Source organism: Candoia aspera, chromosome 2 (assembly GCF_035149785.1).
Source record: "Candoia aspera isolate rCanAsp1 chromosome 2, rCanAsp1.hap2, whole genome shotgun sequence".
NCBI lineage: Eukaryota > Metazoa > Chordata > Lepidosauria > Squamata > Boidae > Candoia > Candoia aspera.
In genome coordinates, this window is record NC_086154.1 from 7,774,400 (window position 1) to 7,877,260 (window position 102,861).

The window sequence follows — 102,861 nt, forward strand, 5'->3', positions numbered from 1 at the left end:
AAAATACACTTCTATTGTTTGGTTGACATCCCTGAAAGGACGAGTTTTTGCACATCAAAAAAATGGCTTTCGCTCAAAGGAAAAGCATGGTTGCCTAAACTTCGAAAGGTGGCATGGATGCCATGCTAAAATGCTAATATCACATTTATTAAAATGCTAATAATAAAGCCTAGGAAAAGAAAAAGAAAAAGTTAGAGAGCCAGTTTGGGCTAGCAGTTAAGGCTCCAGGCTAGAAACCAGGAGACCGTTCTAGTCCCACCTTAGGCATGAACGCAGCTGGGTGACTTTGGGCCAGTCACTCTCTCTCTTGGCCCACAACGTCGGGCTTGGGCGACAAGCCGGTCGGTTAATTCCTGTCGCAACCTATGAATCAACATTCAGTTGCTCAGAAAAAAGCAGACCCTTCACTTGCATGAAAAACTGTAGGAAGAAAAAATAATAATAATAATAAAGCCTAAAGTACTACGTAACAGGGTGTCATGTTCATCGTTGCAATGTTCAATGTACATCGTAACGTTTCGCATGCCATGGTGCTGACGCGCGTTCCGGTTGGGAGGGAGCTGCTGGGAGACCTTGTACCAGGCTTTCTCTCTCTCTTCATTGGGATGGAATGTGTTTGGGTTATCGTTTGTGTTCAAGGTCCTTTTTGCCCATTGATTAGCAGAACTCATTAGGAGCATCTGGGATGGGGAATTTGAAACACTTGAACAAAGGGGGAGGGATCACATTCGCACCGAGGGTTTTTAGTTTGTATTTGGCGCGCTTTTGCTCATTCTCAGCTTTCTTTGTGATTGCTTACTATTCTTAAATAAATCAGATATTACCAAGCTCCCGCTTGAGAGTCTGTGTTTTAGGATAGGCAACCGTTACACAGGGGAAGAGCCAGATCTTCACAGCTTAGCACACAAGTTAAGAGGGTCGTGTGTGCACAGCTCTGAAGGACCCAGAAGTTGATCTCGGCATTAGAAGGGGACGAGGCTAGAGTAGAATCCTGGGACTTTGTCAGTTGCCCACACTGGAAGGTCTGCGGCCTGTATTAGATTGGTTTGAAACCGGAGAGAAATAAACAGGAAGGGGGCACGTACTGCAGCTTAACCTAAGTAAGTTCAAAACCCTAAAACTAGAGGAAAAAGAAATAAATTCTCATGATTAACTGAACAAATATCTGCAGATATAAGCAGCCTCCGCTGAGTCAAACTTGACTCTGTGGGCTTCACGGACACAGCCGTGCTGTTTTCTTGAGAATACAGATTTGCTTTACCATTGTTTTTCTCAGATTTTTTTTTCCCAAGTTCCCAGTCTAATCTACTGTTTTGAGATCTCCTTGCTTGGCTTTTTCAAGATTAGCCAAAGTCAGCTAAATGGTGCCACCTGCTGGTCATCAACATGAGAGAGAAGTTGAAAAATGAGAAAATATATGATGGATTATCAAAAACCTGCTGTGTTCACTCCCAAAATGAGAAGTGCAGCTGCCAATATATAGTTCCAATTCTTAAGAATATGGGGAAAAATCATATTAACTTTAGTTAATTAACTGAACTTGAATTAAACCAAATTAGGTTTTGTCTCAGCCTTGCTCAGCACAGGGCAGCTGACTTGCAACACAAAGGCCGAAAGCGCCTTATAGACTGAAAAAGATTTACAATAGATAAATAAATAAAGGCACCCAAGTTTAGTAGTATCTTGTTTTGTTCTAAAAAAAGGAAACAGAGCCCAGAGTCCCCCGTATGAGGGAGATGGGCGGTGATGAAAATATGATAAACAAACCAAAGTGGAAGAGGAGCACTGCCTTCCTAGCCACACTTACGGCTTTTCTGAACCCATCTGGTGACCGCAAAGCTAGACTACTTGGGTCACTGGGTCAAATCCAGCCTCAGGGCTTCTCTTAGGACGTTGATTGAGCTTTTCCTCGGTTTCCAAAATGCAGCAGACTGACAGGAAAAAAACATCCAGAGCTGCGTTGTGGTTCACAGAAGAAAGTATCTCCTGTGAAATCAGCATGGCCTTAACTTCTAAGATCAAGAAGGCTACCTCTTGACCTTAGTTGCTTGTGGACTTCTGCCGGGCCAGGCCTTGCCTTCCCTGAACTCCCCAAATATTCAGCCTGCCAAATGTTTCTGTCTTTTGGCATTTCACAAGGGAGGGGATTCTGGTTGTCCTCAACAGTTCTGCCTTCTTTCCTGTCCCAGTGTCGTCTTCTTATCTCCAGGGAGAAGAACCAGTTTTGATGCCCCCTTCTTCCTGGCTTCTTGCTGGTTCCCATGGAACTTCCACGATGGTCATTGCTAAACAGGTAAGGGGAGGAAGCCCCAAAGTCTGAACTGAAACTTGGGGATCAGGTGGGAGGTCCAACTCCTGGGTGTCTGTGCTCAGAGAAAGGATATGAATGCAGACAAGGAGGCTCAGGCAAACCTCCATTTCCTTCATTTCTGGGTGTCCTCAGAAATGAAGTCCCCAGCAAGTGCAGCAACCAAAGGCCTCTGAGGGGGGCACCCATGGCTGAGGGGGAACCAGAATATAGGTCTCCCCATTCCTAGTCCACCTTCCCCATCACCCCACCCTGGCTCTGGGGCTGAGAGGGATGGACTGGCCCAGCATTCCCCAGGGACCTTCCGTGGGGTGGGGGTGGGGACAGGAACCTGGGTCGTCCTGCTTTGTCCAACACTTTCCATTACAGCTCCCTGGCTCTTGGACTGAAGGAGTAGTTCTCGCTGTGGAAACAAACCTGGTTTTATATTTGTATCATGTGTATTTGGTTTGACTTGATCGCACAAGCTGTCTTGGCTGGACCTTGCTAAGAAACACGGCCTACAGACACCAACCTGAGTTCTGGATTCTCCCTTTTGAATCGTAGGCCCAGGACCAAGAGAGTCTGGCAAAGACCAGGAAGACCATCTCTGCAGGACCGGGGTGGGGTGGGGATCAATGGAGCTGTTTTATCCAGAAACAGGCAGCTTGAGGAAGGGGGAGACCAATCCTCCCCAGCTCATTCAAGGCCTGCACGATGGGACGGTCACTGCTGGGATTCACACTCTGCCCTTCACCATCACTTATTGGGGGACCATCACTTACCAAGACGTGTGAAAAAGACCACCATGACTTATTCATCAAATTATACTTAAAGCAAACCATGGTTTACCACATTTCTCTTCCATCTTGGACAAATGTTAATGAATAAAAGGGGGGGGGCTCCTGAACCGAGTGAGCTTTGCCTGCCTGTCTGTGAGGAATTGCTGGAGGGATCAAAGTAGGAGAGACCATTCCCATGAAAAGGGGGCTTCATTCCATCTCCTCTGCTCAGGGGGGCTTTTTGCGGTTTCCAGGACAGCCCCTGGGACTCCCCAGCCTGCCTCTGAGCTTCTTTCCTGGGGGGGCGGAAGAGGGGGGGGATATTCAGCCAGCGCCGTGGCCGATGGGAAACCCTCCAGCCCAGGATGGAGGATCTGCCCTCTGGGGCTCCCCGATACACAAGTTGTGCAGGTGGGGAATTGGGGGCTGCCTCTGAGGACCTTCCAGGCAAACTGCTCTTGGCTGGGAAGCCTTTAGCTGCTGTCACCCAGCTGGCCTACCTTAGGGGGTTGTTGTGAGAGGAATGGAGTGAGAATATTTTGACCCCTGCCCTGTAGGGGTGGAACTCAACCAAGGCCTGTTGGTTTGCAGAAACATAGGTCTGGTTCTCCCCAGCAACCACAGCATCAGAGGAGATGCCTAAATAAACATTATCTTATATCCTTTAAGGACATGAACATGTTCAGTAGACACCTTGCACCTTGCCAAACTTGGATTATGCGCAGGTGCCTGTGTTTCTGTGTCCATGCGTGCGTGCGTGCAAGGGTCAGCCAACCATGTCTTTCTGCTGGAGGGGAGTCAATGCTCAGGGGCCCACTTTGCAGCTGGGGCTCCTTCCCCCATGCAAACGTCCCACACAGAAGGGAGGCTAACTGTCCCCCCAAAACGGAGGACCATCAGCCTTGGGCAGGGAGGACCTGGCTCAAAGCTGAGCCTCTCCAGATAGACCAGCCCTCCCCACACCGGTGCCCTCCAGATGGGTTGGACTGAATATCCAATCATCCCCAGCCAGCAGGGCCCTTGCCTAGGATAATGGGAGTTGACTGCTGGAGAGAAAAGCTGTGGAAATTTATTTCGTGCTCAAGCTGGAAACGCTGGGCCTCTTTGGGAAGCAGCCTGGAGAGGCCGGGGAGGGGGAGCATGTCTGCCGAAGGCCAGTTTCCAGAGGCTCACCCAGCAATTGGAAAGTCCTCTCTAACGACCTGGGGCTTCTTCATCCGTAGAAAAACAGACTCATGAAAGGGAGGCAGAACCTCACTCCTCTTCCCCACAGGCCCAGCCAATTTTGCACTCTGTACATGCTCGGTGGGAGGCTGACAGCAGAAGAGAGCAGACCGTTCAAGCCCTGAAAAGACCCTCGCATCTTACTCATACTTTGCTCATCATAGGAAGTGTAGGGAATTAGCGTATTTTGTCCCCCCCCCCCACCTTTTCCTCCTCCGGGAAAGGCCCGTCTCCGCCTTCAAGCCGCCGCAAGGGCCGCTGAGCGTTTCTGGCCAGGGCGAAACTTCGCTCGGGGTTTCGGCCCTTCCGCTCCTCCCCGGCTGGGAGGGGCTGCGCGGAGTCGGAAAGGGACGCCCCCTCCGGCCCCTGGCCTGCCCCCTCCCCCCTCCCCCCTCCCCCGGATGACCCCCCCCCCGCTCTTCCGAGCCCGCAGTTCCGCCCCTCCCCCAAGACGCGGCATCCCCCGAGGGGTTTTCCCGAAGGGCGACGCCCAGGGAGCTTTCGCTTGCCTTTTCCCGCCTCCCCGGTAGGTTGCGCCTGGCCGTCTGCCCAGCAACCATAGAGAGCATCGGAATCCTTTTTTTCTATTGGTTAAGCTTGGCCAATCGCGGCTCGCCCTGGATTGTTGCGGTGTGGATCACGCGGAGCGCCCCGTTACTTCCCCGGAACTGGAGGAGGTCTGGCGCAGGTGAAGGTCTGCGGACAGGATGGCTCTGCGCCCTGCGCCCCCGTTGCTTCTGGGGCTGCTGGCGGTCGCCCTGCTGGAGAGCGGCTTCGGTGAGTCCCGTCGGGGGTTCCGGCCCCTTTTTCTGCCGGTGGGAATCCGTCCGGGGAATCTCTCTCTCTGTTCTTCTTGCCCCAAAAGATTCCCCCAGAAATAGCATCCCGATTCGGTCCTCTTTCTAGTCCGCTCCCCCTCCCGCTCCTTCCAGAACAGGCCCCAAAGCGTGGGTGGGGCCCTGCTGCCGCTCCCCCCCCCGCCACGGAGGGCCACTCTGGGAACCGGACAAGGGTCCCCCCTCCAGATGTCAGCCAAGTCTACCTGAGCGCCCAAGCGCGCTTCTTTCCGTCCCTCGAAGTGGGGGTTGTCTTAAGGCAGCGTCTCCCGTGACCAGGTCAGGTCCACAAAGCTCCTGGCTGCCTTCGCACGACCGCTCAGCTTGGGTCGTATGACCTCCCTTCGGCGGTGGCTTTGCTGCTCTTTCTGGCTTCTGGTGCTGTGAGGACCCGGCCCGTCTCTCGAATCGGTTCCGTGTATTGGCAAACGCGGAGGCTGGTGCGCTTGAGCGATCGGGTTAAGGTTGCCGTGTGAATGCAGCAGGCTGAGGCAACGGAGAAGCGCTCCTTGAATCGTCTTCATAAAGAACCTTAATCTTGATTTTCACCTTGTCCTCGATTCTCCCACCCCCGTCCCAAACCCCCATATCCCGCATCCCGGAAATGCTGCTTCACTGGGAAAGTTCTTAAAAATTCAGGGAGATATTCAGAGATACCTCTGGCTTGAAAACAGCCCCTGTCCTTCATACTGATCAGGGGTTGACCACAGAAAATGTTTTTGACATTTTGTGTTATGTCATAAAATGTTGTAATAAATGTGCCAAATTTAATTCCCACGGGAGTTATGGGTCCCGGATTTTGGACGCATAAATAAAACCTCTTGAGTTTTACAGTCATTTGGGAGGTTAAAGGTTTAACAAAGCGGTCAGTGTTGAAGGACTGGAATGTGATGGCTTTTCCTTGGAGAACAGTTGCAAGTGGAGATCACCTTCTGTATTTAGCCTGATTTTATTCTTCTTTTGAACTGCTGTGTGTCAAGAGAAGGTTCTCTCAAGGCATTGCAGCGCCTGATTGGCAATTCCAGGGGATTCTTTTACAGGTTCTGTCCAGGAGTTCTACCCCAGGAAACGTGGTCTGCAAAGCGAAATCCGTCGAACTTAACTCGAATGTCTGAAACCTTGAGCCGTAAGAGGAGGCAGCAACACCGGCCGCACTTTTTCCCTGCTTTGGTTTTTATCTTTTTCTGGACTGTCTGCAGTTATACCCGATTATGGTCCATAGCTGGGAAAATGCTCACATTCCATGAATGTTTCTTAGGCCTAATTTTAAAAGACCAGGCTAAAACCGAAATGCTCGGGAATGCCTGGACGCTTGGCACTAGACGCGAGCGGGCGGGATATGCAACGAGTGAGAACAGTCAGTCAGAGAGAGGGGCAAAGCAGGAGTGGATCGCTGAGAGCTCATGAGGGTTTTGCCCCCTTAGTCCCTCGCTGAACCCGTTCGAGACCCCAGTCCCACTGGGGAAAAGACCCAGAATCCGTAGCTCTGTATCTCGAGCCTGTGCAGGATTGCATCTTGTGCCCCGTTTCTGGAAAAGGAAGTTTCGCTTGCAGTCCTGCCTGCTCTTGCCACCTCGCCCCTGAGTACGGCAGCTTGCTCTCCTTGGGCCTGGTGCCGAGCGACCAAGAGTTCCCGGGCGTTTGTGGACTCAGCTTGGTCTAGGATGCTCAGTTTCCAGACACCTCAGCCATCCATAGACACACAGAGATAAATCACATTTACGCAGCATTCAAAAGAGACAAAAAGAAAGCTAAGAAGGAAGCAGAAAGACCAGAAGGCATCTCTCCAGCAGCCAACGCCCAGAGAAGCAGGGGTTAACACCAGAGAAACAGTCAAGCGGAAAACCAGCAAGGAAGCACCAAGGGGACAAACAGTCAAACAGACAAATCAAGCAGAAAACAACACCCCGGTCAAGGAAGTCCCAAAGAGAACCCCCCACCACCAACACGGGCAGGGCAAGCTGCGGCCTAGAAACAGGGAGCAAACCCCACCCTCACCAGCACTGATGATTTGGGCAGTGAAACGTCTGCAAGCAAACAGCCAAGCTCAGAGAGCACCGAGGACTCCGGAGCTGAACCCTGAGCTGCACATGTTCTCTTTGGAGCGGCTGGAAAAAGTTTGGAGGTCCCCAGTGATGGCTGTGACTCTCCACCACCCCTGCTTTCTTTCTTTATTTGTTTAATGGATTTGTTAAGGCTGCCCAACTCCAAAAAGACTCTGGGTGACTTACAACCTATCAGACATATGAAGTTTGAAAAACGCAGCTGAAACAGTGTGACTGCCTGGAGTAAACCAGCCTTCCCCAACATCCAAAATACTTTGTTTCTGATATTTGCCTAATTATTTTTGGTGTCTCCTGGTTGGTGTGTTTAAGTTGTGACTTGTACTGGTTTTTATAGTAGTTTTTATGACTTGCTCTTGAGTAAAGCAAGGTAAGATTTTGATGATGGTGATGGTGGTGATGATGATTAGTTGTCCCCTCCTGCAAGAAGGATAGGAAAAGCTGGGGTTAAGACGTGATTTGATTTAAAGCTCAGTTCTGATGGATTAAACCAGCTTGAATATTTCAAGTGGCTCGTTTACTGTCTGTGACAACTAATGTCGGCAGGATCAAGGATCACCAAACAAAAGCTGTCATACTTTTGTCATGTTATGTGAGCCGACTCCCTCGAAAAGACCATTATGCTGGGACTGGTCGGTGGTAAAAGAAGAAGGGGCCGCCCCAGGACTCACTGGCTTGACACCATTCCAGGGACACTGGAATGACTTTGATGGAACTAAAGGACGCTGTAAGAGATAGGAAGGCATGGAGAGCATCGATCCACAAAGTGACTGGGAGTTGGACAGGACTGAATGGACAACCATACTTCATCGTCCTATTTCCTTTTTCTCGTGGTATAATTCTGTGCTGCTCTTTGGCCGTAACAAAGTTTGTATCCAAACAGATCCAAACAAATAATTCATAAAGTGATGGATTTCAGTGGAAGGGATGCAGATTCTGCTTGGATGTTTCAGCAAGAGCTGTTGGACAAGGGAACCCCTTGGCCAGAGTTGGGGCCACCCTTCCCTGGAGAGGCTCAAACGGAGGCCGGGGCCATCGTGGGGGGAAGAGAGAGGCTTTCATTGGGCTCCCGCGCTAAACGGGTTAGACTAGATGACCTCCGTGGCTCTCTTCAACACGCAGAGGCTATGCTTCTGCATGTCGAGGGTGATTTGCAAAGTGCGGGATTAGCATGGAAGGAGGTGTCATGACCCCGTTGCAAGGCACAAAGAGCCTCACAACGTGGATCATGATCATTAAGGAAAAGGAGAAGGAGATAATTAAAACCGTGCTTAAACCAAGCACCCAAAGCACCCACACCCATGGACTCATATACAGCTGAAAAGAAGGGCTTCAGATAAGCAGTGATAAGCCGCACCTGGTGCCCTGGAGGACACACCGGAACCAAGAGGACAAGGAAAGACTCCGGGAAAACGCCCACGCAGCCATCAAGGAGCCCATCTAGAGGGATTGGGGACAATGAAGGGTGGAGGAGCACGGGACCCCGCAAGAGGGTATAAACAGGGCGCCTCACCACCGCAACCCCGTTCCCGTTTTTCGTTCTGTCAGCCACCATTCCAATAAAGCGGAAATCCTTAATACCTATTAAGTGAGTCCGTGCCTTATTGCGAAGCGAGACTGACCTTGACAGGAGGGCAGCTTCCTGAACATGCCCTGGAAAGTGAACCAAGGGTTTTAGGTCCAGAGCAGCCTTTCTCAACTTTTTGACCCTGGAGGAACCCTCGAAATAGGCCTCGGGGAACCCCTGCACATTCAGGCTCAAATATAGGCCAGAACTTTAAAAATTATTATATCCATTTCATGGGTAGGCCTGTATATATGCATCAACAGCATTCTTAAACTAAAAATAAAGAAGGAAACTTACTTCTTTAATGTGAAGCTGCCCAAAACTGAAATAATTTTTTAAATAATTCATGATCTCCCAGGGAACTCCCAGTGACCTCATGGAACCCTGGTTGAGAAGCCCTGATCTGGAGTCCACCTGGTGCCTTGCAAGAATCTGGGAATGACAGTTTCAGTGCCTGGATTGCATTGCTGAAAGGAAGGAATCTTGGGACAATCAGCAGTGAGATTTTCTGTGGAATGAGGGTGGGCCCCATTCAGTCCTGGGGTCAAAGCCAGTCCCTGCTCAGGGGCCTCAGCTCCGGGCCTGGAAGGGGAACCTCCCAGCAGGCGGGAGCCGAGCAGGAAGATCCCCGGGGGCTGCAGGCTCCATTCCCGCCCCCTTCACCCCCCCTTGACTGCCTCATCTCCCTGGCAAGCAGTCTGGGTTTGCCCCCCACCCGAGGGTCCCACGGCCTCTGGCCTCACCCAGGTGCCTCCTTCCCCACTTTCCTCCCCCATTTTATAAAATCTCCCCTCAAATCTGCACCTATTAACAATCCATTTTGGGTTTTTTCAGTGAATGGAAAGTTGGGGTGACCAGGTGGGGTTTCCTGCTGTTCTTGAGCTTCTGGGGGTGGGACCCCCCTCCTTTCTGTGGGGCGAAGGCGGCTTCTGTGGGGCAGAGTCTCCCCAATCCCGGAGAGGGTGGGGGGAGGCCTCGCTGGAAGGGGGGAGGGAACCATTGGGGGGCAGATGGGGTTTGGGGGTGCTGCTCTCCCTCTGGCCCAGCCTCCCCTCCCCTTCCGCTCTCACCCCCCCAACCTCTCTGCCCCCCAACCCTTCAGGGCCTCCAGAAGCCACCACTTTGCCTCTCGGTCGCTCCCTCTTTCCCCCTTGGCCTTCTGCTCCTCTTCCATCCTCTCTCCCGCCTTTCCCCTTCTTCCTCTGCCCCCCGAGGTCTCCCTGGGATGTCTTCCTCCTCCTCCTTCCTCCCCAGACCTTCAAATTGGGGCCTGCGGTGCCCCATTGGATCCCTCAGCTGAAGCCCCCTAACTCTGCCCCTCTGTTTCCCTCCCAGGCTCCTCCTCGCACTCCGTCAAGTATTTGTTCACCTCCATGTCGGACCCCAGTCAGGGGCTGCCCCACTTTCTTGGTCTGGCGTTCGTGGACGGTCAAGTCTTCATTTCCTACGACAGGAACAAGAGGAAGGCGCAGCCTCGAGTCTCCTGGGTGGAGCAGGTGGGGAAGGAGGACCCCCAGTACTGGGACACTCAGACCCAGATAGCGCGTGGTGTTCAGGAGGATTTCAGGGGAAACCTGGAGAAACTGAGGCGTCGCTACAACCAGAGCGAGGGTGAGTGATGGGTCGGGGGGCTCCTCCTACCCCACATTCCCCCCCCAGGAGCAGTGGGGAGAAAGGGAGTCCTTCGCAAGGGACAGGACGCTTCCACACTTTTTAAAAAGGCTCTTTTAAAAATATATTTTTTAAAACTTAAGATAATTTTATTAAGGAGCGTGTGGCGTAAAGCGGTAGGCGGCAGTATTGCGACCGAAACTCTCCCCGCGACCCGAGTTCGATCCCAGCGGAATCTGGATTCTCTCTTGGGTAGCCGGCTCAGGTCGACTCAGCCTTTCATCCTTCCTTCCTTCCGAGGTGGGTAAAATGAGCACCCGGCTTGCTGGGGAAGGTGACGACTGGGGAAGAACGCCTCGCTATAGTCTGCCAAGAAAACGCCACGTCCCCACAAAGGGCCAGACATTACTCTTTTATCTTTTGTGTTTTATCTTTGCCCCATAACAAAAGTTCTCTGTGCAGATTACAGTTACTGAAAACATTTTAAAAGTAAATATATATATACTATATAGCCCAGGAGTGATATAAAATGCGATAAAGAACAGACCAAATCTCCTCTCTGCCCCCCCCCCACAATTCTCTCCCAGGAGAGACAGAGGGCCTGGCCTTGATGGTTCTCCTTCTGGGGGGGAGGAAGGGAATGGCAGGTCCCCCCCCCCACATCCACAGAAGGCAGGTGGGTCCCAAGAAGGTCTTGGTGGAAGCTGGTTGTCTGTCTCCTTCTGTCTGTCTCCCCCCCCCCAGAGAAAAGAGGGACCAAGTGTGGATTCAGGATCCCCCCCGGCTCCCCCCATCCCAGGAGAAGCGTTTCTGGCACCCCCTTTCTGCAGGGGCGAGGGGGGCCCAAAGGCCAGGACCCTCTTCTCTGCCTCCGGTTGGAAGAATTGGGCAGGGAGGCCAAGTGGGGCTGAGGTTCATGAATGGGGTGCAGGACCCCTCCCGGCATCCGTCCCATCTTGTGAGGAGGACAGAAAGGAAAGAAACCCCCATTTGGGGCCTTCCTGAGCTGGTCGGAGCTGCCGGGGCTCCCCAGCCTTGGTCCATCAGGGTTGGACTCCTGCACTCCCCTCTCGGTGGGGCTGCCCTTAAGGGGGGAAGCCCTTCCTCAGCAGCCCCCCCTTCTGCCATCTTTGGGGGCACAAGATTCCCTTTAAAGGAACCTTATTTAAGTGAGGGTCTCCCCAGATCCCTTCTAGGTCCCCTCCCAGCCTCTGAGGGGAACAGAGCTCCACCTGGTGGAGAAAGGAGGAAGGAGCCCAGCCAGGTGATGGGAAGCCCAGAAGATTTGGGGCGCCATCTGAGTCTGTCCAAGTGGAGGACAGAAGGGCCTAAGCAAGGCCCTGCTGGATCAGACCCCAGGCTCAGCCGGCTGCTCTCCCAGTGGCCCACCACCATCACCAGTGGATGCACACTGTGTCGACCCCCTGATTGAACTGTTTACCGTTAGTCCACAATCCCCTCATTTGAGACAGCCAGCTCTGATCCCACTCGCTTATAGGAGCAGGTAGGATTTTTGGCCCCGGGGGCATCCCATCGGCCAACCTCTACAGTTTGGATGCCCACCCCCCGCGTGTGCAGAGAACCTCGGGGGCTCTTCGCAGTCCCTTGGTGTTTCTACCACTCTGGACCATTTAGTGTCCTCAGCAAATTCCACTCGTCATGCCCGATTCCAGATCCTTTAGAAATCTATTAAAAAGAACCGGTCCTAGGACAAAACCCTGGGAAACCCACAAGAGGAGCTGCGCTTTTATTCCTTGGCTGCTACGCTTACTGAGAAGTCTTTGATAAGGGACTTTATCGAAGACTTTTTGAAAGCAGCAGTAGACGATGTCTACTGGCCAGTCTTATCCTCATGGTTATTACCACCCTCAAAAACTCTAGTAGATTCGTTAGAAAAGGACCTTCCGTTAGTGGCGCCATGTTGGGTATCCTTGAGCAAGGCCTGTGTCTCCAGATGTTTAGCAATTCTGTCTTTAATAGCAGTGCCCACTATCTTCCCTGGAACAGATGTTAAGCGCACAGGATGCTTAATGTTCTGGAATGTTCTGTTGTCACCCTGAGCCCTTCTTTAACATCGGAGTTACGTTGGCTACCTTCCGTCCTTAACTATGGAGGCTGAGTGTACAGACGGGTTGCATATTTTAATGAGAAAGTCCCCAATCTCAGCTCTGAGCTCCTTCCCAACCCTTGGGTGATACCACCGGGGCCTGGTGGTCTGCTGAGGCTCAGCGTGTCAGTGAGGCCGAGCGCTTCTTCTCTGGCTCAGCTCGTCTGATTCCCTTCCTGAGAACGGGAGGAAAGGCTCAGGGATTGCCCCAGTTTTCCTCCTGGGAAGGAGAAAAGAAGACCCAGCCGAAGGAGAGATGCAGACGGTGGAGATACAGAAATTCAAAGGGGGACCTGCAGTAGAAGCCTAGGGAGAAAAGTTGAGTGAGCCCCCTGGGGGGCTTTCGGCCAGTCCCACCCTCTCAGCCCAGCCTATTTTCCCTTCGATTGGTACCAATCAATTTGAACTTCCAAATCCCTTTAAAACGTCAAGAACGCTTTGGATGCGCAAATGAAATTGGGCCGCTCGCTACTGTTCCTAAGGAAAATATTTCTTTGTGGCCATTCAAGTCTTCATTACCACATTGCACTAACCCATGGTTTGTTTCTGGTTAGCACAAGTGGGAACCCTGGACGCTGTTCCTTTAGGTCTAGGAGGGTCCCCCTTTTGGGGGGCAATGGAGGGAGGGGCAGAGGCTGGGGACCCCTTACCATCCCCCCTTCCTTTGCGGAGCAGAGGAACTGGGGAAGGGCCCTCAGTTGGCTTCTCTCTGGGGAAAAGGAGGTTGTGGGAACTGGACCCTATAAAATTCTTTTGGGGGGGAACGAGACCCCCCCCTCCTGGGTGTGTATGAATGCGAAACTCTCAGTGGGGGTCTGATCAGGGGACCCCCAGGCAGATGTGGGGCTTTTCCTGAGGAAGAAGCTTCTGAGGAGCCTCTGTTGGGCTTGTCATGGGGGTGGGGGGTCCCCTCTGCCCCTTGCCCCCCTTCCGGCCATTTGTCCCCCCATTGAGCCTCCAGATGGAGGACTTTGGGCTCTGCGGATCCAGGGCAAAGATGGCGCTGCTTGTTCCGCCTTTTGCCCAGAGGGAGACTTTGGGGAGGGAGGACATGGAGGGAGACGTGGGGGGCAGCCGGTCTGGAGACCCTCACAGTGTGATTTGGGGGCAGGGAGGGGGGTGTCTGTCTCTCCTGAGGACTCCTCAAACCATCTTCCTGTCCCTCTTTCAGGCCATCACACAGTGCAAATGATGGTTGGCTGTGAGCTCAGAGGAGACGGGAGCAAAGGAGGGTTTTGGAAGTATGGCTACGACGGGAGGACCTTCATGACCTTTGACAAGGAGACCCTCACCTGGGTGGCTCCCGACCCCCAGGCCCAGATGAGCCAGAGGAAATGGGACGCTATTCCAGGATATAATCAGCAAAAGAAGGCCTACCTGGAGGAAATCTGCATTGAGGGGCTGGGGAAGTACCTGTCCTACGGGAAGGAGACGCTGCTGAGGACAGGTGAGCCTCTGGTCCCAGGCCAACTCTCCTCCTCCCTGGCCGGTTTCTTGCACGCATTCGGCCCCCTTTGGGTCCCTGGTCCTCAAGGGAGGGAATCCCCCTCCTCCCCTCCCAGCAGCTCTCCAGGACGCCGGAAGAAGCTCTCTTTGGTTCCCCTTGCCAGGCAGCCCTTAAAGGGGGCAGGAAACACCACCTCTGCCCCCCAAGCCGCAGGTGGGGCAGGCCAGAATCCAGGGCCTGGTGGGGTCTGTGTGGATCAGGCAGCAGAAGCACTTCGGGGTGTCCTGTGCATAGCCCATGATGAGGCCACAGGGCCCCTTGGGGCTCTTCAGCAAAACCCCCTTTAGCCAAAGAGTGGCCACGTGTGACTCATGGCCTTGATTCCCTCCCAGCCACTCTCCTTCCCTCCACATCCCACAGGGGGCTCCCTCCCTCCCTGGCCACTGGCAGTGCACCTCCCACCCCCACCACTAGGGGGCACCTCTTCCGCCAGTGATAGGACATCATCAGTGCCCACACTTGGGCAAAAAAGACCAAGGGTGAGGGGTGTTTATTTCCCAAGGGGGAAAAAAATCCAAGGATTCTGTGGCTCTTTCTCTTAAACCTCAAATGTGTCCTTTAACTCTGACTTAGTGACTCCCCCCCTCAAAACAACCCCCTCCCCATCTTTAGGAACAGTCCTTCCCCCCACAGGGCTTCCAGGTCACATTAGAATATTCTTCCCCTTTTTTTTCCTGTGAGTTTGTTGTTATTTTCCCCTCAAGACCACCCCTCCCCCTGCAGCTCCACCCCTTCTCTGGGCTCCTTGATTCCTCCGGGATCCACTGGGTGAGATCAGGCTCCATGGGGGAATCCCCCCACCATCGCCAGCAACCCCTCCCTGCCCTAGGAGTGCTGGCTCTCTCCTCCGTTGCATCCCCTCTCTCTGCCTGCTTTCAAGAGACAGAATAGTTTTTCTGTGCGGATTCCAAAATTTTGGTTGTGTCTCTTGGAAAGAGGCCTGGAGCAGCCTAAGATCTGGGGGAGCGGAAGAGGGCCCAAAAGGGAGGGAGAAACCTCTGTGTTGTTTCTCTGAAAGGGGACTTAGAAGACCAGCTCCAGAATCCCTCCCCCGAAGGGAACAGCCCAAGATCCGTCACAGTTCAAAGCAGTTCCTGTGGAATTTCCTTGGACCCTCAATTTGCTGCCGGAGGTTTTTCAGACTGAGTCCCTGGAAGGGCTCAAAATCAGGAGTCCTTGTGGCTGAGCATTTCCAGATTTGGAGCATGTCCTAAAACTCTCGGAGGCGCTGCGGGTGTGGAGTGTTAAATCCCTGCATTACAACTAAGTAGTGGGAGCTTTCCTGCCCGTCAGATTTCTCCTCCACCTTCCAGGCTCAGGAGGGGCTCGGAGTTAATTCCGGCCGTGCCGTTTCTGCAGAGACCCCGGTGGTGACGGTGAGCAGCAGGACGGAGGCCGACGATGGGATGGAGACGCACGTCTGCCGAGTCCACGGCTTCTACCCCAAGGAGATCGACGCCTCCTGGAGGAGGGACGGGGAGGTCTGGCTGCAGGACACCCTCCGTGGCTCTGTGGCCCCCAACGCGGACGGGACCTTCCACTACTGGCTCAGCATCCGGATCGATCCCAAGGAGAGAGGCCGCTATCGGTGCCACGTGGAGCATGACGGCCTGCAGGAGCCTGTGGACGTGTCCGTGAAGGGTGAGAGGCGGCAGGGAGGGAAAGGCTTGGCTCTTTTTCAGGCTGGAGGATTGTGGGAGAGAAGTGTGACCCCAGCTGTGTCCAGATGTGAGCTCACTTGAGCTCTAATCAATTGTTTTTTCCCTTTTTTGAGGTTTGTGGACCTGCAGGGAATGGGCCAGAGAACTGGCTTCTGCTTATTTAAAGGAAGCAACAGAATCCCATCAGAATAGTTGGCCAATCCTGATGAAATGGACTTAGATCCTCTCTTAGCCTCCGTCCCTCCCCTGTTTGCAGCCTCCAGCAGAGGAGCAGCAGAAACAGATTTTCTTTTATTTAGAAGTCCTAAAATTTTGTTTTTGTTGTTGTTGATCAGAATGAAATAGAAAACAGATAGATCAAGTGATCTCTAAAAGAAGATAGGGTCATCTGGATGTTTCGTGGGATTAAATTTTTGTGGCAAATTAGGCCTTTTGTCTAGTGAGAGCTCCCTCTGGAGGCAGCCCAAAGCTGCTTCATCTTCATTAAATGAGGTCGGATGGCCCAGCAATTAAGGGGATCCACAGCTGGCTTGAAAATGTTCCTCAAGGTGTGCCCAGTGATGGTTCCTCATCAGGTTGAAGATGTCAAATGGGGTGCCAGAAGAATCAGCCCTGCGTCCTCTGTTCTTCAACGTTCCCTTTAATGCCTTGGAGGAATAGGTAGAACCAATAGTTCTCAAATTCCCAGGGATCTAAAGCTGGCTGAGTGAGCTCATATCCTCAAAGAAAGAAGTCAAATTCAGAATGGACTGCGGGTAACAGAATGAAATTGAAGAGAGACTAGAAAGAAAAGAGTGTCCAGGAAGGATGGGAAACCTCAAATGAGATCCTGTGATGGGAGGTGTCTGTGAAGGGGGAGGCAATGTGATGGACTTCAGTGGCACTGCTGGTTCTCAGGAAGGAGGGGGCACATTCCGAGGAGGGGAGCAGGATAGGAGAAAACATGATCCAGAGCTAGAATGTGGGAAGCCTTTATTTCTTTGTTTACGTTTTAAATTAATGTTATTTATGTCTCCAATTTGTACTACTGCCCATCTCCCCCCTAATAATTTGGAAGTTGTAGTTGAGTCAAAATAGTCCCGCCCTAGAGCCTTCCCAGGTTATTTCCCCTCAGGTTAGGTAGGGTAGCTTTAGTCTGGCAAGACTGATGTCAGGCCCAGCCCACGAACAACAGAGGATCAATCCAACCAAACTTCAGTTCTTTATTTGCTCACACAGTTAGGGCAGAACCTTGCCAGACTAAAGCTACCCTACCTAACCTGAGGGGAAATGGCCTGGGAAGGCTCTAGGGCGGGGCTGTTCTGAACCTCTTGGTCTTCCCACGTTCCAGCTCTGGACTGTGTTTTCTCCTATCCTGCTGCCCTCCTTGGAATGCGCCCCCTCCTTCCTGAGAGCCAGCAGTGCTGCTGAAGTCCATCACTTACACGTATTAAAGGCACAATCCCGTCTGTCTGAATACCTTAATGGAATACTTTAAGCAGATGGTTAGATTATTTGGCCTCTTAGGTTCCTTCCTTCCAGCTGTATGATTCTACAGGTAGTCCCTGCTTAACAACCATTCTTTTAGTGATGGTTCAGACTTACAACAGTGCTTGAAAAATTGACTTATGACTGGTCCTCACACTTATGAATGTCAGTGTCCCCACGGTCAGATGGTCACAATTTGGCCACTGCAAAAAAGTCATAAAATTGGGTCGGATTCGCTTAATGACTGCTTCGCTTAGCAACCTAAATTCAATTCCAACTGTGGTCATTAAGCGAGGACTACCTGTAAGTGCAATGTTCTTTACGTAGGAAACAAGAATCAAAGGTGCAAGTATTGGGTGGGGGATACTTGGCTTGCTAAAAAGATTTTGTGATCGGGATTGATTGGAGACTGAATATGAGCCAGGAGCATAAAGTCCCTTCAAAGAAGGCATGTGGAATTTTAGGCTACATCAAACAGACTGTAACTTCCAAAGGATGAGGGTGATTTTCTCACTGTCTTCTGCTAGGATCAGAGCCCGCCTCAAGGACAACGCCCACTTCTGGGCAACACCCGTTAATACAGATTCAGAGCAACTGGAAAAGGTTCCCAGGAGAGCAGCAAGGCTGATCGGGGACTAGAACCCGAATCCTCTGTAGGGGGATAGAAGGAGCTCCGCGTGACTAGCCTTGAGCAACGGGTGCTGGTGGTGGTGGGGTTTGTGACAGCATCTTTCGAATAAGCAGAGGGCTGCCACCTAGAAGACAGGCAAGGTCTGTCGCCCTCGTTCCTGAATGCAGGGCGTGGATTTGAATGACAGGGAGGCCTTCCCTGGGGTCCTCCCCCTAACCCCGGGGTGGGTGAGAGACAAGAGGATTCCCACCTCCTGGGCTGCCTTCCTGGCACTTAAAAGCTCCAGATGCCAAGACTGGAACCGTTTCTGTTCAGCCACTTCCTGGCCAGTCGACAGAGTGCAGAAGCGAGGATTCATGTGATGATTCCGGATGTTAAATCCTAACCTTAGAAATCCTCAATACAATCCATTTAGGATGTACTGTAGAAGAATTCTTTATCAGGAATAAGTAACTTGGGGAAAGAAAGAACATGAAACCTAGGCAAAGCCCTGAATGAGGCTTTCCCAGCTCCACCTTTGAATTAAACATTTTCCCCTCCCTCTGATGAGATCATCTCACAGATTATCTTTTCCACTCGTCCTCACGCCCCTCCCAACCAGCTCACCTTCCCAGACACAGCACAGGCAGGACTTCTCCCCCTGCCTCTGCTGGGGTGTTGCCCCTCCGCCTCCTGCACAGACTCACTGGTGCTGCCTCGTGTCTTGCCTGCCACCCTCTCTCTCAAGCCCTATATACAAATCCACGGCAGGGCTTCGTAGTTCGGTGAACCCTGACCATTCCTTTCTTTTCCTCCGGGGAACAGAGCAGTCTTACGAGAGATGAGCCAAATGAGACTGTCTCTTTAAAAAAAAGACACATGATATAAACCCTTTTGCTTTAAATAATAAAATGCAAAGATTCAAGCTTAAGAAAAAAAGCTAGCATGCAGAGCTGCCCAATTCTGCTCAAATTCATGACATAATGGGGCAGCTGATAAAAAGAACAAAAACGTTTTTAAGGTTTCACTAATTTTGTTTATATTATTGTGTTGTTGAATTTATTTTTGTTAACCTGATGAGAGTCACAAGGTTGCAAACAGCTGCTTTTGAGCTGAAGAGCTAAAGGTGAATGTCGGCTGCCTTCGTGCTGGGCTGGTGGGAGACCAAGGCAGAGTCACGAGGACACGTCCGCTAACCGTGGTTAGCAGGGTGTCTTCAATTCGAGGGACGTGAGGATGAGCCCTGAGTCTTCTTAACTTGGGCGATTCCCAGTAGTCCCTTGGCTGCGTTAGGTCTCTCCCTGACTTGGAACGATGGTTTGGGGTTCTCCTTCAATCCTCTGCTCTTTCTCCCAATTCAGTTCCGGAATCCAACCTGGGGCTCATCATCATCGGCTGCGTTGTGGCTGCTCTTCTCCTGGTGTCTGCGATTGCTTTGATCCTGGTATTTCTCAGTAAGTGTCCCACCTTTGCTGGGTGGCTGTGAAGGGAGAGGGGGAGACTCCTCCCCAGTCCCCCCCTTTGGGGAGCTTCTTCTGGGCTCCCTTTTCCCTGTTTTCCCAGCCCTCTTTGGGAGCATCCGAAATCTCGGCCTCTTGCTGGGACTCCAGTCTCGACTCAGCTGAGTCTGCGGTTTGGACAGTCCTGCCTTCTTCTGGCTGGGAAGAGGCATCGCGGTTCCGTCCCTTTCAAAAGCTTTGGTCAAAAAGCAGCAGAGAAGGATTTCAGTGAAAATCCTCCTCCTCTCCCAGCTGTTGCTGCTGCTTTCCCCATTTCCCTCCATCCCTCCCAGAGGCAGCAGGTCTCTCTTGGGGCAAGTCAGGGGATACATTTGCATTTTGAAGCTCTTTCTGTGTCTGTTCAAAGTAGTTGCCAGGAGAGGTTGTGACTAAACAACTGTGAAAACATCTCCTGGGGCTTTTCCTCCTGCAGAGGGAGAGGTTGGATGATCTCTGGTGGATTATTCTTAGCTTTGACTGAGCTTTTTCCTTGCAGAGATACGTCAAGATGGCTACAAGGGAGCATCAAGTTAGTGATTTGTCCTCTTTCCCTCTTATCTCCAAGTCAGAGCGGGAATCAGAGGCAGCCTCAGTTGAGGGGTTTGTGTGTCTTTGTGTCTAAACACAAAAGCAGCTCATGAAGCTGCAGAGTTGTGCTACCTTCTTCTTCCCCCCAAGAACCAAGCTGGGGGAGGTGGGTCCCCTTTAATTCCAGCCAGGCTGTTCTTGGGAGTGGAGACCCCAAGGAGGAACATCTGGGACACGGAAGGCTCAGGAAGGTGAGAAGACCCGGCTGGGCGGAAGGTCCATCTGACTGAGAAGCTCTTCTGTTTTCTATGTATGCGGAAAGGAAAGGCTTGGCCATAATCTGGTCAGGAAGCTCCGTAAAAAGTAGTGAACCCAGAAGGAATTGAGGAGAAAAGGAGCCTTGGCAGGTGCCAGCTGGGTCTCCTCTTGGTCTGCCACCACAAGGCTCACCAAGTATGAACTGGTGGGAAAAAGGAGCTTTGGAGCCATCTGTGTCCTCCCCCCAGCAGCACCCTGTGGCTGTAGAATGGCTGAAGTATTGCTCTATTGAAAGGAGATATATAAATGTTAAGAATTCTTTCCTATGTCTCTTAGATAAAGCAGTGTGGTTGAAACTCTTGTCATTGTGTGCCTGTGTGTGTGTGTGTGTGTGTGTGTGTGTGTGTGTGTGTCAGAAAGGGGCTGAGTTTCTACAGCTCTTCCTGTCCAGCCAAGAGACTGACCTCCTTCCTCCTTTTCTCTCTTTTCCAGCAAGTGACAAAGGATCCGACAGTTCAGGCCGGGGTAAGCCGGAGGGAGCCGCTCTGCCTCTTAGCAAGAGTGCTGGGGGGGGTGAAAAGAGGGAGAGCCCCCCCAGGTGTGAAAGGGCCCCCTAATACCCGCTCCCTGTGTTCCCTCTGGGTCTGGTTCTGGGGAAACGAGGATTTATTTGGATAGAATTGGAACAAGGATAGATAAATCTACTGAGATTTAAATCAATATTGTTGCCCTTTCTGTGGACACTTTTTCGCCGAGTGTAATATCTTAAACGTGGGTGGGAGAATTACGTTGTTTCTCCTGTTTATTAGATGGCAAGTTGTTCTTGCACAATTAAAATTATTTTACATCGTTCTATGAACAGAAAGTGTGGGATTGGAAAAGTGGTTTCTCATTAAAGAGGGGCTTAAGGGAAACTACTGATTTTTTTGCCTTTGTCCCAAGGAGTTATCCAAGTCTCCTTTTTCCTCCCATTTTAATAATTTTGTTCTCCCTTTTTCCTTGTTCCTCCTTTTACTCTGTACAAAATCAGGTTCCCTTTTTCCCCACTTCCTCTCTCTTCCTTGATTTCTAACAGTTGTTAGAAGGAATTCTTACCAGGGTTTGTCTGGGGCTGGGCATGAAAAGATGCAGGCAGTTGCTGGAACAGAGGTTGAACGTTTATTTCCCAAGAGCATGTACAGAGTGCAGAGTATGCTGGTTGGAAGGTGGCCACACCTGTATTTTGCCCACAAGCCCTTTATATAGGAGAGCCTGGCTGCTGCTATGCAAAGGTGTTCCTGCCCCCTAGGAACTTGAGGAAAGTGCAGTTTACCCGATTTCGGAGAGGGGGCGCTCTGTGGTTTGGCCCCCTGCTCTCGGTGCTTCCTGTCCCGATGTCTGGGTTCCCTGCGGCTTTGTCTACTAGCTTGGAATGTTCTCCTTGGAGGGAATCTTTTGTGGTTGGATTATGGAGATCTGTTGGGCTGGGGAAGAAGGTCTCCCGGAATGGGCTCTGCTGAAATCTGTGAATGAGCAGCCTTTTGTGTCCCAAGGTTTCTGATTGAATCGGAAGGGAATCCTTTGTCTAAACAGTTGGGCTTCCTTTTACATATTAATATCTGGCATCGCCTTTTTGCATCAAACGCTTTCTATTTTGTAACCTTTAACCCTTTATCTTGCTCAAGGAGAAGGCAGTATTGCAGGGAGACAGTGTTCTGGGGGAAGACAACATGGAGGGCAGGGGGAGGTCTTAATTCCTTCCAACACAGTTACAAAATTCACTTTCCTCCCACTGCTTTGTTCCTGCAGAGGAGAACGGGAAACTCCCTGTTGGATTTCCAGCCTCACATTCAGGCAGGGGAGGCAGCCCAGAGCCTGCGTGGCAGAGCCTGGCCCCCCTTGGAGCAAAGAGCCCCCAGCTCTGGGGTGGGAAATCGGGAAAGCGCCAGAAGCGCCCTGAGCCCCAGTGGTTAGAGCCTGTTCTGGCAGCACAGCCTGGTCTCCTCCGAGGGTCCCTGAAGCTGCGGAGGCTGAAGAGAGAGAGGCCTCCTCCTCAGAGGACCAGGACAGGGGAGGGACTCACTCTTTGTCTTTCTCTCCAATGCAGGGAGCAAGGAGGCCATTTAGCAGCACCCTCGCAGGTGAGTGGCCCCGGTGGGGGCTGGATTGGGGGGAAGGGGGGGGCTTTCAGGTCAAGGGACCCATCGATGGTGAAGATCCTTTGGGGAACCCCTCTTCTCTCTCCGGCTCATCTGCAGCATTGAAGGAGGAGTTTGTGGGAGGGGCTCTGGGGCGTGGCCTGCCTGTCCCCCTCCTCCCAGGGTTCCTTCTGCTGGGGGAGGCTGGGCTGCTTCCACTTTCCCTCCCTGACTTTAAAGGAAATGGTGGGTGACAGCAGCTGGGAACGCTCCCTGTTGCTGGGGAGGAAGGGACCCTGTCCTCCCCCTCGTCTCCCGGAAGGGCCCCCCCCCACAGCAGGAGGCGGTGCTGGCCATGCTGCAGGGCCCAGACCGGGGCCCCTCCCTTGATCTGATTGTCTTGCATGCACAAGGCTCAGAGACCTGCAGAGATCAGAGGGTCCCCAGTGCAAGGGGGAGGGGAGGGGAGGGGAGGGAGGGAGCAGCAGAGGACTTCCTGAATGTCCTCCACTCATGGATGGAGAGGAGACGCCTCTCCTTTCCCTGTGTCCGTCTGGGAATCCAACCCTCCGGATGCTGAAGGAAGACCTGGGCTCTCTGGAGGCCGTGAAACCTGTTGCACTCGGCTCTTAGGGCAAAATAATTGGACTAAAATTGGATTTTGTGTATTTGAGGGGGGGCATCTATACTGTTTATAATTTGTGAAGGGGGTTCCCCCCGCCCGCCTCCAGCAGCCATTCACAGCCCTGCCCACCCCCTCCTGTAACTTAGACAATCCCACCCCGCAGATTCCATCTCCCTCTCCCTCTCTTGAGGCAGCTGATTCTGCTCCTTCCCTTGAGGATCAGCACTTTTGCTCCAGCCTGGACTCTGGGCTTCCTCATCTTGGCTTCCTCTCAAACTGACCCTCCTGTTTTTTCCTCCCTCCTTGTACAGTAGCAGAACTTTGGGGCTGCCGATTCCCACCCTAAGGAGAGAGGAAGGAAGAGCGACCGACCTTCTTCCGAATTACGCTGTTCTCTCAGGAGGACCTCTTCAGGCCCTCCCAGCCGGCTGTAACTAGGAAGTATTTTGGGTGTTTCATGATTGCCCTGATGCAGATTTTTGTCTGGGATGATCAAGGTTTTTTCATCTGAAGGAGGAATTCTAGGGCCTCCCCTGAAAAGGAAATGTAGTTGATTCATCTGGAGAAGGAAAGAAGGCCTTGCTCTTATATGTAGAATAAAGGCCTTGCAAGAAAAACCATCTTGGACAGGACCATCTCTCCACTGATGGGAAGGGAAAATGCCTCTTTCAGCTGCTCATTCAGAAGTGCGCTTTGAACGCTTGGTATATGTCATCAGGGAAATTGTCCTGAATGTATAAAGGTACTTCAAATTTATGTTGGAAATGTGAACAACAGGAAGGGACATTGTTATCCTGTTTGGGGGACATGTAAAAAAGCTAGAAAGTTTTGGTTACAAATACATATATTAATTCAGAGGACCTTAAAAACTTAGATACAATTGAAATGGAGTCTTTTCTTTTGGGATTGATGGACAAACAGCTGGGAAAAAGTCATGGTTCTTCGTATTTATATGTGATAACTGCAGCAAGATTATTATAGGCACAATGGTGGAAAGATTTGGCACTACCCACAACGGAGGAATGGTTGGTGAAGATGATGGAATTTTCAGAGATGGCTAAACTGGCTTCCTTGGTTAGAGAAAAGACAGTATCTGTCATGAGTACTGATGGTGAGCAGGAGGAGGCCTCTATCCAGGGGGGAAAACGCATGCGTAGTACGGAGGAGTTAAGAGGCGATTCAAAGAGACACAGAACAGACCCGCCTCGACTTTTGGGGTTTACCCGTCTGGGTTTTCTCACGCTTCTTCAGTTTGTTAGGATTTTCTGTCTAATGTAGCAGTAATAAACACTAGAGACCTATTCCTCATCTCTGCGTGATTCCTGACTGTTAGGGCAGTATCTACGTTTATGGCTGACTGGAAACTCTTACAGACTTTTTGCTTGAAACAGAAAAAATGAACTTACGATTTGTGGTTTTGATGATTAGGAAAAATTGATAATAGAAAAAGAGAGAGTTTCTTTTTGTAACCATAGAGTAAGAGGTAATTTTGCATTCGTACCTAGAATGGGTGTAAAGAAAATCGAAAGCTGCTACTGTCTATTTTCATTTTTTCTTTTTGCACTTTTGTCTTTTTCTTTGTTTTCTCCCTTTCCTTTCTTACCTTTATATTATATGTTAGTTTTTATCTTCTTTTCAAAATTCTTAATAAAAATTATATGGAAAAAAAGTGTGTGTTGAGATTTTTTCCATAAAAAATAGTTAACTTTTAAAAAATTAATCTGTTGCCCAATTAATTGGATTATATATTTGATTATCCAAAAGTTTAACAAATAATCAGTATACCAACTGGAAATCATACACTGTTCTAGGCTAATTTAGAAAACTGGAACATGAGAGCAGCGGTGCAGCCAGGCTGCTTCCCTCCTAACCACTGCCGTTTCCTAGATTTTGGGGGGATGATTTTGATTCATCAGATTAATTGTTCAGCTTTGCACGGTCAAGAAAGCAAATACATCTCTTTGAAATTGCAGTTTCCTGTAGAATATTGTTAATAAGCATTCAAGTATTTCTTGCCCTCTTTGAATAACCCTGGTGGCTCAGTCATTTGAGATTCTGCTTTATGTAGCGTTTCTTTACCGCGCATATTGTAAGGTTGCCAGAATTGTTTGCTGAAAATAAATGGTTTTGTTTTCCTCTCTCCTCAGTTACTGCCTGTTTGGGGAGGTTGGAAATGGGGGGGATTTTACCCACTCTGTTGATCAGAGACCCCGATTCCACTTTGAGGGGTGGGAAGTGGGGGAACCGAGGTGAACTTGGAAGGGGCGAGAACTGGGGTGGCTCCCGTCTGCTCCGTTGACAGACCCTTTGCTCCTGTGTCCAGAAGTTTCTCTCGCACCAGCAGTTGATCTTCTGCAAAATGGCCGTCTGGTTTTGGCTTGGTGGCTGCAGCAACCAAGGGTGCGTTTCCTCAGATCCAACTCTGCCTCGGGCGGTGACCAAGTGACGGGTCTTTGAGCCTCATCAACCGGCATGGTGGGGAATGGAGTTCACTGGCCGGCCACCGCCATCCTGGTCACCTTGCAAAAGGGCAGATTCCCAGGCTCTCCTGTTTCTGTGGGATCCCATTCTGCTCTTCAAGTGCCCCATATGACACTGTGGCCCCAAAGCAGGGAGACCCTTGATTTATGGGGACGACTCCCCCATTTTACAGTGGATGCTTTGGGGGCAAGGAGGAGTGAAAAGGCTGGGGCCTTTCATCCCCATTCCCTTTGAGCTTCCCAGATGCCCTCAAGAGCTGGCCATCTTTGAGAGCCTAAAAAGCAGACCTCAAGGCATTTTGTGAGGATTCAATAGTATTTGAGCCTCTTCTACTGATTCAAAACTTTTAGAATATTTATTTATTTATTAAACATGCAGTATATGACCGCCCAGCTCACCTAAGCCACTTTCAGCAGCCAACACAATAAAAACATCAAGAACAGGAGACAATACGTGCAATACCCAAAAGAAAAATGGGTACCAAGGATAAACCAGTCAGCCACAAATCCATGCAGCTCATGGGCTTAGCTGCCTCCTGACCCGCATGTCTGAAAGGAAAGCCAGATCTTTACGAAAGACCAGCAGGGTTCAGTCTAATCTAACTTCAAATGGGAGAATGCTCCAGGGGGCAGAGTGGGCAAACCCAGGGGGGCCCACCGCTGCCCACCGCTGCATTCCGGCCCAGTTGTAACTTCAGGGTGGTCTTCAAGGGCAGCCCCATGTAAAGCCCATCACAGTCACCCGAACGGCCTTTGGAGAGCTTTCAAGAAGACAGCCTCAGCTTCCGAAGGGAGCCTCGTGGAGGGGGAGAGGCTGGGCCCGAAAAGGAGTCAGCAAAGGCAGCCAGGCGCTTCTGCTTCTCCCGCGGCGGCGGGGGGAAAAGGTGGGAGGTCGGTGCGGGGAAGTGTGAGAGGAGGGAGCTGGGTGAACGAACGCGGGCAGGGGAGGCTGGAGCTTGCTATGGAGGCCTCGCATGGCTGGGCGGGGGAGGCTGGAGCTGGCTGGGGCGGTGGCAGTTTCATCCCGTGCTGGGCTCGGAGGCTTCTTGGACCCCAGAGCTGCGTGGTTCTGGGTCTGCTTGCCGCCCCCAAGGCAGGGTGCAGGGCTTCCGAAAGCGGGGTGGGGGGAGATGGGCGGGTGGGGGGAGTTGAAGGCAGTGTTGGGGGCTGGGGGGGCCAAGTCCGGAGAGGCTTGGATGGGGTGGGCGCTCAAGTTAATGACCAGTAAAATTCACTTCAGGACAGCAAGGGGGATTGCCGGGATTGCCATCACTAAGCGAGGGCATCTCGCTTTACGCCCGCATTGCTTAGCGATGGAACTTCAGGGCCGAATTACCACCGTTAAATGAGGACTGCCTGGACAGCCTCCTTCCCACCTTTCAGGTAGGCAGTATCACTGTCCTTTCTGCCTTTCCCGTGCCGTACTTAATCCTTTCGTGAAATGGCAGTCGTCTTTATTTCGATGGTTCAGGCCTCCACTGGGAGTTGTGGAGTTGCAATTCGCCCTCCTAAATATATCAGCATCTCTTGAGATTTATGCCGATGCCACAGTAAATGCAATTGGTGGGCTACAAGCAGAAGATGCTTCGATTTCACAAATAGCTCCGTCCTGGGCTGGAGGGTTTCCCATCAGCCGCGGCCCTGGATCTCCCCCCCCCCTCTTCCGCCCCCCCAGGAAAGAAGCTCAGAGGCAGGCTGGGGAGCCCCGGGGGCCTTGCACAGCCCTCTCCTTTCCTCCAACTTCACGCTGGGAGCAACCGCCCAAGAATGAGAGAGAGAGAGAATCTCTGGCAGGGATGCTTCGTCTCAGCTTGCTCGCTTGAGGTCGGTTGAAATGAATCTCATGGAAGGATGGAAAGACTATTTCAACATTTCCCAACTCTCTGTGTGTTTGGAGGACGGCAGTTCCTGAGTTAATCTGCCCCAAGTGCTCAGACTGCTCCTTTCTTTTGGGAAATCGTTAAGTTTCATTGCCTCAAACCAGGGGAATGGGTGGGCTCTTTTTTTTTGTTGTTTATTCGTTTAGTCGCTTCCGACTCTTCGTGACTTCATGGACCAGCCCACGCCAGAGCTTCCTGTCGGTCGTCAACACCCCCAGCTCCCCCAGGGACGAGTCCGTCACCTCTAGAAAATCATCCATCCACCTTGCCCTTGGTCGGCCCCTCTTCCTTTTGCCTTCCACTCTCCCTAGCGTCAGCATCTTCTCCAGGCTATCCTGTCTTCTCATTATGTGGCCAAAGTATTTCAGTTTTGCCTTTAATATCATTCCCTCAAGTGAGCAGTCTGGCTTTATTTCCTGGAGGATGGACTGGTTTGATCTTCTTGCAGTCCAAGGCACTCTCAGAATTTTCCTCCAACACCACAGTTCAAAAGCATCCATCTTCCTTCGCTCAGCCTTTCTTATGGTCCAGCTCTCGCAGCCATATGTTACTACAGGGAACACCATTGCTTTAACTATGCGGGCCTTTGTTGTCAGTGTGATGTCTCTGCTCTTCACTATTTTATCGAGATTTGTCATTGCTCTTCTTCCAAGGATTAAGCGTCTTCTGATTTCCTGACTGCAGTCAGCATCTGCAGTAATCTTTGCACCTAGGAATACAAAGTCTTTCACTGCTTCTACATTTTCTCCCTCTATTTGCCAGTTATCAATCAAGCTGGTTGCCATAATCTTGGTTTTTTTGAGGTTTAGCTGCAAACCAGCTTTTGCACTTTCTTCTTTCACCTTCATCATAAGGCTCCTCAGTTCCTCTTCACTTTCAGCCATCAAAGTGGTATCATCTGCATATCTGAGATTGTTAATGTTTCTTCCAGAGATTTTAACTCCAGCCTTGGATTCCTCAAGGCCAGCTTGTCGCATGATGTGTTCTGCATACAAGTTGAATAGGTAGGGTGAGAGTATACAGCCCTGCCATACTCCTTTCCCAATCTTAAACCAGTCTGTTGTTCCGTGGTCTGTTCTTACTGTTGCTACTTGGTCGTTATACAGATTCTTCAGGAGGCATACAAGATGACTTGGTATCCCCATACCACTAAGAACTTGCCACAATTTGTTATGGTCCACACAGTCAAAGGCTTTAGAATAGTCAATAAAACAGAAATAGATGTTTTTCTGAAACTCCCTGGCTTTTTCCATTATCCAGCGGATATTGGCAATTTGGTCTCTAGTTCCTCTGCCTTTTCTAAACCCAGCTTGTACATCTGGCAATTCTCGCTCCATGAATTGCTGAAGTCTACCTTGCAGGATCTTGAGCATTACCTTACTGGCATGTGAAATGAGTGCCACTGTTCGATAGTTTGAACATTCTTTAGTGTTTCCCTTTTTTGGTATGGGGATATAAGTTGATTTTTTCCAGTCTGATGGCCATTCTTGTGTTTTCCAAATTTGCTGGCATATAGCCTGCATTACCTTGACAGCATCATCTTGCAAGATTTTGAACAGTTCAGCTGGGATGCCGTCGTCTCCTGTTGCCTTGTTATTAGCAATGCTTCTTAAGGCCCATTCAACCTCACTCTTCAGGGTGTCTGCCTCTAGCTCACTGACCACACCGTCAAAGCTATCCCCGATATTGTTATCCTTCCTATACAGGTCTTCTGTATATTCTTGCCACCTTTTCTTGATCTCTTCTTCTTCTGTTAGGTCCTTGCCATCTTTGTTTTTGATCATACCCATTTTTGCCTGGAATTTACCTCCAATGTTTCTAATTTTCTGGAAGAGGTCTCTTGTCCTTCCTATTCTATTGTCTTCTTCCACTTCCGCGCATTGCTTGTTTAAAAATAATTCCTTATCTCTTCTGGCTAACCTCTGGAATTTTGCATTTAATTGGGCATATCTCCCCCTATCACTGTTGCCTTTTGCTTTCCTTCTTTCTTGGGCTACTTCTAGTGTCTCAGCAGACAGCCATTTTGCCTTCTTGGTTTTCTCTTTCTTTGGGATGTATTTTGTTGCCGCCTCCTGAACAATGCTGCCAACTTCTGTCCAGACAGCAAGGGGGATTGCCGGGATTGCCATCACTAAGCGAGGGCATCTCGCTTTACGCCCGCATTGCTTAGCGATGGAACTTCAGGGCCGAATTACCACCGTTAAATGAGGACTGCCTGGACAGCCTCCTTCCCATCTTTCAGGTAGGCAGTATCACTGTCCTTTCTGCCTTTCCCGTGCCGTACTTAATCCTTTCGTGAAATGGCAGTCGTCTTTATTTCGATGGTTCAGGCCTCCACTGGGAGTTGTGGAGTTGCAATTCGCCCTCCTAAATATATCAGCATCTCTTGAGATTTATGCCGATGCCACAGTAAATGCAATTGGTGGGCTACAAGCAGAAGATGCTTCGATTTCACAAATAGCTCTCCAAAATCCTATGGCTCTGGATTTATTACGAGCTAGTCAAGGAGGAATCGGTGCTCCAGCTGTTGTACAGCAGGTCCCCGGTTTAAGATAGTCCTGGTTTACAAACAACAACTAGTTAAAAACACTGCCGTAAAGACTACTATATTAAAAATTTGAGGTAAGTGCAATGTTTAGGGTTGAATACACAAGACTACTTTGTGTATTATTACGTTGAAGCTGTTTTAGAGTATTTGGAAGTGTTTCTTAAGTGTTTTATATGCACCTCCATCTTGGATTGTATTTTTATCGAAGAATATTGTTTTTATTGTATTCTAATGATTATTTATCCTTGTTTTTATTGTAAACCACCCAGCGTTGCTCTCTGACTGAGATGGTAAAGTACATACTGTATATTAAGACAAACATTTGACTAACTGATGCTAAATAGCTGTTGTTGTTGTTTATTCATTTAGTCGCTTCCGACTCTTCGTGACTTCATGGAGCAGCCCACACCAGAACTTCCTGTTGGTCAACACCCCCAGCTCCCCCAGGGACGAGTCCATCCCCTCTAGAATAAAGTAAATAGCTAGAATAAATAGCTGACTTACATACAAATTCAACTTAGGGACAAACTTAGGAACGGAACTCGTTCTTAAACTGGGGACCTTCTGGACTTATGTTGACCACAACAAAGTAAAGTTCTCCTTGAAGTTCAGGTCATTCTACAACAGTCTGCCAACTTTTATGCCATTGCACAGACGGACACTTCCTTCCCTTCCTTCCCTAATCTCTGGCTGTCTCTCACTTCTTGAAACCTCTCTTTGTGTCTATCATTTTTACTACCTGTTTTGTGTTATTACTTTGTGGTTGCTTTTGTTGCTTAAACTGCTTATATCCTGCCTACAACATTTTGTTGTCCCATTGTTCTCCCACACCGTGGCTTACTGCTGCGGAAATAACAGCCATTAGGGCTCAACTAGGCCGCAAGTAGGAAGGGGAACAAGCCCACTAACGGGCCCTTAGTGATTCTGTCTCTCTCAGGCTCAAAGGGGAGCGGGGAGTGTTGGGTTACAACAAGGAAAGGACACATGTCTCACGTAGTGACGCTGGTTCCCGTCAGTATCTGGTTCCTGATGAGGCAAATGAATGTACTATATAGGAAAGGAAGACATATAACTTGTAGGAAAACGCATGAATAGGAAAGGTAAAGTGCCCATTTGTGTTTTGCTGTGGATGATGAGATTTCTGCTTAACCACAAATACAGAAATTTGCCATAATTTTGAGATAAGGGAACATCTGAGCAGGATGCGGAAAACAGATGTCCATGATGGCAGGAACAGGATAGGAAAAGGGCAGATGTTCATGCTGATGGAACAAGGGTTGTAGTAATGGGCTGACACATTCTGATTGGCTAAATTTTGGCTGAAAGACCTATAAAAGGATGGAGAAAACTAATCCCTAGTGTGGCCAGCCACTCAAAGAAATCTGACCACTTTGGGGGAATAAACATATTTTAACTCTCCGCTTATCATCAGGCTATCTCTATTAAATTCCCGGCTCGGGAACAAACAGAGAAAAGGAAGGAGTTTCATCCGTCTGACACAACCATTTCATGGGATTTATTAACTGCACTAATCAAGACCTACCTCTACTGTGTGACTTCCATCCAAACACAGATTTGATAGAACTAAAGCGATCACACAGGAACTTTATTTTACAAAATAAAGAGCAGGAGGCCAAGCTGCTGTGACCATTATGAAAATATTTAATAAAAGAGCAGGTTCCATAAAAACTTCTCACATGCTAAATTTAAACAAAGGAAAAGTTGGGGTATTTGTGCGTTTACCGAACAAGAGAGTTGCTTGAAACAGGATTTTGCACCTTCCACAGTGGAGTTTCCGGGTCCACATTACTATAAACACCACAAGGATTATGTCCTGTTGGGAAATAAAACCTCCCCTCCCAAATGGCTGCAATTCAACGACTCTTGACTGGCCGAGAGCTTCTAGACAGGCCACCTTCTCCTTTCCAGTCACACTCTTTCCACAGGGGGGCGCTGTTGTCCACCTCCCTGGTCAACTGTGCCATCAGCAAGCCGAAAAGCAACCCGAGAGTGATCTGGCCACAGCAACAGCCTGACGACAATGTCCTCCTGAACCAGTTCAGGTTGCAGCTGCCCCGAGTCGAAAACCAGAGCTCACGTGTGACTCCTGGCACCCATTGGGCTACAATGACTTGGGTCAAGCCCACGGGAGCAACACAATCCTGAGGCATCCTGGACTTCATCTCAGCCAGGCAGCAAATGGGAAACCCCCAGACCCAGCAGCCTCGGGTTCTCTGTTGCCAGCCCAACAGTGGAATCCAGCAGCTCAGGCAAGGATGATGCTGGGCAGCGGGGAGGATGGTACACAGCAGCAACCCCAACTGCTCCCCGCAGCCCAGCTTCAACCAGGGGGCCTCACATCTGGTGATCTCCACAGCAGAGCCTTGGGAAGCCCCCCAGGACTCCTGGACGACAACCTGAAACCCTGGTGGGCCCATTTCCAAGAGGGCAACACCGTTCTCGGGGCCCATCCAGATCTCAGGAACACAAGCCCGGTCAGCCACCTCGTGTCCAGCCTCATTGTGGGCAAGGGCAGATTTCTTGCAGACCAACCTGCAGGAAGCAGCAACAGTCAACAGTCCAGAGCCCCTGAGGATCCAATCGATCTAGAGGGATGGACATCAGGATCGCTCTCAACCCCATCCGAGATCCCACCATATGTCCCCCTACCCATCACGGTTCCAGGCTTCCTGCCTCCCCACTCTCAACCCAGATCCTCCCCAGCCCTCCTTCCCTCTTCCCAGGCCAAGACATCCATTCACACACACCTCCTAAACATCCACCGCAATCACACTCCTGAACACCTCACAGCCAAACCCTGTAAAAGAAAACCAAACTTTATGAAGGAAGGATCCTTTGTTGATGGATGCTGGTGCATCTTCTTCTGCCTAAAACCTTCTGCTTCTCCTGAAGATCTGGCTTCTAATACGTCTGTCCAAGCTGTGGGAGTTGGAGTTAAACAGCTTCTTATTGCTTCTCGGAGGCAGTTAGAGTTCCTTATGGGATTTAATTATCCTAATAAACTTTGGAACTTTCCATACTTTTATATAGGAAATGTGTGAACTGAGGCCTTCAGGATGAAGGTGGGTCACCTCCCCTCAGTTGAGTAAGGAGCCATGATCCTTTTTTATTTTATTTTTTTCCTTCAAAAGAGTAACATCCAGGGCTATTCCTCTGGCATAAACAGAATTCAGCCTGTCTGTCTGTCTGTGGCCTCTCTGCTGACTCCTTCACACTTGCAGGACCCTGAAACCACCCGATTCTGCATCTGCAGGAACATAGAATTGCCACTAGGGGGCACCATAGACAAAAGCAAAATGTCCCACTCAAGCCTGGAAAAGGGGGGATTTTTCCCTTTGGCATTTTAAATGCATTTTCTGCCTCTCCAGATCGGGCACCTTCAAGGCCTCCTGCAGGGTGGCCCAGCTCCTGCTGGACCCACCTCCGGCAGCAATCTGCCTTGGGGCATTGCAGGGGCTGAGGAAAAGGCAGTCCTGCCAGCCCTGGGGTTGGGCCTTGGAGGAATCTTCTCTTGAGAATTGCCTCCGTTGGCCCTGCCTAGATGGGCTCTTTGTAGTGAGAATCATGCAGACCATGGTCTCCCTGGGACCCTCTGTGGGTGCAAAAGCAGCAGCAGCAGGACAGGGAAAAGTATTGGTGCTTTTGACCTTCAGGATGGGAGAAGACTTGAGGATACCGTGGACAGCCAAGCAGACAGACCAGGGGATCGTCGACCAAAACAACCCCGAGTTCTTGCTGGAGGCACAAAGGAGCAGCTTGAATGATCCTCCTTTGGACACCCACCTGATTCAAAGAAAGCCCTCGAGAGAAATCCAGAATGCCGGAAAAGGTGGAAGGAAAGAGAAGGGGACAACCGGCAGCAAGGGGGATGGGCTCGATTCCAGCAGTGAAGGCACCCCTGAGGGACCTGAAAGGCCAGCGTGGGGACAGGCCATCCTGGGTAAAGTCTGTGCAGTCACTGAGGGTCAAAATTGAGCTGACTGCACCTAATCAGTCCATTAATTGATCAATCCATCAATGTCCTAACTGCATTCCCATTCAGTTGAACTGAGTGAGCTTTGCCTGCCTGCCTGTCTGTGAGGAATCGCTGGAGGGGTCAAAGAAGGAGAGAACATTCCCCTGAAAAGGGGGCTCCACTTCATCTCCTCTGCTCAGGGGGGCCTTTTGCGGTTTCCAGGGCAGGGAAGCTAAAGAGCAAGGGGGGGTGGGCCCTCTGGATTTGCAATAATAATAATAATAATAATAATAATAATAATAATAATAATAATAATAATAATATTTCTATGCCGCCTGACTCACAGCAACTCAGATGGCAGAAAAGAGGTGGGAGAGTGAATATCCTAGCAGAGTGTTTCTCAGTGGGGGATTCTGGGAGTTGAAGTCCACACATCTTAAAGTTGCCAAGGTTGAGAAACGGTACGTGAGACAAACAGGCTGAAAATAACACAGCAATTTCTTTTCTGCTCTCACACAAACACATTTCACAGTTCCCACTGCTTGGAGTTGCCTGCCAGGGAGACATTTTGAACTGAGGTAGTTTTTCTCAGCCATCGACAACCCGGAGCCCTCCAGACGTGCTAGACTTCAATTCCCATCATCCCCTACCACCAGGACCCCTAGCCAAGACCCCCCGTGCCTGGAGGCTGCTCTCTGGAGCCAATTGGCCTGCTGTGAAAATGCAAACAAACAAATCTTTATTACGGTCAGAGACCAGCATAAGGAGGGTGGAGTACAGTTAGTTAAAGGCATATTAAAATCTAGTATAAGAAGCTAAAACACAGAAATACGTTAAGATCTGTTATAAAAAGCAAAAACACAGAAATAGAAAATACATTAAAATCTCATATAAAAAGCTAAACTACAAAAGCCTAGAGGAAAAGCAGAAAGTAAAAGGAAAGAAAAAAAATCTAGAGGGAGGGGTAGGAGCATTAGATGAGTGTGGGGGAGCATAAAGGTTAGTATATCTGTAAATAAAGTACACTACTAAATTAAAATTAAATGCTAGTTTGTGGCACCGGTCACCATCTGGCGAATTTTAAGTGCTGCTCCGCAGAACCTGGCAACACCGTATGTTGTAACAGGCTTGGTGTCTGGCAGCAACAGAGAGGCATAAAATCATCCTGAGTGCCCGGGGTATTTATACAAGAACGGGAAGATGAGGCTGGTTTGAATGTCTCTATAAAACAGGCCCTGGAGGAGCACCTGCTCTGTGGTCTCTGTGTGACCAGAGTCACAGGGGCCTCGTCTCTCTGGGGAAGGGGGGTCTTCCTGTATCAGCTCAAGGACAGCTGAGGGGAGGGCGTGACGTCATGGCAGAGCGAAGGCCTCCGATGGCTGGGTAGGTACCTCGAGTTCAGTGTGTCACAGGGAAGGCAGGATACCTGCTGGATTCACTGGCAATAAGGGTTGGGGACCTGGCTAAATCCAAGTGGGGCTCTGGGTCTGCTACACGCTGTTCAGTAAGTGCCTTGGCCTGATCCTCTCCCCTGCTGAGTAGCAGGTCTGGAGCGAAGCCCAGGGATGAGGTTTTAGTGGCCACAGCTTGCTTCCACGTGGACTGAAAGTCGTCCCTCATAGTGAAGGGGGCAAGGCCAGGGGGGAAAAGGGAGAATCTGAGCCCAGAGTTGAGCACGACCACCCACACCCCGGCCCCCGCTTTCATGAGGCCTGTCTCTGGTCTCAGGACGGCATAAGAGACACATTTTGGGGCTTGAAGGGCCGATCTTAGACATTTGGATTGCACAGGTTCCAGTGGTGCCAAAGTGGAGAAGGGGCCAAGCCGGGCCCCACACAGGAGTTGTGCTATTGGCTTGGCTCCCAATAGTTTGAGTGCTGCAGGTAGATAGTGGCCCCCTCTTGACCTGAGGAATTTAAGAATGGCAGAGGAGCGCCTTTGTGCAGTTTCAGCAACGGGGCCCCCAGGGGCCTCTCTACTGCTGGCAGAACGGAGGACCACTCCCAGGGGTTTGAAACAGGAGCCTGCTCAATTCTGTGGCCGTCCATGCTCCAGGAGGGGCTCTTGGGCCTTTTGGCAAAGGCCCCGAGTTCAGTTTTCTGATCACTGAGTTCTGGCTGCCCTTCCTCGCAATGCTCTGTTAGGGCTCTGAGCGCTTTTTTAAGGCCCACAGGTGTTCCTGAAAGTATCGCCGCATCGTCTGCATACAGCAGGACAGAGATGTGTCTTCCGGCAAGACTCGGGACTTGAAAGTTCGCGTTGCGGAGATGGCCCACCCTGGAGTCGATCTGGAAACTGAATAGGAGGGGGGCCGGGAGGCAGCCTTGCTCGATGCCCTTCTTGGTTCCGGTGGCACTGGGGAGATGGCCCTGGGGTTACATCTTGCTTTGAGCAGGTCCCTTCACGGAGCACACGTGTTAAATGAAGGAAGGGTCGGTGGATCGAGGAGGCCTCCGGTCTTTCCCTCGGCTCAGCTCGGGCTACGGAGTCAAAAGCTGCTTTGCGGTCTGTGAAGGCGGCATGAAGGGAGGTTCTGTTGCGGGAGGAGGTGTGGGGGTACCGGGCACTGACTGAGGGTGGATCGGCCTTCCCTAAAGCCGGCTTGCTCCTCTGCAAGCATCTTTCCTTGTTCCAACCAGACCTGGAATTTCCTTTCTAGAGGTCTTGCACAGAGTTTGCTGATTGTGTTGCGTCGGTTGCAAAGGAAGCCGCTACGAGGGCGGAGAAGGAAAGCGGGTGCGGTCACCTGGGAGCGAGACGCCCTTTCCGGGAAATCGGGCGCGGTGAAAGACGCGGCTTCGCCCTCGGGGGGCAGCAGGGGGCGCTGCGGGACAATCCCGTTGGGGGGCGGGGCGGCGTCGGGGGTCCCCGCCAAAAGCTCCTGCGAGCCGCCCCGCCTTTCTCCGGGCAAGAGCGGAGGCTGCGGCGGCCTTTGGGCGGTTTGGAGCCTCGCCAAGAAACAGACTGCCCCCCCCCCCCGCCCTTGGACGTCCGTCTGACGAGGGGCGCCCGGAAGCGTCGGGGCCGGAGTTTCCCGGTTGTCCGGGCCTTCCCCGCCGGGATCCGCGAGATCTCCCGTTTGTTCCGAGGGAAGCCCCAGGCCGATCCGGGTGCTTCTGGCCGCGGGTGAGCGGGAAGCGGACGGCCTCGGTGAGACGGAGCGAGACCGGGGGATTCGTCCGGGAGGAGCCATTGCTTCTGGGGGGCGAGGGGAGAAACCCCCCTCCTGGCCTCGGAGCCCCCCCAGTTCGGAGCAGCAGCAGGAAAAGCTCTCCGGCCTCAGGGAAAGGGGGGAGAAAAGGCCTCCTGAAAGAGGAGGGGCCGAAAGGAGGCCCCGCCCCGCTCGATCCAGCCTGAGCCCGGAAACGCTCCAGGCCAGCCTTCCCGCCCGGAGCCTCCCCGCGAAGCTCCCCCGTGTCTTTAGGTCCCCCCTTTGCTCTCCGTTGCTTGCTCTGGGGAGGCTGGCCGGGGGCCGCTGCCGCCAGTCCCGAACTCCCCCCTCTCTGCACCGGAGGCTTCCTCGGAACCGCGTCTGGTGCAATAAAACTCCAGGCAGCGAATGAAGAGAAGGGTGTTTTGTTTCTTTCCTGCCTCAACCCAAATCAGGGTTGGTCAGGAGGGTTGGGACTGCGGCTCCCAGAATTCCCAGTCAGCGCAGCCAAGCCAGGCCTCCTGGGGATTCTGGGAGTTGTAGTGCCAACAGGGCTGGAAGCTGCCATTGCTGAAAGCTAACTGAGATGGTAAAATCTTCAACTGGGAGGTGGGGAGGAAAAAGAAGGCAGCCCGTTTAGGTGTGTCTAAAAAGAGCCCACCCATTCCCCTGGTTTGAGGCAAGGAAACTTACAATTTCCCAAAAGAAAGGATCAGTTTAAGCACTTTGGGCAGATTAACTCAGGAACTGCCGTCCTCCAAACACACTGAGAGTTGGGAAATGTTGAAATAGTCTTTCCATCCTTCCATGAGATTCATTTCAACCGACCTCAAGCGAGCAAGCTGAGACGAAGCATCCCTGCCAGAGATTCTCTCTCTCTCTCATTCTTGGGCGGTTGCTCCCAGTGTGAAGTTGGAGGAAAGGAGAGGGCTGTGCAAGGCCCCCGGGGCTCCCCAGCCTGCCTCTGAGCTTCTTTCCTGGGGGGGCGGAAGAGAGGGGGGGAGATCCAGCCAGGGCCGCGGCTGATGGGAAACCCTCCAGCCCAGGACGGAGGATCTGCCCTCTGGGGCTCCCCAATACACAACAGTTGTGCAGGTCCTGAATTGGGGGCTGCCTCTGAGGAACTTCCAGGCAAGCTGCTCTTGGCTGTTTTGTCCCCGGGAAGCCTTTAGCCGCTGTCACCCACCTGGCCCACCTTGGAGGGTTGTTGTTATTAAAGAGACTTATATGGCCACCCAACTTACTGACAGTGACTCCAGGCAGCCTACAAAAATATAACCCCAAATACAAAACCCACCATATCCCCCCCCCCAGCAGCAGCAATACACTCAGAAGGACCACTTGAGGGGCTCCGCATCAACCCAGGATCCCCAGGCCCGGTGGCAAAATCGTGTCTTCAGGGCCTCAGGAAGAGTATGAAGGTGGGGGCCAATCTTATCCCTGCAGGGAATGATGTTCCAAGGGATGGAGCCACCACGGAGGAGGCCCTTCTTCCCAGTCCCCCTAAATACACTTCCTTTATTGAGGGGACCCACAAGTCATCGACTGCTGGAGAGAAAGGCTGGGAAACTGATCTTGGGCTCAAGCTGGACACTCCAGGCATCCTTGGGAAGGAGCCTGGGGAGGCCGGGGGGGTGGGGTTGGGGGGAGTCTGGATGGAGTGAGAGCCTCCACAGATGAGGCAGCTTCATGGGGGGGTCATGCCTGGAGAAAGAGGCCCCCAACGCTGGGGCAGGGCAGGGCAGGCGCTCCAATCTCCACAGGCAGCTCCTTTCCACCTCCTGGTGCAGGAAGCAGCCCGGTGTTTCCTCTGCCAGGGATTCTCCAGGCCCATGGAGGCCGGTTCACATGGCAGATTCAACCCAGCCAGCAATACGGCTGGGTGGCGCCTTTGCACAACATTCTCACACCAGGTTAGCTGCAGCCTTGGTGAATTTTCCCTTCTGTGACCCAAAGTGTTTTGTGTGTGAATCCCCGTTTGCACCAGGTGTCCGTGAGGTTCTTCATCCGTATAAATACAGACCAGTGGAAGGGAGGCAGAACCTCACTCCTCTTCCCCACAGGCCCAGCCTTATTTGCACTCTGTACATGCTCGGTGGGAGGCTGACAGCAGAAGAGAGCAGGAGATGGTTCAAGCCCTGAAAAGACCCTCGCATCTTACTCATACTTTGCTCATCACAGGAAGTGTAACAGCAGCAGCAACAATTCTTTATCAGCTAAATGCGGCAATCATAATTACAATTATCAAAACCGGAAGAGGGTTTTATTGTTTTAGTCCAGCGATTCCCCAGAATAACCACCGAAGGAGGGAGCGGCCATCTTAGTTTATTGCGGGAAAACCGAAGCGCTTTGAAGCTTCGCGAAGCCTCGTATCTTCGCTGGAGAATAACAAGGAATAGGGAATTAGCGCACTTCCCCCCCCCCGACCTTTTCCCCCTCCGGGAAAGGCCCGTCTCCGCCTTCAAGGCGCCGCAAGGGCCGCTGAGCGTTTCTGGCCAGGGCGAAACTTCGCTCGGGGTTTCGGCCCTTCCGCTCCTCCCCGGCTGGGGGGGGCTGCGCGGAGTCGGAGAGGGACGCCCCCCCCCGGCCCCTGGCCTGCCCCCTCCCCCCCGCTTTTCCGAGCCCCGCAATTCCGCCCCTCCCCCAATACTCGGAATTCCCGGAGGGGGTTTTCCCGAACGGAGAGAACTTTCGCTTTCCTTTTCCAACCTCTCCGGCAGGTTGCGCCTGGCCGTCTGCCTAGCAACCACAGACGGCATCAGAATCCTTTTTTCCTACTGGTTAAGCTTGGCCAATCGCGGCTCGCCCTGGATTGTTGCGGTGTGGATCACGCGGAGCGCCTCATTACTTCCCTGGAACTGGAGGAGGGAAGGGCGCAGGTGGAGGTCTGTGGACAGGATGGCTCTGCGCCCTGCGCCCCCGTTGCTTCTGGGGCTGGTGGCGGTCGCCCTGCTGGAGAGCGTCTTCGGTGAGTCCCTTCGGGGGCGTCGGGGGTTCCGGCCCCTTTTTCTGCCGGTGGGAATCCGTCCAGGGAATCTCTCTCTCTCTTCTTCTCGCCCCAAAAGATTGTCCCCAGAAATAGCATCCCGATTCGGTCCTCTTTCTAGTCCGCTCCCTCTCCCCCTCCTTTCAGAACAGGCCCCAAAGCGTGGGTGGGGCCCTGCTGCCGCTCTCCCCCCGCCACGGAGGGCCACTCCGGGAACCGGACAAGGGTCCCCCCTCCAGATGTCAGCCAAGTCTACCTGGGCGCCCCCAAGCGCGCTTCTTTCCGTCCCTCGAAGTGGGGGTTGTCTTAAGGCAGCGTCTCCCGTGACCAGGTCAGGTCCACAAAGCTCCTGGCTGCCTTCGCACGACCGCTCAGCTTGGGTCGTATGAGCTCCCTTCGGCGGTGGCTTCGTTGCTCTTTCTGGCGTCTGGTGCTGTGAGGACCCGGCCCGTCTCTCGGGTCGGTTCCGTGTATTGGCAAACGCGGAGGCTGGTGCGCTTGAGCGATCGGGCTAAGGTTGCCGTGTGAATGCAGCAGGGTGAGAGGCTGCAGAGAAGCGCTCCTTGAATCGTCTTCATAAAGAACCGTAGTAGGCAGCTGCGAGGCGACACGAGCAGGCGGAGTGAGAAACAATTAGTCAATGAGAGGGGCAAAGCAGGAGTGGATTGCTGAGAGCTTTTGAGGGTTTTGCCCCCCTTAGTCCCTCACTGAACCCGTTCGAGACCCCAGTCCCACTGGGGAAAAGATCCAGAATCCGTAGCTCTGTGAGCCTTTGCAGGATTGCATCTTGTGCCCCGTTTCTGGAAAAGGAAGTTTCGCTTGCAGTCCTGCCTGCTCTTGCCACCTCGCCACTGAGTACGGCAGCTTGCTCTCCTTGGGCCTGGTGCCGAGCGACCAGGAGTTCCCGGGCGTTTGTGGACTCAGCTTGGTCTAGGATGCTGACAGTTTCCAGACACCTCAGCCATCCATAGACACACAGAGATAAATCACATTTACGCAGCATTCAAAAGAGAGAAAAAGAAAGCTAAGAAGGAAGCAGAAAGACCAGAGGCATCTCTCCAGCAGCCGACGCCCAGAGAAGCAGGGGTTAACACCAGAGAAACAGTCAAGTGGAAAACCATCAAGGAAGCACCAAGCGGACAAACAGTCAAACAGACAAATCAAGCAGAAAACAACACCCCGGTCAAGGAAGTCCCAAAGAGAACCCCCCCCCACCAACACGGGCAGGGCAAGCTCCGGTGTAGAAACAGGGAGCAAACCCCACATTCACCAGCACTGATGGTGTTACCTACTTGGGCTATGAAACGTCTGCAAGCAAACAGCCAAGCTCAGAGAGCACCGAGGACGGACGCCACAGTCCAACCCTGAGCTGCAGATATTCTTCTTGGAGCGGTTGGAAAAAGTTTGGAGGTCCCCAGTGATGGCTGTGACCCTCCCTCACCCCTGTTTTGTTTCTTTATTTGTTTAATGGATTTGTTAAGGCTGCCCAGCTCCAAAAAGACTCTGGGTGACTTACAACCTATCCGATATATGAAGTTTGAAAAACGCAGCTGAAACAGTGCGACTGCCTGGAGTTAACCAGCCTTCCCCAACATCTGAAATACTTTGTTTCTGATATTTGCCTGATTATTTTTGGTGTCTCCTGGTTGGTGTGTTTAAGTTGTGACTTGTACTGGTTTTTATAGTAGTTTTTATGACTTGCTCTTGAATAAAGCAAGATCAGATTTCGATGTTGCGGAGGAGGAGGAGAATTAGTTGTCCCCTCCTGCAAGAAGGACACAAAAAACAGGTTGAGATGGAAGAACAGAAAGTTGGAAATTTCTTGGGGAATTTGTGTTGGAAATACGCAGCCTGATAGAGCTTCACCTGGTTCTCCTCTCAGGCTGATTTCAGACGTTCTCAATGCTCAACCCCACAAGGGAAAGGAGTGTGTTCTGGGCCATGTGCAGATCCCCGCCCCCCTTCTCTCCTTCTGTTAGAGAAAAACTCTGATCCTTTTGGATTCTGAGAACTCCGCAGAGCAGGCAGTGGATCCGGGGCTCCATCTCCCCCACAGCTCTGATGAGCCCCTGGAACTGTGGGGAGGAGCAGGAAGGAGGACCCCAAGGGCTTGGCTTTGCGAGGGTGAAGGGGTGGGAAACAGCCCAGGAGGGAATGTGATTTAGGACTTTGGTATTTATTTCTCTGTGCTGGGAAGGTCCTGCCTTTTCCTGTGCAGACCCAGGTTATGCACAAATCAGTGCTGTCAATGATCTTGAAAATCTCTGGTGCACTGGAAGAATTTCTGATCTGAAGAGCCTCCACAAGGGATTGTTTTTCCAATGGCAGTAGATGAGCACCAACGGGTGGCCTTGCGGATTTTCCAGTTTCACCAATTTCCCAGCAGCACCTTATTTTCCTTTGATTCTTTTAACAGCTTACAAGCTGTTGTTTTCCTGGTCATTGGGCAGCCCTGGAGTCTTATCTTTTCCATGCTTGTATTTTGACATTTAAAACAAAAAGTGATTTTACGTGGTCTTTTTTGATAGTTGTCACTTAAAGTTGACAGTGTTCACGTCTTGTGAATTTGGTCTGTCTGCCAAGGAAGGGCTGAAAACTCTTTGGTGCTCCAGGGTCAGGAGTTTGCAGGATAGAAATTGAAATCATTTTCCGTGCTTATCTTTGATTCACCAGAAGGGCTCCACAGGTTACGGGACCCTCCACAGGCAGACCGAGTTTAGGGGGAGGACGCCTGGTGAGCCACCCCCCGCAAAGATTGGTGGTGGCAGCAGGAACTCTGCTATTAATCTGCATTTCAGATTAATAAAATTAGTTACTCAGAAGACATCTAGAAGCATTATTCCCGTAGATTAAGAACTTTTTAGTTACCATCTATGCCCTGGAATGTATTACTTCTTTGAGAACATTGTTTTATTGTGTTTTAAATTAGTATTTATGTTTGTTTTATTGTAAACTGGCCAGAGTTGCTCTTTGAGTGAGAGTTGGTGGTGACTGAATTTGAAATATAAATCAATCAATCTCCCAAGCTTCCTCAGTGGGTGGGGCCAGGGTGGGTACATCCCATGGGTTCCTGGGGGTGAGGGGGAATTCTGGGAGTTGAAGTCCACACTGAAGTCCAAGTGGCTGAGTTTGAGAAACGCTGATCTAGGCCTTTACACTGATCGTCACTGATCACGTGGAGAGTTGGATAGCCCAGGTCACCGTCCTCCGAAGCTGGCCGAGGGGCATTTCTGCCTTTCTTTGCGATCCCCTCTGGGATCCCCACTGGCCTTCAGAGGACATCGCGAACCCAGGCTCGATATTGCAGACTCTCAGCTGGAGATGAATTAGTCAGACAACAAAATCATGGTGTTTGCCAGAAGGCCTAAAAACTGTTCCTGGCACATGAATATAGCTTGCCTTGTATGATTTTCATGCTTTGAATAGCTTGGGGGGTATTTCATGCCTCATGTAGTTGAAGGGCAGACCCAGCTACATTGTCTGGACTGCCCAAAAAGGTTCAGCCGCCATCTTGTGATTCTACTGAATGGGGGTCGGGGGGAGGTTGCCTTCCAGCAGGTCTGAAATTCTTCCCAGCCAGGTCTTTGGCCCGGCCCCCTTCTGGGACTCAGCTTAAAATGAAGGCACAGGTGGAAAAAATAGTGCTTAATGCTTGTTTGCTAACCAGGCAATATTAGACGCACGTGGTTAAGTTTCAAGAGGATGTGGGTTGAACAGGTGACTGACAGCGGGTAGAAGGCTTGTTGTACTCGGACTGGTTTCAAGGGATTCAGAAACCACAGAACGACCGTTAGGAGACCATAAAGCCAGCTGGGTGGTTTTGGGTTAGTGTCTGCCTCTCAGCCTTGGAAAGAAGGCAATGGCAAACCACTTTCAAAAATGTTGCCAAGAAAACCGCTAGGACTCGTCCAGACTGTCATCAGGAATCGTTCCAGTCTTGGAAAGTCCTGTTTTGTGTGATTCAAGCGGGAAATTAAAAACAAAAATCTGATTCAAGTGTTTTGCTTAAAGAATAAAACAAAACTCAGTTCTAGTTCAGTTCCTTTTCTGGCCTTATGGCTGTACTAAAGTTATTTGATTTAAAGCTCAGTTCTGATGGATTAAAGCAGCTTGAATATTTCAAGTGGCTCTTTTACTGTCTGTGACAACTAATGTCGGCAGGATCAAGGATCACTTAGTCAGCTCCTTTCTGTTGCTGTCTTAGCCTGTGACGCTTTTTGAAGCCTCGTAATTTAGCATGGCTGAGAAACTGCAGAGGTTGTTGGAGGGGCATCTCCTGAATTTGAGCTATCAGATAATGGGAGGCCACATTCTCAGAGTGGGATGCTAGAAAAGGGGGGCTGATCACTTCCCTTGGAATGACCTGGGTTCATCATGTTCGTCTTCAACAAGTTTTAAGACCAGCTGACCCAGCTGTAACCTAAAGGCTAATTGACATAGTAAAACGCACAACCCTAAGGTGCGGGTCTTAGAAAATATAGAACATGCTAAGGGATATTATGGGGTAGCGTGTAGAGTTACTGCACAAGTGCTAAAAGAATTAGCCCATAAAGAAACATTGTTGTTTTTATTTCCTTGTTAGAAAATGTATAAAAGAGAAGTCAGGTGTGTTGTTCGGGGCTCTTCCATTTGGGCAGGAGACCTCTCTTGTTGCTGTGCACAGAAAAAAAGAGAACAAAGGAGCTTCCCACCTCGGTGTGGTTTACTGGGTGCCAAGTCATGGGCCTTCTTGGCCAACAGGACCGTTGTCCCACTTGGTCTCTTTGGGGCATGTCCAGTCCTGATTCCTCCCGGCAATGTTTCAGGCGCCTCGTTGTGTTTCTCTGTGCCGTGAATTGGGGGCGATGGAAGTCAAGGCCAGATTCTGGTTCTTCATTTTTACCTCTCAGCTGAAGCCACTTTTCCTGTGGGGAGAGGCCTTGCCCCCTGTTTCTGTCGGATCATTCTAAGTCTTTTGGGACGAGCTGTCTTGAAAACAAACCCCAGATCCATTGTTTTGTTGCACAAGAGGTACTCGGTAGGGGCTATGATCAGGCAACATGGCTTGTCAAGCAGTGCCTTATGGGTGCGGAGCACCAAACTGATCTAGGCCAAGCCTGTAGAATGCCAGTGGGTCAGGGCATCAGTGCCCCCCAAATCCTGCCTCTCCCCGTACCCCATTGGTCTGTTTGGGGCACAGCAGAGCTCTCCCCCTGGCCAAGCGGGTGCTCTTCCTTCGGGGCTGCCCCAGGGGAGGTTCAGAAAAGGCCCCCCAGAAGGACTGTGCCCCTGGGGGGGAGGGGGAAGCGGCTCCCTTATCAGCGTTACAGCCACGTGCAAAGCGCCTTCATCCCACCCTTGCTGGGAGACTTCCCAGGAGTTTTTCACATCTCCCCTGTTGCCTGATGGAAGCGCTGCTGTAACCGGGATAATTTAATATTAGCTTTAGATTTATCTATTTCTGCTAAGGTTTGGTTTGCCTATTATCTATTTTTATGGACCTGATTCTCCTGCCGTACTGGTTTTTGTAATTCTTGTGGTAGACCTGATTCTGTGATGATGGTGTTTGTATGTTGCCGTTCTTTATCGTATTATTTCCTTCTTTTCATGGTATAATTCTGTGCTGATCTTTGGCCCTAACAAAGTTTCCTTTGAGCTGGGTTAGAAAAATCCAAACAAATAATTCATAAAATGGTGGATTTCAGTGAAAGGGATGCAGATTCTGCTTGGATGTTTCAGCAAGAGCTGTTGGACAAGGGAACCCCTTGGCCAGAGTTGGGGCCCCCCTTCCCTGGGGGGCTCAAGCGGAGGCCAGAGCCATCGTGGGGGGAAGAGAGTGGCTTTCATTTGGGCTCCTGCACCGAGCGGGTTAGACTAGATGACCTCCGTGGCTCTCTTCAACACGCGGAGGCTATGCTTCTGCGCGTCGAGGGTGATTTGCAAAGTGCTGCTGAAGAAAAGTACAGGATTAGCATGGAAGGAGGACAACTTCCTGAACATGCTCTGGAAAGTGAACCAAAGGTTTTAGATCCAGAGCAGCCTTTCTCAACTTTTTGACCCTGGAGGAACCCTCGAAATATTTTTCAGGTCTCGGGGAACCCCTGCACATTCAGGTTTATGGTCATTTCATGGGTAGGCCTGTATATATGCATCAACAGCATTCTTAAACTAATAATAAAGAAGGAAACTTACCTCTTTAATGTGAAGTTGCCCGAAAGTGAAATAATTTTTTTAATAAATCGTGATCTCCCAGGGAACTCCCAGTGACCTCAGGGAACCCTGGTTGAGAAGCCCTGATCTGGAGTCCACCTGGTGCCTTGCAAGAACCTGGGAATGGCAGTTTCAGTGCCGGGATTGCATTGCTGAAAGGAAGGAATCTTGGGACAATCAGCAGTGAGATTTTCTGTGGAATGAGGGTGGGCCCCATTCAGTCCTGGGGTCAAAGCCAGTCCCTGCTCAGGGGCCTCAGCTCCGGGCCTGGAGGGGGAAACTCCCAGTGGGGGGGCCAAGCAGGAAGATCCCCGGGGGCTGCAGGCTCCATTCCTGCCCCCTTCGCCCCCCCTTGACTGCCCCCATCTCCCTGGCCAGCAATCTGGGTTTGCCACCACCACCCCAAGGGTCCCATGGCCTCTGGCTTCACCTGGGTGCCTCCTCCCCCGCTTTCCTCCTCTATTCTATAAAAACTCCCCTCAAATCTGCAGCTATTATCAATCCATTTTGGCCCTCCACGAGGTGAGAATTTTTTTTTTCCGTGAACAGGAAGTTGGAGTGACCAGGTGGGGTTTCCTGGTGTTCTTCAGCTTCTGGGGGTGGGACCCCCCTCCTTTCTGTGGGGCGACGGCGGCTTCTCTGGGGCAGAGTCTCCCCAATCCCGGAGAGGGTGCAGGGAGGCCTCGCTGGGAGGGGGGAGGGAACCGTTGGGGGGACAGATGGGGTTTGGGGTCCTGCTCTCCCTCTGGCCCAGCCTCCCCTCCCCTCCCACTCTCACCCCCCACCCCCTCTGCCCCCCAACCCTTCAGGCCCTCCAGAAGCTGCTTCTTTGCCTCTTGGACACTCCCTCTTCCCCCCCTCGGCCTCCGGTTCCATCCTCTCCTCCGCCTTTCCCCTTCTCCCTCTGCCCCAAGGTCTCCCTGGGGTGTCTTCCTCCTCCTCCTTCCTCCCCAGACCCTCAAATTGGGGCCTGCTGTGCCCCATCGGATCGGGGTCCCTCCGTTGAAGCCCCCCAGAGTAACTCTGCCCCTCTGTTCCCCTCCCAGGCGGCTCCTCGCACTCCCTGAAGTATTTCTTCACCTCCATGTCGGACCCCAGTCAGGAGCTGCCCCAATTTCTCGGTCTGGGGTTCGTGGACGGTCAAGTCTTCATTTCCTACGACAGCAACAGCAGGACGTGGCAGCCTCGAGTCTCCTGGGTGGAGAAGGTGGGGAAGGAGGACCCCCAGTACTGGGACAGAGAGACCCAGAAAGTGCGTGGCCGTGAGGAGGCGTTCAAAGTTGGCCTGGAGACTCTGAGGATTCTCTACAACCAGAGCGAGGGTGAGTGATGGGTTGGGGGGCTCCTCCTGCCCCACCTTCCCCACCAGGAGCAGGAGGGGGAGAGGGGGATCCTTCCAAGGGGGCAGGCCGCTTCCACGCTTTTTAAAAAAGCTCTTTTAAAAATATTTTTAGTGCTTTAAAAAATCAAGATAAGTTTATCCTTGCCCCATAACTGAAGTTCTCTGTGCAGAGTACAGTCATCAAAAACACTTTTAAAGTAAAAACTATATATTATATAGCCCAGGAGTGATATAAAATGTGGTAAAGAACAGACCAAAATCTCCTCTCTGCCCCCCCCCCGACTCTCCCCCAGGAAAGACGGAGGGCCTGGCCTCGATGGCCCTCCTGCTGGGGGGGAGGAAGGGAATAGCAGGTCCCCCACATCCACAGAAGGCAGGTGGGTCCCAAGAAGGTCCGGGTGGAAGCTGGTCCTTGTCCTTCTGTCTGTCTCCCCCCCCCCAGAGAAAAGAGGGACCAAGTGCAGATTCAGGATCCCCCCAGGCTCCCCCCATCCCAGGAGAAGCATTTCTGGCACCCCCTTTCCAGAGGGGCGAGGGGGGCCCAACGGCCAGCAGCCTCTTCTCTGCCTCCGGCTGGAAGAATTGGGCAGGGATGCCAAGTGGGGCTGGGGTTCATGAAAGGGGCTCAGGACCCTTCCCGGCATCCGTCCCATCTTGTGAGGAGGACAGAAAGGGAAGAAACCCCCATTTGGGGCCTTCCTGAGCCGGTCGGAGCTGCCGGGGCTCCCCAGCCTCGGTCCATCAGGGCTGGACTCCTGCACTCCCCTCTCGGTGGGGCTGCCCTTGAGGGGGGAAGCCCTTCCTCAGCAGCCCCCCCTTCCGCCACCTTTGGGGGCACAAGATTTACTTTAAAGGAACTTTATTAGGGGAGGGCTGCAAGCAAGTGTGTGCGTATGTGTAAAACTCTACACTGCTTTTTGCTGAGATAAACATCTACAAGCATAAGTCATTTTCCCTTCTTTCATCACAAGGATGTGCCGCCCCACTTCTTCTCCCACTTCTTCTGCCCAGAGCTTTGCTAGTTGTGCCCCTGCCCCCCCAGGGTCTCCCCACATCCCTCCCAGGGCCCCTCCCAGCCCTTCAGAGGAGCAGAGCGGGACAGAGCAGCCGGAGCTCCCCCTGGTGGAGGAAAGAGGAAGGAGCCTAGCCAGGGTGGGGGGAAGCCCAGAAGACTCGGGGCGCTGTCTGAGTCTGTCCAAGTGGAGGAGAGAAGAAGACAAGCGGTGCCCTGCTGGGTCAGACCCCTGGCCCATCTCGTCCAGCCGGCTGCTCTCCCAGTGGCCCACCACCCACACACTGTGTCGACCCCCTCACTGAACGGTTCACCACCAGTGCACCGTCTCTTCCTCCTTTGTCACAGCCAGCTCTGATCCCTCTCGCTTATAGGAGCAGTTGGGATTTTTGGCCCCGGGGGCATCCCATCGGCCGACCTCTACAGTTTGGATGCCCACCCCCCGCGTGTGCAGAGAACCTCGGGGGCTCTTCGCAGTCCCTTGGTGTTTCTACCACTCTGGACCATTTAGCGTCCTCAGCAAATTCCACTAGTCATGCCTGATTCCAGATCCTTTAGAAACATATTAAAGAGAACTGGTCCTAGGACAAAACTCTGGGAAAACCACAAGAGGACCTGCCCTTTTATTCCTTGGCTGCTACGCTTCCTGAGAAGTCTTTGATAAGGGACTTTATCAAAGACTTTTGAAAATCTGAGTAGATGATGTCTACAGCTCGGCCTTACCCACCTCTTTGTTACCACCCTCAAAAACTCTAGTAACTTTATTAGACAGGACCTTCCGTTAGTGGCGCCATGTTGGGTGTCAGTGAGCAAGGCCTGGGTCTCAGATGTTCGGTAATTCTATCTTTAACAGCAGTTTCCACTGTTTCCCCCTGAGCAGATGTTAAGTACACAGGATGTTTAGTGTTCTGGATCTCACCCTGAGCCCTTCTTTAACATCGGAGTTACGTTGGCTACCTTCCGTCCTTAACTATGGAGGCTGAGCATAGAGACAGGTTGCATATTTTAATGAGAAAGTCCCCAATCTCAGTTCTGAGCTCCCTCCCAACCTTTGGGTGATATCATTAGCAAATTCTTGGGGTTAGCCCAAGTGGGAACCCTAACCCTTTTCCTTTTGGGCCAGGAGGGTCCCCCTTTTGGGGGGGGTGGAGGGAAGGGCAGAGGCTGGGGACCTCTTGCTATCCCCCCTTCTTTTGGGGAGCAGAGAAACTGGGGAAGGGCCCTCAGTTGCCTTCCCTCTGGGGAAAAGGAGGTTGTGGGAACTGGACCCTCTAAAATTCTTCTGGGGGGGGAATGAGACCCCCCTCCTGGGTGTGTGTGAATGCAAAATTCTCAGTGGGGATCTGATCAGGGGACCCCCAGGTAGATGTGGGGGAGGAGGAGAGGGGCTTTTCCTGAGGAAGAAGCTTCTGAGGAGCCTCTCTTGGGGGGGGGCTTGTTGTAGGGGTTGGGGGTCCCCTCTGCCCCTCGCCCCCCTTCTGGCCATTTGTCTTTGCGTTGACCCTCCAGACGGAGGATTTTGGGCTCTGCAGATCCAAGGCAAAGATGGCGCTGCTTGTTCCGCCTTTTGCACAGAGGGAGACTTTGGGGAGGGAGGAGATGGAGGGAGACGTGGGAGGGTCCCAGGTGGGGGGCAGTCGGTCTGGAGACGCTCACAGTGTGATTTGGGGGCAGGAGGGGGGCCTGAAGGCCTCAACCAGAGGAACCTGAGGAGCTTCATGAGGGAAAAACGGATTTCGTTTTCCAGCCTCCTTTATCCCTTTTCTCACTGCCTCCCTCCTGCATCAAAGTCCCTGCAGGGAGGGCGTCTCTGTCTCTCCTGAGGACTCCCAAAAGCATCTTGCTGTCCCTCTTTAGGCCTTCACACAGTGCAGAGAATGTGCGGCTGTGAGCTCAGAGGAGACGGGAGCAAAGGAGGGTTTATACAGGAAAGCTACGATGGGAGGACCTTGCTCACCTTTGACAAGGAGACCCTCACCTGGGTGGCAACCGACCCCCAGGCCCAGGTCACCAAGAGGAAATGGGACTCTGATCAAGGATGGAATCAGAGAAGGAAGGCCTACCTGGAGGAAATCTGCGTTGAGCGGCTGGAGAAGTACCTGTCCTACTGGAGGGAGACGCTGCTGAGGACAGGTGAGCCTCTGGGCCCAGGCCAACTCTCCTCCTTCCTGGCCGGTTTCTTGCACGCGTTCGGCCCCCTTTGGGTCCCTGGTCTGCAGGGGAGGGAATTCCCCTCCTCCCCTCCCAGCAGCTCTGCAGGACGCGGGAAGAAGCCCTGCATTGGTTCCCCTTGCCAGGCAGCCCTTAAAGGGGGCAGGAAGCACAGCCTCTGCCCCCAAAGCCACAGGCGGGGCAGACCAGAATCCAGGGCCTGGCGGGGTCTGTGTGGATCAGGCAGCAGAAGCACTTTGGGGTATCCTTTGCACAGCCCACGATGAGGCAACAGGGCCGCTTGGGGTCCTTCAGTGAAACCCCCTTTAGCCAAAACTTGGCCAAGTGTGACCTGATTCCCTCCCAGCCACTCTCCTTCCCTCCCCATCCCACAGGGGGCTCCCTCCCTCCCTGGCCCCTGCTGGTGCACCTCCCACCCACCCCCACCAGGGGGCATCTCTTCCACCAGTGATAGGACATCATCAGTGCCCCCACTTGGGCAAAAAAGACCAAGGGTGGGGGGTGTTTATTTCCCAGGGGAAAAAAATCTAAGGATTCTGAGGTTCTTTCTCTTAAACCTCAAACACGTCCCTTAACTCTGACTTAGTGACTCCCCCACTGAAAACAATACATTCCCCACCCCTCCCGCCACAGGGCTTCTAGCTCACATTATAATGTTCTCCCCCCATTTTTTTCTTGTGGGTTCATTATTATTTTCCCTTCAAGACCACCCCTCCCCCTGCGGCTCCACCCCTTCCCCCCAGGCTCCTTGATCCCTCCAGGATCTGCTCAGTGAGATCAGGCTCCATAGGGGAATCACATTGGCAGCAGCCCCTCCCTGCCCTGGGTCTCTCCTCCATTGCATCACCTCTCTCTGCCTGCCTTTGAGAGGCAGAATCGCTTTTCCAAATTCACCCGTGTGGGATTGCACAAGCCCTGAGCCCTTGCTGTGATTCTGGCTCTCCCCCTCTTGAAATTTGGGTTGTGCCCCTTGGAAAGAGGCCTGGAGCAGCCCAAGATTTGCAGGAGCAGAAGAGGACCCAAAAGGGAGGGAGAAACCTCTGTGTTGTTTCTCTGACAGGGGACTTAGAAGAGCAGCCCCAGTATCCCTCCCTTGAACGGAACTGCCCAAGATCTGTCAGAGTTCAAAGCAGTTCCTGTGGAATTTCCTTGGACCCTCAATTTGCTGCCGGAGGTTTTTCAGACTGAGTCCCTGGAAGGGCTCAAAATCAGGAGTCCTTGTGGCTGAGCATTTCCAGATTTGGAGCATGTCCTAAAACTCTCGGAGGCGCTGCGGGTGTGGAGTGTTAAATCCCTGCGTTACAACTAAGTAGTGGGAGCTTTCCTGCCCGTCAGGTTTCTCCTCCACCTTTCAGGCTCTGGAGGGGCTCGGAGTTAATTCCGGCCGTGCCGTTTCTGCAGAGACCCCGGTGGTGACGGTGAGCAGCAGGACGGAGGCCGACGATGGGATGGAGACGCACGTCTGCCGCGTGGATGGCTTCTACCCCAAGGAGATCGACGCCTCCTGGAGGAGGGACGGGGAGGTCTGGCTGCAGGACACCCTCCGTGGGTCTGTGGCCCCCAACGCGGACGGGACCTTCCACTACTGGCTCAGCGTCCGGATCGATCCCAAGGAGAGAGGCCGCTATCGGTGCCACGTGGAGCACGATGGCCTGCAGGAGCCTGTGGACGTGGCCGTGAAGGGTGAGAGGCGGCAGGGAGAGAAAGGCTTGGCTCTTTTTCAGGCTGGAGGATTGTGGGAGAGAAGTGTGACCCCAGCTGTGTCCAGATGTGAGCTCACTTGAGCTCTAATCCATTGTTTTTTCCCTTTTTTGAGGTTTGTGGACCTGCAGGGAATGGGCCAGAGAACTGGCTTTGGGTTATTTAAAGGAAGCAGAATCCCATCAGAAGAGTTGGCCGATCCTGATGAAACACACTTAGATCCTCTCTTAGCCTCCGTTTCTCCCCTGTTTGCTGCCTCCAGCAGAGGAGCAGCAGAAACAGATTTTCTTTTGTTTAGAAATCCTACAATTCAAAAATTGGGAGGTGTCTGGTAGCTCCTTTTCTGAATACCAGATTTTATTAACATTGGTGAACTGCAGCTCACTTCAGGGAATGCGTAGAGTGGCTGGACTGAGGCATCGGCAGGCAGGAAAGGGGCCGCCAGTCTGATTTTCTGCCATCAGAGACTAACACGGCTTTCCTCCTGTAGAGAAGGAAATGTCCCTGTGTCGCTGCTCTAAGAAAGAAGTGCAGACATTATTTATGATCAGGGATCTGTTGGAATTCCTGAGGCTCAGCATGAAGCCCTGTGTCAAACAACTCTGCGTATCCTCATAACTTCCACTGACATTTTTACACCGCACTTTTACAACTGCAGAACACCAATCTTCTATTGATGGTAGCATCCCAATGATACAGTCACAAAATGTTCAGATTTTCTTTTTACGCTGATATCCCAGGCACAGGAGAATACTACTTTAGTTTTTTTACCAAGTATGAAATCACAGGCACCATGGCTGCTATTCATGAGTTTTCTGGAGGAGAAATGTAAAGTTCTCCTCCTCGAACCTGCCCCCCGAAGCATCCTCCAAATCTCTTTCAGCCATTTGCGGGACCCTCCAGAAGTTGGGTATCACCATATTCTGTTTTTTCATCCTGAAATTCTGGAAGCACAAAATAACATTTCTTGCCATTTCTGGACTGGCAACAACTCCCCACCCCTCCCAGAACTAGGGGGAGGGGGTGAGACAGACACCCCACATACACTCCCCCCCCACATGCTACAGTGAACCTTCCAGATCACCAGAATCTTTTATTTTTTGTTGTTGTTGATCAGAATGAAATAGAAAACAGATAGATCAAGTGATCTCTAAAAGAAGATAGGGTCATCTGGATGCTGCGTGGGATTAAATTTTTGTGGCAAATTAGGCCTTTTGTCTAGTGAAAGCTCCCTCCGGAGGCAGCCCAAAGCTGCTTCATCTTCATTAAATGAGGTCGGATGGCCCAGCAATTAAGGGGATCCTCAGTTGGCTTGAAAATGTTCCTCAAGGTGTGCCCAGTGATGGTTCCTCATCAGGTTGAAGATGTCAAATGGGGTGCCAGAAGAATCAGCCCTTCCTCCTCTATTCTTCAACATTCCCTTTAATGCCTTGGAGGAATAGGTAGAACAAATAGTTACCAAATTTCCAGAGATCTAAAGCTGGCTCAGTGAGCTCATATCCTCAAAGAAAGAAGTCCAACTCAGAATGGACTGAGGGTAACAGAATGAAATTGAAGAGAGACTAGAGAGAAAAGAGTGTCCAGAAAGGATGGGCAACCTCAAATGAGATCCTGTGATGGGAGGTGTCTGTGAAGGGGGAGGCGATGTGATGGACTTCAGCGGCACTGCTGGTTCTCAGGAAGGAGGGGGCACATTCCGAGGGGGGGAGCAGGATAGGAGAAAACACGAACCAGAGCTAGAATGTGGGAAGCCTTTATTTATTTATTTACGTTTTAAATTAATAAATGTTATTTATGTCTCCAATTTGTACTACTGCCCATCTCCCCCCTAATAATTTGGAAGTTGTAGTTGAGTCAAAATAGTCCTGCACTAGAGCCTTCCCAGGTTATTTCCCCTCAGGTTAGGTAGGGTAGCTTTAGTCTGGCAAGACTGATGTCAGGCCCAGCCCACGAACGACAGAGGATCAATCCAACCGAACTTCAGTTCTTTATTTGCTCACACAGTTAGGGCAGAACCTTGCCAGACTAAAGCTACCCTACCTAACCTGAGGGGAAATGGCCTGGGAAGGCTCTAGGGCAGGGCTGTTCTGAACCTCTTAGTCTTCCCACGTTCCAGCTCTGGACTGTTTTCTCCTATCCTGCTCCCCTCCTCGGAATGCGCCCCCTCCTTCCTGAGAGCCAGCAGTGCTGCTGAAGTCCATCACATATACGTATTAAAGGCACAATCCCGTCTGTCTGAATACCTTAATGGAATACTTTAAGCAGATGGTTAGATTATTTGGCCTCTTAGGTTCCTTCCTTCCAGCTGTATGATTCTACAGGTAGTCCCTGCTTAACAACCATTCTTTTAGTGATGGTTCAGACTTACAACAGTGCTTGAAAAATTGACTTATGACTGGTCCTCACACTTATGAATGTCAGTGTCCCCACGGTCAGATGGTCACAATTTGGCCACTGCAAAAAAGTCATAAAATTGGGTCAGATTCGCTTAATGACTGCTTTGCTTAGCAACCTAAATTCAATTCCAACTGTGGTCATTAAGCGAGGACTACCTGTAAGTGCAATGTTCTTTACTTAGGAAACAAGAATCAAAGGTGCAAGTATTGGGTGGGGGATACTTGGCTTGCTAAAAAGATTTTGTAATCGGGATTGATTGGAGACTGAATATGAGCCAGGAGCATAAAGTCCCTTCAAAGAAGGCATCTGTGATTTTAGGCTACATCAAACAGACTGTAACTTCCAAAGGATGAGGGTGATTTTCTCACTGTCTTCTGCTAGGATCAGAGCCCGCCTCAAGGACAACGTCCACTTCTGGGCAACAACCGTTAATGCAGGTTCAGAGCAACTGGAAAAGGTTCCCAGGAGAGCAGCAAGGCTGACCGGGGACTAGAACCCGAATCCTCTGTAGGGGGATAGAAGGAGCTCCCCATGACTAGCCTTGAGCAACGAGTGCTGGTGGTGGTGGGGTTTGTGACAGCATCTTTCGAATAAGCAGAGGGCTGCCACCTAGAAGACAGGCAAGGTCTGTCGCCCTCGTTCCTGAATGCAGGGCGTGGATTTGAATGACAGGGAGGCCTTCCCTGGGGTGCTCCCCCTAACCCCGGGGTGGGTGTGGGACAAGAGGATTCCCACCTCCTGGGCTGCCTTCCTGGCACTTAAAAGCTCCAGATGCCAAGACTGGAACCGTTTCTGTTCAGCCACTTCCTGGCCAGTCAACAGAGTGCAGAAGCGAGGATTCATGTGATGATTCCAGATGTTAAATCGGTTCTTAAATCCTAACCTTAGAAATCCTCAATACAATCCATTTAGGATGTACTGTAGAAGAATTCTTTATCAGGAATAAGTAACTTGGGGAAAGAAAGAACATGAAACCTAGGCAAAGCCCTGAATGAGGCTTTCCCACCTCCACCTTTGAATTAAACATTTTCCCCTCCCTCTGATGAGATCATCCCACAGATTATCTTTTCCACTCGTCCCCAGGCCCCTCCCAGCCAGCTCACCTTCCCAGACACAGCACAGGCAGGACTTCTCCCCCTGCCTCTGCTGGGGTGTTGCCCCTCCGCCTCCTGCACAGACTCACTGGTGCTGCCTCGTGTCTTGCCTGCCACCCTCTCTCTCAAGCCCTATATACAAATCCACGGCAGGGCTTCGTAGTTAGGTGAACCCTGACCATTCCTTTCTTTTCCTCCGGGGAACAGAGCAATCTTACGAGAGATGAGCCAAATGAAACTGTCTCTTTAAAAAAAAGATACATGATATAAACCCTTTTGCTTTAAATAATAAAATGCAAAGATTCAAGCTTAAGAAAAAAAGCTAGCATGCAGAGCTGCCCAATTCTGCTCAAATTCATGACATAATGGGGCAGCTGATAAAAAGAACAAAAACGTTTTCAAGGTTTCACTAATTTTGTTTATATTATTGTGTTGTTGAAGATTTTGTTTTTGTTAACCTGATGAGAGAGAGAAGATTGCAAATGGCTGCTTTTGAGCTGAAGAGCTAAGGGTGAATGTCAGCTGCCTTTGCACTGGGCTGGTGTGAGACCAAGGCAGCGTCACGAGGACACGTCCGCTAACCGTGGTTAGCAGGGTGTCTTCAGTTAGAGGGACGTGAGGATGAGCCCTGAGTCTTCTTAACTTGGGCGATTCCCAGTAGTCCCTTGGCTGCGTTAGGTCTCTCCCTGACTTGGAACGATGGTTTGGGGTTCTCCTTCAATCCTCTGCTCTTTCTCCCAATTCAGTTCCGGAATCCAACCTGGGGCTCATCATCATCATCGGCTGCGTTGTGGCTGCTCTTCTCCTGGTGTCTGTGATTGCTGGGATCTTGGTATTTCTCAGTAAGTGTCCCACCTTTGCTGGGTGGCTGTGAAGGGAGAGGGGGAGACTCCTCCCCAGTCCCCCCCTTTGGGGAGCTTCTTCTGGGCTCCCTTTTCCCTGTTTTTCCAGCCCTCTTTGGGAGCATCTAAAATCTCGGCTTCTTGCTGGGACTCCAGTCTCAACTCGGCTGAGTCTGCGGTTCGGACGGTCCTGCCTTCTTCTGGTTGGGAAGAGGCATCGCGGTTCCGTCCCTTTCAAAGGCTTTGGTCAAAGAGCAGCAGGGAAGGATTTCAGTGAAAATCCTCCTCCTCTCCCGGCTGTTGCTGCTGCTTTCCCCATTTCCCTCCATCCCTCCCAGAGGCAGCAGGTCTCTCTTGGGCAAGTCGGGATACATTTGCATTTTGAAGCTCTTTCTGTGTCTGTTCATAGTAGTTGCCAGGAGAGGTTGTGACTAAACAACTGTGAAAACCTCTCCTGGGGCTCTCTATCCCTCCTGCAGAGGGAGAGATTGGATGATCTCTGGTGGATTATTCTTAGCTTTGACTGAGCTTTTTCCTTGCAGAGATACGTCAGGATGGCTACAAGGCAGCATCAAGTGAGTGATTTGTCCTCTTTCCCTGTTAGCTCCAAGTCAGAGCGGGAATCAGAGGCAGCCTCAGTTGAGGGGTGTGTGTGTCTTTGTGTGTGTCTAAACACAAAAGCAGCTCATGAAGCTGCAGAGTTGTGCTACCTTCCTCTTCCTCCCAAGAACCAAGCTGGGGGAGGTGGGTCCCCTTTGCCTTCCAGCCAGGCTGTTCTTGGGACTGGAGACCCCAAGGAGGAACATCTGGTACAAGGAAGGCTTAAGAAGGTAAAAAGACCCGGCTGGGTGGAAGGTCCATCTGACTGAGAGAGAGACTCAAAGAGCTGTCCTGTTTCCCAAGTATGCGGAAAGGAAAGGCTTGGCCATAATCTGGTCAGGAAACTCCATAAAAAGTAGTGAACCCAGAAGGAATTGAGGAGAAAAGGAGCCTTGGCAGGTGCCAGCTGGGTCTCCTCTTGGTCTGCCACCACAAGGCTCACCAAGTATGAACTGATGGGAAAAAGGAGCTTTGGAGCCATCTGTGTCCTCCCCCCAGCGGCACCCTGTGGCTGTAGAATGGCTGAAGTATTGCTCTATTGAAAGGAGATATATAAATGTTAAGAATTCTTTCCTATGTCTCTTAGATAAAGCAGTGTGGTTGAAACTCTTGTCATTGTGTGCTTGTGTGTGTGTGTGTGTCAGAAAGGGCTGAGTTTCTCCAACTCTTCCCGTCCAGCCAAGAGACTGACCTCCTCCTGCCTTTTCTCTCTTTTCCAGCAAGTGACAAAGGATCCGACAGTTCAGGCCAGAGTAAGCCGGAGGGAGCCGCTCTGCCTCTTAGCAAGAGTGCTGGGGGGGGGTGAAAAGAGGGAGAGCCCCCCCAGGTGTGAAAGGGCCCCCTAATACCCGCTCCATGTGTTCCCTCTGGGTCTGGGGAAACCAGGATTTAGTTGGATAGAATTGGAACAAGGATAGATAAATCTACTGAGATTTAAATCAATATTGTTGCCCTTTCTGTGGACACTTTTTCGCCGAGTGTAATATCTTAAACGTGGGTGGGGGAATTACGTTGTTTCTCCTGTTTATTAGATGGCAAGTTGTTCTTGCACAATTAAAATTATTTTACATCGTTCTATGAACAGAAAGTGTAGGATTGGAAAAGTGGTTTTTCATTAAAGAGGGGCTTAGGGGAAACTACTGATTTTTTTGCCTTTGTCCCAAGGAGTTATCCAAGTCTCTTTTTTCCTCCCATTTTAATAATTTTGTTCTCCCTTTTTCCTTGTTCCTCCTTTTACTCTGTACAAAATCAGGTTCCCTTTTTCCCCACTTCCTCTCTTTTCCTTGATTTCTAACAGTTGTTAGAAGGAATTCTTACCAGGGTTTGTCTGGGGCTGGGCATGAAAAGATGCAGGCAGTTGCTGGAACAGAGGTTGAACGTTTATTTCCCAAGAGCATGTACAGAGTGCAGAGTATGCTGGTTGGAAGGTGGCCACACCTGTATTTTCCCCACAAGCCCTTTATATAGGAGAGCTTGGCTGCTGCTATGCAAAGGTGTTCCTGCCCCCTAGGAACTTGAGGAAAGTGCAGTTTACCCGATTTCGGAGAGGGGGCGCTCTGTGGTTTGGCCCCCTGCTCTCGGTGTTTCCTGTCCTGATGTCTGGGTTCCCTGCGGCTTTGTCTACTAGCTTGGAATGTTCTCCTTGGAGGGAATCTTTTGTGGCTGGATTATGGAGATCTGTTGGGCTGGGGAAGAAGGTCTCCCGGAATGGGCTCTGCTGAAATCTGTGAATGAGCAGCCTTTTGTGTCCCAAGGTTTCTGATTGAATCGGAAGGGAATCCTTTGTCTAAACAGTTGGGCTTCCTTTTACATATTAATATCTGGCATCGCCTTTTTGCATCAAACTCTTTCTATTTTGTAACCTTTAACCCTTTACCTTGCTCAAGGAGAAGGCAGTATTGCAGGGAGACAGTGTTCTGGGGGAAGACAACATGGAGGGCAGGGGGAGGTCTTACTTCCTTCCAACACAGTTACAAAATTCACTTTCCTCCCACTGCTTTGTTCCTGCAGAGGAGAAAGGGAAACTCTCTCCCTGTTGGATTTCCAGCCTCACTCAGGCAGGCAGGGGAGGCAGCCCAGAGCCTGCGTGGCAGAGCCTGGCCCCCCTTGGAGCAAAGAGCCCCCAGCTCTGGGGTGGGAAATCGGGAAACCGCCAGAAGCGCCCTGAGCCCCAGTGGTTAGAGCCTGTTCTGGCAGCACAGCCTGGTCTCCTCCGAGGGTCCCTGAAGCTGCGGAGGCTGAATTGAGGGGGGAGAGAGGCCTCCTCCTCAGAGGACCAGGACAGGGGAGGGACTCACTCTTTGTCTTTCTCTCCAATGCAGGGAGCAAGGAGGCCATTTAGCAGCCCCCTCACAGGTGAGTGGCCCCGGTGGGGGCTGGATTGGGAGGAGGGGGGGGCTTTCAGGTCAAGGGACCCATCGATGGTGAAGATCCTTTGGGGAACCCCTCTCCTCTCTCCGGCTCATCTGCAGCATTGAAGGAGGAGTTTGTGGGAGGGGCTCTGGGGCATGGCCTGCCTGTCCCCCTCCTCCCAGGGTTCCTTCTGCTGGGGGAGGCTGGGCTGCTTCCACTTTCCCTCCCTGACTTTAAAGGAAATGGCGGGTGACAGCAGCTGGGAACGGAAGGGGCCCTGGACGGAAGGGGCCCTGGACGCTCCCTGTCACTGGGGAGGAAGGGACCCTGTCCTCCCCCTCATCTCCCGGAAGGGCCCCTCCCACAGCAGGAGGCGGTGCTGGCCATGCTGCAGGGCCCAGACTGGAGCCCCTCCCTTGATCTGATTGTCTTGCATGCACAAGGCTCAGGGACCTGCAGAGATCAGAGGGTCCCCAGTGCAAGGGGGAGGGGAGGGGAGCAGCAGAGGACTTCCTGAATGTCCTCCACTCATGGATGGAGAGGAGACGTCTCTCCTTTCCCTGTGTCCGTCTGGGAATCCACCCTCCGGATGCTGAAGGAAGACCTGGGCTCTCTGGAGGCCGTGAAACCTGTTGCACTCGGCTCTTAGGGCAAAATAATTGGACTAAAATTGGATTTTGTGTATTTGAGGGGGGGCATCTATACTGTTCATAATTTGTGAAGGAGGTTCTCCACCCCGCCCGCCTCCGGCAGCCATTCACAGCCCTGCCCATCCCCTCTTGTAACTCAGAAAATCCCACCCAGCAGATTCCATCTCCCTCTCCCTCTCTTGAGGCAGCTGATTCTGCTCCTTCACTTGATCATCAGCACTGATCCTCCAGCCTGGACTCTGGGCTTCCTCATCGTGGCTTCCTCTCAGACCCTCCTGTTTTTTCCACCCTCTTTGTAGCACATCGTTGAGGCTGCCGACTCCCAACCTAAGGAGAGAGGAAAGAGTGACCAACCTTCTTCTGAATTACGCTGTTGTCTTTGGAGGACCTCTTCAGGCCCTCCCAGCCGGCTGTAACTAGGAAGTATTTTGGGTGTTTCATGATTGCCCTGATGCAGATTTTTGTCTGGGAAGATCAGGGTTTTTTCATCTGAAGGAGGAATTCTAGGGCCTCCCCTGAAAAGGAAATGTAGTTGATTCATCTGGAGAAGGAAAGAAGGCCTTGTTTTTATATGTAGAATAAAGGCCTTTCAAGAAAAACCATCTTGGAAGGGACCATCTCTCCACTGATTGGAAGGTAAAATGCCTCTTTCAGCTGCTAATTTAGAAGTGCGCTTTGAACGCTTGGTATATGTCATCAGGGAAATTGTCTAGAATGTATAAAGGTACTTCAAATTTATGTTGGAAATGTGAACAACAGGGACATTGTTGTCCTGTTTGGGGGACATGTAAAAAAGCTAGAAAGTTTTGGTTACAAATACATATATTAATTCAGAGGACCTTAAAAACTTATATACAATTGAAATTGAGTCTTTTCTTTTGGGATTGATGGACAAACAGCTGGAAAAAAGTCATGGTTCTTCGTATTTATATGTGATAATTGCAGCGAGATTATTATATGCACAATGGTGGAAAGATTTGGCACTACCCACAACGGAGGAACAGTTGGTGAAGATGATGGAATTTTCAGAGATGGCTAAACTGGCTTCCTTGGTTAGAGAAAAGAAAGAAAAGTTAGTTGATTCATCTGGAGAACGAAAGAAGGCTTTGTATTTATATAAAGAATAAACATCTTGCAAAAAAAGCCATCTTGGAAGGGACCTTCTCTCCATTGACGGGAAGGGAAAATGCCTCTTTCAGCTGCTTTTTCAGAGGTTTTTTGAGGTTTCTTCCATTAAAAAATAGTTAATTTTTAAAAAATTAATAGGTTGCTCAATTAATTGGATTATATATTTGATTATCCAAAAGTTTAACAAAGAATCAATGTACCAACTAAGGGTGGCCTCATTTGGCATCTGCAATAGAAGCGGATCCCGTGGCTGAGCATCTCCTCCATTGCGGCTCCGGGAGGCCAGGGCCTCTTTGCCTGTGGCAGGGGCCCCTCCGGCCCATCAGCTCGGCAGGAGTTCCCTCCTCTGCCTCCTGCCCACCTTCCAGCACCATAATCTTGTCTGCGTTCTCCACGTCTACATCCAATGAGCAATCACCAGCACCGTCCGGGCCTGGCTGTTCTGCGCAGACCCCTGGATCTGAGGAAGGAAGCAACGATCTGGAGGAGATCCTGGGTGTGTTCCTTAGAAGCACCGGAGAGAAGCTGCCTCCCATTTCCACAGAGAGGCACTTCTCCGGCTCTGCAGTAGAGCCAACTGGGCTACAGAGAGGGCTGGCCCCAAACATTTTGTGGTCTGGCAAACAATAAAAGTCACCCCTCTGTTCGTGGCACTAAAATGGGTCAAGTAAAGGCAAAAGTTTTCCAGAGTCAGCTCGACTCCTGGTGACTCATCAATCTGGCTCCCAGCCCTAGGATTTCCTGATGGTCTCCCATCCAAATTGCAACCAGGCCCAATTTTGCCTGGCTTTTTTCCAGATTTGCCAACGTCCCCGGGTGCTACCATTAGCTGTTTCTTAACTCCTTTTTCTGGACTCTGTGGTTTTCTTGGCAACGGGATGGAAGCGGTTTGCCATTGCCTCATCTGGGGTCTCTTTTTACTTCCCAAACTTTCTTGGAAAGGAGGCAGGAGAAAGAGGGGAGGGGAGGGAAGGGGACTCGGTATCCATCATCTGTAACTAGCACCGAGGAGAAGCTCCCCACCATTTTCACCTCCCTCCCCAGCCCCACAATCCATGGGTGTCACTAGCACAGGAATGCTACATATCCACGTACTGTGTTTTATTTCTTCCTGTGATCCTGTTTGTTGTTTGGCTACTTTTGCTGTTTTGATTTCGTTTATGCATGGAAGGGTTGTCAGCTGCTCAGAGTCTGTTGATGGTTGGAGTGGCATGTCAGGCTGGTGAAATCAATAAATATATTTACATCTGTGCAAATAAACGATTCTTGTGGAAATAGGCACAACGTTCACTTAGACCCATATTATCTGCCCATACAGTGGTAGTGTTTTCACTGTATGGGCAGTGATGTTTTCACTGTTCGTAAGCCAGTAGCCCTCTGAGGAACCGAGAGACAGATTATAATGCCCCCAGAAGACAAGCGGATAAAAGAGAAAATAACCTCAATGTAAGGACTCTCAATTTGCCGCATCAGGGAGCAAGGGCAGGGCGATAGGAAAGGCTTCCTGGGCCGAGGGGCTGCTTTTCTCTCCTCGAAGGCGGCAGCGGGGTCCCCTCTCAACAGCCATCACTGGACTGCTGACTGCTTCTCCCCCCCCCCCCGCCTCCCATCCTATGGGCTTTCTCTGACAAAGTTCTGTTCTCCAGGTCTTCCTCTCCATCTTTTCCCCAAGGGGAAAAAAATAGCTATTTGTCCCTGACACTTTTTCAGACCTGCATCTTTCACCTTTGATGCTTGGGGACAGAGTACGGGCGGGAAGGAGGCTGTCGAGGCCCAGGAGGAGAAAGGAGGGCAGAACAGAGATTCTGTTAGGCGCTTTCCAAGCAGCAGAGGAAACGTCCTGGAGAGCGGCAGTTGGCTGCGGCCTATAGAAGGGGCTGGGCTCCTCTGTTCTCCTTGCTGGGACGACGTCTCGCCCAGGTGGGATCCCTGCCTAGGAAGGTCACTCCCGACCCTTAGGGCCTGGGGCTGCCTGCCAGCCTGGGCCCGGCTCCTGAATCTCGGACCGACTTGAGACCACGCGGGCAAGCCCTTGCTTTGTTTGGCGTTCCTGAGTCCGTTGCTAGCTCTGTTTCCGGAGAATAAAACGGGTAATCTTCCAAGGAACCGTGTATGTGTGGGAGCCTGGAACCTGAAGTAGGACAGATGCGTCCAAATGGCTGGACGGGGCTCCTTTCCTCCCCCCCCCCCCGTCTTCCTTCCCCTCCCTCGAAATGTGCCAGAGGGATTCAACTCCCCCACAGCCTTACCAACCCACTTCCTGCCAGTGGCAGTGAAGGTCTGTCTGCTTCATGGACGCAACCAGGAAGGTTTCTTGGGCTTTCTGGCAACAGTTCAGAAGAGGCAAATCACACCTTCTTTCAGGATGGTTTTTGAGGGCCAGCCTGGACAGCAGGCCGTGCACATCAGCCAGATACTAACCTCGTCTGACCCTGACTGGTTTTCTGAGATTAGGAAAGGTTTGAGGGTATTACCTGGAAAATTTAGGCTTCGTTACTAGCTTTTAAGAAAGGGTGATACTGGCATTTCTAACATGGCAGTCTAGGCCTCTTTTCTAACTTTAGGAAAACATTTTTTCTTCTGGTATGTGAGAACTTGCCTTTTCAGCAACTAAACAAGAGGGAGCGTACTCTGAAAGTCCTTGAATACACTTGCAAGTTTTAATAGATGCAAACCCCGCTGGGAAAGGGATTGACATAACTCGTAAATTTGCCATTTCTGGCATGCTATCTAGAATCAGTGTTTCCTGTTGTTCAATTCTGACATGTAATCAATGCCTTTTATTGTTTGATTACTTGCTTTGTAACGCATCACGTATACCAAATGTATGTCCCCTTTTGGGGGAGATGGGCAGTGATAGAAATTGGAAAAAAGTCTCTGTACCCTATAAAAGGACTTGACACACACACCCCGCCGCCGCCTTAATAAAGGCTTTTGCTTTTGCCTGATTTGCTGTGTGATTCGTTTTTTCAGGTAGGCAAAAAGCCACCTTTGCAAAGTCAGTCTCTCCCAAATTCAGGGACCAAGTTTTCATCAGCTCCAGCCAAACTCGGGGTGCCTGGGTTTCTAGGCAACAGAGGAAGCCCCAAAGTCTGAACTGAAACTTGGGGATCGGGTGGGAGGTCCAGCTCCTGGGTGTCTGTGCTCAGAGAAAGGATGTGAACGCAGACAAGGAGGCTCAGGCAAACCTCCAGGCTGTGCCCAGACAATGCAGCAACCAAAGGCCTCTCGGGGGCATCCATGGCTAGGATGAGGTGGAAATTAGGGTCAAGGAAGCAACAAAGAACTAAAGCCCTTTCATCAGGCAATTGTCTATTGCAAGTAAGCTATCTGTTGCAAGTGTGGAATGTGGTGGCATTCACAATCTGGAGGATCCTGTCCACTTCCTTGAGTCCAACAGAATCAAACTGCTCCCAGATAACAAGGTAAAACATTCCCTTGGCATCTCCTCAGACCCTGCTTCACGCGTGGAGTCCAACTTGGAACGGATCTGAGTGATTTTATCCTGCAGATGCTCAGAAAACTCTTCCGCATGGCCCTGTAGGTGGGTCACTGGGCCCACCTTCCCCGAAAAGGTACGTGTGATCTTAAACAGGGCTGTCGGATGGCAACCTGCGGATGCAGTAAGAGCGGAGAAATACTGCCGTTTTGCCACTCTTACCGCCACAAGGTAGGCCTTAATAGCCGCTCTAGCTTGTGTTCGGTCAGATTCGGTCTTTGTCTTCCTCCAGCAGTGCTGGATGTATGTAGTATGTAGAATAAATGCCTTGCAAGAAAAACCATCCTGGAAGGGAGCTTCTCTCTGCTGACGGGAAGGGAAAATGCCTCTTTCAGCTGCTAATTCAGAAGTGTGCTTTGAACCCTTGGTATCTGTCACCAGGAAATTGTCTAGAGTGTTTAAAGGTACTTCAAATTTATGTTGGAAATGTGAACAACGTGAAGTGACATCGTTATCATGTTTGGGGACGTGTAAAAAAGCTAGAAAGTCTTGGATACAAATATATATATTAATTCAGAGGATCTTAAAAACTTATATATTTATGGTGTAGAGTTCTCCCTACCAAATGGAAATTTTCCCACTTGGATTTTATATTTATATTTATAGCAGACAAAGGTTGCACCACCATCATCATGGACAGAGCACAATATCTACAAAAGGCCAAAGAATTAGTTGAGGACAAAGAAACTTACACCCCGGTGAACACCAACCCCATGCAGAAACTGGACAACCAGGTAAAAAGAATTCTCAAGAACCTCACCAAGAAAGGCCAAATTACACAAGAAGGACAGAGGCAGATGAGAAGCAGTGGACCCGTCCTCCCACGTTTCTACGGACGCCCCAAGATACACAGGCCGGGCATACCACTTTGGCCCATTGTATCATTTCCAGGGACTCCCACATATAACATAGCTAAAGAGCTTGCAAAGAAACTCAGACACCTCAAAAACCTAAAAATAGAAGAAGATGAGATCGTGGTGGCATTCGACATTACAGCTCTCTTCACATCCACAGACCCGGCATTAGCGAAAGAATCCATGGCTGCAGTTCTGCACAACACACCAGACCTAGCCAAGCACCAAAATAGAAATACCCAGGATAATGGACCACATCAGCCTCTGCCTTACAACCTACTTTCAATTTGATGGAGAAACATACCAACAGATCAAAGGAACACCCCTGGGATCACCGATTTCAGGACTTATAGCAGAGATTGTGATGCAGCGTCTGGAAAGGATAGCCACTCCCACATATACAACCCAAAGTATGGATCTGGTACATACAACTGGAAGAAACTCACGAAACCATCAACAACATCTTTAATGGAATAAAATTCACAAGGGAGGAAGAAAACAACAACACACTACCATTCCTGGACATCCTCATCAGTAGAGGAAATGATGGCAAGCTAGAAACACAAGTCTACAGGAAAACTACCCACACCAACCAAGTGCTCCATGACCAAAGTAACAATCCAACCTCCCACAAGAGAAGCTGTGTAAGGACATTATTCAGACGAGCACTTACACACTGCAGCAACCCAGAACACCAGAAAAAAGAAAAGGGCCATCTGTACAGCATCTTCCAACCAAATGGATACCCACTCTATCAAAAAGTGCCTCACCACCCAAACCCACTACAACCCAGCCAACAGAAGCTATGAAAAGGATAACACTGCCATACATCAGAAACATCTCAGAAACCACCAACAGACTATTACAACCGCATGGCATCACTGTAGCACATAAGCCAACTAAAACTCTTCAAAACATTAAGTAACCCAAAAAACCCAATAGCCCAAGAAGAAAAAAACAGGAGTTATTTACAACATACACTGCGAAGACTATAACAGCCACTATGTAGGAGAGACAGGCAGAAGACTAGCAGAGCACATCCACGAACACCAACTAGCAGTCAGAAGACACAATGAGAACTCCTTAATCTCACAACACATGGACAGACTCAACCATAGTTTCAACTGGGAAACTGTGAGCATCCTAAACCAAGCCAAATCCAAAAATGCCAGAGAATTCCTGCAAGTGTGGCACTCAGACAAAGCAGCCATCAACAGGCACATAGAGGTAAACAACATTTACATACCATTCAAAAGAGACAGCAGAAAAGCCAAAAGATCAGTGCACTCCCTTGCCAGCAATCAACACCCAGATATGCAAAAGTCAACACTAGGATTAACACCAGATGAACCATCAAACAGCACAATACACCCTAATCAAGGAACTATTAACTCAGGCAATCAACCCAGCAGCCAACAACAGCCCAATCAAAGAACTCCCAAGGAGAGAACAACACCCCACCAGCACAAGCAGGGCAAGCCACGGTATATAAACTGAGAGCAAGGCCCACTCCCTCTTTGCACTGAAGATGTTGCCTAGTCGGGCAATGAAACGTCTGCAAGAAAACAACCAGGCTCAGAGAGCACCAAGGACTCCACAAAAATTGGGGTATTTGTGTGTTTACCAAACAAGAGAGTTGCTTGAAACAGGATTTTGCACCTTCCACAGTGGAGTTTCCGGGTCCACGTTGCTATAAACACAAGAATTATGTCCGGTTGGGAAAGACAACCTCCCCTCAGAAATGGCTGCAATTCAGCAACTCTTGACTGGCTGAGAGCTGCTAGACAGGCCACTTCCTCCTTTCCGGTCACACTCTTTCCACAGGGGGGTGCTGTTGTCCACCTCCCTGGCCAGCTGTGCCATCAGCAAGCTGAAAGCAACTGGAGAGTGATCCAACCAAGGCAATGGACTGGTGACAATGTCCTCCTGAACAAGGTCAGGTTGTAGCTGCCCCGAGTCAAAAACCACAGCTAAAGCGCAACCCCTGGAACCCATTGGGCCTACAATGACTTGGGACAAGCCCACGGTAGCCGCACAATCCTGAGGCATCCTGGACTTCATCTCAGCCAGGCAGCAAATGGGAAACCCCCCGACCCAGCAGCCTCGGGGTCTCTGTTGCCAGTCCAAGAATGGAATCCAGCAGCTCAGGCAAGGATGATGCTGGACAGCGGGGAGGACGGTACACAGCAGCAACCCCAACTGCTCCCCGCAGCCCAGCTTCAACCAGGGGGCCTCACATCTGGTGATCTCCACAGCAGAGCGTTGGGAAGCCCCCCAGGACTCCTGGACGACAACCTGACACCCTGCTGGGCCCATTTCCAAGAAGGCAACACCGTTCTCTGGGCCCATCCAGATCTCAGGAACACAAGCCCGGTCAGCCGCCTCGTGTCCAGCCTCGTTGTGGGCAAGGGCAGATTTCTTGCAGACCAACCTGCAGGAAGCAGCAACAGTCAACAGTCCGGGTGCCCGAGGATCCAGTCGATCTAGAGGGATGGACATCAGGATCGCTCTCAACCCCATCCCGAGATCCCACCATATGTCCCCCTACCCATCATGGTTTCAAGCTTCCTGCCTCCCTGCTGTGGGAAAAGTCCCCCACGGAATTAATTTGACAGTCTTGAGAAGCAGCAAAAAGGTTTTATTAACGTTCTTGCAAGGACGGATGCCCAGCCAAAATAGGCCCACCCCTTCACACAAAGCATGCAGTTTTATTTCCTACCCCCTGCCGGTGGAATCCCTCCTCCTGTTCCCCATTGGCTAGGTACTTGGGAGTTCACAGCCTATCGGAGACGCCTTAGATTTTGCAGGAAGTCCTGCCTTTGTTTATATCTCCCATTCCTCACTTTTTACCTCCCCCAGTCCCCTATTTATTCTTTTCCTTATAAGGCAGCTAGCCCCCTTGGAGTAAGTAGGTCAGGGTCGTGTCTGACCACAAAGTTCTCTAGAACTGGTGTCGAGCATATTTTCAGCATTGGTTAGGCAGCTTATTCCCTTTATACCTGCCCTTATGGAGATACAGTCTCCTGTTTCCCCTAACCACATATCCCACATCCTCAATATACTGACAAGCAAGCCTAGCTACTAGAAAGCAAGCTTCAGTTGGCCAGTTACTGAAAAAGCAAGTTCTGTTCTATTGTAGGCCTTGCAAAAACAACATCGCTATTCCCCCTTTCTCACACCACTCTCCACCCAGATCCTTTCCAGCCCTCCTTCCCTCTTCCCAGACCAAGACATCCATTCACACACACCTCCTAAACATCCACCACAATCACACTCAACGCCTCACAGCCAAACCCTGTGAAAGAAAACCGAACTCTTATGAAAAGATGGAGCAAGGGCCTCCCCACATGAGGCAGCTTCGCGCATGGGGCCGTGCCTGGAGAAAGAGGCCCCCAACGCTTGGCAGGGCAGCCACTTTTCTCCCCCCTGATTTCCTCAGGCAAAGGCGGCCCTGAGCAGCTTCGGCCTGCCTCACGTTCGGCTCCTTTCCCACCACCTGGCCCGGGAAGCAGCCCGGCGTTTCCTCTGCCAGGGATTGTCCAGGCCCACAGAGGCCGTTCACATGGCAGATTCAACCAGGCCAGTGATACGCCTGGTTGGTGCCTTTGCACAACATTCTCACACCGGGTTAGCTGCAGCCTTGGTGAATTTTCCCTTCTGTGACCCAAAGCGTTTTGTGTGTGAATCCCCGTTTGCACCAGATGCAGGTTTAGCCTGCTGTGAACCCAGAGAGAAAAGAGGATCTGAAGGTGTGGCTCACACTGCAGAAGGCCAGTTGCCAGAGACTCACCCAGCACTCCTCTACCCCACAGGCCCGGCCTAATTTGCACTCTGTACATGCTCGGTGGGAGGCTGACAGCAGAAGAGAGCAGGAGATGGTTCAAGCCCTGAAAAGACCCTCGCATCTTACTCATACTTTGCTCATCACAGGAAGTGTAAAAGCAGCAGCAACAATTCATTATCCACTAAATGTGGCAATCATAATTACAATTATCAAAACCGGAAGAGGGTTTTATTGTTTTAGTCCAGCGATTCCCCAGAAGAACCACCGAAGGAGGGAGCAGCCATCTTAGTTTATTGCGGGAAAACCGAAGCGCTTTGAAGCTTCGCGAAGCTTCGTATCTTCGCCGGAGATTAACATGAAATAGGGAATTAGCGCACTTCCCCCCCCCTACCTTTTCCCCCTCCGGGAAAGGCCCGTCTCCGCCTTCAAGGCGCCGCAAGGGCCGCTGAGCGTTTCTGGCCAGGGCGAAACTTCGCTCGGGGTTTCGGCCCTTCCGCTCCTCCCCGGCTGGGGGGGGCTGCGCGGAGTCGGAGAGGGACGCCCCCCCCCGGCCCCTGGCCTGCCCCTCCCCCCCGCTTTTCCGAGCCCCGCAATTCCGCCCCTCCCCCAAGACTCGGAATTCCCGGAGGGGGTTTTCCCGAACGGAGAGAACTTTCGCTTTCCTTTTCCCGCCTCTCCGGCAGGTTGCGCCTGGCCGTCTGCCTAGCAACCACAGACGGCATCAGAATCCTCTTTTCCTACTGGTTAAGTTTGGCCAATCGCGGCTCGCCCTGGATTGTTGCGGTGCGGTCCACCCGGAGCCCCTCGTTACTTCCCCGGAACTGGAGGAGGGAAGGGCGCAGGTGGAGGTCTGTGGACAGGATGGCTCTGCGCCCTGCGCCCCCGTTGCTTCTGGGGCTGCTGGCGGTCACCCTGCTGGAGAGCAGCTTCGGTGAGTCCCTTCGGGGGCGTCGCGGGTTCCGGCCCCTTTTTCTGCCGGTGGGAATCCGTCCAGGGAATCTCTATCTCTCTCCTTCTCGCCCCAAAAGATTGTCCCCAGAAATAGCATCCCGATTCGGTCCTCTTTCTAGTCCGCTCCCCCTCCCCCTCTGGCTCCTTCCAGAACAGGCCCCAAAGCGTGGGTGGGGCCCTGCTGCCGCTCTCCCCCCGCCACGGAGGGCCACTCTGGGAACCGGACAAGGGTCCCCCCTCCAGATGTCAGCCAAGTCTACCTGGGCGCCCCCAAGCGCGCTTCTTTCCGTCCCTCGAAGTGGGGGTTGTCTGAAGGCAGCGTCTCCCGTGACCAGGTCAGGTCCACAAAGCTCTGGCTGCCTTCGCACGACCGCTCAGCTTGGGTCGTATGACCTCCCTCCGGCGGTGGCTTTGCTGCTCTTTCTGGCTTCTGGTGCTGTGAGGACCCGGCCCGTCTCTCGGGTCGGTTCCGTGTATTGGCAAACGCGGAGGCTGGTGCAGTTGAGTGATCGGGTTAAGGTTGCCGTGTGAATGCAGCAGGGTGAGAGGCTGCAGAGAAGCGCTCCTTGAATCGTCTTCATAAAGAACCGTAGTAGGCAGCTGCGAGGCGACACGAGCAGGCGGAGTGAGAAACAGTCAGTCAGTGAGAGGAGCAAAGCAGGAGTGGGTTGCTGAGAGCTTTTGAGGGTTTTGCCCCCTTAGTCCCTCACTGAACCCGTTCGAGACCCCAGTCCCACTGGGGAAAAGAACCAGAATCCGTAGCTCTGTATCTCGAGCCTTTGCAGGATTGCATCTTGTGCCCCGTTTCTGGAAAAGGAAGTTTCGCTTGCAGTCCTGCCTGCTCTTGCCACCTCGCCACTGAGTACGGCAGCTTGCTCTCCTTGGGCCTGGTGCCGAGCGTCCAGGAGTTCCCGGGCGTTTGTGGACTCAGCTTGGTCTAGGATGCTCAGTTTCCAGACACCTCAGCCATCCATAGACACACAGAGATAAATCACATTTACACAGCATTCAAAAGAGAGAAAAAGAAAGCTAAGAAGGAAGCAGAAAGACCAGAAGGCATCTCTCCAGCAGCCGACGCCCAGAGAAGCAGGGGTTAACCCCAGAGAAACAGTCAAGCGGAAAACCAGCAAGGAAGCACCAAGGGGACAAACAGTCAAACAGACAAATCAAGCAGAAAACAACACCCCGGTCAAGGAAGTCCCAAAGAGAACCCCCCACCACCAACACGGGCAGGGCAAGCTCCGGTGTAGAAACAGGGAGCAAACCCCACATTCACCAGCACTGATGGTGTTACCTACTTGGGCTGTGAAACGTCTGCAAGCAAACAGCCAAGCTCAGAGAGCACCGAGGACGGACGCCACAGTCCAACCCTGAGCTGCAGATATTCTTTTTGGAGTAGTTGGAAAAAGTTTGGAGGTCCCCAGTGATGGCTGTGACCCTCCCCCACCCCTGCTTTCTTTCTTTATTTGTTTAATGGATTTGTTAAGGCTGCCCAGCTCCACAAAGACTCTGGGTGACTTACAACCTATCCGATATATGAAGTTTGAAAAACACAGCTAAAGCAGTGTGGCTGTCTGGACTAAAACAGCTTTCCCCAACATCAGAAATACTGTTTCTGATGTTGGCCTAATTATTTTTAGTGCCTTCTCGTTGATGTTTTTAAATCGTGACTTGCATTGGATTTCATAGTAGCTTTTATGACTTATGATGATGATGATGGTGATGATGATTAGTTGTCCCCTCCTGCAAGAAGGATACAAAAAACAGGTTGAGATGGAAGAACAGAAAGTTGGAAATTTCTTGGGGAATTTGTGTTGGAAAACCGCAGCCTGATAGAGCTTCACCTGGTTCTCCTCTCAGGCTGATTTCAGACGTTCTCAATGCTCAACCCCACAAGGGAAAGGAGCGTGTTCTGGGCCATGTGCAGATCCCCGCCCCCCTTCCCTCCTTCTGTTAGAGAAAAACTCTGATCCTTTTGGATTCTGAGAACTCCGCAGAGCAGGCAGTGGATCCGGGGCTCCATCTCCCCCACAGCTCTGATGAGCCCCTGGAACTGTGGGGAGGAGCAGGAAGGAGGACCCCAAGGGCTTTGCTTCGCGAGGGTGAAGGGGTGGGAAACAGCCCAGGAGGGAATGCGATTTAGGACTTTGGTATTTATTTCTCTGTGCTGGGAAGGTCCTGCCTTTTCCTGTGCAGACCCAGGTTATGCACAAATCAATGCTGTCAGTGATCTTGAAAATCTGGTGCACTGGAAGAATTTCTGACCTGAAGAGCCTCCACAAGGGATTGTTTTTCCAATGGCAGTAGATGAGCACCAACGGGTGGCCTTGCGGATTTTCCAGTTTCACCAATTTCCCAGCAGCACCTTATTTTCCTTTGATTCTTTTAACAGCTTACAAGCTGTTGTTTTCCTGGTCATTGGGCAGCCCTGGAGTCTTATCTTTTCCATGCTTGTATTTTGACATTTAAAACAAAAAGTGATTTTACGTGGTCTTTTTTGGTAGTTGTCACTTAAAGTTGACAGTGTTCACGTCTTGTGAATTTGGTCTGTCTGCCAAGGAAGGGCTGAAAACTCTTTGGTGCTCCAGGGTCAGGAGTTTGCAGGATAGAAATTGAAATCATTTTCTGTGCTTATCTTTGATTCACCAGAAGGGCTCTACAGGTTACGGGACCCTCCGCACGCAGACCGAGTTTACGGGGAGGATGCCTGGTGAGCCTCCCCCCGCAAAGATTGGTGGTGGCAGCAGGAACTCTGCTATTAATCTGCATTTCAGATTAATAAAATTAGAAGATATTTAGAAGCATTATTCCCGTAGATTAAGAACTTTTTAGTCACCATCTATGCCCTGGAATATATTACTTCTTTGAGAACATTGTTTTATTGTATTTTAAATTAGTATTTATGTTTGTTTTATTGTAAACTGGCCAGAGTTGCTCTTTGAGTGAGAGGGGTGGTGACTGTATTTTAAATTAGTATTTATGTTTGTTTTATTGTAAACTGGCCAGAGTTGCTCTTTGAGTGAGAGGGGTGGTGACTGAATTCGAAATTCAAACAAGCAAACAAATAAATCTCCCAAGTAGCCTCAGTTGGGTGGGGCCAGGGTGGGTAGATCCCGTGGGTTCCTGGGGGTGAGGGGGAATTCTGGGAGTTGAAGTCCACACTGAAGTCCAAGTGGCTGAGTTTGAGAAACCCTGCTCTAGGCCTTTACACTGATAGTCATTGATCACGTGGAGCGTTGGATAGCCCAGGTCACCATCCTCCAAAGCTGGCCGAGGGGCATTTCTGCCTTTCTTTGCGATCCCCTCTGGGATCCCCACTGGCCTTCAGAGGACATCGCGAACCCAGGCTCAATATTGTAGACTCTCAGCTGGAGATGAATTAGTCAGACAACAGAATCATGGCGTTTGCCAGAAGGCCTAAAAACTGTTCCTGGCACATGAATAAAGTTTGCCTTGTATGATTTTCATGCTTTGAATAGCTTGGGGGGTATTTCATGCCTCAGGTAGTTGAAGGGCAGACCCAGCTACATTGTCTGGACTGCCCAAAAAGGTTCAGCCACCATCTGAATGGGGGTCCGGGGAAGGTTGCCTTCCAGTGGGTCTGAAATTCTTCCCAGCCTTTGGCCCGGCTCCCTTATGGGTAGGCTGACCATACATACCGTTTTGAACAGGACAGGCCTGTTTTTTTTTAACATTTCCGGACTGTCCTGTCGTTTTAATATAAATGTCAGTTTTGTCCCATTTTTTAAAAAAAGGTTGGAGCCTACTGTTGGAATGCAGTCTGAGCTTTGCAGCAACAGTGGGAAAAGTGCTGAGCTCTGCAGCAGTGGCAGAACAGTTTGTTTGTTTGTTTGTTTTATCTATCTATCTATCTATCTATCTATCTATCTATCTATCTATCTTATCTATCAATCAAATTTGTCACCGCCCATCTCCTCCCACTGGAGAGACTCTGGGCAGTTTACAACAAAATCCTCAATAAAACAATAAATATATAAAATACATTATCGTTACCTTGTGGTGCTGGAGCTTGAGCACCTCAATGATGCCATGAGCTAAACCGTGAAGGGCCACCCAAGACGGGAAGGTCATGACAGAGAGGTCAGACTAAATGCGATCCCTGGGGAAGGTCATGGCAACCCACCCCAGTATTCATGCCGTGAAAACTAAATGGATCAGTACAACCAGAGATATGTCGGTATACCATCGGAAGATAAGACCCCCAGGTCGGAAGATGGTCAAAATGCTACTGGGGAGGAACAGAGGATGAGCTCAACTAGCCCCAGACGTGATGACGCAGCTAGCTCAAAGCCGAAAGGACGGCTAGCGGCCGATGGTGCTGGTGGTGAACGGCGAATCCGATGTTCTAAGGATCAACACACCATTGGAACCTGGAATGTAAGATCTATGAGCCAGGGCAAAGTGGATGTGGTTATTGGTGAGACGTCAAGATTAAAGATAGACATTTTGGGCGTCAGTGAACTGAAATGGACTGGAATGGGCCACTTCACATCAAATGACCACCAGATCTACTACTGTGGACAAGAGGACCACAGAAGAAATGGAGTAGCCTTCATAATTAATAGTCAAGTGGCTAAAGCAGTGCTTGGATACAACCCAAAAAACGATAGAATGATCTCAATTCGAATTCAGGGCAAGCCATCTAACATCACAGTGATCCAAATATACGGCCCAACCACAGATGCTGAAGAAGCTGAAGTAGAGCAGTTCTATGAGGATCTGCAGCACCTACTGGACAACACGCCTAAAAGAGATGTTATTTTCATCACGGGAGACTGAAATGCTAAGGTGGGCAGTCAAATGACACCTCGAATTACAGGTAGGTATGGCCTGGGAGAACAAAACGAAGCAGGACATAGGCTGATAGAATTTTGCCAAGACAACTCAATGTGCATAACAAACACTCTCTTCCAACAACCTAAGAGACGGCTTTATACATGGACTTCACCAGATGGACAACACCGAAATCAGATTGATTACATCCTTTGCAGCCAAAGGTGGCGAACATCTGTACAGTCGGTAAAAACAAGACCTGGAGCTGACTGTAGTTCCGATCACGAACTTCTTCTTGCACAATTTAGGATCAGACTAAAGAGATTAGGGAAGACCCACAGATCAGCTAGATATGAGCTCACTAATATTCCTAAAGAATATGCAGTGGAGGTGAAGAATCGATTTAAGGGACTGGACTTAGTAGATAGGGTCCCGGAAGAACTATGGACAGAAGTTCACAACATTGTTCAGGAGGCGGCCACAAAATACATCCCAAAGAAAGAGAAAACCAAGAAGGCAAAATGGCTGTCTGCTGAGACACTAGAAGTAGCCCAAGAAAGAAGGAAAGCAAAAGGCAACAGTGATAGGGGGAGATATGCCCAATTAAATGCAAAATTCCAGAGGTTAGCCAGAAGAGATAAGGAATTATTTTTAAACAAGCAATGCGTGGAAGTGGAAGAAGACAATAGAATAGGAAGGACAAGAGACCTCTTCCAGAAAATTAGAAACATTGGAGGTAAATTCCAGGCAAAAATGGGTATGATCAAAAACAAAGATGGCAAGGACCTAACAGAAGCAGAAGAGATCAAGAAAAGGTGGAAAGAATATACGGAAGATCTGTATAGGAAGGATAACAATATCGGGGATAGCTTTGACGGTGTGGTCAGTGAGCTAGAGGCAGACATCCTGAAGAGTGAGGTTGAATGGGCCTTAAGAAGCATTGCTAATAACAAGGCAGCAGGAGACAACAGCATCCCAGCTGAACTGTTCAAAATCTTGCAAGATGATGCTGTCAAGGTAATGCATGCTATATGCCAGCAAATTTGGAAAACACAGGAATGGCCATCAGATTGGAAAAAATCAACTTACATCCCCATACCAAAAAAGGGAAACACTAAAGAATGTTCAAACTATCGAACAGTGGCACTCATTTCACATGCCAGTAAGGTAATGCTCAAGGTCCTGCAAGGTAGACTTCAGCAATTCATGGAGCAAGAATTGCCAGATGTACAAGCTGGGTTTCGAAAAGGCAGAGGAACTAGGGACCAAATTGCCAATATCCGCTGGATAATGGAAAAAGCCAGGGAGTTTCAGAAAAACTTCTATTTCTGTTTTATTGACTATTCTAAAGCCTTTGACTGTGTGGACCATAACAAATTGTGGCAAGTTCTTAGCGGTATGGGGATACCAAGTCATCTTGTCTGCCTCCTGAAGAATCTGTATAACGACCAAGTAGCAACAGTAAGAACAGACCAAGGAACAACGGACTGGTTTAAGATTGGGAAAGGAGCACGGCAGGGCTGCATACTCTCACCCTACCTATTCAACTTGTACGCAGAACACATCATGCAACATGCTGGGCTTGAGGAATCCAAGGCTGGAGTTAAAATCGCTGGAAGAAACATTAACAATCTCAGATATGCAGATGATACCACTTTGATGGCTGAAAGCGAAGAGGACCTGAGGAGCCTTATGATGAAGGTGAAAGAAGAAAGTGCAAAAGCTGGCTTGCAACTAAACCTCAAAAAAACCAAGATTATGGCAACCAGCTTGATCGATAACTGGCAAATAGAGGGAGAAAATGTAGAAGCAGTGAAAGACTTTGTATTTCTAGGTGCGAAGATTACTGCCGATGCTGACTGCAGTCAGGAAATCAGAAGACGCTTAATCCTTGGGAGAAGAGCAATGACAAATCTCGATTAAATAGTTAAGAGCAGAGACATCACACTGACAACAAAGGTCCACATTGTTAAAGCAATGGTGTTCCCTGTAGTAACATATGGCTGTGAGAGCTGGACCATAAGGAAGGCTGAGGGAAGGAAGATCGATGGTTTTGAACTGTGGTGTTGGAGGAAAATTCTGAGAGTGCCTTGGACTGCCAGAAGATCAAACCAGTCCATCCTCCAGGAAATCAAGCCAGACTGCTCACTTGAGGGAATGATATTAAAGGCAAAACTGAAGTACTTTGGCCACATCATGAGAAGACAGGACACCCTGGAGAAGATGCTGATGCTAGGGAGAGTGGAGGGCAAAAGGAAGAGGGGCCGACCAAGGGCAAGGTGGATGGATGATATTCTAGAGGTGACGGACTCGTCCCTGGGGGAGCTGGGGGTGTTGACGACCGACAGGAAGCTCTGGCGTGGGCTGGTCCATGAAGTCACGAAGAGTCGGAAGCGACTGAATGAATAAACAACAACATAGATAAAAATAAAGTCCAGATGGCTATATCTCATTCAGTCTTCATGTGGAAGGGGTGCTTAAAGGCACTAGCCAACCCCAGGCATGACTCCCCTCCTCCCCGCCCCAAGCCAGCTGGCAGAGCCAGGTCTTCAAGTTTCTCCAAAAGGCCAGGAGCGATGGGGCTAGCCTCACCTCCGGGAGCAAGATGTTCCAAAGGGCGGGCGCTGCTGCAGAGAAGGCCCGCCTCTTGGACCCCGCCAGATGGAGTTCTCTTACCGACGGGGTCCTCAGCATGCCCTCTCTGCAAGATCGGTTGGGGCAGGTAGATGTAACGGGGAAGAGGCGGTCCCTGAGGTAGCCTGGCCCCATGCCATGTAGGGCTTTAAAGGTGATAACCAACACCTTGAATTGGACCCGGAAGCAAACTGGTACCCAGTGCAGCTCGCGTGGTGAAGGTGTTATATGCGCCCTTCTAGGGGTGCCACAAATAGCCCGTGTGGCTGCATTTTGGACCAGCTGAAGCTTCTGGATACTCTTCAAGGGTAGCCCCATGTAGAGCGCACTGCAGTAGTCAATATGGGAGATAACGAGGGCATGAGTGACTGTTCGAAGGGCCTCCCGATCCAGGAAGGGGCGTAACTGGTGCACAGCATGTAGCTGTGCAAAGGGTCTCCTGGCCATGGCTGCCACCTGCTCTTCGAGCAGGAGCCGTGAGTCCAAGGGGACCCCCAAGTTACGCACCCCCAAGTTACTGTCTGGGGCAGTGCAACCCCATCCAGAACTAAAGATGACAAAGTCCCAGGTACGGAAGAACCATTAACCCACAGCCACTCCGTCTTACCAGGGTTCAGTTGAAGCCTGTTGTTCCCCATCCAGGCCCCCACAGCCTCCAGGCACCTGGAGAGGGCAGTCACAGCATCACTTACCTCACCCGGGATGGAGATGTATAATTGCGTATCATCGGCATACTGTTGATACCTCATCCCATGGTGAGGGATGATCTTGCCCAGCGGTTTCATGTAGATGTTAAAAAGGAGAGGGGAGAGTACTGATCCCTGCGGCACCCCACAGAGAAGGGGCCGCAGGGCTGATTTCTCCTCCCCTATCAACACCGACTGGGATCAGCCCTGGAGGAAGGAGGTGAACCAGCCAAGACCGCACCGCCCACCCACAACCCCCTGAGCCGCCCCAAAAGGATACCATGGCCGATGGTATCGAAAGCCGCTGAGAGATCAAGCAGAGCGAGGATGGATGCACTGCCCCCATCCCGCTCCCGCCAGAGATCATCCATAAGTGTGACCCATGCTGTTTCCGTCCCATATCCGGGCCTGAATCCTACTGAAAGGGGTCTAGATAATCCGTTTCCTCCAGAACCCTCTGGAGCTGTAAGGCCACCACTTTCTCAACCACCTTCCCCAAAAAGGGGAGGTGGGAGACTGGGCGAAAGTTGTCCAATACGGTAGGGTCCAGCGATGGTTTCTTGAGGAGGGGCTGTACCAGCGCCTCCTTAACGTCTGCTGGGAACACCCCCTCCCTCAAGGACGTATTAACCATCGCCTGGGCCCATCCACATGTCACCTCCCGAGCAGCTTTCACCATCCAGGAGGGACATGGGTGTGGCTGGCACGTGGTGGCGTTTGTTGCAACAAAGCTCGACAGTTGGGAAGAGCACAAAAAGAAAGCAGGCCCATTGGCTGCTATCTCCAAAGAGCGCAAAGAAAAAATAAAAGGACGGGAAAAGTGAGGAGCGGGTTGTCGGGGACAACCATTCTTCAGGCTCAACTTCCAGACCTCGTCTCTTGACTCCAGTCGAATCCAGAACCGGGAGGACCTTCCCAGCCTTGCACTGCTGGACTCCCAGAGAAGCCTGCCTTCCTGCGCCTCCTCCGATCACTGCCCCTGCCTCCAAGGGCTCCTGGGCTGGAGCTTTGTGCCTGAACCTGCTGGTTTCTGTGCCGGTCCTAGCGCCTGCCTTGTACCTGGTGTGAACTGGACGCACGCCTTGCCTTGTACCTAGGGTGGACTGGACTCTTTTTTTTTTTTTTTGGTAGCTTGAAGTCTACCCTTGCAATGCCAAAGGCAAAGAGGCAAACCTGCAGTTTTCATGACGATCTCCAGAAAGAATTCAAATTTATTAAACTGGACAAACTGTGCAGTGATGGAACAAAAGTGGTATGCCAACATTGTAATAGCCATTTTCCCATTGCTCACGGAGGTAGACGTGACATCAACCAACATCTACGTAGCCAGAAACGTAAGGATGCTGAAAAGACTCTGGCTTCAGTTAAAAACATTAATTCATTTATGAGACGTGGTGGTGATAGTGAAAGCGATAAAACACAGTCCCCCTCTACGTCTACGTAAATTTTTGTATGCATTCTGTTACTGAAGAATAATTGTTAGCTCAATATGTTAATGTAATAAAGGTTTTTCATTTTAATGAAAACAAACATCTTTTTATATAGACAGTAATCTGTTTAAGGACCAGCAAATGGATCTTAAAAACCCTTTAAAACTTTTTTTATCGTCTTACTTTTTCATGAATACGGAATATTACGTCAATTTAACCCCATCCTGTTTTGCCATCCCAGTGTCCCGTTTTTGTCTCAAGGAAAGATGGTCAGCCTACTTATGGGGCGCAGCTGGGGCCATTGTCCCACTTTGCCTCCTTGGAGCACGTCGAGTCCTAATGCCTCCCGGCGATGATCATGCCTCGTTGTGCTGCTCACGGGTCCCTGTGCCTTGAATCGGGGGTGATGGAGGTCCAGGCCAGATTCTGGTTCCTCATTTTGCACCTTTCAGCTGAAGCCTCTTTTGCTGTGGGGAGAGGCCTTGCCCCCTGGATTATCAAGAGGTACTTGGTAAGGGCTATGATCAGGCAACATGGCTTATCAAGCAGTGCCTTATGGGTGCGGAGCACCAACTCGATCTAGGCCACGCCTCTAGAATGCCAGTGGGTCAGGGCATCAGTGCCCCCCAAATCCTGCCTCTCCCCATACCCCGTTGGTCTGTTTGGGGCACAGCAGAGCTCTCCCCCTGGCCAAGCGGGTGCTCTTCCTTCGGGGCTGCCCCAGGGGAAGTTCAGAAAAGGCCCCCCAGAAGGACTGTGCCCCTGGGGGGGAGGGGGAAGCGGCTCCCTTATCAGCGTTACAGCCACGTGCAAAGCGCCTTCATCCCACCCTTGCTGGGAGACTTCCCAGGAGTTTTTCACATCTCCCCTGTTGCCTGATGGGAGCGCTGCTGTAACTGGGATAATTTAATATTAGCTTTAGATTTTTCTATTTCTGCTAAGGTTTGGTTTGCCTATTATCTATTTTTATGGACCTGATACTCCTGCCGTACTGGTTTTTGTAATTCTTGTGGTAGACCTGATTCTGTGATGATGATGGTGTTCGTATGTTGCCCTTCTTTATCGTATTATTTCCTTTTTTTCATGGTATAATTCTGTGCTGATTTTTAGCCATAACAAAGTTTCCTTTGAATTGGATGAGAAAAATCCAAACAAATAATTCATAAAGTGATGGATTTCAGTGAAAGGGATGCAGATTCTGCTTGAATGTTTCAGTAAGAGCAGTTTGACCAAGGGAACCCCTTGTCCAGAGTTGGGGGCTATAAGGGTTGAGTCTGACTCTGAGGCCGAGGAAGGGGAAATCGAAACCCATGCTAGGCAAAACAGGGAAATCGAAACTCAGAGTGACTCAGCAGTCAGTGGAAGGGATGCGGATTCTGCTTGAGGGTTTCAGCAAGAGCCGTTTGACCAGGGAACCCCTTGGCCAGAGTTGGGGCTCCCCTTGCCTGGAGAGGCTCAAGCAGAGGCCGGAGCCATTGTGGGGGGAAGAGAGAGGCTTTCATTTGGGTTCCTGCACTGAGCGGGTGTAGACTAGATGACCTCCGTGGCTCTCTTCAACACGCAGAGGCTATGCTTCTGCGCGTCGAGGGTGATTTGCAAAGGGCTGCTGAAGAAAAGTGCAGGATTAGCATGGAAGGAGGGCAGCTTCCTGAACATGCTCTGGAAAGTGAACCAAAGGTTTTAGATCTGGAGCAGCCTTTCTCAACTTTTTGACCCTGGAGGAACCCTCAAAATATTTTTCAGGCCTCAGGGAACCCCTGCACGTTCAGGCTTATAGTCATTTCATGGGTATGCCTGTATATATGCATCAACAGCATTCTTAAACTAAAAATAAAGAATGAAACTTACCTCTTTAACGTGAAGTGGCCTGAAATAATTTTTTAAATAAATCGTGAACCCCTAGTAACCTCTTGCAGAACCCTGGTTGAGAAGCCCTGATCTGGAGTCAACCTGGTGCGTTGCAAGCACCTGGGAATGACGGTTTCTGTGTCCAGATTGTGTTGTGAAAGGAAGGAATCTTGGGACAATCAGCAGTGAGATTTCCTGCGGAATGAGGGGGAGCCCCATTCAGTCCTGGGGTCAAAGCCAATCCCTGCTCAGGGGCCTCAGCTCCGGGCCTGGAGGGGGAAACTCCCAGTGGGGGGGCCGAGCAGGAAGATACCCCGGGGCTGCAGGGCTCCATTCCAGCCCCCTTGGCTCCCCGCTTTGACTGCCTCATCTCCCTGGCAAGCAGTCTGGGTTTGCCCCCCCCCCCAGGGTCCCACGGCCTCTGGCCTCACCCGGGTGCCTCCTTCCCTTTCCCTCCCCCATTTTATAAAATCTCCCCTCAAATCTGCAGCTATTAATCCATTTTGGTTTTTTTCTCTGGAAAGCTGGGGTGACCAGGTGGGGTTTCCTGGTGTTCTTGAGCTTCTGGGGGTGGGACCCCCCTCCTTTCTGTGGGGCGATGGCGGCTTCTCTGGGGCAGAGTCTCCCCAATCCCGGAGAGGGTGCAGGGAGGCCTCGCTGGGAGGGGGGAGGGAACCGTTGGGGGGACAGATGGGGTTTGGGGTCCTGCTCTCCCTCTGGCCCAGCCTCCCCTCCCCTCCCACTCTCACCCCCCACCCCCTCTGCCCCCCAACCCTTCAGGCCCTCCAGAAGCTGCTTCTTTGCCTCTTGGACACTCCCTCTTCCCCCCTCGGCCTCCGGTTCCTCTTCTGTCCTCCCCCCCGCCTTTCCCCTTCTCCCTCTGCCCCCCGAGGTCTCCCTGGGGTGTCTTCCTCCTCCTCCTTCCTCCCCAGACCCTCAAGTTGGGGCCTGCTGTGCCCCATCAGATCAGGGCCCCTCAGCCGAAGCCCCCCAGAGTAACTCTGCCCCCCTGTTTCCCTCCCAGGCTCCTCCTCGCACTCCCTGAAGTATTTCTACACCGCCATGTCGGACCCCAGTCAGGGGCTGCCCCACTTCGTCTCGCCGGGGTACGTGGACGGTCAAGTCTTCGTCTACTACGACAGCAGCAGCAGGAGGGAGCGGCCTCGAGTCTCCTGGGTGGAGCAGGCGGGGAAGGAGGACCCCCAGTACTGGGACAGAGAGACCCAGATATTCCGTGGCGCTGAGGACGTGTTCAGAGCAGACCTGGAGACTGTGAGGCGTCGCTACAACCAGAGCGAGGGTGCGTGATGGGTCAGGGGGCTCCTCCTGCCCCACCTTCCCCCCCAGGAGCAGGAGGGGGAGAAAGGGGGCCCTCCCAGGGACAGGCCGCTTCCACGCTTTTTGAAAAGGCTCTTTTAAAAATATTTTTATTGTTTCAAAAAATTAAGATTTTATCCTTGCCCCATAACAGAAGGTCTCTCTGCAGAGTACAGTCACCAAAAACACTTTTAAAGTAAAAAAAACATATTATATAGCCCAGGAGTGATATAAAATAAGGTAAAGACAGACCAAGTCTCCTCTCTGCCCCCCCCCACAATTCTCTCCCAGGAGAGACGGAGGGCCTGGCCTCGATGGTCCTCCTGCTGGGGGGGAGGAAGGGAATGGCAGGTCCCCCCCATCCGCAGAAGGCAGGTGGGTCCCAAGAAGGTCCCGGTGGAAGCTGGTCCTTGTCCTTCTGTCTGTCTCCCCCCCCCCCAGAGAAAATAGGGACCAAGTGTGGATTCAGGATCCCCCCAGGCTCCCCCCATCCCAGGAGAAGCATTTCTGGCACCCCCTTTCTGGAGGGGTGAGGGGGCCCAACGGCCAGGAGCCTCTTCTCTGCCTCCAACTGGAAGGAGAGGGCAGGGAGGCCAAGTGGGGATGTCATGAGCATATGACATGAAAGGGGCGCAGGACCCCTCCTGGCATCCGTCCCATCTTGGTGGGGGGAAGCACAGAAAGGGAAGAAACCCCCATTTGGGGCCTTCCTGAGCCGGTTGGAGCTGCCGGGGCTCCCACCCTCAGTCCATCAGGGCTGGACTCCTGCACTCCCCTCTCGGTGGGGCTGCCCTTGAGGGGGGAAGCCCTTCCTCAGCAGCCCCCCCTTCTGCCATCTTTGGGGGCACAAGATTCCCTTTAAGGAACTTTCTTTATGGGAGGGCTGCAAGCATGTGTGTTTGTGTGTGTGGGTGTTTGTGTGTAAAACTCTACAATGCTTTTTGCTGAGATAAACCTCTAGAAACAAGCCATTTTCCCTCCTTTCATCACAAGGGTGTGCCGCCCCACTTCTCTCGCCCCCCCCCCCCCAGGCAGACACCAGAGCTTTGCTAGTCGTGCCCCTGCTCCCCGGAGGGTCTCCCCACATCCCTCCCAGGCAGGGCCGCAACAAGGGTCTGTGTCACCCAGGGCAAACATGGATTCCGCACCCATTTTGCCTCCCCACCAGCGTGTGCCCCAGTTGCCCCCCCCAGCTGCAGCCCTGCTCCCAGGGCCTCACCTGGCCTTTCAGAGGAGCAGAGCCAGACCCAGAGAGCAGCCGGAGCTCCCCCTGGTGGAGAAAGGAGGACGGAGCCCAACCACGTTCATGGGAAGCCCAGAAGACTCGGGGCGCCGTCTGAGTCTGTCCAAGTGGAGGAGCGAAGGACCTAAGCGGTGCCCTGCTGGGTCAGACCCCTGGCCCGTCTCGTCCAGCCGGCTGCTCTCCCAGTGGCCCACCACCCACACGCTGTGTCGACCCCCTCATTGAACGGTTTTCCACCAGTCCACAATCTCTTTCCTCATTTGTCACAGCCAGCTCTGATCCCTCTCGCTTATAGGAGCAGGTAGGGCTTTTGGCCCCCCACCCCCACCCGTGTGCAGAGAACCTCGGGATCTCTTTGCAGTTTCCTCCTGGGAAGATGGGGGCAAAGAAGACCCAGCTGAAGGAGAGAGGCAGGTGGTGGAGATAGGGAAATGCAAGGGGGGCCCTGCAGTAGAAACCTCGGGAGAAAAGTCATGTGAGGGGCCAGTCCCACCTCTCAGCCCAGCCTACCTCACAGGGTTGTTGTGTGGAAAAAGGGAGGAGGGCGCCCTCTGTGTGCTGCCCGGAGCACCTGAAGGAAAGGCGGCCTTTAAGAAGAAACAAATGAACGAATAAAAGATTCAGAAATAGGACGAGACCTCCAGCAATAAGACACAGAAATAGACAGCCTAGTTAAGAGACCTAGAAATAAGGAATACTTCTGTAAGAAAGTTACAAGACTGTAAAATAAGCAGATACCAAACTTTTCAACTGTAAAACCAAACCCTTTATTTACTTAAGAAATTTCCCCCTGCCTTGAATGCTTCCATGGCTTCTTGTCTCTCGGGGAGCCTGGGCTCCATCCAGCCGTCTCGGGCCCGAAGCTCCCTCTGCGGCTGCTCTCCCGGGCGAGGAAGCGGAGTCGCTCTGGTCGCCCTTCCTTGAACCGGAGTCTCAGCTCCCCACTGAGGTCTGAACCCCAGACCCATAAAACCCCCATGTGGGTGTGCCAAAGGGAACCTGAAGAGGCTAGGTTAAAAAGCAGTTGAACTTCCAAATCCCTTTAAAAGGTGAAGAACAAGCCATGGTTTGTTTCTGGTCAGCCCAAATGGGAACCCTAACCCTTTTCCTTTAGGGCCGGGAGGGTCCCCCTTTTGGGGGGCGGTGGAGGGAGGGGCAGAGGCTGGGGACCCCTTGCCATCCCCCCTTCCTTTGCGGAGCAGAGGAACTGGGGAAGGGCCCTCAGTTGGCTTCTCTCTGGGGAAAAGGAGGTTGTGGGAACTGGACCCTCTAAAATTCTTTTGGGGGGGAATGAGACCCCCCTCCTGGGCGTGTGTGAATGCAAAACCATCAGTGGGGGTCTGATCAGGGGACCCCAGGCAGATGTGGGGCTTTTCCTGAGGAAGAAGCTCTGAGGAGCCTCTCTGGGAGGGGCTTGACATGGGGCTGGGGGGTCCCCTGCCCCCTTCACCCCCCTTCCAGCCATTTGTCCCCCCGTTGAGCCTCCAGACGGAGGACTTTGGGCTCTGCGGATCCAGGGCAAAGATGGCGCTGCTTGTCCCGCCTTTTGCCCAGAGGGAGACTTTGGGGGAGGGAGAAGATGGAGGGAGACATGGGGGGGTCTTGGGTGGGGGGCAGCCAGTCTGGAGACCCTCAGAGTGTGATTTGGGGGCAGGGTGGGGAGCCTGGAGGCCTCATCCAGAGGGACCTGAGGAGCTTCATGAGGGAAAAACGGATTTTGTTTTCCCGACTCCTTTATCCCTTTTCTCGCTGCCTCCCTCCGGCATCAAAATCCCTGCAGGGAGGGCGTCTGTCTCTCCTGAGGACTCCCCAGACCATCTTCCTCTCCCTCTTTCAGGCCTTCACACCTGGCAGTTGATGTACGGCTGTGAGCTCAGAGGAGACGGGAGCAAAGCAGGGTTTTTGCAGTATGGCTACGACGGGAGGACCTTCCTCACCTTCGACAAGGAGACCCTCACCTGGGTGGCAACCGACCCCCAGGCCCAGGTCACAAAGAGGAAATGGGACGCCATTCCAGGATTGAATGAGAGAAAGAAAGACTACTTGGAGGAAATCTGCATTGAGGGGCTGGAGAAGTACCTGTCCTACGGGAGGGAGACGCTGCTGAGGACAGGTGAGCCTCCGGGCCCAGGCCGGACTCTCTTCCTCCCTGGCCGCTTTCTTGCATGCATTCGGCCCCCTTTGGGTCCCTGGTCTGCAGGGGAGGGAATCCCCCTCCTGCCCTCCCAGCAGCTCTCCAGGACGCAAGAAGCCCTCTTTGGTCTGTGTCACCCTGGGCAAGCATGGATTCTGCGCCCATTTTGGCACACCCCGTGCTCATTTTGGCACCACCCCCAGTGCGGCACCTGGGGCACATGCCCCGCTTGCCCCTCCCCGTTGCGGCCCTGCATTGGTTCCCCTTGCCAGGCAGCCCTTAAAGGGGGCAGGAAACGCAGCCTAAGCCCCCTGAGCCGCAGGTGTGGCTGGCTGGAATGAAGGGCCTGGCGGGGTCTGTGTGGATCAGGCAGCAGAAGCACTTCGGGGTGTCCTGTGTGCAGCCCACGATGAGGCAACAGGGCCGCTTGGGGTCCTTCAGTGAAACCCCAGTTAGCCAAAACGTGGCCAAGTGTGACACGTGGCCTTGGTTCCCTCCCAGCCACTCTCCTTCCCTCCCCATCCCACAGGGGGCTCCCTCCCTCCCTGGCCCCTGCTGGTGCACCTCCCACTCCCACCACCAGGGGGCATCTCTTCTTCCAGTGATAGGACATCATCAGTGCCCCCACTTGGGCAAGAAAGGCCAAGGGTGAGGGGTCTTTTCTTCCCCAGGGGAAAAAATATCGAAGGATTCTGTGGCTCTTCCTCTTAAACCTCAAACAAACCTTAACTCTGACTTAGTGACTCCCCTCCTCAGAACAACCCCTCCCCATCTTCAGGAACACCCCCTCACTCCACACGGCTTCCAGCTCACATTATAATGTTCTCCCCCCCTTTTTTTCCTGTGAGTTCCATTTTTATTTTATTTTCTCCTTACCAAAAAAAAAAAGTTCAAAAGTTTCAGTTGACAACAATTAAAAGGTCCCCATTCTGGCTAATTTTGTTTACCATAATTTTCGAAAAATCTCAGCCAGTTTCTGTTTAGGGGGCGGAAAAGCTTGTTTCTTACCCATTCCAAGTTAAACTGGGAGCTTTCTGGCATCCCAGGCCTGTAGGAATTTTTCTTTAAGTAAGCTTGTCTAGGATCCTGAGAGGGAACAGTCCAGCTGCCCCTGTGGTTGTACTGGCCACTTTCAGTTGTGCTAGCTTTTCCCGTGGGGGTTGCAAAAGCCCTGAGCCCTTGCTGTGATTCTGGCTCTCCCCCTCTTGAAATTTGGGCTGTGTCCCTCGGAAAGAGGCCTGGAGCAGCCTAAGATCTGGGGGAGCGGAAGAGGGCCCAAAAGGGAGGGAGAAACCTCTGTGTTGTTTTTCTGAAAGGGGACTTAGAAGAGCAGCCCCAGTATCCCTCCCCTGAAGGGAACAGCCCACGGTCAGTCAGAGTTCAAAGCAGTCCCTGTTGAATTTCCGTGGACCCTCAATTTGCTACTGGAGGTTTTTCAGACTGAGTCCCCATGAAGGACTCAAAATCAGGAGTCCTTGTGGCTGAGCATTTCCAGATTTGGAGCATGTCCTAAAACTCTCAGAGACGCTGCGGGTGTGGAGTGTTAAATCCCTGTGTTACAACTAAGTAGTGGGAGCTTTCCTGCCCGTCAGGTTTTCCCTCCACCTTCCAGGCTCGGGAGGGGCTCGGAGTTAATTCCGGCCGTGCCGTTTCTGCAGAGACCCCGGTGGTGACGGTGAGCAGCAGGACGGAGGCTGAGGAGGGGATGGAGACGCACGTCTGCCGAGTCCACGGCTTCTACCCCAAGGAGATTGACGCCTCCTGGAGGAGGGACGGGGAGGTCTGGCTGCAGGACACCCTCCGTGGCTCTGTGGCCCCCAACGCGGACGGGACCTTCCACTACTGGCTCAGCATCCGGATCGATCCCAAGGAGAGAGGCCGCTATCGGTGCCATGTGGAGCATGACGGCCTGCAGGAGCCTGTGGACGTGGCCGTGAAGGGTGAGAGGCGGCAGGGAGGGAAAGGCTTGGCTCTTTTTCAGGCTGGAGGATTGTGGGAGAGAAGTGTGACCCCAGCTGTGTCCAGATGTGAGCTCACTTGAGCTCTAATCCATTGGTTTTTCCCTTTTTCAAGGTTCTCATGGGCAGCAGGTCTCTCTTGGGGCAGGTCAGGGGATACATTTGTATTTTGAAGCTCTTCCTGTGTCTGTTCATAGTAGTTGCCAGGAGAGGTTGTGACTAAACAACTGTGAAAACCTCTCCTGGGGCTCTTCCTCCTGCAGAGGGAGAGATTGGTGGATTATTCTTAGCTTTGACTGAGCTTTTTCCTTGCAGAGAGACGTCAGGATGGCTACAAGGGAGCATCAAGTTAGTGATTTGTCCTCTTTCCCTGTTAGCTCCAAGTCAGAGCGGGAATCAGAGGCAGCCTCAGTTGAGGGGTTTGTGTGTCTTTGTGTCTAAACACAAAAGCAGCTCATGAAGCTGCAGAGTTGTGCTACCTTCCTCTTCCCCCCAAGAACCAAGCTGGGGGAGGTGGGTCCCCTTTAATTCCAGCCAGCTGTCCAGATGTGAGCACACTTGAGCTCTAATCCATTGGTTTTTCCCTCTTTTGAGGTTTGTGGACCTGCAGGGAATGGGCCATAGAACTGGCTTCGGGTTATTTAAAGGAAGCAGCAGAATCCCATCAGAATAGTTGGCCGATCCTGACGAAAGGCACTTAGATCCTCTCTTAGCCTCCCTCCCTGCCCTGTTTGCAGCCTCCAGCAGAGGAGCAGCAGAAACAGATTTTCTTTTATTTAGAAGTCCTAAAGTACAAAAATTAGGAGGAGTCTGGTAGCTCCTTTTCTGAATACCAGATTTTACTAACATTGGTGAACTGCAGCTCACTTCAGGGAATGCATAGAGTGGCTGGACTGAAGCATCGGTAGGCAGGAAAGGGGCTGCCAGTCTGATATTTTGCCATCAAAGGCTAAGACGGCTTTCTTCCTGTAGCAAACAAAATGTCCCTGTGCTGAAATAGAAAACAAATAGATCAAGTGATCTCTAAAAGAAGATAGGGTCATCTGGATCTTTCACGGGATTAACTTTTTATGGTAAATCAGGCCTTTTTTCTAGTGAAAGCTCCCTCTGGAGGCAGTCCAAGGCCGCTTCATGTTCATTAAAAGAGGTCGGATGGCCCAGCAATTAAGGGGATCCACAGCTAGCTTGAAAATCTTCCTCAAGGTGTGCCCAGTGATGGTTCCTCATCAGGCTGAAGATATCAAATCGGGTGCCAGAAGAATCAGCCCTTCCTCCTCTGTTCTTCAACATTCCCTTTAATGCCTTGGATGAATGGGTAGAAGAAATAGTTCTCAAATTTCCAGAGATCTAAAGCTGGCTGAGTGAGCTCATATCCTCAAAGAAAGAAGTCAAATTCAGAATGGGCTGAGAGTAGCAGAATGAAATTGAGGAGAGACTAGAAAGAAAAGAGTGTCCAGGAAGGATGGGAAACCTCAAATGAGATCCTGTGATGGGAGGTGTCTGTGAAGGGGGAGGCGATGTGATGGACTTCAGCAGCACTGCTGGTTCTCAGGAAGGAGGGGGCACATTCAGAGGAGGGGAGCAGGATAGGAGAAAGCACAATCCAGACCTAGAATGTGGGAAGACTTTATTTATTTATTTACGTTTTAAATTAATAAATGTTATTTATGTCTCCAATTTGTACTACTGCCCACCTCCCCCCTAATAATTTGGAAGTTGTAGTTGAGTCAAAATAGTCCCGCCCTAGCGCCTTCCCAGGTTATTTCCCCTCAGGTTAGGTAGAGTAGCTTTAGTCTGGCAAGACTGATGTCAGGCCCAGCCCATGAACGAAAAGGATCAATCCAACCAAACTTCAGTTCTTTATTTGCTCACACAGTTAGGGCAGAACCTTGCCAGACTAAAGCTACCCTACCTAACCTGAGGGGAAATAGCCTGGGAAGGCTCTAGGGCGGGGCTGTTCTGAACCTCTTGGTCTTCCCCCGTCCCAGCTCTGGACTGTGTTTTCTCCTATCCTGCTCCCCTCCTCGGAATGCGCCCCCTCCTTCCTGAGAGCCAGCAGTGCTGCTGAAGTCCATCACTTACACGTATTAAAGGCACAATCCCGTCTGTCTGAATACCTTAATGGAATACTTTAAGCAGGTGGTTAGACTAGATGGCCTCTTAGGTTCCTTCCTTCCAGCTGTATGATTCTACAGGTAGTCCCTGCTTAACAACCATTCTTTTAGTGATGGTTCAGACTTACAACAGTGCTTGAAAAATTCACTTATGACTGGTCCTCACACTTATGAATGTCAGTGTCCCCACGGTCACATGATCACGATTTGGCCACTGCAAAAAAGTCATAAAATTGGGTCGGATTCGCTTAATGACTGCTTCGCTTAGCAACCTGAATTCAATTCCAACTGTGGTCATTAAGCGAGGACTACCTGTAAGTGCAATGTCCTTTACTTAGGAAACAAGAATCAAAGGTGCAAGTATTGGGTGGGGGATACTTGGCTTGCTAAAAAGATTTTGTAATCGGGATTGATTGCAGACTGAATATGAGCCAGGAGCATAAAGTCCCTTCAAAGAAGGCATCTGTGATTTTAGGCTACATCAAACAGACTGTAACTTCCAAAGGATGAGGGTAATTTTCTCACTGTCTTCTGCTAGGATCAGAGCCCGCCTCAAGGACAACGTCCACTTCTGGGCAACACCCGTTAATACAGATTCAGAGCAACTGGAAAAGGTTCCCAGGAGAGCAGCAAGGCTGATCGGGGACTAGAACCCGAATCCTCTGTAGGGGGATAGAAGGAGCTCCCCATGACTAGCCTTGAGCAACGAGTGCTGGTGGTGGTGGGGTTTGTGACAGCATCTTTCGAAGAAGCAGAGGGCTGCCACCTAGAAGACAGGCAAGGTCTGTCGCCCTCGTTCCTGAATGCAGGGCGTGGATTTGAATGACAGGGAGGCCTTCCCTGGGGTCCTCCCCCTAACCCCGGGGTGGGTGTGGGACAAGAGGATTCCCACCTCCTGGGCTGCCTTCCTGGCACTTGAAAGCTCCAGATGCCAAGACCGGAACCGTTTCTGTTCAGCCACTTCCTGGCCAGTCAACAGAGTGCAGAAGCGAGGATTCATGTGATGATTCCGGATGTTAAATCCTAACCTTAGAAATCCTCAATACAATCCATTTAGGATGTACTGTAGAAGAATTCTTTATCAGGAATAAGTAACTTGGGGAAAGAAAGAACATGAAACCTAGGCAAAGCCCTGAATGAGGCTTTCCCACCTCCACCTTTGAATTAAACACTTTCCCCCTCCCTCTGATGAGATCATCCCACAGATTATCTTTTCCACTCGTCCCCAGGCCCCTCCCAGCCAGCTCACCTTCCCAGACACAGCACAGGCAGGACTTCTCCCCCTGCCTCTGCTGGGGTGTTGCCCCTCCGCCTCCTGCACAGACTCACTGGTGCTGCCTCGTGTCTTGCCTGCCACCCTCTCTCTCAACCCCTATATACAAATCCATGGCAGGGCTTCGTAGTTCGGTGAACCCTGACCATTCCTTTCTTTTCCTCCGGGGAACAGAGCAATCTTACGAGAGATGAGCCAAATGAAACTGTCTCTTTAAAAAAAAGATAATGATATAAACCCTTTTGCTTTAAATAATAAAATGCAAAGATTCAAGCTTAAGAAAAAAAGCTAGCATGCAGAGCTGCCCAATTCTGCTCAAATTCATGACATAATGGGGCAGCTGATAAAAAGAACAAAAACGTTTTTAAGGTTTCACTAATTTTGTTTATATTATTGTGTTGTTGAATATTTTATTTCTGTTAACCTGCTGAGAGTCACACGATTGCAAATGGCTGCTTTTGAGCTGAAGAGCTAAAGGTGAATGTCAGCTGCCTTCGCACTGGGCTGGTGGGAGACGAAGGTGGCATCAAGAGGACACGTCCACTAAGCGTGGTTAGCAGGGTGTCTTCAGTTAGAGGGACGTGAGGATGAGCCCTGAGTCTTCTTAACTTGGGCGATTCCCAGTAGTCCCTTGGCTGCGTTAGGTCTCTCCCTGACTTGGAACGATTGTTTGGGGTTCTCCTTCAATCCTCTGCTCTTTCTCCCAATTCAGTTCCGGAATCCAACCTGGGGCTCATCATCATCATCGGCTGCGTTGTGGCTGCTCTTCTCCTGGTGTCTGCGATTGCTTTGATCCTGGTATTTCTCAGTAAGTGTCCCACCTTTGCTGGGTGGCTGTGAAGGGAGAGGGGGAGACTTCTCCCCAGTCCCCCCCTTTGGGGAGCTTCTTCTGCGCTCCCTTTTCCCTGTTTTCCCAGCCCTCTTTGGGAGCATCTGGAATCTTGGCCTCTTGCTGGGACTCCAGTCTCGACTCGGCTGAGTCTGCGGTTCGGACGGTCCTGCCTTCTTCTGGCTGGGAAGAGGCATCGCGGTTCCGTCCCTTTCAAAGGCTTTGGTGAAAGAGCAGCAGAGAAGGATTTCAGTGAAAATCCTCTTCCTCTCCCAGCTGTTGCTGCTGCTTTCCCCATTTCCCTCCATCCCTCCCAGAGGCAGCAGGTCTCTCTTGGGGCAAGTCAGGGGATACATTTGCATTTTGAAGCTCTTTCTGTGTCTGTTCATAGTAGTTGCCAGGAGAGGTTGTGACTAAACAACTGTGAAAACCTCTCCTGGGGCTCTTCCTCCTGCAGAGGAGAGATTGGATGGTCTCTGGTGGATTATTCTTAGCTTTGACTGAGCTTTTTCCTTGCAGAGACACGTCAGGATGGCTACAAGGCAGCATCAAGTGAGTGATTTGTCCTCTTTCCCTGTTAGCTCCAAGTCAGAGCGGGAATCAGAGGCAGCCTCAGTTGAGGTGTGTTTGTGTGTGTTTGTGTGTGTGTGTGTGTGTGTGTGTCAGAAAGGGCTGAGTTTCTCCAACTCTTCCCGTCCAGCCAAGAGACTGACCTCCTTCCTCCTTTTCTCTCTTTTCCAGCAAGTGACAAACGATCCGACAGTTCAGGCTGGGGTAAGCCGGGGGGGGGAGCCGCTCTGCCTCTTAGCAAGAGTGCTGGGGGGGGGTGAAAAGAGGGGGAGCCCCCCCCGGGTGTGAAAGGGCCCCCTAATACCCGCTCCCTGTGTTCCCTCTGGGTCTGGTTCTGGGGAAACCAGGATTTATTTGGATAGAATTGGAACAAGGATAGATAAATCTACTGAGATTTAAATAAATATTGTTGCCCTTTCTGTGGACACTTTTTCGCCTAGTGTAATATCTTAAACGTGGGTGGGAGAATTACGTTGTTTCTCCTGTTTATTAGATGGCAAGTTGTTCTTGCACAATTAAAATTATTTTACATCGTTCTATGAACAGAAAGTGTAGGATTGGAAAAGTGGTTTCTCATTAAAGAGGGGCTTAAGGGAAACTACTGGTTTATTTTTTTTTTTGCTTGTCCCAAGGAGGTACCCAAGTCTCCTTTTTCCTTCCATTTTAATAATTTTGTTCTCTCTCTGTCCTTGTTCCTCCTTTTACTCTGTACAAAATCAAGTGCTTCCCTTTTCTCCCACCTCCTCTCCTTTCCTTGATTTATGACAGTTACAAAGTTCACTTTCCTCGCTCTGCTTTGTTCCTGCAGAGGAGAAAGGGAAACTCTTTCCCTGTTGGATTTCCAGCCTCACATTCAGGCAGGGGAGGGAGGCCAGAGCCTGCGTGGCGGAGCCTGGCCCCCTTTGGAGCAAAGAGTCCCCAGCTCTGGGGTGGGAAATCGGGAAAGCGCCAGAAGCGCCCTGAGCCCCAGTGGTTAGAGCCCGTTCTGGTGGCACAGCCTAGTCTCCTCTGAGGGTCCCTGAAGCTGCGGAGGCTGAATCGAGGAGAGAGAGAGGCCTCCTCCTCAGAGGACCAGGACAGGGGAGGGACTCACTCTTTGTCTTTCTCTCCAATGCAGGGAGCAAGGAGGCCCTTTAGCAGCCCCCTCGCAGGTGAGTGGCCCCGGTGGGGGCTGGATTGGGGGGAAGGAGAGGGGGAGGGGAGGACTTGCAGGTCAAGGGACCCATGATGGTGAAGATCCTTTGGGGAACCCCTCTCCTCTCTCCGGCTCATCTCCAGCACTGAAGGGCAGGGAGTTTGGGGGAGGGGCTCTGGGCAGCAGCTGGGAACAGAAGGGGCCCTGGATGCTCCCTGTTGCTGAAGGAGGAAGGCACCCTGTCCTCCCCCTCATCTCCTGAAAGGCCCCTCCCACAGCAGGAGGCGGTGCTGGCCATTCTGCAGGGCCCCGACTGGGGCCCCTCCCAGGATATGATGGTCTTGCATGCATACGGCTCAGAGACCTGCAGAGATCCCCAGAGAAAGGGGGAGGGGAGGGGAGGATGGAGAGGAGATGCCTCTTCTTTCCCGTGTCCATCTGGGAATCCAACCCTCCGGAGGCTGAAGGAAGACCTGGGCTCTCTGGAGGCCATGAAACCTGCTGCACTCGTCTCTGGGGACAAAATAATTGGATTAAAATTGGATTTTGTGTATTTGAGGGGGGGCATCTATACTGTTTATAATTTGTGAAGGGGGTTCCCCCCGCCCGCCTCCAGCAGCCATTCACAGCCCTGCCCATCCCCTCCTGTAACTCAGACAATCCCACCCAGCAGATTCCATCTCCCTCTCCCTCTCTTGAGGCAGCTGATTCTGCTCCTTCCCTTGAGGATCAGCACTTTTGCTCCAGCCTGGACTCTGGGCTTCCTCATCTTGGCTTCCTCTCAAACTGACCCCCCTGATTTTTCCTCCCTCCTTGTAGAGTAGCAGAACTTTGGGGCTGCCGACTCCCAACCTAAGGAGAGAGGAAGGAAGAGCGACCGACCTTCTTCCGAATTACGCTGTTCTCTTCGGAGGACCTCTTCAGGCCCTCCCAGCCGGCTGTAACTAGGAAGTATTTTGGGTGTTTCATGATTGCCGTGATGCAGATTTTTGTTTGGGAAGATCAGGGTTTTCTCATCTGAAGGAGGAATTCTAGGGCCTCCCCTGAAAAGGAAATGTAGTTGATTCATCTGGAGAAGGAAAGAAGGCCTTGCTTTTATATGTAGAATAAAGGCCTTGCAGGGAAAACCATCTTGGAAGGGACCATCTCTCCACTGATGGGAAGGTAAAATGCCTCTTTCAGCTGCTTTTTCAGAAGTGTGCTTTGAGGTTTCTTCCATAAAAAAAATAGTTGATTTTAAAAAAATTAATAAGTTGCTCAATTAATTGGATTATATATTTGATTATCTAAAAGTTTAACAAATAATCAGTATACCAACTGAGGGTAGCCTTCAGACACAGAAAATTGTACACTTTTCTAGGTTGCAGTTAATAGATTTTAATAATTTAGAAAACTGGAACATGAGAGCAGCTTGAAAGCCAGGCTGCTTCCTTCCTAACCACCGTGGTTTCCTGGAGATTTTGGGGGATGATTTTGATTCATCAGATTAATTGTTCAGCTTTGCACAGTCACAAAAGCAAATGCATCTCTTTGAAACTGCAGTTTCCTGTAGAATATTGTTAATCGTTCAAGTATTTCTTGCCCTCTTTGAATAACCCTGGTGGCTCAGTCATCAGAGATTCTGCTTTATGTAGCGTTTCTTTACCTCACATATTGTAAGGTTGCCAGGATTGTTTGCTGAAAATAAATGGTTTTGTTTTCCTCTCTCCTCAGTTACTGCCTGTTTGGGGAGGTTGGAAATAGGGGGGATTTTACCCACTCTGTTGATCAGAGACCCCAATTCCACTTTGAGGGGTGGGAAGTGGAACCGAGGTGAACTTGGAAGGGGCGAGAACTGGGGTGGCTCCCGTCTGCTCCGTTGACAGACCCTTTGCTCCTGTGTCCAGATGTTTCTCTCGCACCAGCAGTTGATCTTCTGCAAAATGGCCGTCTGGCTTTGGCTTGGTGGCTGAAGCAACGGAGGGTGCGTTTCCTCAGATCCAACTCTGCCTCGGGCTGGTGACCAAGTGATGGGTCTCTGAGCCTCATCAACCAGCACGTTGGGGAACAGAGTTCACTGGCCGGCCACCGCCATCCTGGTCACCTTGCAAAAGGGCAGATTCCCAGGCTCTCGTTTCTGAGGGATCCCTCTCTGTGCTCTTCAAGTGCCCCATATGACGCTGGGGCCGAAAAGCGGGGAGACCCTTGATTTATGGGAAAGACTCCCCCATACTACAGTGGATGCTTTGGGGCAAGGAGGAGTGAAAAGGCTGGGGCCTTTCATCCCCATTCCCTTTGGGCTTCCCAGATGCCCTCAAGAGCTGGCCATTTTTGAGAGCCTAAAAAGCAGACCTCAAAGTCTTTTGTGAGGATTTAGTAGGTATTTGAGTCTCTTCTACTGATTAAAAACTTAAAATTTTAATTTTTAAATTTTCTATGGCTGCCCATCTCAGATGAGTGACTCTGGGCAGCGAACACAATAAAAACATCGATGCAAGAACAGGATGCGATAAATACTAAGCAGAAAGGAAAATGGGCACTGAGGATAAACCAGCCGGCCACAAATTCATACAACCCACAGGCTGAACTATCTCCCCACCCCTGTGCCTGAAGAAAAAGCCACATCTTTGTGAAAGGCCAGCAGGCTTCAGCCTAATTCCAGGAGGAACGGTGTTTCAGAGGGCAGGCGGTGTTACGGAAAAGGCACGCTTCCTCGGTCCCGCCGGATGACACTTTAACCAACAGGACCCAGAGCACGGCCCTTCTCATGGGTGGGGACAACTGGAGAGAGAAGGTCCCTCGAATGACCTGGCCCCATGCCCTGGAGGGCTTCATAGGTGACAACCAGCACCTTGAATTGCACCCAGAAGCCTGCTGGGAGCCAGTGCAGCTCATGAACCAAAAGTAACCTGGGTGGACCAAGACCGGCCCATCGTTGCTGATGCTGCCGCATTCTGGACCAATTGCAGCTTCTGGATGTTCTTCAAGAGCAGCCCCAGGTAGAGTGCATTGCAGTAGTCCAGTCAGGAGGTGACCAAAGCACGAAGGACTGTGCAGTGCCGCCTGATCCAGGAAAGGGCACAACTGGTACACACCATGGAGTTACGCAAGAGCCATCCTGGCCGTGGCTGCTACCTGCTCCTCATACGGGAGTTGTGAGCCCAGGAGGACCCCCAAACTGCTCACTGGTTCTCTGGGCAGTGCGACCCCATCCAGAACTACAGATGGAAAATCACTGGATCCGGCAAGCCAGTTTCTTGAATGCCAGCCTAGATATCTGGCCTTGCTTATCGGCAAATACTAAACACGTCTGACCCTGGTTGTTTTTTTCAGATTAGGAAAGGCTTGAAGGGAGTGTGGTAATCCAGGTGGTGGCCAGGTAGGAGGCATGACCACCTGAAGCAGCTGAGTGCAGGTATCGTCCCTGTTTACCTTCCACTGAAAAATCCTCCCCCAATGAATGGAACCCAGGGCAAAGGGGGGCCTTACCCAGAGCGGCCACGTGCCTAGAAAGCTCCAGCATGACTTCCCTGCACAAGGCCCTCTGGCTAGGATCCTGCAGTGTCCACTCTTCCTCCATGAAGTCCACAGCAGCCAGCTTGAAGGGACCAGAGCCCTAGAAAGAGAGAGAAAATCTTCCTTAGCAGACAGTCCCATTAAAGACTTGTAAGTTTTCTCCCTTATTACACAAAACTGGAAACGGAGCTTTGCAAGGTACCAAGTGGGCATTTCCTTGCAGGACAGATTTCTGTCATGACGTCCACGTAGTCCTTGGGGCTGTGAAGCTGCCAGCCCCCCTCCCCCCCGGTGGCTGGTGCTGCAAGTGCACAAAACATGACTGCATCCAAGTTGTGGAATGGCAACACAGCCCCCCTTGGGGAGCCTCCCACTGGCCCAGAATAACTCAACAAGAGTTTGGGGGAGCAGAATCCCCTTACCTGCCTGGCTGAGCAAATTCCAAATTTGCTTAGAAAACAGGACACCCAACTAGGAATTTCTTCCCTGGCCTATTTCAAAATGTTTCCAATGAGCCTGGAAATCCCAAGTCCTTTGACCATCAGTCTTACCATGGCAGCCACTTAGCCTGACTTAGGGGTTTGACAAGGCAAATCCATCCATCTTAAGATTCATTTTTACGTGGATATGCTGGCATATTTCTGAAGCATTTTTTATCCTATTCCTATTGTTTCAATTCATGGGTTTCGTTTTTTGACTGGTTTTCAGCACTCTTCTGAAAAGTATTAAGAAGGATTAAACTCTTTCAACAAATAAATTGCATTTCATAATATGAGCCTCTCAGGTTACCCTATAATTTGTCTGGTCTGTATCTCCAACACAATCTTTAAAGCTGGGTGTGACAGTGGTCGTTCTGGGGGGTCACTCTGTTCAAAGGCACCCAGACTCAGCGTTTGGTGGTAAAAGCAGCTCCTGAACGGATGGAGCTTGAACCTACTGCTCTCAGAAGAGATCAACACTCACCTGGCAAGGTGGCCGGAGGTGGATCCTCCTGAAAAGTGGCTCTTGAAAAGGACTGGATCGATCTCCCCTGGGGCTCTGCTGAGATCCCCCTCAGGGAACGGCTCCTGCACCTGAGAGAACAGCCTGGTTTATGATCCACTTTCTGATGGTAACCATGTTAGTTCACTTGCCTAAGATTTTCCCTGTCCCTCTGAACTTCCCCAACCCAAGTCAAACTGATACAACTTGGGGGTCCTGCCCTGTAGGTGGCTGCTATTTCTGGGTAAAGGCCTGCCAATTTTGTGAACTGCTTAGTTGCCTCTTGTTATTTCCTCTTTTCATTCTGATTAGGAGTTCCTTCTTCCTCTTCTCCCCTTCTCTTGATAGCTGTGGCCTTCCCTTCTTTGTGGATGTACTTATTCCTATCTCTTCCTCCTGGGGTATTTTCCTTTAGATTTAGGGACACAGCAAATGATTCAAAGGAGAACAAAGGAAGACAGAAGGAGGATGCGAAAATGCTGCACAGTGCAGATGTCAGCATCCAGGATGCCTTAGAAGACATTCCAACATGCAGGAGCCTCCAGCACTAGAAGGTGAAGTTAGATCTGCACTCCAGTTATTCCCAAGTCGGAAGGCTACAGGAACTGGTGGAATATCCACTGAAATACAGGTAGTCTTCACTGAACAACCATTCGTTCAGTGACCATTCAAAATTACAACGGGGCTGAAAAAATGGACTTACGACCTGTGCCCGAAATTATGATTGTCGCAGCACCCCCACAGTCATGTGATCAAAATTTGGGCGCTTGGCAGCCTGCCCACACGTACGGCTGCAGGGGTGCTTCCACTCCCCCCAGCCACCGGGCAGCTTGGGACGGCTGGGGTGGGGCAGTAGCTGTTTTGTCCTGTGCTGCAGCTCGGGCTTCTTCCAGCCCCGCAAGGCAGGGTGGAGGACTTCCAAAAGGGCAAAGGCGGGGGGCAGATAGGCGGGTGAGGGAGTTGAAGGCAGTGTTCGGGGCTGGGAGGGACCAAGCCCAGAACGGCTTAGATTGGGGTGGGTGCTCAGGCTAACAACTGGTAAAATTCACTTAACGACAGCAAGGGGAATTGCCAGGATTGCAATCACTAAGCGATGACATCTTACTTTATGACCGCATTGCTTAGCCACAGAAATTCTAGGCCCAATTGCCATCATTAAATGAGGACTACCTGTATGGCAAGCGACAGAAAAGAATCAGTCAAGGCTCTAACCAAGCTATGTGATCAAATTTGGAAAACAACACAGTGGCCAACCGATTGGAAGAGATCAATCTAGGCTTCTGGGTGAGGACCTATGGTGGGTTAGACGTCCCTGCGTGCTGCTCTGCAAGCGGGGACAGCACCATGACTAAGATCGGTGGCCAGGAGGCAAGTTCTAGCTGACGAAATTCTCTCTGGAGAAGGAGAGATCAGGAGATCGGCCACTTGTGGTCTGGATAGCTGCTCCTCGCGAGGAGACCACAGGAACTGAGTTTCTTGCAGTCGATTGCAGGTTGAGAGGCTTGGGAGCAGAGGGATTACCATCACGCCCAAAACTGCTGTGCAGCCTTTATGGACACTCACTTTCTTAAACACTTTCAGATACAATTAATTTACAACTTAAGAAAGATCTTCCGAATGGCAGGAAAGAATAAAGACACTCGGTGAGTCACCATCTTAAAGGATTTTGACCTAAAAGCAAAAAGCTTAGCAAGATTGTGATTTAAGAAAGTTTTAAGTGGATAAAGGGGACAGTAATTTAAGAAAACAGAAGAATTTTTTTTATGAAAGTGCCTTTGAAAATAGTAAAATTATCTAGACAAACAGACCTTTGTGGGAATGCTGATTGTTTATTATTAAAGAAAGTAGATAATTGGTGGCTTTTACAAAATAAGAAGATAAAAGTAATACAAGCAAGTGTAGCTATGGAGAGCTAATTGGGACTAAAGTGTCAAAGAGAAAAGCAAAACAGGAGAAAAAGGAGAAGCTTGCCTTTTACTTTCTCCTTAGTAATTGATATACTTTCACTTTATTACAATGGCAACCACAAGAAAAGCAACAAAAATAGGAGAAGGAAGGTTCACTAGAACAACTTACAGATAAGGATATCATGCCAGATTTATTGCAGAAAAAGTGTTTTGTTTAAGATCTAGAGCAATTCCAGGTATCAGAGAAAAGATTAAGTCTCTAACTTTTTGGATTGGGATGAAGATGACACAGAGGCAGAGATTGATAAGGTTTATAGGATCAATACATGATTTGCAAAATTAAGAAATGTTCCAAGGGATGTCCTTGTGCACTTTGTCAGGAAGAAGACTGGAGAGCAAGTTCTGCAGCAGCATTTTAATACTAGATTGAGGATCGATAATGCAGGTGTAATTGTAGTTGAGGAAATTCCAATTAAAATTCTGTGCAAGAGAAAAGAGTATTTTTTCTTCTGACAGACTCAGACAGAAAAAGATTCCATTTAGATGGGATAAGTTGGAAGAGGTGACTTGTACTTTTAAAGTGCAGGGATTCAGACTAAACTCTGTGCAGAAAGCAAGACATTTCTTGGGGAAATTCAAAGGAGAATTGGAGGAAATGCAAATGGAAGTGACAGTGACAGATGTGTCTAAGCAAATGCCACAACAAATGCAAGAGGATGCTGGAGATGCTACCACGTTGGGCGCTACCGGTATGGATTTTCCTAAAATCTCGGCGTAACTATGGATCATAAATGCTTAACGTGGAACACAAATGGAGCAAATGCAAGAGAAGCAAGCAAGAGACAAAAATCATTATTTGAAAAAGTTAAAACAAGATGTGATTTGCTTACAAGAAACACGTATCCGGAAAAAGGATATAAAATATTTGATTCACACAAATTTGGTGAAGAATTTGTTTCAGCAGGAATGAAAAAAAGAAATGGAATTGTTTTGTATATAAATTCTCGATTATATCCAACACTTATATTGACCAATAATTATGGCAGATATGTTGGGGTGGAAGTTAATCCATAGGGGGCTACGGCTTTGATATTGGGAATTTGTACCCCAAAGGAGGATAAAACAGCATTTTATTAGGACATATGGATAAACTACTGAACTTTCCATATGAAAATTGGTGTCTCCTGGGAGATTGGAATGGGGTGGTTTCCCCACAAAAAGGTACAACTTCTGAGAAAAATATTAAAAATACACAAGGCAAAGTACCAAAGGTTTTCTTTGATTTAATGGACAATTTGGAGCTTGCTGATGTATGGAGATATAAAAATGGTGACTCAAAAGAATATACTTACTTTTCTGAGAGACATGGATCTTTTTCAAGAATAGATATGATTTGGATCTCTAAGACTTTGGCTACTAATGTTCATAAAGAGTTATTACCAAAGACTTTCTCAGACCACAACCCAGTGACTTAAAAGGAAAAATGGCTCTTTCAGGAAAACAAGCTGCACTGATCTTCTTAAAGGCAGAGAACGCCTTTGATAATTTAAACTGGATTTTCTTGTTTAGAGTTCTAGAAGATATGAACCTTGGAGATAATTATATTAAATGGGTAAGATCGATTTATACCTCACAGAAAGCACAAATAATTGTTAATGGAGAATTAACAAAACCTTGTGAGATTCAAAAAGGGACAAGACAAGGATGCCTGCTGTCTCCACTCTTGGTTCATTTTAGTTCTTTTTTTAAATATTAATTTTATTAAATGTTAGTTAAAAAGATAAAAAACTAATACAAACTAAAAAATTAAAAGAATAAAAAGAAAAATAGAAAGTGCAGAAAAGAAAAAAAATAAGACTATAGTAAAGAAAAAGAAAAGAAACATATAAAGAAATGACTTCCCCCTTCATCATAACAATTTTAGTAACATACAGATAGTCCTCAATTAACAACCACAGTTGGGATTGGAATCCCGGTCGTTGAGCGAAGCTGTCATTAAGCGAGACAGCACGTGACTGCTTTGCTCAACAACCACAATATCAGCACTCCCAGTTGCAGTTGTTAAGTGATCTCGCATGTTGTTAAGTGGACAGAGTCCCAGGTAAGGAGCGCGGGGTGCCTCAGGGGGGTGGGGGAGACCCTGGGAGGCCCAGTTCAGGCCGCACGACGTCTCCCT

The 102,861-nt window shown here is 50.8% G+C and overlaps 2 protein-coding genes across 6 annotated transcripts; both read left to right on the forward strand.

Moving 5' to 3' along the window:
- Window positions 1–4,958: 4,958 nt before the first annotated feature.
- LOC134488877 (H-2 class I histocompatibility antigen, Q9 alpha chain-like) lies at window positions 4,959–23,366 on the forward strand. Its single transcript, XM_063291217.1, has 9 exons — window positions 4,959–5,070; window positions 10,095–10,370; window positions 13,649–13,924; window positions 15,344–15,625; window positions 19,084–19,176; window positions 19,718–19,750; window positions 20,500–20,532; window positions 22,094–22,127; window positions 23,064–23,366. Exons 1-8 carry the CDS (start codon window positions 5,001–5,003, stop codon window positions 22,111–22,113), a joined length of 1,083 nt encoding a protein of 360 aa, XP_063147287.1. The 5' UTR covers window positions 4,959–5,000; the 3' UTR covers window positions 22,114–22,127; window positions 23,064–23,366.
- A 16,282-nt stretch (window positions 23,367–39,648) lies between these two features.
- LOC134488876 (H-2 class I histocompatibility antigen, Q9 alpha chain-like) lies at window positions 39,649–95,446 on the forward strand. Of its 5 annotated transcripts, none has more exons than XM_063291213.1 (9): window positions 39,649–39,752; window positions 82,754–83,029; window positions 86,127–86,402; window positions 88,082–88,363; window positions 92,481–92,576; window positions 93,117–93,149; window positions 93,339–93,371; window positions 94,285–94,318; window positions 95,127–95,446. In XM_063291213.1, exons 1-8 carry the CDS (start codon window positions 39,683–39,685, stop codon window positions 94,302–94,304), a joined length of 1,086 nt encoding a protein of 361 aa, XP_063147283.1. In that variant the 5' UTR covers window positions 39,649–39,682; the 3' UTR covers window positions 94,305–94,318; window positions 95,127–95,446. The 5 variants fall into 5 exon arrangements, with proteins under 5 accessions (XP_063147283.1, XP_063147282.1, XP_063147285.1 ...); XM_063291212.1 differs by lacking the exons at window positions 82,754–83,029; window positions 86,127–86,402; window positions 88,082–88,363; ... (2 more) ...; window positions 93,339–93,371; window positions 94,285–94,318 and adding exons at window positions 47,006–47,281; window positions 50,171–50,446; window positions 51,887–52,168; ... (2 more) ...; window positions 57,839–57,871; window positions 59,441–59,474 and having other exon boundaries at window positions 95,127–95,432; XM_063291214.1 differs by lacking the exon at window positions 39,649–39,752 and adding an exon at window positions 70,233–70,317.
- Window positions 95,447–102,861: the final 7,415 nt, after the last annotated feature.

Excerpts from the sequence above, each read along its gene's own strand:
- LOC134488877 (XM_063291217.1), top strand. The coding sequence starts at position 5,001 with ATGGCTCTGCGCCCTGCGCCCCCGTTGCTTCTGGGGCTGCTGGCGGTC. Across the intron at positions 5,071-10,094 it reads CCTGCTGGAGAGCGGCTTCG|GCTCCTCCTCGCACTCCGTC; the intron begins GTGAGTCCCGTC and ends TTTCCCTCCCAG. Across the intron at positions 19,177-19,717 it reads TTTGATCCTGGTATTTCTCA|AGATACGTCAAGATGGCTAC; the intron begins GTAAGTGTCCCA and ends TTTTCCTTGCAG.
- LOC134488876 (XM_063291213.1), top strand. The coding sequence starts at position 39,683 with ATGGCTCTGCGCCCTGCGCCCCCGTTGCTTCTGGGGCTGGTGGCGGTC. Across the intron at positions 39,753-82,753 it reads CCTGCTGGAGAGCGTCTTCG|GCTCCTCCTCGCACTCCCTG; the intron begins GTGAGTCCCTTC and ends TTTCCCTCCCAG. Across the intron at positions 93,372-94,284 it reads ATCCGACAGTTCAGGCTGGG|GGAGCAAGGAGGCCCTTTAG; the intron begins GTAAGCCGGGGG and ends TCTCCAATGCAG.